This window comes from Oncorhynchus gorbuscha, linkage group LGY (genome assembly GCF_021184085.1).
Source record: "Oncorhynchus gorbuscha isolate QuinsamMale2020 ecotype Even-year linkage group LGY, OgorEven_v1.0, whole genome shotgun sequence".
NCBI classification, from domain to species: Eukaryota; Metazoa; Chordata; class Actinopteri; order Salmoniformes; family Salmonidae; genus Oncorhynchus; species Oncorhynchus gorbuscha.
Genome location: NC_060199.1, coordinates 668201 through 812379, shown reverse-complemented (window position 1 = coordinate 812379; position 144179 = coordinate 668201). Strand labels below are relative to the sequence as shown.

The 144179-nt window shown below is 42.1% G+C and overlaps 1 protein-coding gene across 3 annotated transcripts; it reads left to right on the top strand.

Moving 5' to 3' along the window:
* Window positions 1-37338: 37338 nt before the first annotated feature.
* On the top strand, window positions 37339-136085 carry LOC124016661 (pro-neuregulin-1, membrane-bound isoform-like). Of its 3 annotated transcripts, XM_046332202.1 has the most exons (8): window positions 37339-38785; window positions 105333-105471; window positions 108654-108712; window positions 123044-123146; window positions 123382-123508; window positions 130362-130459; window positions 132619-132819; window positions 134510-136085. In XM_046332202.1, exons 1-8 carry the CDS (start codon window positions 38059-38061, stop codon window positions 135213-135215), a joined length of 2160 nt encoding a protein of 719 aa, XP_046188158.1. In that variant the 5' UTR covers window positions 37339-38058; the 3' UTR covers window positions 135216-136085. The 3 variants fall into 3 exon arrangements, with proteins under 3 accessions (XP_046188158.1, XP_046188159.1, XP_046188160.1); XM_046332204.1 differs by lacking the exon at window positions 108654-108712 and having other exon boundaries at window positions 38659-38785; XM_046332203.1 differs by lacking the exons at window positions 108654-108712; window positions 123044-123146.
* The last annotated feature ends 8094 nt before the right edge of the window (window positions 136086-144179 follow it).

Sequence of the window (144179 nt, the reverse complement as noted above, 5' to 3'; positions counted from 1 at the left end):
AGTCAATAGAACTTTGTCTGTTGACTCTCATGTGAAGGGTGGTCGAATGACACAGGAAATAGTCACCACTGCCACGAGTTGATCACTATTTGCGTTCACAGATGAAGGACCTGCGTTCCATCGCTCATCTGAAGTCATTCTAATTCTCCGGTTGGAACGTTATTCAAGATATATGTAAACAACATTATAAAGATTGATTCAGTACATCGTTTGATTCAGTACATCGTTTGATTCAGTACATCGTTTGATTCAGTACATCGTTTGATTCAGTACATCGTTTGATTCAGTACATCGTTTGATTCAGTACATCGGAATTCAGTACATTTTGACATGTTTCTACACTGTTACGTTTCGTCACGTTATAGTGGACGCGCTTTGTGACTTTGGAATTGTTTACCAAACGCGCTAACCAAAGTAGTTCATTGGACATAAATAACGGACATTTTCGTACAAATCAAGCATTTATTGTGGACCTGGGATTCCTAGGACTGCGGTCTGATGAAGTTCATCAAAGGTAAGGAAACATTTATCATGTATTTTCAGGTTTCTGTTGACTCCAACATGGTGGCTAATTTGGCTTCTGTTCTGAGCGCAGATTATTGCATGTGTTGCTTTTTCCGTAAACCTTAAAAAAAATCTGACACAGCGTTTGCTTTAAGGAGAGGTATATCTATAATTCCATGTGTATAACTTGTATTATCATCTACATTTATGATGAGTATTTCTGTTGAAACGATGTGGCTATGCAAAATCACTTGATGTTTTTGGAACAAGTGAATCTAATAAGCCAATGTAAACTCAGATTTTTCGTATATGAACTTTATCAAACAAAACATGCATGTATTGTGTAACATGATGTCCTGTGAGTGTCATCTGATGAAGATAATTCAAGGTTAGTGATTAGTTTTATCTTTATTTCTGTTTTTCGTGAATGCTATATTTCGTTGGAAAATGGCTGTGCTTATTGTGGTTTGGTGGAGACCTAACATAATCGTTTGTAGTGCTTTCGCTGAAAAGCCTACTTGAAATCGGACACTTTGGTGGGATTAACAACAAGATTACCTTTAAATTGATATAAAACACATGTTTGTTTTAGGAATTGTAATTATGAGATTTCTGTGGTTTGAATTTGGCGCCCTCTATTTTCACTGGTAGTTGTTATATTGATCCCGGTATTGGGATTGCCGCCATAACCAGTTAATAAACCCTTAGAATTTACTGATCTCTAAAAGCAACTAAGATGTCACCTTAGTTGTCTCGTTACTAGTTTCTTCATTAATATATTATTATTATTATTTGTTTTTGCGTTGAATAATTTATTTTCTAGCATTGAATGTGAAGGGCACGCTTTTTCTTTTTTGTTGTTAATCAGTGAAGCTAATACCAGTAGAGGGGAGGGAGGGGGTGTTCATGTGTTGGGGGGAAGCGTTTTGCACGATGTGCTCCCATGTAGCATGGTGTTTTGTGTAGGTGGAAGGAATAATGGGGCATTATCTGTGTCATATTTTGATGAATGTTAAATTGTAAAAAAATAATAAAAAATAAAAAAATGCCAATAAATATATTTGACAAAAAAAATGTATTACAAATAAAAAAACAAATACCTTATTTACATGAGTATTCAGACCATTTGCTAAGAGACTCGAAATTGAGCTGAGGTGCATCCTGTTTCCATTGATCATCCTTGAGATGTTTTGACAACTTGATTAGAGTCCACTTGTGGTAATGTTATGTTTGGGGCAAATCCAATACAAAACATTACTGAGTACCACTCTCCATATTTTCAAGCATAGTGGTGGCTGTATCATTTTATGAGTATGCTTGTAATCGTTAAGGTCTGGGAGTTTTTCAGGATAGAAAAGAAACGTAATGAGGCACAGGCAAAATTCTAGAGGAAAACCTGGCTCCATCTGCTTTCCACAAGACACTGGGAGATGAATTCACCTTACAGCATGACAATAACCTAAAACACAAGGCCAAATCTACACGGGAGTGGCCGAGTTAGAGTTACAGTTTTGATTGGAATCTGCTTGAAAATCTATGGCAAGACCTGAAAATGGTTGTCAAGAAATGACCAACAAGATTCTCCAGTCTGATGAAACCAAGATTGAACTCTTTGGCCTGAACGCCAAGCGTCACGTCTGAAAGAAACCTGACACCATCCCTACGGTGAAGCATGGTGGTGGCACCATCATGCTGTGGGGATGTATTTCAGCAGCAGGAATGAGGGAGACTCGTTAGGAATGAGGGAGACTCGTCAGGAATGAGGTAGAGATGAACTGAGCAAAGTACAGAGAGATCCTGCTCCACAGTGCTCAGGGACCACAGACTGGGTCGAAGGTTCACCTTCCAACAGGACAACGACCCTAAGCACACAACCAAGACAATGCAGGAGTGACTTTGGGACAAGCCTCGAATGTCCTTCAGTGGCCTAGCCAGAGCCCAGACTTGAACCCAATCAAACATCTCTGGGGACCTGCAAATAGCTGTGCAGTGACGCTCCCCTTCAGACCTTACATAGCTTGAGAGAAGAATGTGAGAAACTCCCCAAATACAGGCATGCCAAGCTTGTAGCGTCATACACAAGAAGACTGGAGGCTGTAATCGCTGCCAAAGGGGCTTCAACAAAGTACTGAGTCAAGGGTATGAATACTTATGTAAATGTGATTTCAGTTTTGAAAAATAAACCTGTTTTTGCTTTGACATTATGGGCTATTGTGTGTAGGTTGATGAGGGGGGGAAACAATTTAATACAATTTAGAGTAAGGCTGTAACATAACAAAATGTGGAAGAAGTCAAGGTGTCTGAATACTTTTCAGAATTAACTGCATTTAATTTGACATAGGTGGTTATTTCACACAGTTATGCCACATTTATGAACTCTTTATAAAGCATGACATATGGCTATTTAGAACACATTCATGTAGTGTTCATGAAGCCTTTATAAGCTGCATGTGATTTTTTAAAATTATTTTTATTTCACCTTTATTTAACCAGGTAGGCTAGTTGAGAACAAGTTCTCATTTGCAACTGCGACCTGGCCAAGATAAAGCATAGCAGTGTGAATAGACAACACAGAGTTTCACATGGAGTAAACAATTAACAAGTCAATAACACAGTAGAAAAAAGGTGTGTCTATATACAATGTGTGCAAAAGGCATGAGGAGGTAGGCAAATAATTACAATATTGCAGATTAACACTGGAGTGATAAATGATCAGATGGTCATGTACAGGTAGAGATATTGGTGTGCAAAAGAGCAGAAAAGTAAATAAATAAAAACTGTGGGGATGAGGTTGGTGAAAATGGGTGGGCTATTTACCAATAGATTATGTACAGCTGCAGCGATCGGTTAGCTGCTCAGATAGCTGATGTTTGAAGTTGGTGAGGGAGATGAAAGTCTCCAACTTCAGCGATTGTTTTTTTTTTGCAATTCGTTCCAGTCACAGGCATTTAAAGCGGGACCGAATACAGTCCTAAATGAGATTTATGTATTTCATTTTCAATGCATTTGCAAAAATGCCAAACATTTTCACTTTGTCATTATGGGTTAGTGTGTAGATGTGTGAGAAAAAATATATTTAATTCATGTTGAAAACCTTCAATAGTGAACATACTAGCAATACACTGGCTACTGTTGAAAGTCTGCAAAAAGAAAGCTACAAAGTGTGTCTGTGCTGATATCTGTTTTGGAACGTTTGTCTTAAAGGGGCAACGTCCTATTTTCAAATCGTCTCAAAATGACATACTTTAGAAATCAGATTAATGCAATTGACACAATGAGGTTCTAAAGAATAGAGTAATGACTTGCTGTCACGGTTGTCGTAAGAACGGGAACAAAGCGCAGCGGATGTTGAGTTCAACAAATTTAATACAAAGAGAAACTTAAACAAAACAAAATAAACGAACAACTAAACGTGATTACGTGGTGCACATGCACAAACACAAAACAATATCCCACAAACACAGGTGGGGAAAATAGCTACTTAAATATGATCCCTAATTAGAGACAACGATTACCAGCTGCCTCTAATTGGGAAACGAACACAACATAGAAATTATAAACTAGATTACCCCCTAGTCACGCCCTGACCTACTACACCATAGAGAAACAAGGGCTCTCTATGGTCAGGGCGTGACAGTACCCCCCCCCCCCCAAAGGTGCGGTCTCCGGCTGCAAAACCTGAAACCAAATGGGGGGGGGGGGGGGTGATTAGTGTCGGTGGCGGCTCCGGTGCGGGTCATAGCCCCCACCAAGACCCAGATCTGACCATGGCGCAGGGCTGAACGCCGTGCCTGGACTGGGCACCGGCGCAGAGGAGGGCTCTGGCCCTGGAGCTGGGTGGACACCGTGCTTGGACTGGGCATCGGCGCAGAAGAAGGCTCCGGCCATGGAGCTAGGCTGGCCGCCGTGCCTGGAATGGGAACCGGCACAGAGGAAGGCTCCTGCCATGGAGCTGGACTGGGCACCGGAGCAGAGGAAGGCTCCGGCCTTGGAGCTGGACTGGCCACCAGCGCAGAGGAAGGCTCCGGCCTTGGAGCTGGACTGGACACCGTGCCTGGACTGGCCACCAGTGCAGAGGAAGGCGCCTTTCCTGGAAGCTTCGGACCGTTGACCCTCGCTGGAGGTTCCGGACAGTGGACTGTCGTTGGAGGTTCCGGACCGTTGCAGGAGATTCTGGACCGTTGCAGGAGGTTCCGGACCGTCGCAGGAGGTTCCGGACCGTGGACCGTCGCAGGAGGTTCCGGACCGTGGACCGTCGCAGGAGGTTCCGGACCGTGGACCGTCGCAGGAGGTTCCGGACCGTGGACCGTCGCAGGAGGTTCCGGACCGTGGACCGTCGCAGGAGGTTCCGGACCGTGGACCGTCGCAGGAGGTTCCGGACCGTGGACCGTCGCAGAAGGTTCTGGCCTGGGATCCGTCGCCGGAAGCTCTGGACTGGGAACCGTCGCCGGAAGCTCTGGACTGGGAACCGTCGCCAGAAGCTCTGTACTGAGAATGCGCACTGGAGGCCTAGTGTGTGGAGCCGGTACAGGTGGCTGGTGACACGCACCTCCGGGCGAGTGCTGGGAGAAGGCACAGGACGTACCGGACTGGGGAGGCGCACTAGAGTCCAGATGTGTGGAGCCGGTACAGGTTTCACCAGACTGCTAACTGGATCCTCTGGTCGAATGTTAGCAGAATATACTTGTACATCATCTCTCTCCTCTCTCTCTCTCTCAACTTCTCCATCGCCTCCCTGACGGTCTCTGGCACTTCAGGGAGAGTGTGGGGAACTGGCACAGAACGTACTGGACAGGGGACACGCACTTCAGGACGAGTGTGCTGCAGCATTCTCATCGCTACCACCTCTCTCCGGAATCTTTCATCGAATTCCTCCTCCGACTCCTACACAGGCTCTGGCACTCTCCGCTGCTCAACCGCCAGCTCCATGTGACCCCCCCCAAAAGTATCTTGGGGTTTCTTTGGCAGCGGACTGACTACATGCTCCTCATGGCGAGTGCGAGGAACCGGCACAGGACATACCAGGCTGAAGAGGCGCACAGGAGATCTGGTGCATGGACGGCGATACTCCCCGGCCTGCGTCCAGGGTCCTTTTCCATCCAGGATCTCCTCCCAAGTCCACTCCTCCTGTACATGCTGATTGGTCCATTTTTGGTGGGATCTTCTGTCACGATTGTCGTATGAGTGAGACCAAGGCGCAGCGTGAATAGAGTTCCATATATTTTTAATAAGCTGAAACTCACCAAAACAAAACATTAAAGCATAAACGAAACGTGGCAACTCAATATAGACAAGATCCCACAAACACAAATGAGGACATGGCTACCTAAAATATGATCCGCAATCAGACAATTATAAACAGCTGTCTCTGATTGGGAACCATATCAGGCCAACATAGACATACAAAAAACCTAGATGACCCACCCTAGTCACTATCACGCCCCAACCAACATAGAGAATAAACAGCTTACTATGGTCAGGGCGTGACAGTATCTTATATTGTCAGTTTTCATTACACATATGGCAACATACCTAGTGACAACTCAAATCGCTTTGAAAAAGAACCTTCTAATAAGCCTTTTCTTACCAACTGAAAGCCTGTAGCCGACATAACAAAACAATGTTTACATTAAATATTGTTTAGATAATCAAATAATATTATTGAAACTTAAATAAACCATTTCCAGAATCGACTGCAAAAATAGCCTACATGTATTTACTAGTCCAACACTCTAACCACTAGGCTACCCTGCCACCCCAGTATCAACAAATGAAACCCAGGAATGTTTTCAAATTTCAACTGATTTCATATCATCTGAGTTATTTTAAAAGAACACAATAGAATTGGCTTGCTCCTGTCCCTCTATGTGCTGTATGTAGATGGAAGGCTCTGGTCATGCTCATTGAAAAATGTTTAATTCCCTAAGTTTCTGTCTCCTACAGAGGGAAAGTCTCCAAGCTCCACTTCAGGAAAGCCACCATTACACATGCTGGCTCCTACACATGCGAAGCCTTCAATAACTTGGGAAAAACCAGCACCATCGGTAACATGACAGTCCTCCATGATAAGACCATTCATATACAATGTTTTAACCTTAAAAATGTCATGACAACTAACTGAAGAGGTAGTATGTGAGAATCGATGTGTTGTGGTCATGGGGGCTTTGTAACTGAATTAGTGGCATTGAGGTCTCCCTCATCAGAACCAGACTGGGAATGTGTGTGAGGGTTAGGGTTAATGACCTCTAAGTGGCTTTGTCCACTCCTCATAAAGCGACATATTAAAAGGCTATGACTTCGAGGCTATGGTTGCTCTGAGGGAAAGAACTCTTCACCCTGTGTTTCTTTAATCAATAGTGGACAGCTGTTTTACAGTTTCTAGCCTGACTTTGCTGCTTGGTGGTAAAAGACACCACTTTCTATGGCACATCCCTTACCAATCCAAGATAAAAGGGCCTTTATTGTAAGCTGTAGTTAACGGCTTCATTACCACAGGTAAGTCTGAACATGCAAGAGTTTGATTTCACGACAAGTTTTATGAGTTGTGGTGTCCAGATAAATACTGCAGCATCACTAAGGATACAGGTATAAACGCTGACTGTGGCAACAATGTAACTTTCCAAAAGCATGCAGAGTCAGATCTTTTGTTCTGCCCTGGAGCACTTATTCATTATGTGCTCTGCCTTCTCGCCAAAAAACTCTGATGTTGATCAACTTCTGGCTGATAGAGAAAAACCCTGGGGCCTTTAATATTGCAGCTGAGTAATGCTCGGGCCCACGCTGGCTCCAAGTCTACATCCTCTCCTCTTTACTTCCCGCAATTTTGCAACATTGCAACAGTGATCAGTTTGCGGGCCAGTTTAAAGCTGCCACTTAATCACTTTTTTTCAATTAGCCAGTAGTACTTCTCTGAACAGCTGCCAAGGGAGAGAAAAAAGCAATTTCATCCACCTCTTGTCTGAGGCATAAGCACAGCAAGGTCAAGAGGCAGGAGCTCTGGGAAGCAGCCGATGCCAAACACGGCTAGGCTAGCCCTGCTCAATGTGGACAGCTGGAAGACTGACTCAGCATTCAGCACTCATTGTCTTTCTTTATTATGTTGCTGGCAGTGGCATGTGATATGATATTACCCTCGACTGCAGTATCTTGTCATGTCAGGTTTTGGAGGGACGTCTCATTCTCTACTCACATTGGGCCTATTGACACACAGATTTGACTGGCAGGCTAAGGGCTGGCAACACATGAGCACATCAGTGAGAACATACTGTGTCACATACTGTATCGTCAGCTATTACAGGTATTCCCAAACTGGGGTACTGGGGGTACGCGCAATGCCGTTGGGGGTAAGCCAAATAGAAATGTGATTATCACCTAGCCTCGTTTCACTGCCAAAAATAAAATTACATCTAGTGTTCAGCGAAATAACAACACAATGTCAAATACAGGTAGCCTTGTCAAATAATGAATATTAACTGTTACTCTCTCGCAGGAATTGCACGGTCCTTATGGAGCAGCTGCTCATTCCGTTTGCTCTAAAATGAATGGTTAAAAAAAAGAAAGGCCCATGTCCATAGAGACACATACCAGCTCTACTGGTAGTACTGATACGACCAGCAGTACTATACCTGCACCTGTTGAAGTTGTTCTGCTTCCACGAGCACATCCAATGCTAGCATCAGTAATTCTACATTTGTTGTTAGGCCTGCTAGCATGGACACTGACAGTTGTGAGTCTGATGAAGCCGAAAAGCTACTGCCCCCTTACCCGGGAAAGCACCGAACAACAGACAGGGACGTTGGACCATAGATGAGGTGGAAATATGATGAGAATTACATTGATTTGGGGTTCACTTATATTGCGAGGAGTTCCTTTCCTCAGCCACATTGTGTTATATGTGCAAAAGTACTATCTCAGAACTCTTGCGCAGACATTTAGAAACAGAACATGCCATTTTAAAATAAGCCACAGGAGTTTTTGAGTGAGAATTAAGATGACTTTCAAGTAGTAAGACATGTATAAAAGCAACAGATACCATTAATTAGAAGGGGCTAGAAGTGTTTTATATGGTGAGCTACTGAGCGGCTAGGACAGGCAAGCCCCATGCTATTATGGAGGACTTCATTATTCCTGCTGCCACGGATATGGCTGGGACAATGCTTAAATATGGCTGGGACACTGCAAAAAACTATACAGACAACGTCTTTATCGAACAACACGGTTTCCCGACGCATTAGTGGCATGGCAGGAAATGTTTTGAAACAATTACTGCTTTGCATACAAGCCAGTGAATAATATGCATTACAGCTGGATGAGTCAACAGGCCTGGCTCAGCTCCTGGTATATGTCTGTTACAGCTGGATGAGTCAACAGGCCTGGCACAGCTCCTGGAATATGTCTGTTACAGCTGGATGAGTCAACAGGCCTGGCACAGCTCCTGGTATATGTCTGTTACAGCTGGATGAGTCAACAGGCCTGGCTCAGCTCCTGGTATATGTCTGTTACAGCTGGATGAGTCAACAGGCCTGGCACAGCTCCTGGTATATGTCTGTTACAGCTGGATGAGTCAACAGGGCCTGGCTCAGCTCCTGGTATATGTCTGTTACAGCTGAATGAGTCAACAGGCCTGGCTCAGCTCCTGGTATATGTCTGTTACAGCTGGATGAGTCAACAGACATGGCACAGCTCCTGGTATATGTCTGTTACAGCTGGATGAGTCAACAGGCCTGGCACAGCTCCTGGTATATGTCTGTTACAGCTGGATGAGTCAACAGGCCTGGCACAGCTCCTGGTATATGTCTGTTACAGCTGGATGAGTCAACAGACCTGGCACAGCTCCTGGTATATGTCTGTTACAGCTGGATGAGTCAACAGGCCTGGCACAGCTCCTGGTATATGTCTGTTACAGCTGGATGAGTCAACAGACGTGGCAGGCCTGGCACAGCTCCTGGTATATGTCTGTTACAGCTGGATGAGTCAACAGACCTGGCACAGCTCCTGGTATATGTCTGTTACAGCTGGATGAGTCAACAGGCCTGGCACAGCTCCTGGTATATGTCTGTTACAGCTGGATGAGTCAACAGGGCCTGGCTCAGCTCCTGGTATATGTCTGTTACAGCTGGATGAGTCAACAGGCCTGGCTCAGCTCCTGGTATATGTCTGTTACAGCTGGATGAGTCAACAGACATGGCACAGCTCCTGGTATATGTCTGTTACAGCTGGATGAGTCAACAGGCCTGGCACAGCTCCTGGTATATGTCTGTTACAGCTGGATGAGTCAACAGGCCTGGCACAGCTCCTGGTATATGTCTGTTACAGCTGGATGAGTCAACAGACCTGGCACAGCTCCTGGTATATGTCTGTTACAGCTGGATGAGTCAACAGGCCTGGCACAGCTCCTGGTATATGTCTGTTACAGCTGGATGAGTCAACAGACGTGGCAGGCCTGGTACAGCTCCTGGTATATATCTGTTACAGCTGGATGAGTCAACAGACCTGGCACAGCTCCTGGTATATGTCTGTTACAGCTGGATGAGTCAACAGGCCTGGCACAGCTCCTGGTATATGTCTGTTACAGCTGGATGAGTCAACAGGCCTGGCTCAGCTCCTGGTATATGTCTGTTACAGCTGGATGAGTCAACAGGCCTGGCTCAGCTCCTGGTATATGTCTGTTACAGCTGGATGAGTCAACAGGCCTGGCTCAGCTCCTGGTATATGTCTGTTACAGCTGGATGAGTCAACAGGCCTGGCTCAGCTCCTGGTATATGTCTGTTACAGCTGGATGAGTCAACAGGGCCTGGCACAGCTCCTGGTATATGTCCGTTACAGCTGGATGAGTCAACAGGCCTGGCACAGCTCCTGGTATATGTCTGTTACAGCTGGATGAGTCAACAGGCCTGGCACAGCTCCTGGTATATGTCTGTTACAGCTGGATGAGTCAACAGGCCTGGCTCAGCTCCTGGTATATGTCTGTTACAGCTGGATGAGTCAACAGGCCTGGCACAGCTCCTGGTATATGGCTGTTACAGCTGGATGAGTCAACAGGCCTGGCTCAGCTCCTGGTATATGTCTGTTACAGCTGGATGAGTCAACAGACATGGCACAGCTCCTGGTATATGTCTGTTACAGCTGGATGAGTCAACAGGCCTGGCACAGCTCCTGGTATATGTCTGTTACAGCTGGATGAGTCAACAGGCCTGGCACAGCTCCTGGTATATGTCTGTTACAGCTGGATGAGTCAACAGACCTGGCACAGCTCCTGGTATATGTCTGTTACAGCTGGATGAGTCAACAGGCCTGGCACAGCTCCTGGTATATGTCTGTTACAGCTGGATGAGTCAACAGACGTGGCAGGCCTGGCACAGCTCCTGGTATATGTCTGTTACAGCTGGATGAGTCAACAGACCTGGCACAGCTCCTGGTATATGTCTGTTACAGCTGGATGAGTCAACAGGCCTGGCACAGCTCCTGGTATATGTCTGTTACAGCTGGATGAGTCAACAGGGCCTGGCTCAGCTCCTGGTATATGTCTGTTACAGCTGGATGAGTCAACAGGCCTGGCTCAGCTCCTGGTATATGTCTGTTACAGCTGGATGAGTCAACAGACATGGCACAGCTCCTGGTATATGTCTGTTACAGCTGGATGAGTCAACAGGCCTGGCACAGCTCCTGGTATATGTCTGTTACAGCTGGATGAGTCAACAGGCCTGGCACAGCTCCTGGTATATGTCTGTTACAGCTGGATGAGTCAACAGACCTGGCACAGCTCCTGGTATATGTCTGTTACAGCTGGATGAGTCAACAGGCCTGGCACAGCTCCTGGTATATGTCTGTTACAGCTGGATGAGTCAACAGACGTGGCAGGCCTGGTACAGCTCCTGGTATATATCTGTTACAGCTGGATGAGTCAACAGACCTGGCACAGCTCCTGGTATATGTCTGGTTACAGCTGGATGAGTCAACAGGCCTGGCACAGCTCCTGGTATATGTCTGTTACAGCTGGATGAGTCAACAGGCCTGGCTCAGCTCCTGGTATATGTCTGTTACAGCTGGATGAGTCAACAGGCCTGGCTCAGCTCCTGGTATATGTCTGTTACAGCTGGATGAGTCAACAGGCCTGGCTCAGCTCCTGGTATATGTCTGTTACAGCTGGATGAGTCAACAGGCCTGGCTCAGCTCCTGGTATATGTCTGTTACAGCTGGATGAGTCAACAGGGCCTGGCACAGCTCCTGGTATATGTCCGTTACAGCTGGATGAGTCAACAGGCCTGGCACAGCTCCTGGTATATGTCTGTTACAGCTGGATGAGTCAACAGGCCTGGCACAGCTCCTGGTATATGTCTGTTACAGCTGGATGAGTCAACAGGCCTGGCTCAGCTCCTGGTATATGTCTGTTACAGCTGGATGAGTCAACAGGCCTGGCACAGCTCCTGGTATATGGCTGTTACAGCTGGATGAGTCAACAGGCCTGGCTCAGCTCCTGGTATATGTCTGTTACAGCTGGATGAGTCAACAGGCCTGGCACAGCTCCTGGTATATGTCTGTTACAGCTGGATGAGTCAACAGGCCTGGCACAGCTCCTGGTATATGTCTGTTACAGCTGGATGAGTCAACAGGCCTGGCTCAGCTCCTGGTATGTCTGTTACAGCTGGATGAGTCAACAGGCCTGGCACAGCTCCTGGTATATGTCTGTTACAGCTGGATGAGTCAACAGGCCTGGCTCAGCTCCTGGTATATGTCTGTTACAGCTGGATGAGTCAACAGGCCTGGCACAGCTCCTGGTATATGTATGTTACAGCTGGATGAGTCAACAGGCCTGGCACAGCTCCTGGTATATGTCTGTTACAGCTGGATGAGTCAACAGGCCTGGCACAGCTCCTGGTATATGTCTGTTACAGCTGGATGAGTCAACAGGCCTGGCACAGCTCCTGGTATATGTCTGTTACAGCTGGATGAGTCAACAGGCCTGGCTCAGCTCCTGGTATATGTCTGTTACAGCTGGATGAGTCAACAGGCCTGGCACAGCTCCTGGTATATGTCTGTTACAGCTGGATGAGTCAACAGGCCTGGCACAGCTCCTGGTATATGTCTGTTACAGCTGGATGAGTCAACAGGCCTGGTACAGCTCCTGGTATATGTCTGTTACAGCTGGATGAGTCAACAGGCCTGGTACAGCTCCTGGTATATGTCTGTTACAGCTGGATGAGTCAACAGGCCTGGCACAGCTCCTGGTATATGTCTGTTACAGCTGGATGAGTCAACAGGCCTGGCACAGCTCCTGGTATATGTCTGTTACAGCTGGATGAGTCAACAGGCCTGGCTCAGCTCCTGGTATATGTCTGTTACAGCTGGATGAGTCAACAGGCCTGGCAGGCCTGGCTCAGCTCCTGGTATATGTGTGTTACAGCTGGATGAGTCAACAGGCCTGGCTCAGCTCCTGGTATATGTCTGTTACAGCTGGATGAGTCAACAGGCCTGGCTCAGCTCCTGGTATATGTGTGTTACAGCTGGATGAGTCAACAGACCTGGCTCAGCTCCTGGTATATGTCTGTTACAGCTGGATGAGTCAACAGGGCCTGGCTCAGCTCCTGGTATATGTCTGTTACAGCTGGATGAGTCAACAGGCCTGGCTCAGCTCCTGGTATATGTCTGTTACAGCTAGATGAGTCAACAGGCCTGGTACAGCTCCTGGTATATGTCTGTTACAGCTGGATGAGTCAACAGGCCTGGCTCAGCTCCTGGTATATGTCTGTTACAGCTGGATGAGTCAACAGGCCTGGCTCAGCTCCTGGTATATGTCTGTTACAGCTGGATGAGTCAACAGGCCTGGCACAGCTCCTGGTATATGTCTGTTACAGCTGGATGAGTCAACAGGCCTGGCTCAGCTCCTGGTATATGTCTGTTACAGCTGGATGAGTCAACAGGCCTGGCACAGCTCCTGGTATATGTCTGTTACAGCTGGATGAGTCAACAGGCCTGGCTCAGCTCCTGGTATATGTCTGTTACAGCTGGATGAGTCAACAGACGTGGCACAGCTCCTGGTATATGTCTGTTACAGCTGGATGAGTCAACAGGCCTGGTACAGCTCCTGGTATATGTCTGTTACAGCTGGATGAGTCAACAGGCCTGGTACAGCTCCTGGTATATGTCTGTTACAGCTGGATGAGTCAACAGGCCTGGTACAGCTCCTGGTATATGTCTGTTACAGCTGGATGAGTCAACAGGCCTGGCTGCTCCTGGTATATGTCTGTTACAGCTGGATGAGTCAACAGGCCTGGCACAGCTCCTGGTATATGTCTGTTACAGCTGGATGAGTCAACAGGCCTGGCACAGCTCCTGGTATATGTCTGTTACAGCTGGATGAGTCAACAGACCTGGCACAGCTCCTGGTATATGTCTGTTACAGCTGGATGAGTCAACAGGCCTGGCACAGCTCCTGGTATATGTCTGTTACAGCTGGATGAGTCAACAGGCCTGGCACAGCTCCTGGTATATGTCTGTCACAGCTGGATGAGTCAACAGGGCCTGGCTCAGCTCCTGGTATATGTCTGTTACAGCTGGATGAGTCAACAGGCCTGGCTCAGCTCCTGGTATATGTCTGTTACAGCTAGATGAGTCAACAGGCCTGGCTCAGCTCCTGGTATATGTCTGTTACAGCTGGATGAGTCAACAGGCCTGGCACAGCTCCTGGTATATGTCTGTTACAGCTGGATGAGTCAACAGGCCTGGCTCAGCTCCTGGTATATGTCTGTTACAGCTGGATGAGTCAACAGGCCTGGCAGGCCTGGCTCAGCTCCTGGTATATGTGTGTTACAGCTGGATGAGTCAACAGGCCTGGCTCAGCTCCTGGTATATGTCTGTTACAGCTGGATGAGTCAACAGGCCTGGCTCAGCTCCTGGTATATGTGTGTTACAGCTGGATGAGTCAACAGACGTGGCAGGCCTGGCACAGCTCCTGGTATATGTCTGTTACAGCTGGATGAGTCAACAGACGTGGCCTGGCTCAGCTCCTGGTATATGTCTGTTACAGCTGGATGTGTCAACAGGCCTGGCTCAGCTCCTGGTATATGTCTGTTACAGCTGGATGAGTCAACAGGCCTGGCTCATCTCCTGGTATATGTCTGTTACAGCTGGATGAGTCAACAGGCCTGGCACAGCTCCTGGTATATGTCTGTTACAGCTGGATGAGTCAACAGACGTGGCAGGCCTGGCACAGCTCCTGGTATATGTCTGTTACAGCTGGATGAGTCAACAGACCTGGCTCAGCTCCTGGTATATGTCTGTTACAGCTGGATGAGTCAACAGACGTAGCAGGCCTGGCACAGCTCCTGGTATATGTCTGTTACAGCTGAATGAGTCAACAGACGTTGCAGGCCTGGCACAGCTCCTGGTATATGTCTGTTACAGCTGGATGAGTCAACAGACGTGGCAGGCCTGGCACAGCTCCTGGTATATGTCTGTTACAGCTGGATGAGTCAACAGACGTAGCAGGCCTGGCACAGCTCCTGGTATATGTCTGTTACAGCTGGATGAGTCAACAGACGTGGCAGGTCTGACACAGCTCCTGGTATATGTCTGTTACAGCTGGATGAGTCAACAGACATGGCAGGCCTGGCACAGCTCCTGGTAATATGTCTGTTACAGCTGGATGAGTCAACAGACGTGGCAGGCCTGGCACAGCTCCTGGTATATGTCCGTTACGTTTGTGGTGGGTCAATTAAGGAAGTGATAGAGGAAAATATGTTTGAAATGACTAATTATGTATACATTCCAATCAGAAACTGACTAGTCCAAATGCTATAATGTACTGTCCCTCTTGCTCCCTTTCACAATTGTATATAATGTAGTCAGGAAGTTAAGTAACATTGAAGGTCTGTTCTATAAGTTCATTCAGTTGTACAAATCTCCAGGTGGTGGGAACGGGCCATCTCCAAAATGGTCGGGAATGTTGATTTATGCTGACTGGCCTTGACTTCGTGCTGATAACACGGAGGCTTGAGAATTAGAGGGGCCCTCTGTTTGTGAAACGGAACGTTTGGAAAACGCTGACGTCATTTTCAGTTTATAACCTGTGGTAATGTGTGTAAGCATTTAGTACTCTCTGGAATTAAACGCTCTTTAAACCTAGCTTTTAAGACTGGTCTCGATCTACTTCATGCATAATTAATGAACTTACAACTCATTAAATGAATTAGAAATCAGTGCTAATTGGTTTTGGCAATTAAAACATTAAAGGAATTTAGAATTCCTCTATCAGGAAGACATCCTCTTCTGCAAACCACTGGAAACCAGGACAACAGGAGAGGATATTTTTAAAGTACTGGGCAGCTTTGTGACATCAAATGGACTTTGGTGGTCAAGATATGTTGTTATCTGTACTGATGGCACATAAGCCATGACAGGGAGACATAGTGGAGTGGTAATGCACATGCAAGCAGCTGCTCCCGATGCCATTTGGGTACACTGCAGCATCCACCGAAAGGCTCTTGCTGCTTAGGGAGTGCGAGACGTTTTGGACACTACAGTGAAAATGCTTAACTTTGTTAAAGCAAGGCCCCTTCCCTGAACTCTTGTGTATTTTCTGAACTATGCAATAAAATGGGCAGTGACCGTGTAACGCTTTTACAACATACAGAGGTGCGCTGGTCATCTAGGGGCAAAGTATTGACCCGTTTTGAATCGAGAGACGAGTTTAAAGTTTTCTTTACTGACCAATGTTCACTTGTCTGACCGCTTGATGATGACGAGTTTCTCACACAACTGGACTGTTTGGGTGATGTTTTTTATCCCTTGAATTATCTGAATCTAGGTTTACAGGGACTCTCTGCAAAATTGAGGCTAAGATTAAGAAGTTGGCGCTCTTCTCTGTCGGAACCCCGTTCCGCTAGCGGAACCCCTCGCCAACAGCCAATGAAATTGCAGGGCGCCAAATACAAATCAACAGAAATCTCATAAATCAAATGTCTCAAACATACAAGTATTAGGCACCATTTTAAAGATAGAATTCTCGTTAATCCAGCCACAGTGATTTAAAAAATGCTTTGTGAAAGCTCCACAAACGATTATATTAGGTTACCACCAACTCACAGAAAAACCCAGCCATTTGTCCAGCCAAAGAGAGGAGTCTCAAAAAGCACAAATAGAGATAGGATTAATCACTAACCTTTGATGATCTTCATCAGATGACACTCATAGGAATTCATATTACACAATACATGTATGTTTTGTTCGGTAAAGTTCATATTTATATCCAAAAATCTTATTTTACATTTGTCATTACTCATCCAAAAGTGAAAATGCTGCCCCCTATCCCAAAGAAGTTAACAAGGACAACACAGGTCTTCCATCATTGTATTATCTTTTGTGTGAAAATGAACTCCAGCTTACGAACATTGTCAAATGTGATATAGCAAAGCACCTGAGTGAGTTTGGTGCGCAATTATGCAGGTACATTCCAGAAACAGATGACACAAACAACTGTATTCGTTATCCCTTTCCTGCCCTTCCTCCAGTCCATGAAAACTGAATACAGGCACAGACTATGTGTGGAAAATGATTTAAGACTGAGACTCTCCAATACAATCCAGCATTGCAGAGTTATGTGCATCCTTTCAAGCACACCCTGCTCATTAACCTGTGGTGAGTTAATCACCATTTTCGGGAAACAAATACAGTTATATATGTACGACGGATAAATAAAGTGCAAAAATATTGATCTAAAACAGGCCAGAACTTGTCAGTGTAGACCAATCTCTCCAAAAGAATGTGGTATGGAGAATGGAATGTCTGAGTGTTACAACAGAGAGACACGTTTCAGTATTGTAACATCAAAAAATGGGACATTGAAACATTACTCCTAACATAAATAATGTGGGAAATAGTTGGTGGGGATCCAAACAATAATAATGTCAAGTCGGTAACCACACCCACGTGAGCACAGACATTGGGGAAACATGATGGAATCGCCCTCCAAGGCAAAAGGGCATAAAAGCATTGATTAAACCAGGTAACAAGAGTTCAAACCACAAAGGGGCACCATTGTAATTCCTGACAAAATGTACATTAGACCAGAAAACATGGAGCGGTGGCTACACATTTAAAGACATGGTGATCTCTGGTGGACAACCAGAGACTTACACAACCAGAGACTTACACAACCAGAGACTTACACAACCAGAGACTTACACAACCAGAGACTTACACAACCAGAGACTTACACAACCAGAGACTTACACAACCAGAGACTTACACAACCAGAGACTTACACAACCAGAGACTTACACAACCAGAGACTTACACAACCAGAGACTTACACAACCAGAGACTTACACAACCAGAGACTTACACAACCAGAGACTTACACAACCAGAGACTTACACAACCAGAGACTTACACAACCAGAGACTTACACAACCAGAGACTTACACAACCAGAGACTTACACAACCAGAGACTTACACACCAGAGACTTACACAACCAGAGACTTACACAACCAGAGACTTACACAACCAGAGACTTACACAACCAGAGACTTACACAACCAGAGACTTACACAACCAGAGACTTACACAACCAGAGACTTACACAACCAGAGACTTACACAACCAGAGACTTACACAACCAGAGACTTACACAACCAGAGACTTACACAACCAGAGACTTACACAACCAGAGACTTACACAACCAGAGACTTACACAACCAGAGACTTACACAACCAGAGACTTACACAACCAGAGACTTACACAACCAGAGACTTACACAACCAGAGACTTACACAACCAGAGACTTACACAACCAGAGACTTACACAACCAGAGACTTACACAACCAGAGACTTACACAACCAGAGACTTACACAACCAGAGACTTACACAACCAGAGACTTACACAACCAGAGACTTTCTGTCCAACTATTCATCATAGACGGATCGGGCAATTCCAGACGACAAAGACATACAAGCGTAAATATGTACATTTGCATTTCTAAACCCGAATGAGCAGTTGTTAGGCTGCTAAATATCCACATTTACGATAGTTTAATTCCTTTGTCTCTCCTTCTCCCTGTCTTTGTTTCCCCACCACTTTCATTGTGTAACCAACCTTCATATCAGGTTAGTCAACTAGGGACTTTTCATTGCATTATTTTAGTAACCAGTTCAGAGGCAAAGGAAACACACCTGTTTAGGTGCTGGCTAGCGGAATAGAACACTTGAATAATTAAAGGAGAGCTGCACACTAGGAGCTCAGATGTAATCATTTTATAACCTAATATCAAACTGTCTTCATGAGGTTATAATGACAAACACTTTGGGGTGACTAGTTTATATGTCTGTAATCATGGCCGGTGTCACGCCTTGGTCATTGTATCTTGTGTTTTTGTTATATGTTTGGGTAGGCCAGGGTGTGACATGGGTTTATATGTTGTATTTAGTATTAGGGTTTGTATTAATTGGGAGTGTGTATTATTAGGGGTGTGTCTAGTTAGGCTTGGCTGCCTGAGGCGATTCCTAATTGGAGTCAGCTGATTCTAGTTGTCTCGGATTGGGAACCGTATTTAGGTAGCCTGAGTGCGCGTTGTATTTCGTGGGTGATTGTGCCTGTCTTAGTGTTAGTCACCAGATAGGCTGTCTTAGTTTCATTCGTTTGTTGTTTTCTTCTTCGTTATTTCATGTACTGTATTAGCTTCATTAAAAGTCATGAGTAACCTACACGCTGCATTTCGGTTTGCCTCTCTTCTAACAGCAGACGAAGATCAATACAGCCGGGTGTGATCTGATATCATTGGTTAATTCTCATATATATTCAAATAGCATACAAAAACATAAATGGATAGCGTACGATCATAGATACAATTTGGCTACATTAGCCTACTAACATTTACAACAGCAAAATCACAATAATCACAAGAATGCATGACATATGGAAGGGAGCAAGAGTCTTTAAATTAAAGATCCAGGCAGCCACTCCTAGGGATGGTGACATGTCCCTACGTTACATTGGCATCGAACATGTCATCCTCCCTTGGAGAGGGGGTGACCTCGACAATTTCTTGTTATTAAAACGAGAGGCTGCCTTTTAATTTAAAGACTCTTGCTCCCTTCGGTCTCAACATAGACTTTGATCTGAAGCCATTCTTGTGATTATTGTGATTTTGCTATTGTAAATGTGTTACGAGAATTATGTTTTCTATGTTCATAAACCCAAACTCAATTCACTAAACTCAATTCACTACTCAGCCTGAAACCCAGAATTTGTAAGAAACTGGTTGAAATGAATCAGACCGGAGGCCCAGCTACAATTGTTATGCAGGTGAATGAGGACCCAAAAGCGACTTGGCGAAAACAGAGTCTTTAATCCAGTAAAGTAAATCTACAATCATAAAGCATAATTCCACTCGTAATGACGAGAACCGACTGGAGACTCGATCATAACTGCAGGTTGCCTCGGGAAGGCACTTGAACGTAGCAGACTCAGACACCTGCTCACCACGCAGCATCTGAGGGAAACACGACACGACAGGGCAATACACAGACACAGCACGGTGAACAATAGACAAGGATCCGACAGGGCAGAAACGGAAAACAAGGGGAGAAATAGGGACTCTAATCAGGGGGAAAGATAGGGAACAGGTGTGGGAAGACTAAATGATTGATTAGGGGAATAGGAACAGCTGGGAGCAGGAACGGAGCGATAGAGAGAAGAGAGAGAGGGAGGAAGAGAGAAAGAGGGGAACGAACCTAAAAAGACCAGCAGGGGGAAAACGAACAGAGGGAAAAGCAAAATGACAAGACAAAATAAGACAAAACATGACAACAATAGTCAGAAAGTTTATTTACGAGAGCGCTGGTCTATTGTACAAGACAATTCATTTAATACTGACTTCTCACTCACTCACGCACACACATTCACACTAACATACACACCCATTCACACTAACATACACACATTCACACTAACATACACACATTCACTCTAACATACACACATTCACACTAACATACATACACACATTCACACTAACATACATACACACATTCACACTAACATACATACACACATTCACACTAACATACGCACACACATTCACACTAACATACACACGCACATTCACACAAACATACGCACACACTGTACCCAGCCGACAGAGATTAGGGAGACCTTGAGCCGTACTCCCCGTCCTCTCCCAAGTCTCTAGTCAGGTCAGCGCCGAATTCTGCTCAGACAGTCTGTCATTAAAATACCATAAATACCATATTAGCTATATTGTTTTACCCTAATTCTGACTAGAACTACACATTTATTGATTATAATTGTATACATTATAATGAGTTCCATACAATTATATGGTTTCAGGGTGGAATATTCTAATAATTCAATTAACAGATAAATCCCATTAACAAATACTTTGTAGGTTCATGTAGCCTGGTGGTCCAGAATAGCATAAATGATATATTTCAACACCAATAAACCCATCCATTTGAAAATGAATGTAGTATATGTCAATCGAGTAAACCAGTTAGCTAAAAGCTACTTTCTAAACAATGTTTTGTTTTGTTTCTAGCCTGTCCGTTTATTCGTCACGTGCCAAGGATACAGAAGGTGTAAACGGTACAGTGAAATCAAGTGTAATATTTTTTGCTCATATAATTTAAAAATCAGGTCGCTAGGTAAAGACAAAGCCATAAGCAAATAGGTCAACTGTAATATGACTAAAGAGTTAATCAGGGTGATTTTTCCACAAATAGACAGGTATTTTCCTTTTCATGGCAGCAGGACTTTTTTTGCTAACTTTCTATTAAAATGTATTGGAGTGAGAATTTATTTATTGCGGGATATGTATAATGAGTATGTCCACATCCCGGTCAATCCATTTTATTGGTTAACTTCATGTTAATGTAAAAGTTATATATTTTTGTGATCCAATATGTAATATAGTAAGTTGAGCCTGTAGCGGATCCTGGACTTGACGTCATTCCCACCGAAACAAAAAAACACTCCCTGATGCTTCCCTTAGGTGAGGTATCATTCTGTAACGATTTGCACTGAGAGTCTGGGAGCAAGTTCAGGTAGTGAGTGATTTAATCAATAAATGAAACACGAATAACGCACAGACATGAAACTGAAACAGAAACAATGACGCCTGGGGAAGGAACCAAAGGGAGAGACATATTTAGGGAAGGAACCAAAGAGAGTGACATATATAGGGAAGGAACCAAAAGGAGAGACATATATAGGGAAGGAACCAAAGGGAGAGACATATATAGGGACGGAACCAAAGGGAGAGACATATATAGGGACGGAACCAAAGGGAGAGACATATATAGGGAAGGAACCAAAAGGAGAGACATATATAGGGAAGGAACCAAAGGGAGAGACATATATAGGGACGGAACCAAAGGGAGAGACATATATAGGGAAGGAACCAATGGGAGAGACATATATAGGGAAGGAACCAAAGGGAGAGACATATAAAGGGAAGGTAATCAGGGTGGTGATGGAGTCCAGGTAAGTCTGACGACGAGCAGGTGCTCGTAACGATGGTGACAGGTGTGCGCCATAACGAGTAGCCTGGTGACCTAGAGGCCAGAGCGGGAGTACACGTCACAGTTGGATAACAGATCAGCTCTCGGAACTCATTAAGAGGGGGCTTCTATCTTCAATATGCTTTAAATGCTTTATTATCCAAATGTTTAAAGTGCGTGCTGGTGACGGAGAGAGTGCATTTGACGGTTTTTAATATTATGATTTTCAGGAGGAACGGAAAATTGCTTGTCAATTCAGAAACCATGTGCCATAGAATCGGTAAGTCGAAAATGTCTTCCCAACTACTTTGCGGTCTATATGGCACAGCTGTCAATTTTCCGAACCGTCAATTTGTGCCACAGTTTAGACTACCGATAGATCAGTGTTCAAACTCCCCCTTGTGGTCGTGTGGTGCTATGACATAATGCCACCATCTACCACTAAAGGTCGCAGCATAAGCTCAAAACTTTTAAAAGAATAAACACTGTACCTTGCAAAGTGGAGTCTTCTGTTGCTCTGAGATGCAAATAATATTACTACACAGATCATACACGTAACGTTAGTTAGCAAGCCAGCCAGCTAACATTAGCTAGCTAACAATACATTTTAACTTGATGAAAACTACTTTCTGACAAAATTTGAAAAATATCTGAAAATGTAGCTAGCCAGACTCTCTTACACGTATACAATGATGAATGCTTCTCCCACTCTGTCACGGATGCCATGGTTTGAAGAAGGTGTTTTATACAACAGCCTTCTGTGTGTTCTCTTCTCGACACCGTCCACATACAGTATTTGTAATCAAACACCAGAATTTTCTCAGTCTCCTTAGCTATCATACTCTGCTTCCACTGGGCATTCCACTCATTTCAATACTCTGTCCTCCAGAAAGTGGAGAGCAACACTTTTGCAGTTATTCATGTTATCTTTCAAAAAAAGCTGTGTTAGAAAGGATTGCCTATACATACTGAGCAGCTATATGTTGTAGACAGAAGTGCGCTACATGACCAATCCGAACTCATCTCTCGGCATGTCCAGCCCATCCATTATCTCAGCCATTCAAGGCTAGTGGGAAGGTTCCTGTCTTTTATTTTAGCTAAACCAACTGGGCTCATAATTGAACAATTTTACTTATACTTACCGAGTAGTCACAACCGTCAGGGTGAACAGACTAGGCCTACACATCCCTGCTATAGCCTTTGTTTTCCTCTCTTTGGCTGTTGACATACTCCCGTTTGACAGACCAAGATGACCAAACGCAGCCCCATTTTGAGAATGTGACAAAATGACAAAGCCACAGAGATGAACAGTATTAGCACCGTTGGCCCTGCTCTCACCAACCGTGGCTTTAGAGCAGGCATAATCACCCAGCATCTGCATGGGCTATGACTGTCCTATACTATTGGAGCAGCTTGCTGCAGTCTCAGTCACATCAACTCCTCAAGTATCTCCCACTCAATTTGGGAAAGGGGCTGAACGAGAATGACTTTACTGTACCTCCCAACACTGCATAATGAATGAAAGACTGCTGCTCCAGTCCTGCAGTTCTCGTCTGCACACTTCTCTCTACTGATCTCATTTCGTAAAAGGTGACATTTGTAAGAAGGGCAAACATTTTAAACAAATTGCATTTCCTCACAGCATTTGCTTAAAGTTTGTCTTTCATGATATGAGCGTTATTGATGGCACTATTGCTTTTCACTTCCACAAAACGTCAGCTCACTCCCAAATTCTCTCTTGACATTTTTTTTTCTCGATAGGTTTACTTTCTCTCAAACTGTATAATGCAAAGTAATTCCTATCTTGTTTCTGGGAGTAGAGATGGCTATGTCTGCAATTCATGCGTTCTGCAATAGCATCGAACAGCACCTGTGATATGCACCATTTCAGGCAAGTTAGAAACCAATATACACAGGCAGTTAGAAAAGCCAAGGCTAGCTTTTTCAAGCAGAAATTTTCTTCCTGCAACACAAACTCAAAAAAGATCTGGGACATTGTAATGTCCATGGAGAATGAAAGCACCTCCTCCCAGCTGCCCACTGCACTGAGAATAGGAAACTCTGTCACCACCGATAAATCCACTTTAATTGAGAATTTCAATAAGCATTTTTATATCGCTGGCCATGCTTTCCACATGGCTACCTCTACCCTGGTCAACAGCACTGCATCACCCATAGCAACTCACCCAAGCCTTCCCCATTTCTCCTTCTCCCAAATCCAGTCAGCTGATGTTCTGAAAGAGCTGCAAAATCTGGACCCCTACAAATCAGCCGGGCTAGACAATCTGGACCCTTTCTTTCTAAAATTATCTGCCGAAATTGTTGCAACCGCTATTACTAGCCTGTTCAACCTCTCGTGTCGTCTGAGATTCCCAAAGATTGGAAAGCAGCTGCGTTCATCCCCCTCTTCAAAGGGGGAGACACTCTTGAGCCAAACTGCTACAGACCTATATCTATCCTACCCTGCCTTTCTAAGGTCTTCGAAAGCCAAGTCAACAAGCAGATTACCGACCATTTCGAATCCCACCATACCTTCTCTGCTATGCAATCTGGTTTCAGAGCTGGTCATGGGTGCACCTCAGCCACGCTCAAGGTCCTAAACAATATCTTAACCGCTACAGATAAGAAACAATACTGTGCAGCCTCCTTCATTGACCTGCCCAAGACTTTCGGCTCTGTCAATCACCATATCATCATCAGCAGACTCAACAGCCTTGGTTTCTCAAATGATTGCCTCGCCTGGTTCACCAACTACTTCTCCGACAGAGTTCAGTGTGTCAAATCTGAAGGCCTGTTGTCCGGGCCTCTGGCAGTCTCTATGGGGGTGCCACAGGGTTCAATTCTCAGGCCGACTCTCTTCTCTGTATACATCAATGATGTCGCTCTTGCTGCTGGTGAGTCTCTGATCCACCTCTACGCAGACGACACCATTCTTTATACTTCTGGCCCTTCTTTGGATACTGTGTTAACAACCCTCCAGACGAGCTTCAATGCCATACAACACTCCTTCCGTGGCCTCCAACTGCTATTAAATACAAGTAAAACTAAATGCATGCTTTTCAACCGATCGCTGCCTGCACCTGCCCGCCCGTCCAGCATCACTACTCTGGACCGTTCTGACTTAGAATATGTGGACAACTACAAATACCTAGGTGTCTGGCTAGACTGTAAACTTTCCTTCCAGACTCACATTAAACATCTCCAATCCAAAGTTAAATCTAGAAATGGCTTCCTATTTCGCAACAAAGCATCCTTCATCCATGCTGCCAAACATACCCTCGTAAAACTGACCATCTTACCGATCCTCGACTTCGGTGATGTCATTTACAAATTACCTCCAACACCCTACTCAACAAATTGGATGCAGTCTATCACAGTGCCATCCGTTTTGTCACCAAAGCCCAATATACTACCCACTACTGCGACCTGTACGGTCACGTTGGCTGGCCCTCGCTTCATACTCGTCGCCAAACCCACTGGCTCCAGGTCATCTACAAGACCCTGCTAGGTAAAGTCCCGCTTTATCTCTGCTCGCTGGTCACCATAGCAGCACCCACCCATAGCACACATTCCAGCAGGTATATCTCACTTGTCACCCCCAAAGCCAATTCCTCCTTTGGCCGCCTTTCCTTACAATTCTCCGCTGTCATTGACTGGAACGAGCTACAAAAATCTCTGAAACTGGAAACACGTATCTCCCTCACTAGCTTTAAGCACCAGCTGTCAGAGCAGCTCACAGTTCACTGTACCTGTACATAGCCCATCTATAAATAGCCCAAACAACTCCCTCTACCATTACTGCATTTATTAATCAATTTGGCTCCTTTGCACCCCAGTATTTCTACTTTGCACACTCATCTACTGTCAAATGTACCATTCCAGTGTTTTAATTGCTATATTGTATTTACTTTGCCAGCATGGCCTATTTATTGCCTTTACCTCCCTTATCTCACCTCATTTGCTCACATTGTATATAGACTTATTTTTCTACTGTATTATTGACTGTATGTTTGTTTTACTCCATGTTGTAAGTCTGTGTTGTTGTCTGTTCACACTGCACTGTGTGTCAAACTGCTTTGCTTTGTCTTGGCCAGGTCGCAGTTGTAAATGAGAACTTGTTCTCAACTTGCCTACCTGGTTAAATAAAGGTGAAATATTTAAAAAAAAATGTTAAATTGCATTTAATTTCAGAAAAATGCCAATATTAATTTGACGCGTTGCCTCTGGGTTGTCTTTTGTATAATTGTATAATTTAGATGACAGTGTTTCTTCTGTAGTTCATTTGAATTCTGATGTTTGAGGATCAGAAAGCAGTTTTGCTATTTTCTCACAGATCAGTCAAGAAACTGTAAGCGAGAGATAAACACTCGAAAGCCACGAAGGTTTTATCTCTTTGTTTGCTTCAGTTGTTGCTCTCAATGTACTCTCCCACGGTAAATAATGATACGCAGTGCACGTAGCACTAATGATAATGGAGCTCCCTCCTTCTCCCTCTCCTCCATTGAATGACTGACTTCCTGCCCATAGCTCCATTACAGGCACTAGTGGGATGGGGCGGAGTGTGTGCATGTGTCTGACGGTCGCACACAGAGGTCTTTTAACTGAGAAACAAATGAGGCTTTACCAGAGGCACCAGGCTGGCGGACAGGGGGGGGCGAGGACAGAGAGCCATGGCACTAACACACACCCAGCCTCTCCTTAATTCTTTCCCCTGTAATTGACTCAACTGCTCCTTTTTTGTCACATCAAAGCCAGGGCAAGGAGCCGAGGCTGGGACTATCCAGTGGTCATTCTTTACATTTTTAAGCCCCCTACATACAGTCGTGGCCAAAAGTTTTGAGAATGACACAATTATTAATTTCCACAAAGTTTGCTGCTTCAGTATCTTTAGAATTTTTTGTCAGATGTTACTATGGAACACTGAAGTATAATTACAATTATTTAATTAGTGTCAAAGGCTTTTATTGACAATTACATGAAGTTGATGCAAAGAGTCAATATTTGTAGTGTTGACCCTTCTGTATCAAGACCTCTGCAATCTGCCCTGGCATGCTGTCAATTAACTTCTGGGCCACATCCTGACTGATGGCAGCCCATTCTTGCATAATCAATGCTTGGAGCTTGTCAGAATTTGTTGTTTTTGTTTGTCCACAAGTTCTCAATGGGATATCGATGTTTTGTTCCCTGAGCCACTTAGTTATCACTTTTTCCTTATGGCAAGGTGTTCCATCATGCTGGAAGAGGCATTGTTCGTCACCAAACTGTTCCTGGATGGTTGGAAGAAGTTGCTCTCGGTGGATGTGTTGGTACCATTCTTTATTCATGGCTGTGTTATTAGGCACAATTGTGAGTGAGTTTGAGATTGGGAGTGCCCACTCCCTTGGCTGAGGAGCAACCCCACACATGAATGGTCTCAGGATGCTTTACTGTTGGCATGACACAGGACTGATGGTAGCACTCACCTTGTCTTCTCCGGACAAGCTTTTTTCCGGATGCCCCAAACAATCGGAAAGGGGATTCATCAGAGGAAATTACTTCATCCAAGTCTTCAGCAGTCCAATCCCTGTACCTTTTGCAAAATATCAGTCTGTCCCTGATGTTTTTCCTGGAGAGAAGTGGCTTCTTTGCTGCCCTTCTTGACACCAGGCCATCCTCCAAAAGTCTTCACCTCACTGTGCATGCAGATGCACTCACACCTGCCTGCTGCCATTCCTGAGTAAGCTCTGTACTGGTGGTGAATCAACTTTAGGAGATGGTCCTGGCGCTTGCTGCACTTTCTTTGACAGCCTGAAGCCTTCTTCAGAACAATTGAACTCCTTGAAGTTCTTGATGATCCAATAAATGGTTGATTTAGGTGCAATCTTACTGGCAGCAATATCCTTGCCTGTGAAGGCCCCTTTTGTGCAAAGCCAAGGCAGTGTCCCCAATCACTGCCTTGGGGCATTGGAATATTTAATTTTTTTAGACCAGAGGAAAGGGTGCCTCCTACTGGCCCTCCAACACCACTTCCAGCAGCATCTGGTCTCCCATCCAGGAACTGACCAGGACCAACCCTGCTTATCTTCAGAAACAAGCCAGCAGTGGTATGCAGGGTCATATGCTGCTGGCATCACTGACATGATGTCAGCTGGTCCTTTTGTGCCAGGGCTGAAATGCAGTGGAAATGTTTTTTGGGGATTCAGTTCATTTGCATGGCAAAGGAGGACTTTGCAATTCATTGCAATTCATTTGATCACTCTTCATAACTTTTTGGAGTATATGCAAATTGCCATCATACAAACTGAGGCAGCAGACTTTGTGAAAATTAATATTTGTGTCATTCTCAAAACTTTTGGCCATGACTGTATATTCCACCATTTAATGACTCGATAGGGAGCTTAGCTACAGCATGCCCTAAGTGCTGTCTCGTCCGTGCCAATGATACAGCGCTCTGGCAGGATTAAAATCGGCCTCTATTTCTTTAAACCTCACTAGCTATGTTTTCATTAACTTGCCCAGTGATTTTTTTGTCAACATTTAGAAGGTTCGCATAGAAAATAGATGCAACAATTGCCTGCTAGGACGCGTTTCCATTTAACTATCTTGTTTCGATTGAAAACAGGTGGACATAATGATGTCACACCTATAAAAAAAAAAATTGACAAATTGCACATTAATAAATTGGTGACAACCTGTACACCCTCGCACCTACAATTAACATACTGTATCAGGTAGCCCGTGAAAGCATTATTGACTTCTAGCCTGACTCCTCTTAGACCTTGTCCAGTATTTGTTAATACAAGTTATGCTTGGCTGTTTTTGCCAAGAAAGTGCCTTATCATCTCCTAATGCACTCGTAACCTTCTTCCTGCCAATAGGCAGATAATCTGTCTCACTTTAAAATCTACGGTAGGATTTTTGTAGGTCAGGTCCATCTGTCTCCTATCCACTACCATAAATAATGGATTGAACTTCTTGTAAACGACTGCATGTAAAAGGAAATAAACCTGTTCCCATTTAGCTGGAGGAATAATTACCACAAGCGAGGGCGTCCTTTTTCATCTAATGTTACAGAGGCACATTGATGATTTTCAGAATGAACATCTCTTCATAGTTGTAGCAGACAAAATTACTTCTTAGATGAGAATTTTTGATCCAAGCGTTAGGTAAACCAATATTAACTAGGATACTTGAAAGTTTGGTGATGACAGATTCCACAGGGTGTTTTAAATATTAAGCATGATCAAAGATATAAATGCAACAATTTCAAAGATTACAGTTCATATATCCGGAAATCAGTAAATTGAAAGGCCCTAATCTATGGATTGTACATCACTGGGAATACAGATATGCATCTGTTGGTCACATATACTGTACTTTAAAAAAAGGTAGGGGAGTGGATCAGAAAACCAGTCAGCATCTGGTGTGACCACCATTTGCCTTGTGCAGGGTGACACATCTTCACATAAAGTTGTCTGAGTTTGCTGGCCATGGAAAAACTGGGACATTTTCAGCTTCCAGGACTGTACAGATCTTTGCAACATGGGGCTGTGCATTATCATGCTGAAACATGACGTGATAGTGGAAGATGAATGGCACAACAATAGGCCTCAGGATCTCGTCACAGTATCTCTCTGCATTCAAATTGCCATCGATAAAATGCAATTGTGTTTGTTGTCCGTAGATCATGCCTGCCCATACCATAACCCCGCCGGCACCATGGGGCACTCTGTTCACAACGTTGACATCAGCAAACACCCTACCATAACCCCACCATGGGGCAGTTCACAACGTTGACATCAGCAATACCATACCATAACCCCGCCGGCACCATGGGGCACTCTGTTCACAACGTTGACATCAGCAAACACCCTACCATAACCCCCCACCATGGGGCACTCTGTTCACAACGTTGACATCAGCAAACACCCTACCATAACCCCCCACCATGGGGCACTCTGTTCACAACGTTGACATCAGCAATACCATACCATAACCCCGCCGGCACCATGGGGCACTCTGTTCACAACGTTGACATCAGCAAACACCCTACCATAACCCCCCCCCCCACCATGGGGCACTCTGTTCACAACGTTGACATCAGCAAACACCCTACCATAACCCCACCATGGGGCAGTTCACAACGTTGACATCAGCAATACCATACCATAACCCCGCCGGCACCATGGGGCACTCTGTTCACAACGTTGACATCAGCAAACACCCTACCATAACCCCGCCGGCACCATGGGGCACTCTGTTCACAACGTTGACATCAGCAAACACCCTACCATAACCCCACCATGGGGCAGTTCACAACGTTGACATCAGCAAACACCCTACCATAACCCCACCATGGGGCACTCTGTTCACAACGTTGACATCAGCAAACACCCTATCATAACCCCATCGGCACCATGGGGCACTCTGTTCACAACGTTGACATCAGCAAACACCCTATCATAACCCCATCGGCACCATGGGGCACTCTGTTCACAACGTTGACATCAGCAAACATCTCGCCCACAAGACGCCATACACGCTGCCATCTGCCAGGTACAGTTGAAACCGGGATTCATCTTGAAGAGCACACTTCTGCAGCGTGCCAGTGGCCATCAAAGGTTAGGGTTAGGGTTAGGGTTAAGTCGGTTACGACTCCGAACTGAGGTCAGGTAAAGACCCTGGTGAGGATGATGAAATTCTAGAGTTGTGCAAACCCACAGTTTCATCAGCTTTCCAGGTGGCTGGTCTCAGACAATCCCGCAGGTGAAGAAGCCAGATGTGGAAGTCCTGGGCTGGCGTGGTCACATGCGGTTCTGAGGCCGGTTAGACGTACTACCAAATTATCTAAAACAACATTGTTTAATCAGCTTCTTGATATGCCACACCTGTCAGGTGGATGGATTATCTTGGCAAAGGATAAATGCTCACTAGCAGGGATGTGAACAAATTTGTGCAGATCATTTGAGAGAAATACTATTTTTGTGCATATGAAATAATATTTTATTTGAGCTCACAATTCACATGTTGCGTTTAAGATTTTTGTTCAGTGTACCTTTGGCCTTTGATCAAGTTCAGAAACAGCATTTTAATGTTTATTACTTTCTGATCAACAGCGGATTATTAAAACATTTGTTGCCCGTAACATTGTTGAATACGTCGACCATGACCAAACATTGTTGTACCCAATAATTTATACATACCCTAGATGACTGACAGGGGGTGCTGTTTTGAAGACACCACGCCTCAATCTTGGCCCTCCTCCACATTGTAAAAAAATATTTAGGAAACTATTTGAAGGCATTAATTAATGTCTACATTTGTTTTTTCCATGTCTATTCTATTACAGACACCTTAATGCACACTTTAACATTATATTATGTAAACTAAACATACAAATAATAAATAAATAAACATTTTTCTTAAAGTATCATTTTTTGAAAGTACTAATATTACACCCCCACTACAACTAAATACTTAAATACATGTAATTAAGTCCTTGAAACATTTAAATGAAGTATTGTAGAATTCTATTCATTCCTATGGAGGACTGCTTTCTGAGGAGGGCCAATATGGCTTACTGGTGGCTTTAAAGCGTCTCATTGGCCAAAACATAGCATCAGCAATCCAGGGTTTACAGCATATACAGTACACCATTGGTTGTACCTTAATAAGTATAGTATCTGGCAATCCAAGCACATTTGGCAACACCCGTTTGGCTTCACCATTAGACGTTGACTAGGTTTAGGGTAACGTGACTCCATTTAATTCATTGATTTAACCTTACTGCAACTGCTGCCAGTCTGTTCTTGGGATTCAGTATGTCAAAGTCATTTCCTGGAATTTTCGGCACTTTAGATATTCCTGAAGTTTTACCATGTTCTCAATTTATGTGACTACAGTTCACTACTACCCTTGAAATTGTACTTGTTTGATGTCAGATTTTTTTTAAAGTATCCTCTCTGGCGTCTTTCATCTCGCACGCTTTAATGCTTGTTCAGTGTCACACACATTAGCTTCCCCCTTCCTTCCTCCATCGTAAGATCTGTATCATCTTGAAAGCTATTGAGCCCCTAGACAATTTGTGGTATTAGATGAGGTATCCCTGCCTGCCAAATGAAATGTATTTCATAACAGCACCTGTGATATGATCCCATAGACATCCATTGGTTTGCAGAGCGGTCTCCATACCAAATATCTCTCCGTTACTTCAAATCAAATCAAATCAAAAAAAATATTTGTCACATGGTTAGCAGATGTTAGTGCGAGTGCAGCGAAATGCTTGTGCTTCTAGTTCCGACAATGCAGTAATAACCAACAAGTAATCTAGCTAACAATTCCAAAACTACTACCTTATAGACACAAGTGTAAGGGGATAAAGAATATGTACATAAAGATATATGAATGAGTGATGGTACAGAGCGGCATAGGCAAGATACAGTAGATGGTATTGAGTGCAGTATATACATATGACATAAGTATGTAAACAAAGTGGCATAGTTAAAGTGGCTAGTGATACATGTATTACATTAGGATGCAGTTGATGATATAGAGTACAGTATATACGTATACATATGAGATGAGTATGTAAACAAAGTGGCATAGTTAAAGTGGCTAGTGATACATGTATTACATTAGGATGCAGTAGATGATATAGAGTACAGTATATACGTATACATATGAGATGAATAATGTAGGGTATGTAAACATTATATTAGGTAGCATTGTTTGAAGTGGCTAGTGATATATTTTACATCATTTCCCATCAATTCCCATTATTAAAGTGGCTGGAGTTGAGTCAGTGTCAGTGTGTTGGCAGCAGCCACTCAATGTTAGTGGTGGCTGTTTAACAGTCTGATGGCCTTGAGATAGAAGATGTTTTTCAGTCTCTCGGTCCCAGCTTTGATGCACCTGTACTGACCTCGCCTTCTGGATGATAGCGGGGTGAACAGGCAGTGGCTCGGGTGGTTGTTGTCCTTGATGATCTTTATGGCCTTCCTGTGACATCGGGTCCTGGAGGGCAAGTAGTTTGCACCTGGTGATGCGTTGTGCAGACCTCACTACCCTCTGGAGAGCCTTACGGTTGTGGGCGGAGCAGTTGCCGTACCAGGCGGTGATACAGCCCGACAGGATGCTCTCGATTGTGCATCTGTAGAAGTTTGTGAGTGCTTTTGGTGACAAGCCAAATTTCTTCAGCCTCCTGAGGTTGAAGAGGCGCTGCTGCGCCTTCTTCACGATGCTGTCTGTGTGGGTGGACCAATTCAGTTTGTCTGTGAAGTGTACGCTGAGGAACTTAAAACTTACTACCCTCTCCACTACTGTTACATCGATGTGGATAGGGGGGTGTTCCCTCTGCTGTTTCCTGAAGTCCACAATCATCTCCTTAGTTTTGTTGACTTTGAGTGTGAGGTTATTTTCCTGACACCACACTCCGAGGGCTCTCACCTCCTCCCTGTAGGCCGTCTCGTCGTTGGTAATCAAGCCTACCACTGTTGTGTTGTCCGCAAACTTGATGATTGAGTTGGAGGCGTGCGTGGCCACGCAGTCATGGGTGAACAGGGAGTACAGGAGAGGGCTCAGAACGCACCCTTGTGGGGCCCCAGTGTTGAGGATCAGTGGGTGGAGATGTTGTTGTCTACCCTCACCATCTGGGGTGCGGTCCGTCAGGAAGTCCAGCACCCAGTTGCACAGGGCGGGGTCGAGACCCAGGGTCTCGAGCTTGATGACGAGCTTGGAGGGCACTATGGTGTTAAATGCCGAGCTGTAGTCAATGAACAGCATTCTCACATAGGTATTCCTTTTGTCCAGGTGGGTTAGGGCAGTGTGCAGTGTGTTTGAGATTGCATCGTCTGTGGACCTATTTGGGCGGTAAGCAAATTGGAGTGGGTCTAGGATGTCAGGTAGGGTGGAGGTGATATGGTCCTTGACTAGTCTCTCAAAGCACTTCATGATGACGGAAGTGAGTGCTACGGGGCGGTAGTCGTTTAGCTCAGTTACCTTAGCTTTCTTGGGAACAGGAACAATGGTGGCCCTCTTGAAGCATGTGGGAACAACAGACGGGGATAGGGATTGATTGAATATGTCCGTAAACACACCAGCCAGCTGGTCTGCGCATGCTGAGGGCGCGGCTGGGAATGCCGTCTGGGCCTGCAGCCTTGCGAGGGTTGACACGTTTAAATGTTTTCCTCACGTCGGCTGCAGTGAAGGAGAGTCCGCACGTTTTAGTTGCGGGCCGTGTCAGTGGCACTGTATTGTCCTCAAAGCAGGCAAAAAAGTTATTTAGTCTGCCTGGGAGCAAGACATCCTGGTCCGTGACGGTGCTGGTTTTCTTTTTGTAATCCGTGATTGACTGTAGCCCCTGCCACATACCTCTTGTGTCTGAGCCGTTGAATTGAGATTCTACTTTGTCTCTATACTGACGCTTAGCTTATTTGATTGCCTTGCGGAGGGAATAGTTACACTGTTTGTATTCGGTCATGTTTCCAGTCATCTTGCCCTGATTAAAAGCAGCGGTTCGTGCTTTCAGTTTCACGCGAATGCTGCCATCAATCCAAGGTTTCTGGTTTGGGAATGTTTTAATCGTTGCTATGGGAACGACATCTTCAACGCACGTTCTAATGAACTCGCACACCGAATCAGCGTATTCGTCAATGTTGTTGTCTGACGCAATACGGAACATATCCCAGTCCACGTGATGGAAGCAGTCTTGGAGTGTGGAATCAGATTGGTCGGACCAGCGTTGAACAGACCTCAACGCGGGAGCTTCTTGTTTTAGTTTCTGTCTGTAGGCAGGGATCAACAAAATGGAGTCGTGGTCAGCTTTTCCGAATGAGGGCGGGACAGGGCCTTATATGCGTCGCGGAAGTTGGAATAGCAATGATCCAAGGTTTTTCCAGCCCTGGTTGCGCAATCGATATGCTGATAAAATTTAGGGAGTCTTGTTTTCAGATTAGCCTTGTTAAAATCCCCAGCTACAATGAATGCAGCCTCCGGATATATGGATCCCAGTTTGCAAAGAGTCAAATAAAGTTAGTTCAGAGCCATCGATGTGTCTGCTTGGGGGGGAATATATACGGCTGTGATTATAATCGAAGAGAATTCCCTTGGTAGATAATGCGGTTTACATTTGATTGTGAGGAATTCTAAATCAGGTGAACAGAAGGACTTGAGTTCCTGTATCTTGCAGTGACTCATCATGCATAATTCAAATCACTGGGCCTTTATGCCAATGTGTTTGATCCTAGGCATGAGGTGCTATCAAATAAAGTATACCTCTTTTGATCAAACCTCTGTTTTAAATGGCATAAATGTACTGTAAAGTTTAATATACAGACACCCAGATCCAGAGGATCCAGAGGATCCCGGATTCTCTTGCATTGTGGCAGATGGGATTTGAGGGCCAAAGCAAATACGCATGGGCTGCGTGACAAACAAGACGGGGATTTTCTACAGAGGTGTAGTAAATAGTAGTGGAGGCTACTGAGGGGAGCACGGCTCATAATAATTTCTGGAACGGAGTGAAAGGAATGGCGGCAAACCCATGGAAACCATTTGATACCGTTTCACTGATTCCACTTGCCATTTCCACGAGCCAATCCTCCCCAATTAAAGTGCCACCAACCTCCTGTGATAAATAGAGCATTCATGTTGCTGTGCATATCTGAGCTATGCTTCTGAATGATGAGAAGTTGAGCTGGTTCTGTGTCCCATGGATTAGCAAGAAATTGTACTCGCTATTACTATTCTGCCTGTCCAATACGGTTTCTTAACTTAAAGTAACATGTATGAAGATATGGCCTTTGAATAACTTGGTGTAGTAATACATGTATGAAGTAAAGTAGTTCCCTAAAGAATAGTATTATGGAAATGAGTTTTACCCATCTTAAGGTAAGGATTCCCTGTGGGAAGAGACTCTTTTAGTGCTAATACATTTTGATTTAAGATTTTAAGACAGATTTAGCTCATTTATGTCCCAATCCCTTTTTTGTTTTGACTGAATTGCCCAAATGTCAGATGTCTAAGCTTTTATTTCCAAACAGACACGCTCAAAACATGCATATGTGTCATATTGAATTTTGAGAAAAGAAGAACATCATGCTAGCGCTGAAATTTGCCTCTTTAGTATGAACAATTAAGCATGGTAAACTATGACAAAATTGAATTGTGTTTTGATAATGAGAGACTCCCTATTTTAATGGTTATTTTAATGGAAATATTACTTCACTGATTTTTCCTTTAATTGTCATTCACGCCAAATGAAGGACGCTATCTGAGAAGAGCCATAAAACAATGGCTCCCACCCCTTGGGGCAGAACATATGTCTATTTCAATGGCTCCCACCCCTTGGGGCAGAACAGATGTCTATTTCAATGGCTCCCACCCCTTGGGGCAGAACATATGTCTATTTCAATGGCTCCCACCCCTTGGGGCAGAACATACGTCTATTTCAATGGCTCAATCCCCTTGGGGCAGAACATATGTCTATTTCAATAGCTCAATCCCCTTGGGGCAGAACATATGTCTATTTCAATAGCTCCCACCCCTTGGGGCAGAACATATGTCTATTTCAATGGCTCCCACCCCTTGGGGCAGAACATATGTCTATTTCAATGGCTCCCACCCCTTGGGGCAGAACATACGTCTATTTCAATGGCTCCCACCCCTTGGGGCAGAACATATGTCTATTTCAATGGCTCCCACCCCTTGGGGCAGAACATATGTCTATTTCAATGGCTCCCACCCCTTGGGGCAGAACATATGTCTATTTCAATGGCTCCCACCCCTTGGGGCAGAACATATGTCTATTTCAATGGCTCAATCCCCTTGGGGCAGAACATACGTCTATTTCAATGGCTCCCACCCCTTGGGGCAGAACATATGTCTATTTCAATGGCTCCCACCCCTTGGGGCAGAACATATGTCTATTTCAATGGCTCCCACCCCTTGGGGCAGAACATATGTCTATTTCAATGGCTCAATCCCCTTGGGGCAGAACATACGTCTATTTCAATGGCTCCCACCCCTTGGGGCAGAACATATGTCTATTTCAATAGCTCAATCCCCTTGGGGCAGAACATACGTCTATTTCAATGGCTCCCACCCCTTGGGGCAGAACATATGTCTATTTCAATGGCTCCCACCCCTTGACAAAAAAACATATTTTAGTATTAGCATAATCAATGTTCTAGTCTGAGAGGTTGAGAGAGAGAGCGAGGAAGAGAGAGAGGCCTGAGCCGTCTGCTTGCCTGTGATTCGTTGCCATTCCTCATAATTGGATCAAGTAAGAACTTGTTTAGCTGTATGCTTTGTATTCAGACTGGGAGCAGCCTGGGAAGAGTGAGTGGACATATCAAACAGAGAGAGACCGAGTGAGTGGGAGAGAGAGAAAAAGAGAGAGAGTGGCTAAAGGGGAGAGGAGGGGTGTGGAGAGGAAGAAAACGGGAATATCCTGACTTGGCAATCCTTCCACATTGTGCGTCTCTCTCTCTCCACTAATGATCTGTTTCTCTGGACCTGCTGAGATGATTCATCCCCTCTCGGCTGCTGCTTGAACACCACAGACAGACAGACAGCATGTCACTCCTGCCACCGCAGTGCCTGCTTGATCTGTCCCAGCCGCTAGAGCCGCATCCTGCCCGTAGCATTTACACCACAGCTGTCCTCAGTTGAGTGAGCGTCTATTGATTCCACCCAGCGAAATGCACTGAACTCAACTGGATCATGTCTTCTGGGCTACTTTTGTTGTGCATCTAAGCTGAGCAGAATCTGATGCTTCTATTTCGGGACTTGTTTCGTGAATACATTTCCCATGAGAATGCTGAGAGAGTGAACCTGTGAAGAAATCTTTCTCCCGCAAGTCTTATCGGTTTATTTACCAGACGTTATAAAGGTAAACCCCGCACGGCTCTGAAAAGCATCCTCCTTCTTCATCTCCCACTCAACCCCCACCATGTCGATCTGATAATGGACAACACACTTTACAGTACCCGCCGCAGCCAGCTGCTGTGTGCTTTGAGTTGAGTCCAGAGATCATTCTGTCTAAGAGAGAGAGAGAGGATGGCGGAGAGTGTGGAGGCGGAGGACTCCTCCGCCGGGCTGGTTGTCCCTCTCGGATCAGCGTCCCTTACCCACTCCTGCACCGATCCTAGACGAGCCTCCGAGGAGGCGCTGGAGGGGGCTGCGGCAGGTGGAGAGTGCGGGGAAGAGGGCACCGAGGGAGGCGGGGACAATTGCGATGGCGGTCGAGCCGGGCCCCTGGGATTATTGGGCTTGGCAGGGACCTGCTGTGTGTGCATAGAGATGGAACAGGTGCGCAGTTGCCTGCGCTCTGAGAAGATCTGCATCCTCCCCATCCTGGCCTGCCTGCTCAGCCTGGCCCTCTGCACCGTCGGCCTCAAGTGGGTCTTTGTGGACAAAATCTTTGAGTATGAGCCGCCCACCCACCTGGACCCTGATCGCATGGAACAAAACCCCTTCATCATCATTTCTGACCCCACACGGGATCTGCCAGTGTCATTTCCCTACCCCTCCCCTGTCCCCATGCCGACGACCACCACCACAGGACAACCTGAGGTCATAGTAGAGGGGAAACCCACCGGAGGACCCTTTATACCCCTGTCCCCCAGAGTGACTCAGTACAGCCCTACTTCTGCATTGATGTACCCCACAGACCCGCCCACGCAACCTGGACCCCCTAACACCCCAAAACCAGTGAAAAAGGGAACACCAACCCCCCACACCCAAACTACTGTGGAATCTAATGACGTTGTTCTCCCTAAATTCTGTAAGTACGCCACACTTTGTATTTCACCATGTGGTATTTTCATTTCCTCTCAGTTTTAGTTTACGCTCATCTTCAGTAAATATGTTCAGTTATATTAGCCTTGGAAGTTTAGACAAGAAAGGATTCTGAAGTTTAATGTCGGATAAAGACAAACTCACAAATATTCACTAGGGTAAGCATGTTTCTTTTAAGGGAACCAGATATTGTAGTCAGATAAAGGAAATCTACTGTCAGTTGATGTTGAAATCAACCATCAGCATACTGGGTACAGACAGAAAGGAGATATTCATGTGATACCATTCAGAGAAATAGTTTGCATACAATCCTCCAGTGTACAATACGCAGCCTAAAAAGGCCATTACTTCTAAAAAAAAATCATATTATGCAACTCTATGCGGAGAATGATAATGCCTGTTGCTGAGCACTCTGTCTGAAAGCAGACATGCTGTGACTTGCTGTGTAGCGCAAGTGGCCATGACTAAGCCTCAGAAGAATTTCCAACCTACCTGGGTGTGCGCAAGAAACAAAATCCCTTTCGAAACCACCACCACAGGCTATTAGTACTAAACAACCAACTATAAACTCAAAAACTATCTACTACTGCATAAACATGCCCCTTACAGTCCCACACACCACATTCGATACAGTTAGTCACAAGCATTTTAATACTATGCTGTCATGTCAATTTCACCAAAACATGTTCTCATCTGCATATTTGAAATAAGCACAAGGGCGCCCAATGCTAGCCATGCATTATTTCCATTTCATATGACAAATCATTAGGTGATGATGCACGACTTCCTAAAACTAAATGCTGTGGTGACGGAGAGACTTCCTCCTGCCAGGCCGATGCTCCATTTCAATGTCAGAGCCTGCTGGAGGCTAAATGATTCCCCCTCCACCTCTGAGCCACAGAGAAATACAATCCCAGTAATGCTATCTACCATGACTTTGAGAGCCGCCAGAGTTAGAACTGCTGGGAAGCTGCTGACTCTACCAGCACTTCTGTCCTCTGGCAGCGTTATTCCCCATTCCCTACGAGATTTCATATGTTTTTCTCACCTGTCCTCATCTTAATTTGACTAGTATTGTCTCAGCAAAATAATCTTGCAGCAACAGGATTTTAACTTTTAGTCCAAAATGTTCTTAGCAACAAAAGAGTGATCAAATCAAAATCCTACATCTGTATTTGACTCTTGTGGTTTAGCTGTGGGTTTTTGTGGCTGCCTGCCCTTGATGCATTTCCTCATGCAAATGAGATTTTCAGTGTAATTAATTCACACTTGACAATTGCCTGTTGGAGATGTGATGAGTAGATTATAGATGGACATCTGTTCGAAAGGCAGGATATTTGGTTAATAACGCCTACACTCTGATAGCTGACGTGTGTGCTTGATTTAGTGAGCAGAGAGATGGGAAAGTTTCCTTGTGTTTTTGACACACCCCTGATGAAACAAAAGCATTGGCATTGAAATCTGCCAATCATCAGCACAGATGAAAGTTTAATACTGTATGTGCAGCTTCGCTCAGAAACTATGAATGCCTCGCATCGATTGAAGTTTTTCGTAACTCATACATTGACGACGTTTATAGAATTTATTGGCGTGTTCCACCACAGCAGAGGCACATTTTAGAAATTGAAAGACACAGGTGGTGTGTCTGCATTCATTAGTCAAATTGAGGGCTGCTGTGAGGCAAGACACTCACCCCTTTTTTAAGATGCATGATCAATTTGGGGGTTTTAAATTGGAAATGTGATCTGCTGCTTTGGTAATCCCAGACCAAATCAATACCCAGAGAGCAGGTCAGCTGTCCAACCAGTGTTCGTGATTTGTCGCATTATTTGACATATTGAGCAAATTAGAAATTGTGAAGGAAGCTAACGAATAAGCCAGTATGGATGCCATATCAATCTGTGGAGAGGTGTATCAATGTTGTGCCCGACATTCCTATGACTGCATGTGTGTATGAGGCAGTTGGTGTTGTCGGCGACCTACAACACACCTGTAAATGTTCTGCAAAAAAATGAATATATACAACAATAACTCAATGTTGCAAGTACATGGCATCCTCGGGCTAGTTGACTGTAACATACATTAATACAATTGGTGCACCCTCTTACTCACCCTCTAATGCGCTTCCTTTTCCCTAATTGGTATTTCCTAATAGTAGTCAAATTTGCATTTCATTACAGTTTGTGTTGAACTGAGAAATGTCTAATTCCATTGTCACAATTCCCTTGCCAATTTGGTTTACCCACATGAAAAAATATTACAGTTTACTATAGAATATTATAGTACTTACTATACAATTCTGTAATAGACTGTAGTATACTGGGAGACCTCCGGTCATTCGATCTAAGAAGACGTGTTTGAGAGAGGTCCCCATTTAAAGTTTAATTTTACATGCCACTGTTTTTATGTAGATGTATCAGTTGGTTATATTCTTACTTTTTTTTTTAAAAGAACTGCTACAACCAACATATTGTTGAAGGTCGAACCAACTACTCAAATGCCTAAAATGGCTGCTGTGGCCAATCCTGATGCAGAGTTGGAGGCCTTTACTATGACCACACTTGTAGCTGAGCTAAACAAAGAAGCCTAAAAGAGGATATGTCTCCTCATCACTTCACTGGCACCTCTCCAAACTTCCATTGATGCCTTTCGAGAAACGGTCAACACGTTTGGGTGACGCCTCACTACACTAGAAGGTTTCTCCACTGACAACACCGAGCGGATTGCTGAGCTAGAAGCAGCTGTCTCTCATATGAAAACGGCCAACACAGCTCTACTTTCCAAGGTACATTCGTTGGAGAATTATGCTAAAAGGGAATATATCTGGATCATTGGCATCATGGAGGGAATTGAGCCTGGAGTCAATTTGTCTCTGACATGCTGGTGAGTAAACAGGACAAACCGCCAGAGCTCGACCGAGAGCACAGATCCCTTACCCCCAAACCCAACTCAGGGGAGCGGCCTAGGGCGATCATAGACTACTTTTATTATTACCAAAACAAGGAATGGGCAATGTGCTGGGCAAAGGAGCATCAACCAAAATTCTATGGCCAAGATATAGGATTCTACCCGGACCTGAGTGCCAATATCATGAAGAGCTGAATTCAAGAACCTAAAAACCTGTCTCTACAAGAAGGATAAAGTTTCAGTTCCTACACCCTGCCCATCTTCATATCTTTTGCAAGGGAGAGACCCTAATTTTTGACACAGTGGCCGAGGCTAAAGCATTCTATGTCCGGAGCGAAGAGTATAGTTGATAGAAGAAGCGACCCAGCTGGCTAGACATGGCGGGAGGTATATGTGAATGGCTACTTTGTTAGCTGGCAATGGACTGATTTTCATGACATCCACTTGGATATTACTTTTCACGTGAAAACAATGTTTATTTTTCTTGTTCCGGGAGAAACCGATTTATTTAATTTAGTTTTATTTGACTGAGATTAATGGCAACGTTAGCTATAATACATCCCAATCCATTTGGCTGGCTAGCGGGAGCTGGCTGGACACACTTGACTGTTTACTATCTGACTAGCTAACGCCACATTTATATTGAAATGTATTTTTACAATGTAACAAGATGCTTAATTACCTCTTGCGACGAGCAAACTCGTATCCGGGAGCGTAAACATAGCCTCAAACGCATTAGCATAACGCAGCGGACATAAATACGCAAAAAATCGCAAATGAAATAAAATAAATATATTCAAACACAAGCTTAGCCTTTTGTTAACAACACTGTCATCTCAGATTTTCAAAATATGCGTTACAGCCAACGCTAGACAAGCATTTGTGTAAGTTTATCATGGCATAATGCTATGCTAGGCTCTGCTGGCAGCAGGCAACATTTTCACGAAAATAAGAAAAGCAACCAAATTAAATAATTTACCTTTGAAGAACTTCAGATGCTTTCACTCAGGAGACTCCCAGCTAGATAGCAAATGTTACTTTTTTCCAAACATATTATTTTTGTAGGCCGAAAAAGCTCCCGTTTCTTCATCATGCTTGGCTGAGAAATCAACTGAAAAATGCTGCAACTATAACACCAAACTTTAAAAAAAATTGCTCCATAATATCGACAGAAACACAACAAACATTGTTTAGGATCCATCCTCAAGGTGTTTTTAACATATATATTCGATAATATATCTGTCGAGGCAAATGGTTTCTCATAAGAAGCGATTGGAAAAATGGCTACCTCAGTATTTTACGCAAGATTTTCTGCGGGAGACACCATGTGACCACATGCTATATATGGTCCCTTACAGCCATTCTTCAAGGGAAATGTCTACAAAGACGTCACAATGCCGTAGACACCTTGGGGAAAACGTGGAAAACGTAAGCACATTTGTAGCTCATTCACAGCCATATAAGGAGTCATTGGCATGAGGCAGTTTCAAAAAATGCGGCACTTCCTGGTTGGATTTTTATCTCGGTTTCGCCTGTAACATCAGTTATGTGGCACTCACAGACAATATCTTTGCAGTTTTGGAAACGTCAGAGTGTTTTCTTTCCAAAGCTGTCAATTATATGCATAGTCGAGCATCTTGTCGTGACAAAATATCTTGTTTAAAACGGGAACCTTTTTCATCCAAAAATGTAATAGCACCCCCTAATGCATAACTGGAACACCCAGGGAAAACTTTATACTTGGCTGAGAAGATTTCAGACAACAGGGATTTTGGCTGACTTGCTAGCATGCACACCAAAAACCGGAGTGCTCAAGCACTGACTGGGTTGTTTGAATGTGGCGATGGATTTATCTGAGCACTTCTTCTCTACCATTTCTAGTGGCTATCTAGCTGACATATGGAGACCTAGCTAGCTACATCTAGAATCGACTGAACAAAGACCTGTATCCGTGTAAGTAAAATTTGATAGCTGACTAGTTTAGCTGGCACTAGTAACACATAAATAGCCAACGTGGGTTTGTTATGTTGGCATTAGCTAGTCTGTATAGACTATTTAGTAATGCTACAATCTCAGGGTTTGACTTGTGTTTATTTCTTATTTGCATTTGCTTTCATGTGACTGTAATGCATTTGTTTGATTGAGTGGGTGTTTGGATATATTTAGCTTTCGCCTCAACCGAGACTCACTGATGTTGGAATATTTTGGCCTGCGTGTTTGTGGAGTGCGTTCCCTCTTTGTGGTCATGCTGTGCCTGAGTATCATATTTTACTGCCTGTAGTCGTGGACAGTGTGACTGTTGGAGCATGGCTCGAAAGTCTTGGCTAACAGAAGTATTTTATTTGGCTATTTTTGTTTATTAAAGCCAATGTGGGATGTAACTGATCGACTATTGAGTGCCACTGTTAAATATTTGAGTTCAAATTATTTAAACCTGGCGTTGTAAATCATTCTGTTAAAATCTGATCTGAATAGGAAAAGGAACTTGAATGGAGAGATCACTGGTGAAGTCTGGAATAGGGCCTTACTTAGTTTTAATGGAAGCTCCTCTTGTGCCCGGCTCAGCCTTATACAGTTTAAGGTAATATGTATGGTGTGACAGGTGACAGGTGTAAAAGCTTCTTGGTGGATTTGACCCACATGTTCTGGTCCTTTCCTCATCTGGCAGACTATTGGTTCACTATAGTTAAAAGCCTTTCTGAAGCATTTGATTGAAAGTTGCAGCCTAGGGCAGAAATGGCTATTTTTGGAGTAGCAAAAAACAATCCTTCTCTGACCTTTGCCTCCCTGTTAGCCAGCAGAAGGATTTTAAAGGGTTGAAAATCTATCAGTCCTCCCTTAGCCTCTCTTTGGCTCAAAGATCTGATGCTGTTTCTAAAATTTGAAAAAATGATGTATGCCATTCGAGGGTCAACCACCTAATTGTATTCCACCTGGGACTTGATGATATCCTGTTTGGAACAGCTCCAAACACTTCCTCCAGATTAGTATTCTTGGCCCCACCCCTTGAGGTTACTGATAGATAGACCTATAGGATCAGCTTCCTCCAGATTAGTATTCTTGGCCCCACCCCCACCCCTTGAGGTTACTGCTATATAGGCCTATAAAATCACCTGATTGCTAGGCTATTACATTTGGGCTTGTATTGAAGTAACATTGTTGTATACTTTTGTTTTGTTTTATAACATGTAACTCAATGACTTTCCCTTTTTCAAAGGGGAACAAAAAGGGGGGAAATGTACAGTCTCTTTTTATCTTTAATTCATTGTGAATATAAAATTATATATACAAAAAAAGACTGTAGAATACTATACTACACACTGTAGTATCCCTCGAGCATGTGTTGTACCTACTGTAGAACGTTGTAGTAGACTGTAGAATACTATGTCTGCAAAAACACTACAGGTCTGCAAAACCACTACACTTTTTTAACTATGGTAAATACTATAGTTTCAAATGTACATATACCCTGCCCATTCCCCTCTTCCATATGGGTGGCACAAATTGGGATAAGTGAGAAACCTACATTCCAAGTTTGGACCATGTTGTGTTCCATACAGGAAAACAGCAGAAGTTCTGAACTATCCGGTCAGACCTACAGTACCTACAGGTTATGGAAAATGTGCTCTTTTGGTGTTTCTCCAGAAAAAGCCTCCACTTCTATGTCAAAGATACCGTAGTATCACCGTAGTATACTATAGCATTTTTTTCATGTGGGTAGCCGCATTAAGTTGATTTAAGTTCTTCACTCGAGTTCTGTATAATTTAGAGTTCGATATTCCTATTAAATATTACCTTGTCTCAGCAAAACTGGGCTTTGGAGTGTACAGAACAGGGGGGCCTCTGCCTCAGTTTGACAGATAACACACATACACACCCAATGGTCTTTCCCTGTTCTGTTTATAAAGCCATTCCTTGGGTAAATAACCCCATCAGCTATCTTCTCAACACATTCTCTTCAGGAAACAGAGCATTTACAGCAGCACAGTAGAACATTTATTTCAAGCCAAGCTAATGAGCTATTCCTCATAAAGGCCGGAACTCAATAAAGGCAGTAGGTATAGGAAGCCATCTTGTTGGGATAGAGTCATTTACATATATTAATCACAGTGGCTCATAAAAAATACCTGATATAGCACAATGCTCCCCTCCATGATCACAATGCTTAGAGATTAACAGGCTTCTATAGTGTTCACCCACGATGTGGACTCAATGTGGGCTAAAATATTGGCCCCATGTAGGCTGCCCGCATTGGGCCAATGAACCTTTCCGTAGATTTTTATAATTTTTTCATTACAATGCATAAATTGTATCACTTTACGCTTGAAAGATATTCAGTGAATGCGTTATATTGTATCAGAAAGACAATCAAGTTGTTGCTATCATACATACAGTATATTTTTTGAAAATAAACTGTTCAGTTTTTCATATGTCACATGCACTTGTTTAAGACTTCCTCATTGGCAAGATTCAAGAGTCAAAAGAATTGGCATCACACAACAGAACACTTAGGGCTAGCCCGTGTTGGGCTGGTGTAGACTAGTCTGTGTTGGATTTATGTGGGCTAGCCTGTATTGCGCTCGTGTAGGCTAGCCCGTGTTGGGTTCATGTGGGATTGGTGTGGGCTAGCCTGTGTTGGGCTGTTGTAGGCTCGCCAGTGTTGGGCTAATGTGTGCTTGGTGTGGGCTAGCCTTTGCTGTGCTCGCCCGTGTTGGGCCGGTGTGGGCTAGCCTTTGCTGTGCTCGCCCGTGTTGGGCCGGTGTGGGCTAGCCTGTGTTGGGCCGGTGTGGGCTAGCCCCTGCCCCTCCTTGCCCACAGAATACTCACATGATGCCAAATGGGGTCATGATTGCTGGGCAGTTTGATATACACACTGTCCTTTGGGTTGTTGTATCCCACTGATGCTAAAAGGCATCATTAACATTCATAATACAACATATTGTAATGACAAGAACTGGAAGAGGGAAGGCTGAGAATAAGTGAGTCTAATAAAATCTCCACTGCGACATGGGATTTATTTTCCTTCAGTGAACTTTCCTTGACAATGCACCAGGGCATTAGTTTGTTTCAACTGAGCTAGTTCATAAGTTGGCATAAGCCTAGCTCTATAACAAGAAAGAAGCTTCATAATTTCACTTGAAAATTATTTTGACAGCATTGACATTTTTTACCTAGATCAAGTTTCTCTCGATTTAAAATGTAAAATAACTGTGTTCTCTATGACCCTGCGAAATTATTGTTTGTCTTGAATTGGAAGTATCCTTCTTCCTTAATCTAGACTGTGATTTAATTTGACCTTCCCATTGATTTAAAATTAGATATCAATAGTTGAATATTTTCTCTCACATTGTAAAGATCAATGATAAACCAGTCAAGGTGACGTAGCTACCACCTGACAGCACCATAAATCAGTACACACATTTTTGCCTTTGTGGTTTCATTTTGCGTAAGTATACAGCTTCACCAAATAATGCAGCATTTCCCAAACTCGGTCCTTGGGAACCCAAGGGATGCACGTTTTGGTTTTTGCTTTTACGGGAGTATGATGATGGTGCCGCAGGGGATGGCTGCCGTTTTACAGCCTCTGAACCAACCGTGCTATTTTGTTTGTTTTTTCATATTGTTTGTAACTCATTTTGTACATAGTGCTTCTGCTACCGTCTCTTATGACCGAAAAGAGCTTCTGGACATCAGAACAGCGATTACTCATCTGGAACTGGATGAGTAATTTTTCTTTAATGAGACGGACGAGAGGGATTTACCCCAGACACCGGAATAGGCCCCCATCCCCGTCATTCGCAGGAGAAATAGACAGAGGTTTCACGGAAGGACTTCGGGGTGCCTTGTGAGGATCCAGTGGCTAATCTGCCTTTGCCATCGGTACTATTGACCAATGTACAATCGCTCGATAATGAACTACAAGCACGTATATCCTACCAACGGAACATTAAAAACTGTAATATCTTATGTTTCAACGAGTTGTGGCTGAACAATGACATCAATAACATACAGCTGGTGAGTTATACAGTACACTGTACGGCAGGATAGAACAGCAGCCTCTGGTAAGGCACGGGGTGGCGGTCTGTGTATATTTGTGAACAACCACTGGTGCACGATATCTCAGGAAGTCTCAAGGTTTGCTCGCCTGAGGTGGAGTATCTTATGATAATCTGTAGACCACACTATCTACATAGAGAGTTTATCTGTATCCTTCGTAGTTGTCTATTTACCACCACAAACCGATGCTGGCACTAAGACCGCACTCAATGAGTGCGAGCACATCCAGAGGTGGCGCTCCTAGTGGCCAGCGACTTTAATGCAGGGAAGCTTAAATCCATTTTACCTCATTTCTATCAACATGTTAAATGTGCAACCTGAGAAAAACAAAGCAGGAAGCACCCTTGACTCTGTCAATAAAAAAGAGGTCAGATGAAGCAGATGCTAAACTACAGGACTGTTTTGCTAGCACAGACTGGAATATGTTCCGGGATTCTTCCGATGGCATTGAGGAGTACACCACATCAGTCACTGACTTCATCAATAAATGCATCGATGATGTTGTCCCACAATGACAGTATGTAATACCACAACCAGAAGCCATGGATTACAGGCAACATCCAAACTGAGCTAAAGGGTAGAGCTGCCTCTTTCAATAAGTGGGGCTCTCAACCAGAAGCTTATAAGAAATACCGCTATGCCCTCCAACGAGCCATCAAACAGGCAAAGCATCAACACAGGACAAAGATCGAATCGTACTATAACGGCTCCGATGCTCGTCGGCTGCGGCAAGGCTTGCAAACTATTACAGACTACAAAGGAAAGCACAGTCGAGAGCTGCACAGTGACACGAGACTACCAGACCATCTAAATTACTTCTATGCTTGCTTTGAGGCAAGTAACAATGAAACATGATTTAGAGCATCAGCTGTTCCGGATGAATGTGTGATCACGCTCTCCGCAGCCGATGTGAGTAAGACCTTTAAACAGATCAACATCCACAAGGCCGCAGGGCCAGACGGATTAACAGGACGTGTACTCCGAGTATGCGCTGACCAACTGGCAAGTGTCCTCACTGACATTTTCAATATCTCCCTGTCTGAGTCTGTAATACGAACATGTTTGAAGCAGACCACCATTGTCCCTGTGCCCAAGAACACTAAGGTAATCTAACTAAATGACTAATGACCCATAGCACTCACGTCTGTAGCCATGAAGTGCTTTGAAATGCTCGTCATGGCTCAAATCAACACCATTATCTCAGAAACCCTAGACCCACTTCAATTTGCATACCACCCCAACAGATCCACAAATGATGCAATCGCTATTGCACTCCACACTGCTCTTTCACAATTTGACAAAAGGAACACCTATGTGAGAATGCTATTCATTGACTACAGCTCAGTTTTCAACACCATAGTGCCCTCAAAGCTCATCACTAAGCTAAGGACCTTGGGCCTAAACACCTCCCTCTGTAACATGATCCTGGACTTCCTGACGGGTTGCACCCAGGTTGTTACGATAGGTAACACTACGTCCGTCACACTGATCATCAACACGGGTCCCCTCATGGGTGCGTGCTCTGTCCCCTCCTCTACTCCCTGTTCACCCATGACTGCATGGCCAGGCACGACTCCAACACCATCATTAAGTTTGCAGATGACACAACAGTAGTAGACCTGATCACCAAAAACGATGAGACAGCCTATAGGGAGGAGATCAGAGACCTGATCACCAAAAACGATGAGACAGCCTATAGGGAGGAGATCAGAGACCTGATCACCAAAAACGATGAGACAGACTATAGGGAGGAGATCAGAGACCTGATCACCAAAAACGATGAGACAGCCTATAGGGAGGAGATCAGAGACCTGATCACCAAAAACGATGAGACAGCCTATAGGGAGGAGGTCAGAGACCTGATCACCAAAAACGATGAGACAGCCGATAGGGAGATCACCAAAAACGAGATCAGAGACCTGATCACCAAAAACGATGAGACAGCCTATAGGGAGGAGATCAGAGACCTGATCACCAAAAACGATGAGACAGCCTATAGGGAGGAGATCAGAGACCTGATCACCAAAAACGATGAGACAGCCTATAGGGAGGAGATCAGAGACCTGATCACCAAAAACGATGAGACAGCCTATAGGGAGGAGATCAGAGACCTGATCACCAAAAACGATGAGACAGCCTATAGGGAGGAGATCAGAGACCTGATCACCAAAAACGATGAGACAGCCTATAGGGAGGAGATCAGAGACCTGATCACCAAAAACGATGAGACAGCCTATAGGGAGGAGATCAGAGACCTGATCACCAAAAACGATGAGACAGCCTATAGGGAGGAGATCAGAGACCTGATCACCAAAAACGATGAGACAGCCTATAGGGAGGAGATCAGAGACCTGATCACCAAAAACGATGAGACAGCCTATAGGGAGGAGATCAGAGACCTGATCACCAAAAACGATGAGACAGCCTATAGGGAGGAGATCAGAGACCTGATCACCAAAAACGATGAGACAGCCTATAGGGAGGAGATCAGAGACCTGATCACCAAAAACGATGAGACAGCCGATAGGGAGGAGATCAGAGACCTGATCACCAAAAACGATGAGACAGCCTATAGGGAGGAGGTCAGAGACCTGATCACCAAAAACGATGAGACAGCCTATAGGGAGGAGATCAGAGACCTGATCACCAAAAACGATGAGACAGCCTATAGGGAGGAGATCAGAGACCTGATCACCAAAAACGATGAGACAGCCTATAGGGAGGAGATCAGAGACCTGATCACCAAAAACGATGAGACAGCCTATAGGGAGGAGATCAGAGACCTGATCACCAAAAACGATGAGACAGACTATAGGGAGGAGATCAGAGACCTGATCACCAAAAACGATGAGACAGCCGATAGGGAGGAGATCAGAGACCTGATCACCAAAAACGATGAGACAGCCTATAGGGAGGAGATCAGAGACCTGATCACCAAAAACGATGAGACAGCCTATAGGGAGGAGATCAGAGACCTGATCACCAAAAACGATGAGACAGCCGATATGGAGGAGATCAGAGACCTGATCACCAAAAACGATGAGACAGCCGATAGGGAGGAGATCAGAGACCTGATCACCAAAAACGATGAGACAGCCTATAGGGAGGAGATCAGAGACCTGATCACCAAAAACGATGAGACAGACTATAGGGAGGAGATCAGAGACCTGATCACCAAAAACGATGAGACAGCCGATAGGGAGGAGATCAGAGACCTGATCACCAAAAACGATGAGACAGCCTATAGGGAGGAGATCAGAGACCTGATCACCAAAAACGATGAGACAGCCTATAGGGAGGAGGTCAGAGACCTGATCACCAAAAACGATGAGACAGACTATAGGGAGGAGATCAGAGACCTGATCACCAAAAACGATGAGACAGCCTATAGGGAGGAGATCAGAGACCTGATCACCAAAAACGATGAGACAGCCTATAGGGAGGAGATCAGAGACCTGATCACCAAAAACGATGAGACAGCCTATAGGGAGGAGATCAGAGACCTGATCACCAAAAACAGATGAGACAGCCCTGATCACCAAAAACGATGAGACAGGGGAGGAGATCAGAGACCTGATCACCAAAAACGATGAGACAGCCTATAGGGAGGAGATCAGAGACCTGATCACCAAAAACGATGAGACAGCCTATAGGGAGGAGATCAGAGACCTGATCACCAAAAACGATGAGACAGCCGATAGGGAGGAGATCAGAGACCTGATCACCAAAAACGATGAGACAGCCTATAGGGAGGAGATCAGAGACCTGATCACCAAAAACGATGAGACAGCCTATAGGGAGGAGATCAGAGACCTGATCACCAAAAACGATGAGACAGCCTATAGGGAGGAGATCAGAGACCTGATCACCAAAAACGATGAGACAGCCTATAGGGAGGAGATCAGAGACCTGATCACCAAAAACGATGAGACAGCCTATAGGGAGGAGATCAGAGACCTGATCACCAAAAACGATGAGACAGCCGATAGGGAGGAGATCAGAGACCTGATCACCAAAAACGATGAGACAGCCGATAGGGAGGAGATCAGAGACCTGATCACCAAAAACGATGAGACAGCCGATAGGGAGGAGATCAGAGACCTGATCACCAAAAACGATGAGACAGCCTATAGGGAGGAGATCAGAGACCTGATCACCAAAAACGATGAGACAGCCTATAGGGAGGAGATCAGAGACCTGATCACCAAAAACGATGAGACAGCCGATAGGGAGGAGATCAGAGACCTGATCACCAAAAACGATGAGACAGCCGATAGGGAGGAGATCAGAGACCTGATCACCAAAAACGATGAGACAGCCTATAGGGAGGAGATCAGAGACCTGATCACCAAAAACGATGAGACAGCCTATAGGGAGGAGATCAGAGACCTGATCACCAAAAACGATGAGACAGCCTATAGGGAGGAGATCAGAGACCTGATCACCAAAAACGATGAGACAGCCTATAGGGAGGAGATCAGAGACCTGATCACCAAAAACGATGAGACAGCCGATAGGGAGGAGATCAGAGACCTGATCACCAAAAACGATGAGACAGCCGATAGGGAGGAGATCAGAGACCTGATCACCAAAAACGATGAGACAGCCGATAGGGAGGAGATCAGAGACCTGATCACCAAAAACGATGAGACAGCCTATAGGGAGGAGATCAGAGACCTGATCACCAAAAACGATGAGACAGCCTATAGGGAGGAGATCAGAGACCTGATCACCAAAAACGATGAGACAGCCTATAGGGAGGAGATCAGAGACCTGATCACCAAAAACGATGAGACAGCCTATAGGGAGGAGATCAGAGACCTGATCACCAAAAACGATGAGACAGCCTATAGGGAGGAGATCAGAGACCTGATCACCAAAAACGATGAGACAGCCTATAGGGAGGAGATCAGAGACCTGATCACCAAAAACGATGAGACAGCCTATAGGGAGGAGATCAGAGACCTGATCACCAAAAACGATGAGACAGCCTATAGGGAGGAGATCAGAGACCTGATCACCAAAAACGATGAGACAGCCTATAGGGAGGAGATCAGAGACCTGATCACCAAAAACGATGAGACAGCCTATAGGGAGGAGATCAGAGACCTGATCACCAAAAACGATGAGACAGACTATAGGGAGGAGATCAGAGACCTGATCACCAAAAACGATGAGACAGCCGATAGGGAGGAGATCAGAGACCTGATCACCAAAAACGATGAGACAGCCTATAGGGAGGAGATCAGAAAAATGAGACCTGATCACCAAAAACGATGAGACAGCCTATAGGGAGGAGGTCAGAGACCTGATCACCAAAAACGATGAGACAGCCTATAGGGAGGAGATCAGAGACCTGATCACCAAAAACGATGAGACAGCCTATAGGGAGGAGATCAGAGACCTGATCACCAAAAACGATGAGACAGCCGATAGGGAGGAGATCAGAGACCTGATCACCAAAAACGATGAGACAGCCTATAGGGAGGAGATCAGAGACCTGATCACCAAAAACGATGAGACAGCCTATAGGGAGGAGATCAGAGACCTGATCACCAAAAACGATGAGACAGACTATAGGGAGGAGATCAGAGACCTGATCACCAAAAACGATGAGACAGCCTATAGGGAGGAGATCAGAGACCTGATCACCAAAAACGATGAGACAGCCTATAGGGAGGAGATCAGAGACCTGATCACCAAAAACGATGAGACAGCCTATAGGGAGGAGATCAGAGACCTGATCACCAAAAACGATGAGACAGACTATAGGGAGGAGATCAGAGACCTGATCACCAAAAACGATGAGACAGCCTATAGGGAGGAGATCAGAGACCTGATCACCAAAAACGATGAGACAGCCTATAGGGAGGAGATCAGAGACCTGATCACCAAAAACGATGAGACAGCCTATAGGGAGGAGATCAGAGACCTGATCACCAAAAACGATGAGACAGCCTATAGGGAGGAGATCAGAGACCTGATCACCAAAAACGATGAGACAGCCTATAGGGAGGAGATCAGAGACCTGATCACCAAAAACAATGAGACAGCCTATAGGGAGGAGATCAGAGACCTGATCACCAAAAACGATGAGACAGCCGATAGGGAGGAGATCAGAGACCTGATCACCAAAAACGATGAGACAGCCTATAGGGAGGAGATCAGAGACCTGATCACCAAAAACGATGAGACAGCCTATAGGGAGGAGATCAGAGACCTGATCACCAAAAACGATGAGACAGCCGATAGGGAGGAGATCAGAGACCTGATCACCAAAAACGATGAGACAGCCTATAGGGAGGAGATCAGAGACCTGATCACCAAAAACGATGAGACAGCCTATAGGGAGGAGATCAGAGACCTGATCACCAAAAACGATGAGACAGCCTATAGGGAGGAGATCAGAGACCTGATCACCAAAAACGATGAGACAGCCTATAGGGAGGAGATCAGAGACCTGATCACCAAAAACGATGAGACAGCCTATAGGGAGGAGATCAGAGACCTGATCACCAAAAACGATGAGACAGCCGATAGGGAGGAGATCAGAGACCTGATCACCAAAAACGATGAGACAGCCGATAGGGAGGAGATCAGAGACCTGATCACCAAAAATGAGACGATGAGACAGCCGATAGGGAGGAGATCAGAGACCTGATCACCAAAAACGATGAGACAGCCTATAGGGAGGAGATCAGAGACCTGATCACCAAAAACGATGAGACAGCCTATAGGGAGGAGATCAGAGACCTGATCACCAAAAACGATGAGACAGCCTATAGGGAGGAGATCAGAGACCTGATCACCAAAAACGATGAGACAGCCTATAGGGAGGAGATCAGAGACCTGATCACCAAAAACGATGAGACAGCCTATAGGGAGGAGATCAGAGACCTGATCACCAAAAACGATGAGACAGCCTATAGGGAGGAGATCAGAGACCTGATCACCAAAAACGATGAGACAGCCTATAGGGAGGAGATCAGAGACCTGATCACCAAAAACGATGAGACAGCCTATAGGGAGGAGATCAGAGACCTGATCACCAAAAACGATGAGACAGCCTATAGGGAGAGATCAGAGACCTATCAGGAGACAGCCTATAGGGAGGAGATCAGAGACCTGATCACCAAAAACGATGAGACAGCCTATAGGGAGGAGATCAGAGACCTGATCACCAAAAACGATGAGACAGCCTATAGGGAGGAGATCAGAGACCTGATCACCAAAAACGATGAGACAGCCTATAGGGAGGAGATCAGAGACCTGATCACCAAAAACGATGAGACAGACTATAGGAGGAGATCAGAGACCTGATCACCAAAAACGATGAGACAGCCTATAGGGAGGAGATCAGAGACCTGATCACCAAAAACGATGAGACAGCCTATAGGGAGGAGATCAGAGACCTGATCACCAAAAACGATGAGACAGCCTATAGGGAGGAGATCAGAGACCTGATCACCAAAAACGATGAGACAGCTATAGGGAGGAGATCAGAGACCTGATCACCAAAAACGATGAGACAGCCTATAGGGAGGAGATCAGAGACCTGATCACCAAAAACGATGAGACAGACTATAGGGAGGAGATCAGAGACCTGATCACCAAAAACGATGAGACAGCCTATAGGGAGGAGATCAGAGACCTGATCACCAAAAACGATGAGACAGCCTATAGGGAGGAGATCAGAGACCTGATCACCAAAAACGATGAGACAGCCTATAGGGAGGAGATCAGAGACCTGATCACCAAAAACGATGAGACAGCCTATAGGGAGGAGATCAGAGACCTGATCACCAAAAACGATGAGACAGCCTATAGGGAGGAGATCAGAGACCTGATCACCAAAAACGATGAGACAGCCTATAGGGAGGAGATCAGAGACCTGATCACCAAAAACGATGAGACAGCCTATAGGGAGGAGATCAGAGACCTGATCACCAAAAACGATGAGACAGCCTATAGGGAGGAGATCAGAGACCTGATCACCAAAAACGATGAGACAGCCTATAGGGAGGAGATCAGAGACCTGATCACCAAAAACGATGAGACAGCCTATAGGGAGGAGATCAGAGACCTGATCACCAAAAACGATGAGACAGCCGATAGGGAGGAGATCAGAGACCTGATCACCAAAAACGATGAGACAGCCTATAGGGAGGAGATCAGAGACCTGATCACCAAAAACGATGAGACAGCCTATAGGGAGGAGATCAGAGACCTGATCACCAAAAACGATGAGACAGCCTATAGGGAGGAGATCAGAGACCTGATCACCAAAAACGATGAGACAGCCTATAGGGAGGAGATCAGAGACCTGATCACCAAAAACGATGAGACAGCCTATAGGGAGGAGATCAGAGACCTGATCACCAAAAACGATGAGACAGCCTATAGGGAGGAGATCAGAGACCTGATCACCAAAAACGATGAGACAGCCTATAGGGAGGAGATCAGAGACCTGATCACCAAAAACGATGAGACAGCCTATAGGGAGGAGATCAGAGACCTGATCACCAAAAAAACGATGAGACAGCCTATAGGGAGGAGATCAGAGACCTGATCACCAAAAACGATGAGACAGCCTATAGGGAGGAGATCAGAGACCTGATCACCAAAAACGATGAGACAGCCTATAGGGAGGAGATCAGAGACCTGATCACCAAAAACGATGAGACAGCCTATAGGGAGGAGATCAGAGACCTGATCACCAAAAACGATGAGACAGCCTATAGGGAGGAGATCAGAGACCTGATCACCAAAAACGATGAGACAGCCTATAGGGAGGAGATCAGAGACCTGATCACCAAAAACGATGAGACAGCCTATAGGGAGGAGATCAGAGACCTGATCACCAAAAACGATGAGACAGCCTATAGGGAGGAGATCAGAGACCTGATCACCAAAAACGATGAGACAGCCTATAGGGAGGAGATCAGAGACCTGATCACCAAAAACGATGAGACAGCCTATAGGGAGGAGATCAGAGACCTGATCACCAAAAACGATGAGACAGCCTATAGGGAGGAGATCAGAGACCTGATCACCAAAAACGATGAGACAGCCTATAGGGAGGAGATCAGAGACCTGATCACCAAAAACGATGAGACAGCCTATAGGGAGGAGATCAGAGACCTGATCACCAAAAACGATGAGACAGCCGATAGGGAGGAGATCAGAGACCTGATCACCAAAAACGATGAGACAGCCTATAGGGAGGAGATCAGAGACCTGATCACCAAAAACGATGAGACAGCCGATAGGGAGGAGATCAGATCAGAGACCTGATCACCAAAAACGATGAGACAGCCTATAGGGAGATGATCAGAGACCTGATCACCAAAAACGATGAGACAGCCGATAGGGAGGAGATCAGAGACCTGATCACCAAAATGAGACAGATGAGACAGCCTCATAGGGAGGAGGATCAGAGACCTGATCACCAAAAACGATGAGACAGCCTATAGGGAGGAGATCAGAGACCTGATCACCAAAAACGATGAGACAGCCTATAGGGAGGAGATCAGAGACCTGATCACCAAAAACGATGAGACAGCCTATAGGGAGGAGATCAGAGACCTGATCACCAAAAACGATGAGACAGCCTATAGGGAGGAGATCAGAGACCTGATCACCAAAAACGATGAGACAGCCTATAGGGAGGAGATCAGAGACCTGATCACCAAAAACGATGAGACAGCCTATAGGGAGGAGATCAGAGACCTGATCACCAAAAACGATGAGACAGCCGATAGGGAGGAGATCAGAGACCTGATCACCAAAAACGATGAGACAGCCTATAGGGAGGAGATCAGAGACCTGATCACCAAAAACGATGAGACAGCCTATAGGGAGGAGGTCAGAGACCTGATCACCAAAAACGATGAGACAGCCGATAGGGAGGAGATCAGAGACCTGATCACCAAAAACGATGAGACAGCCTATAGGGAGGAGATCAGAGACCTGATCACCAAAAACGATGAGACAGCCTATAGGGAGGAGATCAGAGACCTGATCACCAAAAACGATGAGACAGCCTATAGGGAGGAGATCAGAGACCTGATCACCAAAAACGATGAGACAGCCGATAGGGAGGAGATCAGAGACCTGATCACCAAAAACGATGAGACAGCCGATAGGGAGGAGATCAGAGACCTGATCACCAAAAACGATGAGACAGCCTATAGGGAGATGATCAGAGACCTGATCACCAAAAACGATGAGACAGCCGATAGGGAGGAGGTCAGAGACCTGATCACCAAAAACGATGAAACAGCCTATAGGGAGGAGATCAGAGACCTGATCACCAAAAACGATGAGACAGCCTATAGGGAGGAGATCAGAGACCTGATCACCAAAAACGATGAGACAGCCGATAGGGAGGAGGTCAGAGACCTGATCACCAAAAACGATGAGACAGACTATAGGGAGGAGATCAGAGACCTGATCGTGTGGTGCAAGGACAAACTCTCTCTGAACGTGATCAAAACAAAGGAGATGATTGTGGACTACAGGATAAGGAGGACTGAGAATGTGTCAAGGAAATTTTATAATTCCTATATATGTTCATTAACCAATTCAATTAAAATCACTCTGTCGGTTTCTAAGAATTTGTAAGATCCTTATTTGCATAAAATAGACAGAGACCAGTCTATTAAAATGTGTCAATTAGTCAATAGTATTTATTCTCTCTTATTCCGCTTTGCTTACTTCAGACACACACACATGCATTCCTCTCCAACCTAGTTGGAATGGTGTTTATTATGTTTTAATTACTCCTTGTTCATGCTACATAACCTCTTTCTTATGAACTAACATTATAAATCAGATATAGTAAAACAGGGTAGAATTCAATTAGATATAGTTCTAGTTAAATGTATACATTGTTTAACCATTATTCATCAAATCCATAACAGAACGCCCCTATTCTCCTCGACGGGGCTTTTGTGGAGCAGGTTGAGAGTTTCAAGTTCCTTGGCGTCCACATCACCAACAAACTAACATGTTTCAAGCACACCAAGAAAATCATCAAGAGGGCATGACAAAACCTATTCCCCCTCAGGAGACTGAAAAGATTTGGCATGGGTCCTTAGTTCCTCAAAAGGTTTTACAGCTGCACCATTGAGAGCATAGGGTTAGGGTTAGGGTTAGGGTTAGTCGTTTGGGGTATGTCTCTATCAGTTTTGCACATCGAGAGACTGAAATGTTTTCCCATTCTTCCTTGCAAAACAGCTCGAGCTCAGTGAGGTTGGATGGAGAGTATTTGTGAACAGCAGTTTTCAGTTCTTTCCACAGATTCTCGATTGGATTCAGGTCTGGACTTTGACTAGGCCATTCTAACACCTGGATATGTTTATTTTTTAACCATTCCATTGTAGATGTTGCTTTATGTTTTGGATCATTGTCTCGTTGGAAGATAAATCTCCGTCCCAGTCTCAGGTCTTTTGCAGACTCCATCAGGTTTTCTTCCAGAATGGTCTTGTATTTGGCTTCATCCATCTTCCCATCAATTTTAACCATCTTCCCTGTCCCTGCTGAAGAAAAGCAGGCCCAAACCATGATGCTGCCACCACCATGTTTGACAGTGGGGATGGTGTGTTCAGGGTGATGAGCCGTGTTGCTTTTACGCTAAACATAACGTTTTGCATTGTTGCCAAAAAGTTCAATTTAGGTTTCATCTAACCAGAGCACCTTCTTCCACATGTTTGGTGTGTCTCCCAGGTGGCTTCTGGCAAACTTTAAACGACACTTTTTATGGATATCTTTAAGAAATGGCTTTCTTCTTGCCACTCTTCCATAAAGGCCAGATTTGTGCAATATACGACTGATTGTTGTCCTATGGACAGAGTCTCCCACCTCAGCTGTAGATCTCTGCAGTTCATCCAGAGTGATCATGGGCCTCTTGGCTGCATCTCTGATCAGTCTTCTTCTTGTATGAGCTGAAAGTTTAGAGGGACGGCCAGGTCTTGGTAGATTTGCAGTGGTCTGATACTCCTTCCATTTCAATATTATCGCTTGCACAGTGCTCCTTGGGATGTTTAAAGCTTGGGAAATCTTTTTGTATCCAGATCCGGCATTAAACTTCTTCACAGCAGTATCTCGGACCTGCCTGGTGTGTTCCTTGTTCTTCATGATGCTCTCTGCGCTTTTAACGGACCTCTGAGACTATCACAGTGCAGGTGCATTTATACGGAGACTTGATTACACACAGGTGGATTGTATTTATCATCATTAGTCATTTAGGTCAACATTGGATCATTCAGAGATCCTCACTGAACTTCTGGAGAGAGTTTGCTGCACTGAAAGTAAAGGGGCTGAATAATTTTGCACGCCCAATTTTTCAGTTTTTGATTTGTTAAAAAAGTTTGAAATATCCAATAAATGTCGTTCCACTTCATGATTGTGTCCCACTTGTTGTTGATTCTTCACAAAAAAATACAGTTTTATATCTTTATGTTTGAAGCCTGAAATGTGGCAAAAGGTCGCAAAGTTCAAGGGGGCCGAATACTTTCGCAAGGCACTGTATTTTGCTGATGGGAGGGCCATCCATTTTTATTTCAGAGAGGTCTGAACCCTTATTATAAATAATGTTCACTTAATGGACAGTGTGGCCAACAGCCATCATGTCAGTTTCATTACTGTCTCATATGCCAATGTGAACATGTCCCTTCCCACATAGTCCCCCTGCACATCCCATACCTTGATACAGTTCTTACATGACTGCTGGACTACTCCACACAATATTGAAGTGTTTTGGCAATCATAAAACAGACAGCTAGGGAATAGACTTACGTATTTCACTGTACCATAAAGTCTCACCGAGCGCCAGTATGAAATGGCCTCTCTGACAAAAAGATGACAAAATATCGATGAGTTGTCATCCGCTGCAGTGCCACAACAAAGAATAAGACATTAAAATGCCAATAAATGTGGTCGGCCATTAGGAGTAACATTATCAGTGATTATAGTGAGACAGTAAAAACCACTAGCGTAGTCGATTATGGAAACTCCATCAATTACAACATCTCTCTCACATGCTTCCTCCTCTCTCTCTCCCCCTATCAGAGAAGAGCTGAGTGGTTGAATTATTATTATTATTACGCCTTTATTTAACTAGGCAAGTCAGTTAAGAACAAATTCTTATTTAAAATGACAGCATATTCCGGCCAAACCTGGACGACACTGGGCCAATTGTGCGACGCCCTATGGGACTCCCAATCACGGCCGGATGTGATTCAGCCTGGATTTGAACCAGGGACTGTAGTGACGCATCTTGCACTGAGATGTAGCGCCACCCGTGAGCCTGAATCACTCAGTCTGCTTGTTTGAAACGCAGATTCAAGGTCTATAATTGAGATAAAATTTAAACTATCATTAGATATGCTTGGCAGAACCTGTCGAGCAGTGACGTTTCTCCGGCAATTCTGACACACCTGTAAGTGGCATTCAACAACAGGCCTCTTCTGTGTAATAGCTCCCTGCTCACCATAATGGTTGGTGTGTCCTCTTATTTGTCATTACAGGATAGCTGTGTAGACAGAGCAGGACAAACAATCAAGGTTAATATTGTGTGTGACGCCCAGTCTTCCTACTTCTACTGTGCTCTGCTAGGCTCTTTCCCACCTTGTTGATTAGCTCCTCGCTAATTCCCCATACGAGTCGCCTCTGTGCCCACAACACCTGTGGAGCAGACACTGCAATTAAAAGTCTCCCCGATGCCATTAGTAGCCATCTGAACACTCCCCTGGAGGACACTCTATTCTCTTTGTTTACAGGCTTCCAGTTGGCTCATTCATCCCTCTCCTCTCCCCTGTAACTATTCCCCAGGTCATTACTGGAAATGTGTTCTCAGTTAACTTACCTGGTAAAATAAAATAAAATTTAAAAAGGTGCACGTTTCTACTTAACTCTTCAAAGATCCTTGAAGTCCTTGTTTTGAAGTGTGGATGCCATTTACACTGAGTGCACAAAACTAACATTCAGTTGCAACCCCCTTTGCCCTCAGAACAGCCTCAATTTGTCTGGGGGAAGGACTCTACAAGGTGTTGAACTGCGTTCCACAGGAAGGCTGGCCCATGTAGAGTCCAATGCTTCCCACAGTTGTGTCAAGTTGGCTAGTAGTGTATCTCTTTTCTGAATAGCTCGTTCCATCTCATTGGAACAGATGCTCAATTGGATTGAGATCTGGTGACTAGGCAGGCCTCTGCAGTAAAATTATTTACTGTCATGCTTGTGGAATCATTCCTGGGCAATCCTAGCCTTGTGGCATGGGGCATTATCCTGTTGGAAAAATCAATTGGCAGGTGAATACACTTTATCAAGGAGCCCAGTGTGTGCCATGTAAACACACCCCACATCATCATACCACCACAGCCAGCCTGCAATGTTGACAAGCGACATTACGGATGCATGTACTCATGTGGTTTTCTCCATACCCATCAGTGTGAAACAGCAGGAACTGGGATTCATCAGACCAGGCAATGTTTTACCAATTCTCCAGTGTCCAGTGTTTTTGTTCCTTAGCCCACTGCAATCGCAGTTTTTTGAAGAAGTGAATCTCTGCATGCAAAGCATGGACTTTTGTCATACCTTGTCCATAGACTGCTTACAGGGATTTGTAATTTGGGTAAACTATCCCTTTAACCAAGTCATTACACCGGGGTGCTGACTGGAATAGGATTCTCATTATTCTACATGAGGAAATAGCAAGAGCACTTGTTAAATTAGTATGGTTGTGTTTTACAATGTATCCATATACTTCATTCAAATCAAACAATATCTCATTTTATTGGTCACATATTTAGCAGATGTTATTGCGGGTGTAGCGGAAAGAGTGCAGTAGTATGTAACAATTCACAACAGTAGTATGTAACAATTCACAACAGTAGTATGTAACAATTCACAACAGTAGTATGTAACAATTCACAACAGTAGTATGTAACAATTCACAACAGTAGTATCTAACAATTCACAACAGTAGTATGTAACAATTCACAACAGTAGTATGTAACAATTCACAACAGTAGTATCTAACAATTCACAACAGTAGTATGTAACAATTCACAACAGTAGTATGTAACAATTCACAACAGTAGTATGTAACAATTCACAACAGTAGTATGTAACAATTCACAACAGTAGTATGTAACAATTCACAACAGTAGTATGTAACAATTCACAACAGTAGTATGTAACAATTCACAACAGTAGTATGTAACAATTCACAACAGTAGTATGTAACAATTCACAACAGTAGTATGTAACAATTCACAACAGTAGTATCTAACAATTCACAACAGTAGTATCTAACAATTCACAACAGTATCTATCTAACAATTCACAACAGTAGTATGTAACAATTCACAACAGTAGTATGTAACAATTCACAACAGTAGTATGTAACAATTCACAACAGTAGTATGTAACAATTCACAACAGTAGTATGTAACAATTCACAACAGTAGTATGTAACAATTCACAACAGTATCTATCTAACAATTCACAACAGTAGTATGTAACAATTCACAACAGTAGTATGTAACAATTCACAACAGTAGTATGTAACAATTCACAACAGTAGTATCTAACAATTCACAACAGTAGTATGTAACAATTCACAACAGTAGTATGTAACAATTCACAACAGTAGTATGTAACAATTCACAACAGTAGTATCTAACAATTCACAACAGTATCTATCTAACAATTCACAACAGTAGTATGTAACAATTCACAACAGTAGTATGTAACAATTCACAACAGTAGTATGTAACAATTCACAACAGTAGTATGTAACAATTCACAACAGTAGTATGTAACAATTCACAACAGTAGTATGTAACAATTCACAACAGTAGTATGTAACAATTCACAACAGTAGTATGTAACAATTCACAACAGTAGTATGTAACAATTCACAACAGTAGTATGTAACAATTCACAACAGTAGTATGTAACAATTCACAACAGTATCTATCTAACAATTCACAACAGTAGTATGTAACAATTCACAACAGTAGTATGTAACAATTCACAACAGTAGTATGTAACAATTCACAACAGTAGTATGTAACAATTCACAACAGTAGTATGTAACAATTCACAACAGTAGTATGTAACAATTCACAACAGTAGTATGTAACAATTCACAACAGTAGTATGTAACAATTCACAACAGTAGTATCTAACAATTCACAACAGTAGTATCTAACAATTCACAACAGTAGTATGTAACAATTCACAACAGTAGTATCTATCTAACAATTCACAACAGTAGTATGTAACAATTCACAACAGTAGTATGTAACAATTCACAACAGTAGTATGTAACAATTCACAACAGTAGTATGTAACAATTCACAACAGTAGTATGTAACAATTCACAACAGTAGTATGTAACAATTCACAACAGTAGTATCTAACAATTCACAACAGTAGTATGTAACAATTCACAACAGTAGTATGTAACAATTCACAACAGTAGTATCTAACAATTCACAACAGTAGTATGTAACAATTCACAACAGTAGTATGTAACAATTCACAACAGTAGTATGTAACAATTCACAACAGTAGTATGTAACAATTCACAACAGTAGTATGTAACAATTCACAACAGTAGTATGTAACAATTCACAACAGTAGTATGTAACAATTCACAACAGTAGTATGTAACAATTCACAACAGTAGTATGTAACAATTCACAACAGTAGTATCTAACAATTCACAACAGTAGTATCTAACAATTCACAACAGTATCTATCTAACAATTCACAACAGTAGTATGTAACAATTCACAACAGTAGTATGTAACAATTCACAACAGTAGTATGTAACAATTCACAACAGTAGTATGTAACAATTCACAACAGTAGTATGTAACAATTCACAACAGTAGTATGTAACAATTCACAACAGTATCTATCTAACAATTCACAACAGTAGTATGTAACAATTCACAACAGTAGTATGTAACAATTCACAACAGTAGTATGTAACAATTCACAACAGTAGTATGTAACAATTCACAACAGTAGTATGTAACAATTCACAACAGTAGTATGTAACAATTCACAACAGTAGTATGTAACAATTCACAACAGTAGTATCTAACAATTCACAACAGTATCTATCTAACAATTCACAACAGTAGTATGTAACAATTCACAACAGTAGTATGTAACAATTCACAACAGTAGTATGTAACAATTCACAACAGTAGTATGTAACAATTCACAACAGTAGTATGTAACAATTCACAACAGTAGTATGTAACAATTCACAACAGTAGTATGTAACAATTCACAACAGTAGTATGTAACAATTCACAACAGTAGTATGTAACAATTCACAACAGTATCTATCTAACAATTCACAACAGTAGTATGTAACAATTCACAACAGTAGTATGTAACAATTCACAACAGTAGTATGTAACAATTCACAACAGTAGTATGTAACAATTCACAACAGTAGTATGTAACAATTCACAACAGTAGTATGTAACAATTCACAACAGTAGTATGTAACAATTCACAACAGTAGTATGTAACAATTCACAACAGTAGTATGTAACACTTCACAACAGTAGTATCTAACAATTCACAACAGTAGTATCTAACAATTCACAACAGTAGTATGTAACAATTCACAACAGTAGTATCTATCTAACAATTCACAACAGTAGTATGTAACAATTCACAACAGTAGTATGTAACAATTCACAACAGTAGTATGTAACAATTCACAACAGTAGTATGTAACAATTCACAACAGTAGTATGTAACAATTCACAACAGTAGTATGTAACAATTCACAACAGTAGTATGTAACAATTCACAACAGTAGTATGTAACAATTCACAACAGTAGTATGTAACAATTCACAACAGTAGTATGTAACAATTCACAACAGTAGTATCTATCTAACAATTCACAACAGTAGTATGTAACAATTCACAACAGTAGTATGTAACAATTCACAACAGTAGTATGTAACAATTCACAACAGTAGTATGTAACAATTCACAACAGTAGTATGTAACAATTCACAACAGTAGTATGTAACAATTCACAACAGTAGTATCTATCTAACAATTCACAACAGTAGTATGTAACAATTCACAACAGTAGTATGTAACAATTCACAACAGTAGTATGTAACAATTCACAACAGTAGTATCTATCTAACAATTCACAACAGTAGTATGTAACAATTCACAACAGTAGTATGTAACAATTCACAACAGTAGTATGTAACAATTCACAACAGTAGTATGTAACAATTCACAACAGTAGTATGTAACAATTCACAACAGTAGTATCTAACAATTCACAACAGTAGTATGTAACAATTCACAACAGTAGTATCTAACAATTCACAACAGTAGTATGTAACAATTCACAACAGTAGTATGTAACAATTCACAACAGTAGTATGTAACAATTCACAACAGTAGTATGTAACAATTCACAACAGTAGTATGTAACAATTCACAACAGTAGTATGTAACAATTCACAACAGTAGTATGTAACAATTCACAACAGTAGTATGTAACAATTCACAACAGTAGTATGTAACAATTCACAACAGTAGTATGTAACAATTCACAACAGTAGTATGTAACAATTCACAACAGTAGTATCTAACAATTCACAACAGTAGTATCTAACAATTCACAACAGTATCTATCTAACAATTCACAACAGTAGTATGTAACAATTCACAACAGTAGTATGTAACAATTCACAACAGTAGTATGTAACAATTCACAACAGTAGTATGTAACAATTCACAACAGTAGTATGTAACAATTCACAACAGTAGTATGTAACAATTCACAACAGTATCTATCTAACAATTCACAACAGTAGTATGTAACAATTCACAACAGTAGTATGTAACAATTCACAACAGTAGTATGTAACAATTCACAACAGTAGTATCTAACAATTCACAACAGTAGTATGTAACAATTCACAACAGTAGTATGTAACAATTCACAACAGTAGTATGTAACAATTCACAACAGTAGTATCTAACAATTCACAACAGTAGTATCTAACAATTCACAAACAGTAGTATGTAACAATTCACAACAGTAGTATGTAACAATTCACAACAGTAGTATGTAACAATTCACAACAGTAGTATGTAACAATTCACAACAGTAGTATGTAACAATTCACAACAGTAGTATGTAACAATTCACAACAGTAGTATGTAACAATTCACAACAGTAGTATGTAACAATTCACAACAGTAGTATGTAACAATTCACAACAGTAGTATGTAACAATTCACAACAGTAGTATGTAACAATTCACAACAGTATCTATCTAACAATTCACAACAGTAGTATGTAACAATTCACAACAGTAGTATGTAACAATTCACAACAGTAGTATGTAACAATTCACAACAGTAGTATGTAACAATTCACAACAGTAGTATGTAACAATTCACAACAGTAGTATGTAACAATTCACAACAGTAGTATGTAACAATTCACAACAGTAGTATGTAACAATTCACAACAGTAGTATCTATCTAACAATTCACAACAGTAGTATCTAACAATTCACAACAGTAGTATGTAACAATTCACAACAGTAGTATCTATCTAACAATTCACAACAGTAGTATGTAACAATTCACAACAGTAGTATGTAACAATTCACAACAGTAGTATGTAACAATTCACAACAGTAGTATGTAACAATTCACAACAGTAGTATGTAACAATTCACAACAGTAGTATGTAACAATTCACAACAGTAGTATGTAACAATTCACAACAGTAGTATGTAACAATTCACAACAGTAGTATGTAACAATTCACAACAGTAGTATCTATCTAACAATTCACAACAGTAGTATGTAACAATTCACAACAGTAGTATGTAACAATTCACAACAGTAGTATGTAACAATTCACAACAGTAGTATGTAACAATTCACAACAGTAGTATGTAACAATTCACAACAGTAGTATCTATCTAACAATTCACAACAGTAGTATGTAACAATTCACAACAGTAGTATGTAACAATTCACAACAGTAGTATGTAACAATTCACAACAGTAGTATGTAACAATTCACAACAGTAGTATGTAAACAATTCACAACAGTAGTATGTAACAATTCACAACAGTAGTATGTAACAATTCACAACAGTAGTATGTAACAATTCACAACAGTAGTATGTAACAATTCACAACAGTAGTATGTAACAATTCACAACAGTAGTATCTAACAATTCACAACAGTAGTATGTAACAATTCACAACAGTAGTATGTAACAATTCACAACAGTAGTATCTAACAATTCACAACAGTAGTATGTAACAATTCACAACAGTAGTATGTAACAATTCACAACAGTAGTATGTAACAATTCACAACAGTAGTATGTAACAATTCACAACAGTAGTATGTAACAATTCACAACAGTAGTATGTAACAATTCACAACAGTAGTATGTAACAATTCACAACAGTAGTATGTAACAATTCACAACAGTAGTATGTAACAATTCACAACAGTAGTATGTAACAATTCACAACAGTAGTATGTAACAATTCACAACAGTAGTATCTAACAATTCACAACAGTAGTATCTAACAATTCACAACAGTATCTATCTAACAATTCACAACAGTAGTATGTAACAATTCACAACAGTAGTATGTAACAATTCACAACAGTAGTATGTAACAATTCACAACAGTAGTATGTAACAATTCACAACAGTAGTATGTAACAATTCACAACAGTAGTATGTAACAATTCACAACAGTATCTATCTAACAATTCACAACAGTAGTATGTAACAATTCACAACAGTAGTATGTAACAATTCACAACAGTAGTATGTAACAATTCACAACAGTAGTATGTAACAATTCACAACAGTAGTATGTAACAATTCACAACAGTAGTATGTAACAATTCACAACAGTAGTATCTAACAATTCACAACAGTAGTATCTAACAATTCACAACAGTAGTATGTAACAATTCACAACAGTAGTATGTAACAATTCACAACAGTAGTATGTAACAATTCACAACAGTAGTATGTAACAATTCACAACAGTAGTATGTAACAATTCACAACAGTAGTATGTAACAATTCACAACAGTAGTATGTAACAATTCACAACAGTAGTATGTAACAATTCACAACAGTAGTATGTAACAATTCACAACAGTAGTATGTAACAATTCACAACAGTAGTATGTAACAATTCACAACAGTAGTATGTAACAATTCACAACAGTATCTATCTAACAATTCACAACAGTAGTATGTAACAATTCACAACAGTAGTATGTAACAATTCACAACAGTAGTATGTAACAATTCACAACAGTAGTATGTAACAATTCACAACAGTATCTATCTAACAATTCACAACAGTAGTATGTAACAATTCACAACAGTAGTATGTAACAATTCACAACAGTAGTATGTAACAATTCACAACAGTAGTATGTAACAATTCACAACAGTAGTATGTAACAATTCACAACAGTAGTATGTAACAATTCACAACAGTAGTATGTAACAATTCACAACAGTAGTATCTATCTAACAATTCACAACAGTAGTATGTAACAATTCACAACAGTAGTATGTAACAATTCACAACAGTAGTATCTATCTAACAATTCACAACAGTAGTATGTAACAATTCACAACAGTAGTATGTAACAATTCACAACAGTAGTATGTAACAATTCACAACAGTAGTATGTAACAATTCACAACAGTAGTATGTAACAATTCACAACAGTAGTATGTAACAATTCACAACAGTAGTATGTAACAATTCACAACAGTAGTATGTAACAATTCACAACAGTAGTATGTAACAATTCACAACAGTAGTATGTAACAATTCACAACAGTAGTATCTATCTAACAATTCACAACAGTAGTATGTAACAATTCACAACAGTAGTATGTAACAATTCACAACAGTAGTATGTAACAATTCACAACAGTAGTATGTAACAATTCACAACAGTAGTATGTAACAATTCACAACAGTAGTATCTATCTAACAATTCACAACAGTAGTATGTAACAATTCACAACAGTAGTATGTAACAATTCACAACAGTAGTATGTAACAATTCACAACAGTAGTATGTAACAATTCACAACAGTAGTATCTATCTAACAATTCACAACAGTAGTATGTAACAATTCACAACAGTAGTATGTAACAATTCACAACAGTAGTATGTAACAATTCACAACAGTAGTATGTAACAATTCACAACAGTAGTATGTAACAATTCACAACAGTAGTATGTAACAATTCACAACAGTAGTATGTAACAATTCACAACAGTAGTATGTAACAATTCACAACAGTAGTATGTAACAATTCACAACAGTAGTATGTAACAATTCACAACAGTAGTATGTAACAATTCACAACAGTAGTATGTAACAATTCACAACAGTAGTATGTAACAATTCACAACAGTAGTATCTAACAATTCACAACAGTAGTATGTAACAATTCACAACAGTAGTATGTAACAATTCACAACAGTAGTATGTAACAATTCACAACAACAGTAGTATGTAACAATTCACAACAGTAGTATGTAACAATTCACAACAGTAGTATGTAACAATTCACAACAGTAGTATGTAACAATTCACAACAGTAGTATGTAACAATTCACAACAGTAGTATGTAACAACAACAGTTCATGTAACAACAGTAGTATGTAACAATTCACAACAGTAGTATGTAACAATTCACAACAGTAGTATGTAACAATTCACAACAGTAGTATGTAACAATTCACAACAGTAGTATCTATCTAACAATTCACAACAGTAGTATCTAACAATTCACAACAGTAGTATGTAACAATTCACAACAGTAGTATCTATCTAACAATTCACAACAGTAGTATGTAACAATTCACAACAGTAGTATGTAACAATTCACAACAGTAGTATGTAACAATTCACAACAGTAGTATGTAACAATTCACAACAGTAGTATGTAACAATTCACAACAGTAGTATGTAACAATTCACAACAGTAGTATGTAACAATTCACAACAGTAGTATGTAACAATTCACAACAGTAGTATGTAACAATTCACAACAGTAGTATGTAACAATTCACAACAGTAGTATGTAACAATTCACAACAGTAGTATCTATCTAACAATTCACAACAGTAGTATGTAACAATTCACAACAGTAGTATGTAACAATTCACAACAGTAGTATGTAACAATTCACAACAGTAGTATGTAACAATTCACAACAGTAGTATCTATCTAACAATTCACAACAGTAGTATGTAACAATTCACAACAGTAGTATGTAACAATTCACAACAGTAGTATGTAACAATTCACAACAGTAGTATGTAACAATTCACAACAGTAGTATCTATCTAACAATTCACAACAGTAGTATGTAACAATTCACAACAGTAGTATGTAACAATTCACAACAGTAGTATCTAACAATTCACAACAGTAGTATGTAACAATTCACAACAGTAGTATGTAACAATTCACAACAGTAGTATGTAACAATTCACAACAGTAGTATCTAACAATTCACAACAGTATCTATCTAACAATTCACAACAGTAGTATGTAACAATTCACAACAGTAGTATGTAACAATTCACAACAGTAGTATGTAACAATTCACAACAGTAGTATGTAACAATTCACAACAGTAGTATGTAACAATTCACAACAGTAGTATGTAACAATTCACAACAGTAGTATGTAACAATTCACAACAGTAGTATGTAACAATTCACAACAGTAGTATGTAACAATTCACAACAGTAGTATGTAACAATTCACAACAGTAGTATGTAACAATTCACAACAGTATCTATCTAACAATTCACAACAGTAGTATGTAACAATTCACAACAGTAGTATGTAACAATTCACAACAGTAGTATGTAACAATTCACAACAGTAGTATGTAACAATTCACAACAGTAGTATGTAACACAACAGTAGTATGTAACAATTCACAACAGTAGTATGTAACAATTCACAACAGTAGTATGTAACAATTCACAACAGTAGTATGTAACAATTCACAACAGTAGTATCTAACAATTCACAACAGTAGTATCTAACAATTCACAACAGTAGTATGTAACAATTCACAACAGTAGTATCTAACAATTCACAACAGTAGTATGTAACAATTCACAACAGTAGTATGTAACAATTCACAACAGTAGTATGTAACAATTCACAACAGTAGTATCTAACAATTCACAACAGTATCTATCTAACAATTCACAACAGTAGTATGTAACAATTCACAACAGTAGTATGTAACAATTCACAACAGTAGTATGTAACAATTCACAACAGTAGTATGTAACAATTCACAACAGTAGTATGTAACAATTCACAACAGTAGTATGTAACAATTCACAACAGTAGTATGTAACAATTCACAACAGTAGTATGTAACAATTCACAACAGTAGTATGTAACAATTCACAACAGTAGTATGTAACAATTCACAACAGTAGTATGTATCTAACAATTCACAACAGTAGTATGTAACAATTCACAACAGTAGTATGTAACAATTCACAAACAGTAGTATGTAACAATTCACAACAGTAGTATGTAACAATTCACAACAGTAGTATGTAACAATTCACAACAGTAGTATGTAACAATTCACAACAGTAGTATGTAACAATTCACAACAGTAGTATGTAACAATTCACAACAGTAGTATGTAACAATTCACAACAGTAGTATCTAACAATTCACAACAGTAGTATCTAACAATTCACAACAGTAGTATGTAACAATTCACAACAGTAGTATCTATCTAACAATTCACAACAGTAGTATGTAACAATTCACAACAGTAGTATGTAACAATTCACAACAGTAGTATGTAACAATTCACAACAGTAGTATGTAACAATTCACAACAGTAGTATGTAACAATTCACAACAGTAGTATGTAACAATTCACAACAGTAGTATGTAACAATTCACAACAGTAGTATGTAACAATTCACAACAGTAGTATGTAACAATTCACAACAGTAGTATGTAACAATTCACAACAGTAGTATCTATCTAACAATTCACAACAGTAGTATGTAACAATTCACAACAGTAGTATGTAACAATTCACAACAGTAGTATGTAACAATTCACAACAGTAGTATGTAACAATTCACAACAGTAGTATGTAACAATTCACAACAGTAGTATCTATCTAACAATTCACAACAGTAGTATGTAACAATTCACAACAGTAGTATGTAACAATTCACAACAGTAGTATGTAACAATTCACAACAGTAGTATGTAACAATTCACAACAGTAGTATCTATCTAACAATTCACAACAGTAGTATGTAACAATTCACAACAGTAGTATGTAACAATTCACAACAGTAGTATGTAACAATTCACAACAGTAGTATGTAACAATTCACAACAGTAGTATGTAACAATTCACAACAGTAGTATGTAACAATTCACAACAGTAGTATGTAACAATTCACAACAGTAGTATGTAACAATTCACAACAGTAGTATGTAACAATTCACAACAGTAGTATGTAACAATTCACAAACAGTAGTATGTAACAATTCACAACAGTAGTATGTAACAATTCACAACAGTAGTATGTAACAATTCACAACAGTAGTATGTAACAATTCACAACAGTAGTATCTATCTAACAATTCACAACAGTAGTATGTAACAATTCACAACAGTAGTATGTAACAATTCACAACAGTAGTATGTAACAATTCACAACAGTAGTATGTAACAATTCACAACAGTAGTATGTAACAATTCACAACAGTAGTATCTAACAATTCACAACAGTAGTATGTAACAATTCACAACAGTAGTATGTAACAATTCACAACAGTAGTATCTAACAATTCACAACAGTAGTATGTAACAATTCACAACAGTAGTATGTAACAATTCACAACAGTAGTATGTAACAATTCACAACAGTAGTATGTAACAATTCACAACAGTAGTATGTAACAATTCACAACAGTAGTATGTAACAATTCACAACAGTAGTATGTAACAATTCACAACAGTAGTATGTAACAATTCACAACAGTAGTATGTAACAATTCACAACAGTAGTATGTAACAATTCACAACAGTAGTATCTAACAATTCACAACAGTATCTATCTAACAATTCACAACAGTAGTATGTAACAATTCACAACAGTAGTATGTAACAATTCACAACAGTAGTATGTAACAATTCACAACAGTAGTATGTAACAATTCACAACAGTAGTATGTAACAATTCACAACAGTAGTATGTAACAATTCACAACAGTATCTATCTAACAATTCACAACAGTAGTATGTAACAATTCACAACAGTAGTATGTAACAATTCACAACAGTAGTATGTAACAATTCACAACAGTAGTATCTAACAATTCACAACAGTAGTATGTAACAATTCACAACAGTAGTATGTAACAATTCACAACAGTAGTATGTAACAATTCACAACAGTAGTATCTAACAATTCACAACAGTATCTATCTAACAATTCACAACAGTAGTATGTAACAATTCACAACAGTAGTATGTAACAATTCACAACAGTAGTATGTAACAATTCACAACAGTATCTATCTAACAATTCACAACAGTAGTATGTAACAATTCACAACAGTAGTATGTAACAATTCACAACAGTAGTATGTAACAATTCACAACAGTAGTATGTAACAATTCACAACAGTAGTATGTAACAATTCACAACAGTAGTATGTAACAATTCACAACAGTAGTATGTAACAATTCACAACAGTAGTATGTAACAATTCACAACAGTAGTATGTAACAATTCACAACAGTAGTATCTAACAATTCACAACAGTAGTATCTAACAATTCACAACAGTAGTATGTAACAATTCACAACAGTAGTATCTATCTAACAATTCACAACAGTAGTATGTAACAATTCACAACAGTAGTATGTAACAATTCACAACAGTAGTATGTAACAATTCACAACAGTAGTATGTAACAATTCACAACAGTAGTATGTAACAATTCACAACAGTAGTATGTAACAATTCACAACAGTAGTATGTAACAATTCACAACAGTAGTATGTAACAATTCACAACAGTAGTATCTATCTAACAATTCACAACAGTAGTATGTAACAATTCACAACAGTAGTATGTAACAATTCACAACAGTAGTATGTAACAATTCACAACAGTAGTATGTAACAATTCACAACAGTAGTATGTAACAATTCACAACAGTAGTATCTATCTAACAATTCACAACAGTAGTATGTAACAATTCACAACAGTAGTATGTAACAATTCACAACAGTAGTATGTAACAATTCACAACAGTAGTATGTAACAATTCACAACAGTAGTATCTATCTAACAATTCACAACAGTAGTATGTAACAATTCACAACAGTAGTATGTAACAATTCACAACAGTAGTATGTAACAATTCACAACAGTAGTATGTAACAATTCACAACAGTAGTATGTAACAATTCACAACAGTAGTATCTAACAATTCACAACAGTAGTATGTAACAATTCACAACAGTAGTATGTAACAATTCACAACAGTAGTATCTAACAATTCACAACAGTAGTATGTAACAATTCACAACAGTAGTATGTAACAATTCACAACAGTAGTATGTAACAATTCACAACAGTAGTATGTAACAATTCACAACAGTAGTATGTAACAATTCACAACAGTAGTATGTAACAATTCACAACAGTAGTATGTAACAATTCACAACAGTAGTATGTAACAATTCACAACAGTAGTATGTAACAATTCACAACAGTAGTATGTAACAATTCACAACAGTAGTATGTAACAATTCACAACAGTAGTATGTAACAATTCACAACAGTAGTATCTAACAATTCACAACAGTATCTATCTAACAATTCACAACAGTAGTATGTAACAATTCACAACAGTAGTATGTAACAATTCACAACAGTAGTATGTAACAATTCACAACAGTAGTATGTAACAATTCACAACAGTAGTATGTAACAATTCACAACAGTAGTATGTAACAATTCACAACAGTATCTATCTAACAATTCACAACAGTAGTATGTAACAATTCACAACAGTAGTATGTAACAATTCACAACAGTAGTATGTAACAATTCACAACAGTAGTATCTAACAATTCACAACAGTAGTATGTAACAATTCACAACAGTAGTATGTAACAATTCACAACAGTAGTATGTAACAATTCACAACAGTAGTATCTAACAATTCACAACAGTATCTATCTAACAATTCACAACAGTAGTATGTAACAATTCACAACAGTAGTATGTAACAATTCACAACAGTAGTATGTAACAATTCACAACAGTAGTATGTAACAATTCACAACAGTAGTATGTAACAATTCACAACAGTAGTATGTAACAATTCACAACAGTAGTATGTAACAATTCACAACAGTAGTATGTAACAATTCACAACAGTAGTATGTAACAATTCACAACAGTAGTATGTAACAATTCACAACAGTAGTATGTAACAATTCACAACAGTATCTATCTAACAATTCACAACAGTAGTATGTAACAATTCACAACAGTAGTATGTAACAATTCACAACAGTAGTATGTAACAATTCACAACAGTAGTATGTAACAATTCACAACAGTAGTATGTAACAATTCACAACAGTAGTATGTAACAATTCACAACAGTAGTATGTAACAATTCACAACAGTAGTATGTAACAATTCACAACAGTAGTATGTAACAATTCACAACAGTAGTATCTAACAATTCACAACAGTAGTATCTAACAATTCACAACAGTAGTATGTAACAATTCACAACAGTAGTATCTATCTAACAATTCACAACAGTAGTATGTAACAATTCACAACAGTAGTATGTAACAATTCACAACAGTAGTATGTAACAATTCACAATAGTAGTATGTAACAATTCACAACAGTAGTATGTAACAATTCACAACAGTAGTATGTAACAATTCACAACAGTAGTATGTAACAATTCACAACAGTAGTATGTAACAATTCACAACAGTAGTATGTAACAATTCACAACAGTAGTATGTAACAATTCACAACAGTAGTATCTATCTAACAATTCACAACAGTAGTATGTAACAATTCACAACAGTAGTATGTAACAATTCACAACAGTAGTATGTAACAATTCACAACAGTAGTATGTAACAATTCACAACAGTAGTATGTAACAATTCACAACAGTAGTATCTATCTAACAATTCACAACAGTAGTATGTAACAATTCACAACAGTAGTATGTAACAATTCACAACAGTAGTATGTAACAATTCACAACAGTAGTATGTAACAATTCACAACAGTAGTATCTATCTAACAATTCACAACAGTAGTATGTAACAATTCACAACAGTAGTATGTAACAATTCACAACAGTAGTATGTAACAATTCACAACAGTAGTATGTAACAATTCACAACAGTAGTATGTAACAATTCACAACAGTAGTATGTAACAATTCACAACAGTAGTATGTAACAATTCACAACAGTAGTATGTAACAATTCACAACAGTAGTATGTAACAATTCACAACAGTAGTATGTAACAATTCACAACAGTAGTATGTAACAATTCACAACAGTATCTATCTAACAATTCACAACAGTAGTATGTAACAATTCACAACAGTAGTATGTAACAATTCACAACAGTAGTATGTAACAATTCACAACAGTAGTATGTAACAATTCACAACAGTAGTATCTAACAATTCACAACAGTAGTATCTAACAATTCACAACAGTAGTATGTAACAATTCACAACAGTAGTATCTATCTATCAATTCACAACAGTAGTATCTAACAATTCACAACAGTAGTATGTAACAATTCACAACAGTAGTATGTAACAATTCACAACAGTAGTATGTAACAATTCACAACAGTAGTATCTATCTAACAATTCACAACAGTAGTATGTAACAATTCACAACAGTAGTATGTAACAATTCACAACAGTAGTATGTAACAATTCACAACAGTAGTATGTAACAATTCACAACAGTAGTATGTAACAATTCACAACAGTAGTATGTAACAATTCACAACAGTAGTATCTAACAATTCACAACAGTATCTATCTAACAATTCACAACAGTAGTATGTAACAATTCACAACAGTAGTATGTAACAATTCACAACAGTAGTATGTAACAATTCACAACAGTAGTATGTAACAATTCACAACAGTAGTATGTAACAATTCACAACAGTAGTATCTAACAATTCACAACAGTAGTATCTAACAATTCACAACAGTAGTATGTAACAATTCACAACAGTAGTATCTATCTATCAATTCACAACAGTAGTATCTAACAATTCACAACAGTAGTATGTAACAATTCACAACAGTAGTATGTAACAATTCACAACAGTAGTATGTAACAATTCACAACAGTAGTATGTAACAATTCACAACAGTAGTATGTAACAATTCACAACAGTAGTATCTATCTAACAATTCACAACAGTAGTATGTAACAATTCACAACAGTAGTATGTAACAATTCACAACAGTAGTATGTAACAATTCACAACAGTAGTATGTAACAATTCACAACAGTAGTATCTAACAATTCACAACAGTAGTATGTAACAATTCACAACAGTAGTATGTAACAATTCACAACAGTAGTATGTAACAATTCACAACAGTAGTATGTAACAATTCACAACAGTAGTATGTAACAATTCACAACAGTAGTATGTAACAATTCACAACAGTAGTATGTAACAATTCACAACAGTAGTATGTAACAATTCACAACAGTAGTATGTAACAATTCACAACAGTAGTATGTAACAATTCACAACAGTAGTATGTAACAATTCACAACAGTAGTATGTAACAATTCACAACAGTAGTATGTAACAATTCACAACAGTATCTATCTAACAATTCACAACAGTAGTATGTAACAATTCACAACAGTAGTATGTAACAGTTCACAACAGTAGTATGTAACAATTCACAACAGTAGTATGTAACAATTCACAACAGTAGTATGTAACAATTCACAACAGTAGTATGTAACAATTCACAACAGTAGTATGTAACAATTCACAACAGTAGTATGTAACAATTCACAACAGTAGTATGTAACAATTCACAACAGTAGTATGTAACAATTCACAACAGTAGTATGTAACAATTCACAACAGTAGTATGTAACAATTCACAACAGTAGTATGTAACAATTCACAACAGTAGTATGTAACAATTCACAACAGTAGTATGTAACAATTCACAACAGTATCTATTTAACAATTCACAACAGTAGTATGTAACAATTCACAACAGTAGTATGTAACAATTCACAACAGTAGTATGTAACAATTCACAACAGTATCTATCTAACAATTCACAACAGTAGTATCTAACAATTCACAACAGTATCTATCTAACAATTCACAACAGTAGTATGTAACAATTCACAACAGTAGTATGTAACAATTCACAACAGTATCTATCTAACAATTCACAACAGTAGTATGTAACAATTCACAACAGTAGTATGTAACAATTCACAACAGTAGTATGTAACAATTCACAACAGTAGTATGTAACAATTCACAACAGTAGTATGTAACAATTCACAACAGTAGTATGTAACAATTCACAACAGTAGTATGTAACAATTCACAACAGTAGTATGTAACAATTCACAACAGTATCTATCTAACAATTCACAACAGTAGTATGTAACAATTCACAACAGTATCTATCTAACAATTCACAACAGTAGTATGTAACAATTCACAACAGTAGTATGTAACAATTCACAACAGTAGTATGTAACAATTCACAACAGTATCTATCTAACAATTCACAACAGTAGTATCTAACAATTCACAACAGTATCTATCTAACAATTCACAACAGTAGTATGTAACAATTCACAACAGTAGTATGTAACAATTCACAACAGTATCTATCTAACAATTCACAACAGTAGTATGTAACAATTCACAACAGTAGTATGTAACAATTCACAACAGTAGTATGTAACAATTCACAACAGTAGTATGTAACAATTCACAACAGTAGTATGTAACAATTCACAACAGTAGTATGTAACAATTCACAACAGTAGTATGTAACAATTCACAACAGTAGTATGTAACAATTCACAACAGTATCTATCTAACAATTCACAACAGTAGTATGTAACAATTCACAACAGTAGTATGTAACAATTCACAACAGTAGTATGTAACAATTCACAACAGTAGTATGTAACAATTCACAACAGTAGTATCTAACAATTCACAACAGTATCTATCTAACAATTCACAACAGTAGTATGTAACAATTCACAACAGTAGTATGTAACAATTCACAACAGTAGTATGTAACAATTCACAACAGTATCTATCTAACAATTCACAACAGTAGTATGTAACAATTCACAACAGTAGTATGTAACAATTCACAACAGTAGTATGTAACAATTCACAACAGTAGTATGTAACAATTCACAACAGTAGTATGTAACAATTCACAACAGTAGTATCTAACAATTCACAACAGTAGTATGTAACAATTCACAACAGTAGTATGTAACAATTCACAACAGTAGTATGTAACAATTCACAACAGTAGTATGTAACAATTCACAACAGTAGTATGTAACAATTCACAACAGTAGTATCTAACAATTCACAACAGTAGTATGTAACAATTCACAACAGTAGTATGTAACAATTCACAACAGTAGTATGTAACAATTCACAACAGTAGTATCTAACAATTCACAACAGTATCTATCTAACAATTCACAACAGTAGTATGTAACAATTCACAACAGTAGTATGTAACAATTCACAACAGTAGTATGTAACAATTCACAACAGTATCTATCTAACAATTCACAACAGTAGTATGTAACAATTCACAACAGTAGTATGTAACAATTCACAACAGTAGTATGTAACAATTCACAACAGTAGTATGTAACAATTCACAACAGTAGTATGTAACAATTCACAACAGTAGTATGTAACAATTCACAACAGTAGTATGTAACAATTCACAACAGTAGTATGTAACAATTCACAACAGTAGTATCTAACAATTCACAACAGTAGTATGTAACAATTCACAACAGTATCTATCTAACAATTCACAACAGTAGTATGTAACAATTCACAACAGTAGTATGTAACAATTCACAACAGTAGTATGTAACAATTCACAACAGAAGTATGTAACAATTCACAACAGTAGTATGTAACAATTCACAACAGTAGTATGTAACAATTCACAACAGTAGTATGTAACAATTCACAACAGTAGTATCTATCTAACAATTCACAACAGTAGTATGTAACAATTCACAACAGTAGTATCTAACAATTCACAACAGTAGTATGTAACAATTCACAACAGTATCTATCTAACAATTCACAACAGTAGTATGTAACAATTCACAACAGTAGTATGTAACAATTCACAACAGTATCTATCTAACAATTCACAACAGTAGTATGTAACAATTCACAACAGTAGTATGTAACAATTCACAACAGAAGTATGTAACAATTCACAACAGTAGTATGTAACAATTCACAACAGTAGTATGTAACAATTCACAACAGTAGTATGTAACAATTCACAACAGTAGTATCTAACAATTCACAACAGTAGTATGTAACAATTCACAACAGTAGTATGTAACAATTCACAACAGTAGTATGTAACAATTCACAACAGTAGTATGTAACAATTCACAACAGTAGTATCTAACAATTCACAACAGTAGTATGTAACAATTCACAACAGTAGTATGTAACAATTCACAACAGTAGTATGTAACAATTCACAACAGTAGTATCTATCTAACAATTCACAACAGTAGTATGTAACAATTCACAACAGTAGTATCTAACAATTCACAACAGTAGTATGTAACAATTCACAACAGTAGTCTCTAACAATTCACAACAGTAGTATGTAACAATTCACAACAGTAGTCTCTAACAATTCACAACAGTAGTATGTAACAATTCACAACAGTAGTATGTAACAATTCACAACAGTAGTATGTAACAATTCACAACAGTAGTATGTAACAATTCACAACAGTAGTATGTAACAATTCACAACAGTAGTATCTAACAATTCACAACAGTAGTATCTAACAATTCACAACAGTAGTATGTAACAATTCACAACAGTAGTATCTAACAATTCACAACAGTAGTATGTAACAATTCACAACAGTAGTCTCTAACAATTCACAACAGTAGTATGTAACAATTCACAACAGTAGTATGTAACAATTCACAACAGTAGTATCTAACAATTCACAACAGTAGTATCTAACAATTCACAACAGTAGTATCTAACAATTCACAACAGTAGTATGTAACAATTCACAACAGTAGTATCTAACAATTCACAACAGTAGTATGTAACAATTCACAACAGTAGTATCTAACAATTCACAACAGTAGTATCTAACAATTCACAACAGTAGTATCTAACAATTCACAACAGTAGTATCTATCTAACAATTCACAACAGTAGTATCTATCAATTCACAACAGTAGTATCTAACAATTCACAACAGTAGTATGTAACAATTCACAACAGTAGTATGTAACAATTCACAACAGTAGTATGTAACAATTCACAACAGTAGAATCTATCTAACAATTCACAACAGTAGTATCTATCAATTCACAACAGTAGTATCTAACAATTCACAACAGTAGTATCTATCTAACAATTCACAACAGTAGTATCTATCAATTCACAACAGTAGTATCTAACAATTCACAACAGTAGTATCTATCTAACAATTCACAACAGTAGTATCTATCTAACAATTCACAACAGTAGTATCTATCAATTCACAACAGTAGTATCTATCAATTCACAACAGTAGTATCTAACAATTCACAACAGTAGTATCTAACAATTCACAACAGTAGTATGTAACAATTCACAACAGTAGTATCTAACAATTCACAACAGTAGTATCTAACAATTCACAACAGTAGTATCTAACAATTCACAACAGTAGTATGTAACAATTCACAACAGTAGTATGTAACAATTCACAACAGTAGTATCTAACAATTCACAACAGTAGTATGTAACAATTCACAACAGTAGTATGTAACAATTCACAACAGTAGTATCTAACAATTCACAACAGTAGTATGTAACAATTCACAACAGTAGTATCTAACAATTCACAACAGTAGTCTCTAACAATTCACAACAGTAGTATTGAACAATTCACAACAGTACACAGAATCAAAAAGTTGAAAAATGGAAGTAAGAAATATTTAAGTATTAGAATGAGCAATGTCAGAGTGATCTTGACTAAAATACAGCAGAATATAATACAGGATATACATGATTCCGTGAAACAGTATGTTACAGTCCCTGATATCTCTCTGGAAGGAAATCCTCGCCCTGAGCTCATCTACTTTATTGTCCAGAGACTGGTGATTGGCTAAGAGAAATTGATGATAACATTATTATGGGGTCTGTGTTGTAGACTTCAGTGCAGCTTTTGACATTATCATTCATAGTCCTCTGCTGGAAAAACGTATGTGTTCTGGCTTTACACCTCCTGCTATAATGTGGACAAAGAGTTACTTTTCTAAAATAACACAGAGGGTGTTTTAAATGGAAGCCTCTCAAACATAGAAGAGGCTTAGAAGCAGGAATTCCCCATGGTAGCTGTTTAGGCCCCTTGCTTTTTTCAATCTTTACTAACGACATGCCACCGGCTTTGATTAAGGCCACTGTGTCTATGTATGCGGATGACTCAACGCTATACACATCAGCTACTATAGCGACTGAAATGACTGCAACACTTAACAAAGAGCTGCTGTTAGTTTCAGAATGGGTAGAAAGGAATAAGTTAGTCCTAAATATTTCTAAAACTAAAAGCATTGTATTTGTGACAAATCATTCACCTTTATTTAACCAGGTAAGCTAGTTGAGAACAAGTTCTTATTTACAACTGTGACTTGGCCAAGATAAAGCAATGCAGTGCGACACAAACAACAACACAGAGTTACACATGGAATAAACAATAGTCAATAATACAATAGAAAAATAAGTCGATATACAGCGTGTGAAAATGGCTTTAGGAGGCAATAAATAGGCCATAGTAGCGAAGTAATTCAAATTGAGCAAATTAACACTGGAGTGTTAGATGTGCAGATGATGATGTGCAAGTTGAAATACTGGTGTGCAAATGAGCAAAAAAGTAAATAAAAACAATATGAGGATGAGGTAGGTAGATTGGATGGGCTATTTACAGATGGGCTGTGTACAGGTGCAGCAATCGGTTAGCTGCTCAGATAGCTGATGTTTAAAGTTAGTGAGGGAGATATAAGTCTCCAACTTCAGCAATTTTTGCAATTCATACCTAATCATTGACAGCAGAGAACAGGAAGGAAAGGCGGCCAAAGGAAGTGTTGGCTTTGGGGATGACCAGTGAGATATACCTCCTGGAGCCCGTGCTATGGGTGGGTGTTGTTATCATGACCAGCGAGCTGAAATAAGGCAGAACTTTACTAGCAAAGACGCATAGATGACCTCGAGCCAGTGGGTCTGGCGACGAATATGTAGCGAGGGCCAGCCGACGAAAGCATACAGGTCGCAGTGGTGGGTGATATACGGTGCTTTGGTGACAAAATGGATGGCCCTGTGATAGACTGCATCCAGCTTGCTGAGTAGAGTGTTGGAGGTTATTTTGTAAATGACATCGCCGAAGGCAATGGAAGGAGTGTTGTATGGCATTGAAGCTCATTTGGAGGTTTGTTAGCACAGTGTCCAAAGAAGGGCCAGATGTATACAGAATGGTGTCGTCTGCGTAGAGGTGGATCAGGGAATCACCTGCAGGAAGAGCGACATCGAGGGCCTCCTGGGTGGCACAGTGGTTAAGGGCGCTGTACTGCAGCGCCAACTGTGCCACCAGAGAATCTGAGAAAAAAAGAAAGCGACATCGTTGATATATACAGAGAAAAGAGTTGGCCCGAGAATTGAACCCTGTGGCACCCTCATAGAGACTGCCGGAGGTCTGGACAACAGGCCCTCCGATTTGACACACTTGGTCGGACCAGCGTTGGACAGACCTCAGCGTGGGAGCTACTTGTTTTAGTTTCTGTCTGTAGGCAGGGATCAACAAAATGGAGTCGTGGTCAGCTTTTCCGAAAGGAGGGCGGGGCAGGGCCTTATATGCGTCGCGGAAGTTAGAGTAACAATGATCCAAGGTTTTTCCAGCCCTGGTTGCACAATCGATATGCTGATACAATTTAGGGAGTCTTGTTTTCAGATTAGCCTTGTTAAAATCCCCAGCTACAATGAATGCAGCCTCAGAATGTATGGATTCCAGTTTGCAAAGAGTCAAATAAAGTTCGTTCAGAGCCATCGATGTGTCTGCTGGGGGAGAATATATACGGCTGTGATTATAATCAAAGAGAATTCTCTTGGTAGATAATGCGGTCGACATTTGATTGTGAGGAATTCTAAATCAGGTGAACAGAAGGATTTGAGTTCCTGTATGTTTCTTTGATCACACCACGTCTCGTTAGCCATAAGGCATACGCCCCCGCCCCTCTTCTTACCAGAAAGATGTTTGTTTCTGTCGGCGCGATGCGTGGAGAAACCCGCTGGCTGCACCGCCTCCGATAGCGTCTCTCCAGTGAGCCATGTTTCCGTGAAGCAAAGAACGTTACAGTCTCTGATGTCCCTCTGGAATGCTACCCTTGCTCGGATTTCATCAACCTTGTTGTCAAGAGACTGGACATTGGCGAGAAGAAAGCTAGGGAGTTGTGCACGATGTGCCCGTCTCCGGAGTCTGACCAGAAGACCGCCTCGTTTCCCTCTTTTACGGAGTCGTTTTTTTTGGGGGTCGCCGACTGGGATCCATTCCGTTGTCCTGGTTGAAAGGCAGAACACAGGATCCGCGTCGCGGAAATCATATTCTTGTTCGTACTGATGGTGAGTTGACGCTGATCTTATATTCAGTACTTCTTCTCGACTGTATGTAATGAAACCTAAGATGACCTGGGGTACTAATGTAAGAAATAACACATAAAAAAACAAAAAACTGCATAGTTTCCTAGGAACGCGAAGCGAGGCGGCCATCTCTGTCGGCGCCGGAAATTAAAACAGGGGGGGGCTTGGGAAAATAGCTGCAGCGGGGGTGCTGAGATGTTCGCCCAGGGTAGGGGTACCCAGGTGGAAAGCATGGCCAGCCGTAGAAAGATACTTATTGAAATTATCGATAATCAATCATAGATTTATCGGTGGCGACAGTGTTTCTTAGCCTCAGTGCAGTGGGCAGCTGGGAGGAGGTGCTCTTATTCTCCATGGACTTCACAGTGTCCCAAAACTTTTTGGAAATGGTGCCTGGTTGCTCTTCGAAAGTGCTTTCCTCTCCATCTTAAATAAGCACACCCCATTCAAAAACTGTACAACTAAGAAGAGATATAGCCCTTGGTTTACCCCAGACTTGAATGCCCTTTACCAGCAAAAAAACATAATATATGCCATTTAACATCCTGTGGTGCTCTGCATTAGCATCGAAGTTTACATGCACTAAGTTGACTGTGCCTTTAAACAGCTTGGGAAATTACAGAAAATTATGTCATGGCTTTAGCTGCTAATTTACATAATTTGAGTCAAAACGGAGGTGTACCTGTGGAGGCATTTCAGGGCCTACCTTCAAACTCAGTGCCTCTTTGCTTGACATCATGGTAAAATCAAAAGAAATCAGCCAAGACCTCAGAAAATTGTAGAAAATTGTAGACCTCCACAAGTCTGGTTCATCCTTGGGAACAATTTCCAAATGCCTGAAGATACCACGTTCATCTGTACAAACAATAGTACGCAAGTATAAACACCATGGGACCACGCAGCCATCATACCACTCAGGAAGGAGACGCATTCTGTCTGCTAGAGATGAACGTACTTTGGTGCAAAAAGTGCAAATCAATCCCAGAAAAACAGCAAAGGACCTAGTGAAGATTCTGGAGGAAACAGGTACAAAAATATCTATATCCACAGTAAAAGGAGTCCTATATTGACATAACCTGAAAGGCCACTCAGCAAAACCAGCAAAGGAAAGGACAAAATAGATGGCATCATGAGGTAGGAAAATGATGTGGATATATTGAAGCAACATCTCAAGACGTCATTCAGGAAGTTAAAGCTTGGTCGCAAATGGGTCTTCCAAATGGACAATGACCCCAAGCATACTTCCAAAGTTGTGGCAAAATGGTCTACTTTGCAATCGTATCCTGAAGTCTTGCGATGTTGCACCTCTGGGTTTAGAAACTCTGTGCTATTTTGGCTAGCAGAGGAGCTGCCTGTGGAAACTAAGGCAAGGAAAATGGCGGACGGAAGACAGGGTGGTGCGGCAGGTGCTGCTTCTCATTCGAATGCTGTAATTTTATCTAAACCATCAGGTGTATGCCGACCCCAGCTAAGTAACTCACGCAAAGAGTTAAAGCACAATTAAGAATTAAGAACTCTAAAGCCAAAGATGTGTTTGGGATGGACTCTACCTTTCTTAAAAACTACAAAGAGTCACTCATTGGCCCCATTACTAAGGTCACCAACACATCTATTGGTCTCGGTGTGTTTCCAAGGGTATGGAAGTCGGCCATAATAACGGCCATCTTTAAATCAGGCGACCCTGCTGACGTGAGTAACTACAGGCCCATTAGTATGCTACCTGTGGTGTCAAAGGTTGTTGAAAAGTGTGCAGCAGAACAACTGATTGCCCACCTCAACAACAGCCCCTTCACATTACACTCCATGCAGTTTGGCTTCAGAGCGAAACACTCTACAGAAACGGCCAACTGCTTTCTTCTGGAAAATGTGAAGTCCAAGATGGACAAAGGGGGTGCTGTTGGGGCTGTATTGCTGGACCTAAGGAAGGCTTTTGATACTGTTAACCATGAGATTCTCATCACAAAATTGTCCAAGTTCAACTTTTCCCCTGATGCCTTGAGATGGATGAAATCATATCTTGAAGGCAGAACTCAGTGTGTCAGAGTGAGCAATGAGCTGTCGCCCACTCGTAGCTATGATGTGGGCGTGCCCCAAGGGTCAATACTGGGGCCCCTCCTGTTCAGCCTGTACATTAATGATCTGCCTTCTGTCTGTACTGGGTCTGAAGTTCAAATGTATGCAGATGATACAGTGATATATGTGCATGCAAAGAGCAAACAACAAGCTGCACAAGAACTCACTACTGTAATGGTCCAGGTTACAAAGTGGCTCAGTGACTCGTGTTTGCATCTCAATGTGAAAAAAACTGTTTGCATGTTCTTCACAAAGAGGGCAACAGATGCTACTGAGCCAGATGTCTATGTGTCAGGGGAGAAGCTCCAGGTGGTATCTGATTTTAAGTACCTTGGCATCATACTTGATTCCAACCGCTCTTTTAAAAAGCATGTGAAAAAGGTAATTCAAATAACCAAATTCAACCTAGCTAATTTCCGATTTATACGAAATTGTTTGACTACAGAGGTAGCAAAACTGTACTTCAATTCTATGATACTCCCCCACTTAACATACTGCTTGACTAGTTGGGCCCAAGCTTGCTGTACAACATTAAAACCTATTCAGTCTGTCTACAAACAGGCTCTCAAAGTGCTTGATAGGAAGCCCAATAGCCATCATCATTGTCACATCCTTAGAAAGCATGAACTCTTGAGTTGGGAAAATCTTGTGCAATACACCGACGCATGTCTTGTATTCAAGATCCTAAATGGCCTGGCTCCCCCTCCACTCAATATTTTTGTTAAACAGAAAACCCAGACATATGGCAGCAGATCCACAAGGTCTGCCATGAGAGGTGACTGTATAGTTCCCCTAAGGAAAAGCACCTTTAGTAAATCTGCATTCTCTGTGAGAGCTTCCCATGTCTGGAATACACTGCCATCAGACACACATAACTGCACCACATATCATACTTTCACAAAATGCTTGAAGACCATAAAAACACTTTGTTGCTTTTATGAATTTTGTTTTGCTGCTTTTTGTTCTATGTTGCTCTGTCTGTATGTTATGTCTTGCTTGTCCTATGTTGCTATGTCTTGCTTGTTCTATGGTGCTATTGTCTATATTGTAATTGTTTTTAATAACCTGCCCAGGGACTGTGGTTGAAAATTAGCCGGCTGGCTAAAACCGGCACTTTTACTGAAACGTTGATTAATGTGCACTGTCCCTGTAAAAATAAAATAAACTAAACTAAAATTTCTTAAGGACAACAAAGGTAATGGATTAGCAATCACGAAGCTCTGACCTCAATCCTGTAGAAGATTTGTGGGCAGAACTGAAAAAGTGTGTGCGAGCAAGGAGGCCTATAAAACTGACTCAGTTACACCAGCTCTGTCAGGAGGAATGGGCCAAAATTCTCCCACTTAATGTGGGAAGCTTGTGGAAGGCTACCCAAAACATTTGACCCAAGTTAAACTATTTAAAGGCAATGCTACCAAATACTAATTGAGTGTATGTAAACTTTTGAATGTGATGAAAGAAATTAAATCTGAAATAAATAATTCTCTCTACTTTTATTCTGCCATTTCATATCCTTAAAATAAAGTGGCTACGGGGATTTTTTATTTGGATTAAATGTCAGGAATTGTGATAAACTGGGTTTAAATGTACTTGGCGAAGGTTTATGTAAACATCCGACTTCAACTGTATACACGGGACGGGACAAAACAGTCGTCCGACTGCTACGCCATCTTGGAACAGATGTCTGTCTTACTACTCTCTAAAGCAGTTTTAAAATAGATTTTGATATACATGAGAATAATATTAAATTATCTTTATATTTCACTCTGTTTTATGTCCCAAATCAAATCAAAGTTTATTGGTCGTGTACACAGTTTAGCAGATGTTATAATGGGTGCAGCGAAATGCTTACTAGCTTACGATGCAATCTCAACCACACTGCACACTGCCCTAACCCACCTGGACAAGAGGAATACCTATGTGAGAATGCTGTTCATCGACTACAGCTCGGCATTCAACACCATAGTACCCTCCAAGCTCGTCATCAAGCTCGAGACCCTGGGTCTCGACCCCGCCCTGTGCAACTGGGTACTGGACTTCCTGACGGGCCGCCCCCAGGTGGTGAGGGTAGGCAACAACATCTCCTCCCCGCTGATCCTCAACACGGGGGCCCCACAAGGGTGCGTTCTGAGCCCTCTCCTGTACTCCCTGTTCACCCACGACTGCGTGGCCACGCACGCCTCCAACTCAATCATCAAGTTTGCGGACGACACAACAGTGGTAGGCTTGATTACCAACAACGACGAGACGGCCTACAGGGAGGAGGTGAGGGCCCTCGGAGTGTGGTGTCAGGAAAATAACCTCACACTCAACGTCAACAAAACTAAGGAGATGATTGTGGACTTCAGGAAACAGCAGAGGGAACACCCCCTATCCACATCGATGGAACAGTAGTGGAGAGGGTAGCTAGTTTTAAGTTCCTCGGCATACACATCACAGACAAACTGAATTGGTCCACTCACACTGACAGCGTCGTGAAGAAGCGCAGCAGCGCCTATTCAACCTCAGGAGGCTGAAGAAATTTGGCTTGTCACCAAAAGCACTCACAAACTTCTACAGATGCACAATCGAGAGCATCCTGGCGGGCTGTATCACCGCCTGGTACGGCAACTGCTCCGCCCTCAACCGTAAGGCTCTCCAGAGGGTAGTGAGGACTGCACAACGCATCACCGGGGGCAAACTACCTGCCCTCCAGGACACCTACACCACCCGTTGTTACAGGAAGGCCATAAAGATCATCAAGGACATCAACCACCCGAACCACTGCCTGTTCACCCCGCTATCATCCAGAAGGCGAGGTCAGTACAGGTGCATCAAAGCTGGGACCGAGAGACTGAAAAACAGCTTCTATCTCAAGGCCATCAGACTGTTAAACAGCCACCACTAACACTGAGTGGCTGCTGCCAACACACTGTCATTGACACTGACCCAACTCCAGCCATTTTAATAATGGGAATTGATGGGAAATGATGTAAATATATCACTAGCCACTTTAAACAATGCTACCTTATATAATGTTACTTACCCTACATTATTAATCTCATATGCATATGTATATACTGTACTCTACATCATCGACTGCATCCTTATGTAACACATGTATCACTAGCCACTTTAACTATGCCACTTTGTTTACTTTGTCTACACACTCATCTCATATGTATATACTGTACTCGATACCATCTACTGTATGCTGCTCTGTACCATCACTCATTCATATATCCTTATGTACATGTTCCTTATCCCCTTACACTGTGTATAAGACAGTAGTTTTGGAATTGTTAGTTAGATTACTTGTTGGTTATCACTGCATTGTCGGAACTAGAAGCACAAGCATTTTGCTACACTCGCATTAACATCTGCTAACCATGTGTATGTGACAAATAAAATTTGATTTGATTTGATTTGATAGCACCTAACAATGCAGTTGTGACACAGCCACAAGTGTGAGGTGATAGGCACATAGACATATACTTGTGTCTGCTTTAAGGGTAAACCTTTGGGTATTTGAATGCTGTTACGGTATATTATGTATTTGCCAGTTCTGACTGCGTTATTTGCCTGAGCAAAGCTAGGATGGCCGTCATTGTCATATTTTTGGACTATCCCTTTACGGGAGGAGTAGTATTTGGTGTGTGCCTGGCTGAGGTTCCATTTGTATAAAGAGAATAGATTTAACCATTCAAGGTGATAATTGTTGCTCATTCTTGTGGATTGTGTTTGTCTTGGAGGATGCCATGAACATTGAGATGATGTAAGAAAATCCACCAGCCTGGATTTCCCTCTTCCTCAACAATTCGGTGAGACTGATCCTGTAAATTCTTTGAACCTTTATTTGTAGCATGGTTTGAAATCCGAGCTGATTGTTACACAGTAAAATGTGAAACAAGTACATGAATAATAAACATTAAAAATAAAAAATGTATCATGAAATGTCAGAAGGAATCCAATTTTAACAAAGCAAATAGCACTGTAACAGTAATACAAATTCAATCCATAAATACAGTATACTGTATGTATAGTACCAGTCAAACGTTTAGACACACCTACTCATTCAAGGATTTTCTTTATTTTTTACTATTTTCTACATTGTAGAATAATAGTGAAGATGTCAAAACTATGAAATAACACATATGGAATAATGTAAGATCAGTTCATTAGAGTTACCATCCTCAGAAATTGCAGCCCAAATAAATGCTTCACAGAGTTCAAGTGACAGACACATCTCAACATCAACTATTCAGAGGAGACTGTATGAATCAGGCCTTTATTGTCAAATTGCTGCATAGAAACCACTACTAAAGGACACCAATAAGAAAATGAGACTAATTGGGCCAAGAAACACGAGCAAAGGACATTAAACATGTGGAAATCTGTCCTTTGGTCTGAGTTCAAATGAGACATTTTTGATTCCACCGGCCGTGTGTTTGTGAGACGCAGAATAGGTGAACCGAGGATCTCTGCATGTGTAGTTCCCACCATGAAGCATGGAGGAGGTGTGTTGGTGTGGGGGTGCTTTGCTGGTGAAACAGTCTGGTATTTATTCAGAATTCAAGGCACACTTGACCAGCATGGCTACCAAAGCATCCTGCAGTGATACACCATCCCATCTGGTTTGGGCTTAGTGGGACTATCTTTTGTTTTTCAACAGGACAATGACCCAACACACCTCCAGGCTGTATAAGGGCTATTTGATCAAGAAGGAGAGTGATTGAATTGCTGCATCAGGTGACCTGGCCTCCACAATCACCTGACTTCAACCCAATTGAGATGGTTTGGGATGAGTTGGACTGCAGAGTGAAGGAAAAGCAGCCAACAAGTGCTTAGCGTATGTCGGAACTCCTTCAAGTCAGTTGGAAAAGCATTCCAGGTGAAGCTGGTTAAGAGATTGCCAAGTGTGCAAAGCTGTCATCGAGGTAAAGGGTGGCTACTTTGAAGAATCTCATTCATAAAATATATTTGGATTTGTTTTACACTTGGTTACTATGTAATTCCCTGTCTTACTTCATAGTTTTCATGTCTTCACTATTATTCTACAATGTAGAAAATAGTAAACATAAAGAAAAACCCTTGAGTGAGTTGGTGTGCCCAAACTTTTTATTGGTACTGTTTGTAATGCCACAATCAGCATTTTAATTATGTTGTTTTGGGTGGGGGGGGGGGGGGGGGTTGGTTGGGGTGGTATATAGACATGCGTATGCATAAGCTCTAATATGTGTATTGGTGTTTACATACAACATCTTAAATGGTTTGAATTAATCATCACCTTAGAAAGCACTGTCCATTTTGTTGTGTTTGGCTTTGAAACAGCATCCACAATGACTATGTTTTCTATTCAGTGACCTGTTCTTCTCTAGGAAGAAACGATAGCATTAGTCGATGCCAATGAGATATATGGACACTGAAAGGAAAATATAAGGGGAAATATAGCATGTAAGTCAATTGTTCTATGGATGTGTATGTGTGGGCGAGAGGGTGTGAGTGGGTATATGTGTCGGTTTGTGTCTGAGGAGCTGGGTTGGAGAGGTCTATGCTTCCACCTACTGTAGTAACAGCAGAGGTGTAGGCATCTTTACAAATAACAATACACCATTTTCCCCTAAATTCCAGCATATGGACCAAGAAGGCCATTTTCCAATGTTTTACCTTACATCTTGACAAATACACATTGATTTCATTGTATATCCCACTAGGGGGAAATCCGATGTTGTTAGATAGAATTGAAGCTATATTAGATATATAGATTAGATCAATTCAAGACAGGAACTATTATTTTATCCGATGACCTAAATCATACACTTCCGTTCAAAAGTTTGTTGTCACTTAGAAATGTCCTTGTTTTTCAAAGAAAAGCAACATTTTTTGTCCATTGAAATAACATCAAATTGATCAGAAATACAGATTAGAAATGGTTAATATTGTAAATGACTATTGAAGCTGGAAACTGCTGATTTTTTAATGGAATATCTACATAGGCGTACAGAGGCCCATTATCAGCTACCATCACTCCTGTGTTCCAATGCCACGTTGTGTTAGCTAATCCAAGTACAGAGGCCCATTATCAGCAACCATCACTCCTGTGTTCCAATGGGACGTTGTGTTAGCTAATCCAAGTACAGAGGCCCATTATCAGCAACCATCACTCCTGTGTTCCAATGGCACGTTGTGTTAGCTAATCCAAGTACAGAGGCCCAGTATCAGCAACCATCACTCCTGTGTTCCAATGGCACGTTGTGTTAGCTAATCCAAGTACAGAGGCCCAGTATCAGCAACCATCACTCCTGTGTTCCAATGGCACGTTGTGTTAGCTAATCCAAGTACAGAGGCCCAGTATCAGCAACCATCACTCCTGTGTTCCAATGGCGAATTGTGTTAGCTAATCCAAGTTTATCATTTTAAAAGGCTAATTGATCATTAGAAAACACTTTTGCAATGATGTTAGCACAGCTGAAAACTATTGCTAATTAAAGAAGCAATAAAAATGGCCATCTTTAGACTAGTTATCTGGAGCATCAGCATTTGTGGGTTCGATAACAGGCTCAAAATGGCCAGAAACAAATAACTTTCTTCTGAAACTCATCAGTCTATTCTTGTTCTGAGAAAATAAGTCTATTCCATGCAAGACATTTCCAAGAAACTGAAGATCTCGTACAACGATGTGTACTACTCACTTCAAGGAACAGAGCAAACTGTCCCTAACCATAATAGAAAGAGGAGTATACAGAGGAGTGTATAGAAAGAGGCCCCGGAGTAGATCTGAGCAAGAGGACAAGTACATTAGTGTCTAGTTTGAGAAACAGACACCTCACAAGATCTCAACTGGCAGCTTCATTAATTAGTACCCGCAAAACACCAGTCTCAACATCAACAGTGAAGAGGTGACGCCGGGATGTTTGCCTTCTAGGCAGAGTTGCAAAGAAAACGCTATATCTCAGACTGGCCAATAAAAATAAAAGATTAAGTTGGGCAAAAGAACACAGACACTGGACAGAGGAACTCTGCTTAGAAGGCCAGCATCCCGGAGTCGCCTCTTCACTGTTGATGTTGAGACAGCATATTACTGTGTTGAAGACACCTGGGTACTCAAAAAAACAGTGTTCTTTCTGGGAAAAATTATTTTGAATGGTCATCAAACTCGGAATTACAACTCGGGAACTCTCACCTCTTTAGAGCTCAGACTTTCCAACCTGAAGATCACTGATGTCATGATTTGATCTCGTATTCTTACGAGCTCCCAGTTGTCTTGAAAGCTCCATAAGTCAGTCGAGGGAACCATCTCTTCACCTCGTTTTGTTATAAAATCTTTGGTCTGATAGATGCTTATGTGACAACAAGAGTGCATTGTAACAAACATGATGCCACACATAGCTGGTAAATAGCTTAGCATTAGCTCATCATAATCAGTAAAATCAAAAAGGTATTTTACACATTTAGATTGGAAAAAAGTAGAGACTCAGCTACAAAATGGTATATCATACACTACAGATGAGGAACAATGGGAAAGTAATTTTGCTTTGAAAGTTGATAAACTTGTAACTCACTTTTGAGAAAATGGCCTTTGAATGTTTTGGTAATACTATTGAAGAGCCCTTCTTGTCTACACCCATTCAGCATCGTTCACACCCTCTTAAGCTTTAGCATCACCCATCTCTTTAAGTGTTGATCCGAATGTACTAACAGCAGTCAAGCACCCAAGCTAACTTGCTAGTGTAACAGGTGTGAAATGGCTAGCTAGTTAGCAGGGTGCGCGCTAATAGCGTTTCAACTGGTGACGTCACTCACTCTGAGACCTTGAAGTAGTTGTTTCCCTTGCTCTGCAAGAGCCACGGCTTTTGTTGGGCGATAGGTAATGATGCTTCGTGGGTGTCAGTTGTTGATGTGTGCAGAGGGTCCCTGGTTTGAGCCCAGGTAGAGGCGAGGAGAGGGTCAGAAGCAAAACGGTTACACGAGCTACTTCCAGACATCTAAGTGAGAGAGAACAGCTCACTGAACATTACTCGCCCTAGCAGAGCTGGTTAGGCTGTTATGTTAAGCACCCAAGCTAACTGACTAACATTGGCTAGCTCGCTAGCTACTTCCATACACATAATGAGAGAACACCCCACTCCGACAACTTTACTCGCCCTATCAGAGCTGGTTAGGCTGTTATGTTATCCAGAGCGTTGGTGCCTGCAACTGTGCTCTGAGATTGTCGGAAATTCAGAGTGCACACCGGACGCTCTGGCAGATTAGTAGGGTTGATCCGAACATTCTGACCTCACAACGGCAGTCAAGCACCTGAGCTAACTGGCTAGCTTGCAAGCTACTTCTAGACACGTAATGGGAGAACACCCCACTCTTACCATTTTACTTGCCCTAGCAGAGCTGGTCAGGCTGTTTTCATGTTATCCAGACGTTGGTGACTAACTGTGCTGCTGGAAACTATTTAATTGCGTTTTTTTGTCAAAATTTACTGACACCGGCCATATTTAACAGGGGTTTCAGGATTCGTAAATTCGTCAGTTATTCTGCAATCTCTGGCACACTCAGAAGAGAGTGCTTTGAAATCGGAGTAGATGGCCAGATTGAATTTATGTACATATTTTGTTAAGACATGTAGCTAGCTAGCTCTGCAGGTAGCTAACCAACCAGATTCAATGTTAGCTAGCTAACATTAGGCTATAGCTAGCCAAGCAAATAGCTCTGAGTAACAAATAATTAGATCATGAGGTTCTTACTGTGGAATGCAGTGTTATTTGCCAGACATGATGGGACCCATCTGGTTCAACAAGTTGATTTAAGTTTGCTAAAAGCTCCTGGAAACACTGGATAATCATCAAGACTCTTAGAAGAATGTTCTATGGACAGATGAGTCAAAAGTATAACCTTTTGGATGACATTTTACATTTACATTTAAGTCATTTAGCAGATGCTCTTATCCAGAGCGACTTACAAATTGGTGCATTCACCTTATGACATCCAGTGGAACAGTCACTTTACAATAGTGCATCTAAATCTTAAAGGGGGGGTGAGAGGGATTACTTATCCTATCCTAGGTATTCCTTAAAGAGGTGGGGTTTCAGGTGTCTCCGGAAGGTGGTGATTGACTCCGCTGTCCTGGCGTCGTGAGGGAGTTTGTTCCACCATTGGGGGGCCAGAGCAGCGAACAGTTTTGACTGGGCTGAGCGGGAGCTGTACTTCCTCAGTGGTAGGGCGGCAAGCAGGCCAGAGGTGGATGAACGCAGTGCCCTTGTTTGGGTGTAGGGCCTGATCAGAGCCTGGAGGTACTGAGGTGCCGTTCCCCTCACAGCTCCGTAGGCAAGCACCATGGTCTTGTAGCGGATGCGAGCTTCAACTGGAAGCCAGTGGAGAGAATGGAGGAGCGGGGTGATGTGAGAGAACTTGGGAAGGTTGAACACCAGACGGGCTGCGGCGTTCTGGATGAGTTGAAGGGGTTTAATGGCACAGGCAGGGAGCCCAGCCAACAGCGAGTTGCAGTAATCCAGACGGGAGATGACAAGTGCCTGGATTAGGACCTGCGCCGCTTCCTGTGTGAGGCAGGGTCGTTCTCTGCGGATGTTGTAGAGCATGAACCTACAGGAACGGGCCACCGCCTTGATGTTGGTTGAGAACGACAGGGTGTTGTCCAGGATCACGCCAAGGTTCTTAGCGCTCTGGGAGGAGGACACAATGGAGTTGTCAACCGTGATGGCGAGATCATGGAACGGGCAGTCCTTCCCCGGGAGGAAGAGCAGCTCCGTCTTGCCGAGGTTCAGCTTGAGGTGGTGATCCGTCATCCACACTGATATGTCTGCCAGACATGCAGAGATGCGATTCGCCACCTGGTCATCAGAAGGGGGAAAGGAGAAGATTAATTGTGTGTCGTCTGCATAGCAATGATAGGAGAGACCATGTGAGGTTATGACAGAGCCAAGTGACTTGGTGTATAGCGAGAATAGGAGAGGGCCAAGAACAGAGCCCTGGGGGACACCAGTGGTGAGAGCGCGTGGTGAGGAGACAGATTCTCGCCACGCCACCTGGTAGGAGCGACCTGTCAGGTAGGACGCAATCCAAGCGTGGGCCGCGCCGGAGATGCCCAACTCGGAGAGGGTGGAGAGGAGGATCTGATGGTTCACAGTATCGAAGGCAGCCGATAGATCTAGAAGGATGAGAGCAGAGGAGAGAGAGTTAGCTTTAGCAGTGCGGAGCGCCTCCGTGATACAGAGGAGAGCAGTCTCAGTTGAATGACTAGTCTTGAAACCTGACTGATTTGGATCAAGAAGGTCATCCAGAGAGAGATAGCGGGAGAGCTGGCCAAGGACGGCACGTTCAAGAGTTTTGGAGAGAAAAGAAAGAAGGGATACTGGTCTGTAATTGTTGACATCGGAGGGATCGAGTGTAGGTTTTTTCAGAAGGGGTGGAACTCTCGCTCTCTTGAAGACGGAAGGGACGTAGCCAGCGGTCAGGGATGAGTTGATGAGCGAGGTGAGGTAAGGGAGAAGGTCTCCGGAAATGGTCTGGAGAAGAGAGGAGGGGATAGGGTCAAGCGGGCAGGTTGTTGGGCGGCCGGCCGTCACAAGACGCTAGATTTCATCTGGAGAGAGAGGGGAGAAAGAGGTCAGAGCACAGGGTAGGGCACTGTGAGCAGAACCAGCGGTGTCGTTTGACTTAGCAAACGAGGATCGGATGTCGTCGACCTTCTTTTCAAAATGGTTGACGAAGTCGTCTGCAGAGAGGGAGGAGGGGGGGGGGGAGGATTCAGGAGGGAGGAGAAGGTGGCAAAGAGCTTCCTAGGGTTAGAGGCAGATGCTTGGAATTTAGCGTGGTAGAAAGTGGCTTTAGCAGCAGAGACAGAGGAGGAAAATGTAGAGAGGAGGGAGTGAAAGGATGCCAGGTCCGCAGGGAGGCGAGTTTTCCTCCATTTCCGCTCGGCTGCCCGGAGCCCTGTTCTGTGAGCTCGCAATGAGTCATCGAGCCACGGAGCGGGAGGGGAGGACCGAGCCGGCCTGGAGGATAGGGGACATAGAGAGTCAAAGGATGCAGAGAGGGAGGAGAGGAGGGTTGAGGAGGCAGAATCAGGAGATAGGTTGGAGAAGGTTTGAGCAGAGGGAAGAGATGATAGGATGGAAGAGGAGAGAGTAGCGGGGAAGAGAGAGCGAAGGTTGGGACGGCGCGATACCATCCGAGTAGGGGCAGTGTGGGAGGTGTTGGATGAGAGCGAGAGGGAAAAGGATACAAGGTAGTGGTCGGAGACTTGGAGGGGAGTTGCAATGAGGTTAGTGGAAGACCAGCATCTAGTAAAGATGAGGTCGAGCGTATTGCCTGCCTTGTGAGTAGGGGGGGAAGGTGAGAGGGTGAGGTCAAAAGAAGAGAGGAGTGGAAAGAAGGAGGCAGAGAGGAATGAGTCAAAGGTAGACGTGGGGAGGTTAAAGTCGCCCAGAACTGTGAGAGGTGAGCCGTCCTCAGGAAAGGAGCTTATCAAGGCATCAAGCTCATTGATGAACTCTCCGAGGGAACCTGGAGGGCGATAAATGATAAGGATGTTAAGCTTGAAAGGGCTGGTAACTGTGACAGCATGGAATTCAAAGGAGGCAATAGACAGATGGGTAAGGGGAGAAAGAGAGAATGACCACTTGGGAGAGATGAGGATCCCGGTGCCACCACCCCGCTGACCAGAAGCTCTCGGGGTGTGCGAGAACACGTGGGCGGACGAAGAGAGAGCAGTAGGAGTAGCAGTGTTGTCTGTGGTGATCCATGTTTCCGTCAGTGCCAAGAAGTCGAGCGACTGGAGGGAGGCATAGGCTGAGATGAACTCTGCCTTGTTGACCGCAGATCGGCAGTTCCAGAGGCTACCGGAGACCTGGAACTCCACGTGGGTCGTGCGCGCTGGGACCACCAGATTAGGGTGGCCGCGGCCACGCGGTGTGGAGCGTTTGTATGGTCTGTGCAGAGAGGAGAGAACAGGGATAGACAGACACATAGTTGACAGGCTACAGAAGAGGCTACGCTAATGCAAAGGAGATTGGAATGACAAGTGGACTACACGTCTCGAATGTTCAGAAAGTTAAGCTTACGTAGCAAGAATCTTATTGACTAAAATTATTAAAATGATACAGTACTGCTGAAATAGGCTAGCTGGCAGTGGGTGCGTTGTTGACACTACACTAATCAAGTCGTTCCGTTGAGTGTAATAGTTTCTGCAGTGCTGCTATTCGGGGGCTAGCTGGCTAGCTAATAGTGTAGTTTACGTTACGTTGCGTTAAAAGAACGACAATAGCTAGCTAGCTAACCTAGAAAATCGCTCTAGACTACACAATTATCTTTGATACAAAGACGGCTATGTAGCTAACTATGTAGCTAGCTACGATCAAACAAATCAAACCATTGTACTGTAATGAAATTAAATGAAAATGTGATACTACCTGTGAATGCGACCGGGTTGTGAGTCATTTCGGTAGACGTTGGCTAGCTGTTGGCTAGCTGTTGGTTAGCTAGCAGAGTCTCCTACGTTAAGGACGACAAATAGCTGGCTAGCTAACCTCGGTAAATTAAGATAATCACTCTAAGACTACACACTCTAAACCTAAACTACACAATTATCTTGGATACGAAGATACGAAGACAGCAAAGACAGCTATGTAGCTAGCTAACACTACACTAATCAAGTCGTTCAGTTGAGTGTAATAGTTTCTCCAGTGCAGCTAATCAGTGGACGTTAGCTAGCTGGCTAGTGAAGACTACGTTAGGACGGCGAAATACGATAATTACGCAATTATCTTTGATACAAAGACGGCTATGTAGCTAGCTGAGAAGAAATTGCTAAGATTAGACAAATCAAACCGTTGTGCTATAATGAAATATAATGAAATGTAATGAAATGTAATGAAAAAGTTATACTACCTGCGGGAGCGAAGTGCCGATGCGACCACTCGCTCCAACCCGGAAGTTAAGGACCCGGACATGGGTCCCATTTATAACTGGCGGAATCCAAACACTACAGTCGTGGCCAAAGGTTTTGATAATGAAACTAATATAATGATAATAATTAAATATTGATAATGAAATATTAATTTTCACAAAGTCTGCTGCCTCAGTGTTTTTAGACATTTTAGTCAGATTTTACTACGGAATACTGAAGTATAATTACAAGCATTTCAGAAGTGTCAAAGGCTATAATTGGCAATTACATGAAGTTGATGCAAAGAGTAAATATTTGCAGTGTTGACCCTTCTTTTTCAAGACCTCTGCAATCTGCCCTGGCAGGCTGTCAATTAACTTCTGGGCCACAACCTGACTGATGTCAGCCCATTCTTGCATAGTCAGAATTTGTGGGGTTTTGTTTGTCCACCCGCCTCTTGAGGATTGACCACAAGTTCTCAATGGGATTAAGGTCTGGTGAGTTTCCTGGCCATGGACCCAAAACATTGATGTTTTGTTCCCCAAGACACTTAGTTATCACGTTTGCCTTATGGCAAGGTGCTCCATCATGCTGGAAAAGGCATTGTTCATCACCAAACTGTTCCTGGATGGTTGGGAGAAGTTGCTCTCAGAGGATGTGTTGGTACCATTCTTTATTCATGGCTGTGTTCTTAGGCAAAATTGTGAGTGAGCCCACTCCCTTGCCTGAGAAGCAACCCCACACATGAATGGTCTCAGGATGCTCTACTCTTGGCATGACACAGGACTGATGGTAGCTCTCAACTTGTCTTCTCCGGACAAGCTTTTTTCCAGGTGCCCCAAACAATTGGAAAGGGGATTCATCAGAGAAAATGACTTTACCCCAGTCCTCAGCAGTGCAATCCCTGTACCTTTTGGAGAATATCAGTCTGTCCCTGGTGTTTTTCGTGGATAAAAGTTGCTTCTTTGCTGCTCTTCATGACACCAGGCCATCCTCCAAAAGTCTTTGCCTCACTGTTGGTGCAGTTGCACTCACACCTGTCTGCTGCCATTCCTGAGAAAGCACTGCACTGGTGCTGCCCCGATTCTGCAGCTGAATCAACTTTAGGAGACGGTCCTGGCGCTTACTGGACTTTCTTGGGTGCCCTGATGCCTTCTTCGAAACAATTGAACCGCTCTCCTTGAAGTTCTTGATGATCCGATAAATAGTTGATTTAGGTGCAATCTTGCTGGCAGCAATATCCTTGCCTGTGAAGCCCTTTTTGTGCAAAGCAATGATGACGGCACATGTTTCCTTGCAGGTAACCATGGTTGACAGAGGAAGAACAATGATTCCAAGCACCACCCTCCTTTTGAAGCTTCCAGTCTGTTATTCAAACTCAGTCAGCATGACAGAGTGATCTCCAGCCCAGTCCTCGTCAACACTCACACCTGTGTTAACAAGAGAATCTCTGACATGATGTCAACTGGTCCTTTTGTGCCAGGGCTGAAATGCAGTGGAAATGTTTTTGGGGGATTCAGTTAATTTGCATGGCAAAGAGGGACTTTGCAATTAATTGCAATTCATCTGATCCCTCTTCATAACATTCAGGAGGGTATGCAAATTGCCATCATACAAACTGAGGCAGCAGACTTTGTGAAAATAAATATTAGTGCCATTCTCAAAACTTTTGGCCACGACTGTACATTCCACAGTAAGAACCTGAAACAGAGAACAATATGGTATTCGTGAGAAGTGTGGTATTAGTTTGTAGACCAAGCGGTTGGACGCTACAGACGTTTTCATGAGTAGACTGATGTTTGAGATGTCTTCTGGTCTGACAAACAGATGTGGAGGGCCTACATCGGTGGATGCGGTGGATTGAGGGGACACATACAAAGTGATTTTTGTAGCAGGTTAGTAGAGGATTTTCCCTAATCCTAACCCTTTTCTTAACCTTAATCTCAGTCTCTTTACCTGCTATGTTAATTATCCAAACTTGCTGAGTAAGTTCTACTGACCTGCTACGAAAAATGTCCTTATGTCTGGTATCTCGCAAGTCCACTGTCAGCGGTGTCTCTACTTGCCACTTGCCTGCATTGGTCTAGACTGAGGTAGTTTGTTTCACAGCCATGGGGATATGAATCATCTGACAGCCCAGGCTACACATACATGCACACAGAGAGGCACACTTGGCCTGCTAGCCATCCGTCCTCATCAGAAGGAACACACTGCTAAACACACAGCCCTACAAGGGAGAGAGTGACCTTGCTGCCCAAACGGAGACAGGTTTGTGTGTATTTGTCCTGTGTTTGTGTGTGTGTGCATGTGTTCCACCCAAAGGACTCCCTTGAAATAAACCATAATTGATCAGTGATGATCACGACGTGAACATTGTCGTGAGTGCCGATGATTCAGGCAGTGACTTTCAAGGCCATTTTATACAGGACACTCAACAAAGCGTTAGTGGTGCCTCATTAAAAGTTTGACTCTAGTTTTGTGCACTCGGTTTCCCATAATGGCCAGTCACACTATTATTAAACATAAAATAAATAAACATCATTTATGACTATGTCCCTAATGGAACCCTATTCCCTAATATAGTGCACTACTTTTGACCAAAGCTGTGTTAAAAAGTAGTGCATTATGTAGGGAATAGTGTGCTATTTGGGTTGCAATTTTAAGCACCCCTTACTCTGCTTGATTAATGATCCTAGTTGTTAGCCCAAAACTGCTCTAAACTCTCTGCTAGCCATTTGTTGAAACGTCTGTCTGGCATTGGGAGGGAGAACTGGCGCTATGTTAAACATGTATGTCCTAACAAAAGTTGCAGAGAAGATTTAGCTAATTCATTCACGTCATTAAAGTAACTGCACAGTGTTCCCAGATATAAGTGTATATCAAAGTGAGGAAGGCTGTCTGAGGGTCATATCGTTGGAATGGTTGGTATTCATGATTAGTTGAGTGTGTCATTACTTCAACTTGTCCCTTATTTAAGCCCTAGTGTAATTGCATTGGCGTCTGTGAGGAGAGATTGTTCCCCATATATTAGCTACAGTCTATCTGTATGCAGAGGGGAGCTTACATTCGTTTTTTAGAATGAAGAGTAGGATGCAGACTTTTGATTGATTTAACGGTGGCATAGCAAGTAATTAGATTTGTGGGAGATAAGCAATCTGTTGCATTGTCAATTATTCAACCAGTGTTGGCTGTTTACTGGGAAACAACAGTATGGCCCCTAGAGATTGAATTGCATTTAGACAAAAGGTAATGTCTCTCAGTACAAAATGTAACCTGATGGTGTCTGTGACCTATGAAATCATTGTGTCATCTCAACAACAATCTATGAGTTAACTCGATTGTCTGTCAGGAAGGAGACACAGGCACAGCACTACGTTGGAATCGTCAATGAGGCCTAAACCAGTCACATTGGCATTAAAAAAGAGTAAAGTATGCAACAATGCTCACCTCGTCCGGCTGGAATTAGCCAGGACCAAAATGTGGTTGTAAGCCAAAATTATGTATGTGAAAGTATATTCCACTGTCAAACCGACTAGAGCGTCCATCCCATGCCAGGAAGTAGATTTGTTTTGCAAGATAACTCATTAAACCCCCTAGTCATCGAGCTCTGGCATCTTTTCGGCCGGAAGTTGCATCCATTGTATTTTCGATGCGCAAAGTCTTCTGATGCCAGAAGTGACATCCGGATGAGATAGAGGGTTAGGGGTGGGGGGGGGGGGTAAATGCTTATTTAAAATGTTTACGGGCTTTCACACAGTGCAGACTGGGGAGAACAGGCTGTGGGGAGAGGCTGTAGAAACCTCCAGCCGACAGAGTGCTTAGAGCTCCAGCCTATTGATTTACTGGACGGCACTGGCCTGAGCTGCTCCAATGGGAAGAAAAGGGGAAATGCGTCTCCACATCTTGAGACTTTTCAGAAACATCACTGCTCCAAAGCTGGTTCATTGAAGATAAGATAACCATTCTGAATTGACTTTAGGTTTGAAGTCATTATTTAGACAGCAAGGAGTTGTAAATGTTTAATTAATATTTGAGTTATATCACTGCTTCATCATTGTTTCAGGTCTTCTCTCACACAATTGAGCTCTGGAATGGTACATTTATATTTGAGTTGTTGAAATGATCGCTCTACCGCAAGAGGTGTCTTTTATTTCTTGTAAATATATATGTACATCTTTATGTTGTAAAGGCGTATGTGCGATAAAGCATTTTATTGATATATTTACTGTCAAGGATAGCAGTAATCAATAAGCAAATCCTTGCTTTGTGGGTTCGGTTTACTATATCTCTTGCCATTCATTTTGCGTTGTAACAAAGGACACGGGTATAAATCATGGATGTACACTGAGCGTACAGAGAGGCCACAGTAGCTTTCTCTAAGCACTAGCGTTCAGCTGAACACTCCCCAGGGGTCTACTGGGATGACTGGATCCATTTCCTGCATTTCCTGCTAATCCCTGGTATCTTCCTGCAGCTGCCACCAGCACCACCGCTGTGGTGAAGACCTCCAGCCACATGACACGCTGTAGTGACAGCCAGAAAAACTACTGCGTAAATGGAGGGGAGTGCTTCACCCTGGACATCACCCCTGGCAGGTCCAAGTTCCTCTGCAGGTAGGACATGATGAAACACAACACCATCCACACCACACACTGTACTATACTATGCAGACTATGTTTGACTTTATGCTTAATACAATTCCTGATGGCTTAAAGCTGCTGTTTCTAAATATTTAATTGTGCTCCATGATGTATCATTATAGAATTTGCCGGTGGCCGACTTCAGCACACTACTTTGCTATTTTGTACATGTCAAGAAGTAGCACATGCTGATACAGTAGATGCAGTCATAACATTTACCATCTATCATGTTTGAAGTCATGGTCTTTTAGAATGCAGTATGTCTAGCCCCATTTATGCCTGCTAGATTAGGCCCCAGAGCTTTTCAGGCCCAAACTGTGCCTAGTTTAGAGGAAAGTGCAAAGTATTTTTAACAGTAAAGCAAAGGTGTCAGCTGAATGTTTTAAACTGAATTAAACAAATCCAAAGACCTGAGCAGAGATGAAAGTGAGACACATCATGGCGGTGTACATATGTACTGCCTCAGCACTTTGAAATGTCTTTTTGGGAGGATGGGGAGGAGCAGTAGGGGAGGATGTTCTAATGGACGCTTTGCATGACACTAACTGGGCTAAGCAACAGGGAGAGCATGGAGAGCAGAGCAGGTGGAGGTCCCTATCCACATGCTCCTTTGCCCCCCTACATTATTAATGCCGGCTCCTTTCATCGCAACAGCCCAACCGCTGCACTCCATTTAAGAAAAACGAATCCCTGATCTGTTGCATTTATGAGATTTTCTTTCTGTATTCTTCCCCATTTCATTGTTCACTTTGTAACCTTAGCGCTGGGTCATGTTCATTAGGCACCAAATGTAACTAAACAGACTGTAATAGGGAGGGACTACCTGGACTTGTCCAATAAGACACGGTCATTTTAGTTTGTTGTTGTGAAACGGTTTACGGTTTAATGCCCTTGAACATTTTCCATTGTCATGTCATGCCCTACTAGAATTGATTTATGCAGCAATGACTCTGTTGTCTGACATTGTGCTGATGTCAGGATCAGCCGTGTTCTTACAGTAGGACATTGATTTATGCTCCAGACATCTATATTTGACAAGATAATCTCTTGTTGTCAAGATTCATATAAAATCTATCTGAGTTCAGCCCTGATTTAAGGCAACCAAGCGATAGAATTCAGGGCTTGCATTTCCAATTTGCATCATTACATCTGACCCTGTCAAAAGAACTGGTAATCACAGCTGGACTGGCTTGTTGGATTCTTTCTGCATCTCACTCCACAATCTCTTCTATATTTGACTAATCACCTATCTCCATCATTGTCATTCATATAAAATCTATCTGAAGACATTGAGGTGGTGATAGCCAAGGATCAAGAAAAGATCACTTTGGGTCTTGGGCCTTTGGGTCTGGGCCATCCACATACATAAGACAGACTCCACCGACAGATTAGCAAGACATTACTCAGCCTCCTGCTTTGTCATCAGACACCAGATGATCTGCCAGTCTTCGCCCCTAACCCTCACGTTAATTCCCGCTTCAGTACACAAACAACTTACAAACGAAGAATCGTCAAAAAAGGCAGATTTTAAAAAAAAACTGAGCATTGGTCAGTTCAAAAGTACCAATCACTGTCTCCCCCAGAGCCAGACGGCCAATACATCCAGACAATTGTTGTGTGTGTGTGTGTGTGTGTGTGTGTGTGTGTGTGTGTGTGTGTGTGTGTGTGTGTGTGTGTGTGTGTGTGTGTGTGTGTGTGTGTGTGTGTGTGTGTGTGTGTGTGTGTGTGTGTGTGTGTGTGTGTGTGTGTGTGTGTGTGTGTGTGTGTGTGTGTGTGTGTGTGGAGTGGAGTAGAACGGCATACAAATTACTAATAGACACACATACACACTCATCCTGACTCGATTTCCTTTCTTGATGGATCAAAAGAGGTTGATAATCAGACTTATTCAGGCATGGAGTCCACAGCTAAGGCGTCTCGCTAGTGGGACAACTTCCGGTGACACTGGAGGGCGCACAATTCAAATAAATAATCGTTAAAAATGATGGATATTAAACATTTAGGTACATACAAGTGTCTATTGGATGAAAGCTTAAATTCTTGTTAATCTAACTGCACTGTCCGATTTACAGTAGCTATTACAGTGAAAGCATGCCCTGCGATTGTTTGAGGACGGTGCCCCACATCAAAATATTTTTCCACCGCCACAGGTTTCACAAATAGCGATTAAATATTCACTTACTTTTTGAAAATCCTCCTCTGATTTGTCATCCAAAGTGTCCCAGCTACAACATGTAGTGCCGTTTTGTTAGATAAAATCCTTCTTTATATCCCAAAAAGTCATTTTAGTTGGCCATATCGATTTGAGTAATCCACTCGTTCAACATGCAGAGATAGGAATCTGAAAATCTACCCCTAGACTTTGTTTCAACAAGTCAAAATACATTTCTATTGACTCCTCAGATAACCTAAAATGTAATCAAACTATACAGTTTCATACGGAAAGAAGTATGTTCAATAGGAAACTTAGTACAGGGACACAGTCTTGGAAATGTGGGTATGCACGCAAGATGAAGACAGAACCCACCAGCTAAAATCAAACTGATATTTCTCATTCGTTTTGGAACAAGCCTGAAACCTTGAACATAGACTGCTGACACCCTGTGAAAGCCATAGAAATTGCATCCTGGGAGCTAGAATTCATTATGCCCATGTACTTTCCATTGTAAGAGAAGAAGATGGTCTCAAAAAAACAAAAGTCAGATTGGTTGTTCTTTGGATCTTCTCCTACCATATATATTGTGTTATAGTCTCCTACATTATTTTAACATTTCTACAAACTTCAACGTGTGTTCTTTACAAAGGTACCAATTATATGCATATCCTTGCTTCAGGGCCTGAATAACAGACAGTTTACTTGGGACACGTCAGTCAGGTGGAAATTTAGAAAAAAAGGACCCTAGCCCAAAGAAGTTTTAATTAAATCTCCCTGGAATCAGAATGCATGAGCCAAACATTTGCTGAATTTCGAGGCCTGTGAATAAGACATTGATTGAGACTTTTCTCTCAAGTACATATGAACTGGCAATGGTTGCAAGACATATCAGTTTCCTTGACAACACCAGCGATGCACGTGAGTCTTCTGTAGATCTGGTGTAAACTCATCTTCTCTTCTTCCTTGTCTTCTGTTTGTGACTTTTTTGTTTCCCTCTCAGGTGTCCAAATGAATTTACTGGTGATCGCTGTCAAAACTACGTAATGGCCAGCTTCTACAGTACGTCTATTTTCTCTCCCTGTCTGTGCTTGTGATTGGAGCATGCTCAATCAGCGCTACTTCCTGTTGCTTCATTTTTTTATGTTGTATGTATCCAAAACGGTAGCTAACGCACTTTTGTACGTTGCGATGTTCCATACATTTGACCTTAATTTAGCACCCCAAAACATAATACTTCCAGGTCAACTGTAATATGAATAACACTGTAAGGCACAATTTCTCCCCTTTCCAGCAAAATCAATGACGAGACCTTGATGATGCCCATCTCTGCATGATCGTCCTTTTAAAAATGGTGGGTGGGGAAGCAAACGCTACTGCGTCTTAGTGAAAGGGGAGATATGTCGTATGAGGAAACGGCATTTTTCACCCGCCCAACTTATTAACTCTAAAATGTAAATATAACACGATAAAGAGTTTATATAATGTGTCATTACATACCTATGTAAAGGTTTGTGTCGATTTTGAATATGGTTTTCAAGGGGGCGCTAAATTTATCTTCACAAATCAACTGTGGCTGTCACAGTTTTTGAGAGTCATGATGGCTCGCAGTGATTACGCAAAAACTAACAATGGATTGAATTAACTATTGATGAACTCACGAGTAATTCCCTTTACACTCACCATTACACTCACCATTGATGATTTCTTGTTTTGGAAAGAGGCACAGAGTTGAATAATGTGTGCAGTACGTTACGTTACGAGACTTAGTTCACATCCCGGACGTTGATGCCAACACAGTCGCTACAGTCCCATTAGTTTTCATTGCAGCCTCGTTTAAATGCTGCAGTTGCGCAAATGTGTACGGATCGGGGTTAGTCACCGTTACCTGTTTCTCGCATGTCCATTTTTTTGGCCTTGTTTTGTAGAGTTGGATGAAATTTAAAGCAGTTCATTATAGTTTCCTGATATTGTGTTAGTTATGTCATGATTGAATGGAACAATAATAGAAGAAAGATGGGGAAATGAACACTCAAATTTATGGATATTCAACTTTCCAAACTTGAACCTTCAAATAGGAGGCAGGGGACAGTGTTGTTTGCTGTACTAAAAAAGCTCTATATCACTACTTACTGCCTTTGAAAGGAAACAACCTAAGCCTGCAATGTATTTTATAACCTGAAGAGCAATAACACTTCTGGGAGGTGGGTGGGGGTCATTGTGGATTATGGAGGCACTGTAAAAACCGGAACAGAGACCTCTTTGATGTCATGGAAAGGCAAGAGAGGGAGAGAGGCAGCCGCCCAGGCAACGGCCCCAGTGCACTTTATCACTGTGACTTACCCACTCACCTTACTGTCCAATTACCATAGGTTACCTGGCAACAGTTGTGGTGCGTGGGTAAAATCACTGAGGAAGCCAAGCCAAGCCAGTTAAAAAGCCATATTACAGCCTGTGTTTTGATCATTTAGTTGTTTGCTCTATAAAGGGTGATTTATACTTCGTCTATTGACATGTCTGTAGACAGTTGGCGCAGTGACATCATGAACATTCTATTGTCGTCCGACATCAAACTTGTCGTTGACATTATGAAAAAGTATAAACACAAAAACAACAGGCTGCACGACATCAGCACCCTTGTGGTCCAAAATAGCATAACTGGTGTATTTTAACACCAATAAACCCTTCCATTTAAAAATGTATTTAGTATATGTCAATCTAGCAAACCAGGCAACTAAAGCAACTCTCTTGTTAGCTAGCTAACTAACGTTAGTTCAAATAATGACCATATCATAGCTGACAACATCTTAACTTTAGAACATTTTTATTGATTATTACAGGAAAATAAACTCACAAAAATATCATTATTGTCAAGTTAATGGTGAGCAAATGAAAGAAAATAGCTTACTTTCTGGTGAAATAAAAGTAGGGCATTCTACATGAGGATTTTAAAACTTGAGCATTGTCTCGTTGCTGACTTAGTCAGGTAACCATGACAACGGACGCAGCGACAGGGTCAAAGTTGAACTTTTTTTCATCTGCCTGCAACAAGGAAACGGACAGTCGCAGCGACGGTCTACAGACATTCAACAGGAGTATAAATTAAATATAATTTGAACCAGCAACACTTGTCACATTCCAGTTGTCTAGAGACATGTCGATAGCCAAAGTATTAGCAAGCTTTAACCCATTCGTTCATACACCACCATGATATACAATGATGCTGAGACAACAAAAAGACAACAGTCACATATAGGCCTGTAACAGTGACCGTATTACCGCCACACCGGTGGTCATGAAGGCAGTCATAATCCATGTGACCATTTATTCACGGTAATGAGGCTTCTCCAAGCTCTGTTGCTGCTGCTGATGGTCATTCGTATTAGCATGTTGCGCAACATTACTATAAGCTGTGCAGTTGCATGAGAAAACAGAGTGATGGCTTCTAAGAAAAAGAGGAGGATCCCATCAGCTCTCTATAGAATTAGGCTACTACATTGATTTCTCAAGTTTCATAATATTAAAGACATTGCTTCTCTTTACAGCAGGAGTACAGCCTACCTGGCTGGCATGAAAATGAATCACGGGAAAAGTGTCCTCCATTCTCTATTTAAGTGCGTAGTTGACATGCATTTTAACCCCTGCCCCTGTTTCCAGACAGGCTCATGATAACGGTCCATTCTAAATCAAAACAAATTTCACACATACATAATTTAGTAGATGTAAAGACACGATTAAATCAAGAATAATCAGATGGGTGACAATATTAGCCTATCACTTGTGAATGATATATTATCACTTGTGAATGATGCCCAGTGTAAGGCAAGACATAATTACATAATTTTTTCTAATTTTCTAATCACAGTCGCACACCTCGTGTTTGTATAACAACTAAAGTGGACAAAATTACTTCTTAAGATTAAGCACATTAATCCGCTTTACAAGGGATGTAGAGCCTAACTGGCATACATAAGCAGGGCGTGAGTTTCAAGTTTGGCGAAGATTAATTTCTCCATAAAATGACCCTTCATAATACAAGCACTACATGCATAATTGCATTTGAGGTCATTTATGATAATGGATGCGCGCAGTTGCCTCCCCGGTGTGTCTGTCTTCACTTGTAGCCTGTGAGAAAGCCCCGATCACATGATGGAGAGCCATGTGAGTGAGAAGTGCTTCATAGCGGCACTCAGGGAGAAGGGAATTATAATTATTATATTCGGCCCAAAGGCAAAACGGACACTGATTTTTTTAGGGGGCATTACAGCCACACAAGGCATTGGGGGCATTATCAAGTGTTTGTCAAATTGTGAACGAGAAACTGATGAAGTCTATACAGCACAAAACAAGGCAGAGCTCATGCCTTTCATGCAACTTTTTTCAAATAATCATTTGTCTCATTATGCAGCCTTTGAATGTATTAAAAATCAAAACATATAGCCCAACAATTGTAGAATAACTAAAGTTACGTTAATAACTCTAAATTATTATTATGACTTCTTTTACCTTTATTTAACTAAGCAAGTCAGTTCTTATTTACAATGACGGCCTACCCGGGATGACGCTGGGACATTGTGCACCGCCCTGTGGGACTCCCCATCACAGACATGGTTATCTGAAATGACAGTTTTTCTTAGGAAGTGATTTGATTGGTGTGAAGCCAAAACCAAACTAGCCACACTTGGGGACATTTTGCTGCACCAGGACAACCCCCAGTTGAGCTTAGCTGAAGGGAAGCCAAGTGTTTGCTGGCATCAATCAATCAAATGCTACAACGGCAACATCTTATACTCTTTTGTTACCGACAGGCATCAGATACTTTGACTACAAATCAAATCAAATTTTATTCACATACACATATTTAGCAGATGTTATTGCAGGTGTAGCAAAAATGCTTGTGTTTTTAGCTCTAACAGTGCAGTAGTATCTAACAATTCACAACAATACACAGAAATCTAAAAGTAAAAGAATGGAATTTAAATATTAAGATGAACAATGTCAGAGTGGCATTGACTAAAATACATTAGAATACGGTATATACAGTTGAAGTCTGATGTTAACATACACTTAGGTTGGAGTCATTAAAACTCATTTTTCAACCACTCAACAAATTTCTTGCTAACAAACTATAGTTTTGGCAAGTCAGTTAGGACATCTACTGTGTGCATGACACAAGTCATTTGTCCAACAATTGTTTTCACTTATAAGTACCTGTATCACAATTCCAGTAGGTCAGAAGTTTCCATACACTAAGTTGACTGTGCCTTAAAACAGCTTGGAAAATTCCAATGAAAATTCCAATTGTCATGGCTTTAGAAGCTTCTGATAGGCTATTTTACATCATTTGAGTCAATTGGAGGTGTACTTGTGGATGTATTTCAAGGCTTACCTTCCAACTCTGTGCCTCTTTGCTTGACATCATGGGAAAATCAAAAGAAATCAGCCAAGACCTCAGAAAAAACATTGTAGACCTCCACAAGTCTGGTTCATCCTTGGAGGTAAACGCCTGAAGGTACCACGTTCATCTTTACAAACAATAGTATGCAAGTATAAACACCATGGGACCACGCAGCCGTCATACCGCTCAGGAAGAAGACGCGTTCTGTCTCCTAGAGATGAACGTACTTTGGTGCGAAAAGTGCAAATCAATTCCAGAACAACAGAATGTCAACAGAACAACAAAAATTCCAGCTCAGCAAGGAAGAAGCCACTTTTCCAAAACCGCCATAAAAAAGCCACACTACAGTTTGCAACTTCAAATGGGTACAAAGAACATACTTTTGGAGGAATGTCCTCTTGTCTGATGAAACAAAAATAGAACTGTTTGGCCATAATGACCATCGTAATGTTTGGAGGAAAAATAAATGGGGAGGCTTGCAAGCCGAAGAACACCGAAGAACAACAACCGTGAAGCACGGGGGTGGCATCATAATGTTGTGGGGGTGCTTTGCTGCAGGAGGGACTTGTGCACTTCACAAAATAGATGGCATCATGAGGTAGGAAAATTATGTGGATATATTGAAGCAACATCTCAAGACATCAGTCAGGAAGTTAAAGCTTGGTCACAAATGGGTCTTCCAAATGGACAATGACCCCAAGCATACTTCCAAAGTTGTGGCAAAATGGCTCAAGTACAAAGACAAGGTATTCGAGTGGCCATCACAAAGCCTTGACCTCAAGCCTATAGAACATTTGTGGGCAGATCTGAAAAAGTGTGTGCGAGCAAGGAGGCCTACAAACCTGAGTCAGTTACACCAGCTCTGTCATGAGGAATGTGTCAAAATTCACCCAACTTATTGTGGGAAGCTTGTGGAAGGATACCTGAAATGTTTGACCCAAGTTAAACAATTTAAAGGCAATGCTACCAAATACTATTTGAGTGTATGTAAACTTCTGACCCACTGGGAATGTGATGAAAGAAATTAAAGCTGAAATAAATCATTATCTCTAGCATTATTCTGTCATTTCACATTCTTAAAATAAAGTGATGATCCTAACTGACCTAAGACAGGGAATTTCTACTTTAAAAACTGAGTTTAAATATATTTGGCTAAGGTATATGTAAACTCTGAATTCAACTGTAAATATGAAATGAGTAAAAAATGATGTAAACATTATTAAAGTGACCAGTGATTCCATGTCGATGTACAGTACATACAGTAGGGCAGCAGCCTCTAAGGTGCCGGGTTGAGTAACCGGGTGGTAGCCGGATAGCGATGGCTATATAACATTATGATGGCCTTGAGATAGAAACAGCTTTGATGCACCTGTACTGATCTCGCCTTTAGGATGATAGTGGGGTGAACAGGCCGTGATGTAGGTGTTCTGATAGACAGACAGTCAAATCAAATTAAATTTGATTTGTCACATGCTCCGACCTTACAGTGAAATGCTTACTTACAATGAAGTTTAAATTTTTTAAATAATAATAATAATAGTAACAAATAATTAAAGAGCAGCAGTAAAATAACAATAGCGAGGCTATATATAGGGGGGTACCAGTACAGAGTCAATGTGCTGGGCCACCAGTTAGTCGAGGTAATTGAGGTAACATGTGCATGTAGGTAGAGTTATGAAAGTGACTGCATAGATAATAACAGAGAGTAGCAACAGTGTAAAAGATGGGGGGGGGCAATGCAAATAGTCTGGGTAGCCATTTGATTAGATGTTCAGGAGGCTTATGGCTTGGGGCTAGAAGCTGTTTAGAAGCCTCTTGTACCTAGACTTGGCACTCCGGTACCAGTGGCTGGAGTCTTGGACCATTTTTAGGGCCTTCCTCTGACCGCCTGGTATAGAGGTCCTGGATGGCAGGAAGCTTGGCCCCAGTGATGTACTGGGCCATACACACTACCCTCTGTAGTGCCTTGCGGTCAGAGGCCGAGCAGTTGCCATACCATGCAGTGATGCAACCAGTCAGGATGCTCTCGATGGTGCAGATGTAGAACCTTTTTGTCACATCTACTCCTGCCACACCCCCTAGTGGTCATCCAGTATATGCTTTACCTGCAGCTATTCGCTCCAGTACACTCTTTCTCTCTCTACCCCTCCCTTTCTATTTGTGTGTGATGGTGTGGTTGGAGACATGTGTGCTGGAGTCAAAGCAGATCTCTATCAGCTGCAACTCGTTCCATAAATCAAGACCTCTACAAATACCCATTCCTGCCAATTCCACTCTGCCAGATCGTAATCTCTGCTCAGTCAGTATCAGTCTAGCCTTTTGTTTATTCTCAAGATCCTGTTGCTGTGCTTTGCTCGTTTCCCTGCCTTACACCATTTTTGTCCCCTCCTTGTAGTTACTGCTCTGTCTCTGTCTCCTGTCTCCTGTTCCACATCTCACCACCAACCACCTTGCTCTGGATATCACTCACCACCATTACCTTGGATTCCCCTCAGGACCTGTTCCCCTGTTCTACTCAGCCAACTCTACAATCCTGTTTTTTGCAACTCATCTTAGCTACCCCGGTTCTGCACTCCCCATTTCTCTGTGATCAATAAACCTATTTGTGCATTCATCCCAGCTACTCTTCTGAGTCCGCTCTTGGGTTCCCCCCCTTCGCTCATCGTAACACTTTTGAGGATCTGAGGACCCATGCCACATTTTCAATCTCCTGAGGGGGAATAGGTTTTGTCGTGCCCTCTTGACCACTGTCTTGGTGTGCTTGGACCATGTGAGTTTGTTGGTGATGTGGACACCAAAGAACTTGAAGCTCTCAATCTGCTCCACTACAGCCCCATTGATGAGAATGGGGGTGTGCTCAGTCCTCCTTTTCCTGTAGTCTACAATTATCTCCTTTGTCTTGATTGATTGATTTTTTATTTATTTTACCTTTATTTAACGAGGCAAGTCAGTTAAGACTTAGGCCGTTTCAATGACGGCCTAGGAACAGTGGGTTAACTGCCTGCTCAGGGGCAGAACGACAGATTTGTACCTTGTCAGCTCAGGGATTTGAACTTGCAACCTTTCGGCTGCTAGTGCAACACTCTAACCACTAGGATACCCTGCCACCCCGTTGAGGGAGAGGTTGTTGTCCTGGCACCACACAGCCAGGTCTTTGACCTCCTCCCCATAGGCTGTCTCGTCGTTGTCGGTCATCAGGCCTATCATTGTTGGTGTTGTGCCTGGGCGTGCAGTCATAAGTGAACAGGGAGCACAGACTGAGCACACACCCCTGAGGGCCCCCATGTTGAGAATGCAGTGTGCCCGGCCCACCACAGGAGTCACTAGAGCCCGATGGGACAAGAGCATCCCTGCTGGCCAAACCCCCTGTAGTCCACGATCAGCTCCTTCATTTTGTTGACGTTGAGTTTATTTTCCTGGCACCATTCCGCCAGGGCCCTCACCTCCTCCCTGTAGGCCGTCTCGACATTGGTAATCAGGCCTAACACTGCTGTGTTGTCTGCAAACCTTTTTTACCACTTTTTCTCCCCAATTTCATGGTTTCCAATTGGTAGTTACAGTCTTGTCTCATCGCTGTAACTCCTGTACGGACTTGGGAAAGGCGAAGATCGAGATCCGTGTGTCCCTGCTTCTTGACACAATGCCCATTTAACCCGGAAGCCAGCCGCACCAATGGGTCGGAGGAAACACTGTACACCTGGCGACTGTGTCAGCACACATTGCGCCCGGTCTGCCATAGGAGTTGCTAGTGCGCGATTGGACAAGAACATCCCTGCAGGCCAAACCCTCCCCTAACCCGGGCGACACTGGGTCAATTGTGCGCCGCCCCATCTCCCAGTCTCAGCCGGCTCTGACAGAGCCTGGACTCGAACCCAGAATCGCTAGTGGCACAGCTAGCACTGCGATGCAATGGCTTAGACCACTGTGCCACTCGGGAGGCCCTGACGTCCGCAGACTTGATGATTGAGTTGGAGGCGTGCATATGGCCACGCAGTGATGGGTGAACAAGGAGAATAGGAGGGGGATGAGCACGCATCCTTTTGGGGCCCATGTGTTGAGGATCAGCGTAGTGGAGGTTCAGTTTCCTACCTTCAACCGTTGCACAGGGAAGGGTTCAGACCCAGGGCTCCAAGCTTAATGAGGGTGCTATGGTGTTGAAGGCTGAGCTATAGTCAATGAACAGCATTCTTATACTGCGACAGAGAGGCGCTGTTTCCCTCGCTCAGATGATTTCTCTGGTGAAATTCAGCCACTTGCAAATTGATGGAAAATTATGAAAACACAGAGAGAGACTGAAGATACATTATTTGATCATTTCAAATGTTTATTGAGTATCCATGAATACACGTCATTGTCTGGCAAAACAGCAGCAATAAAACCATGCTTTCATCTACGAGGTGGAACAAACACATATGCCTATTGAGATGTAATCGTAGTGTGGAGGAAGCAAAGGAACAGAGCGAGTTGTATTTTGCTTCTCCCTGAGATGACAGCGAGTGAATTTGAGGAGCTAATCAAAGGAATGCTGCTGTCGCTATCTATTACTCTAATCATCGTGGCCCACTACTCCTCCTCCTAGTCGGCATAGCCGTGGGTAGTAGGGATGCTGAGGATGATGCAGCACCCCCTGAAAAAACACAACCCCAAGAAATATAAATGTAAATTATTGTACTATTTAGAAAAAAGAAGTGCACTGGGACTTTACTTTATTAGCGGACCAAAAATTCTCAGCACACCCCACCCCCAAACCTCTTCCCGCGGCCAGTTGGAGGCCTTTATCGAGCCAGGGAAAAATACCGGTGTCCGTGAAACCCTGGAGCTGCAAGGAGGGCACGCTGCCAGCAATGTAACAAGAGACACTCAGGAGGAGGGATGCTGTAGATGAGGAGGAGCTACGGATGCTGTGTGTGCATAGTATAGGCCGAGAAAGGATGGACGCAGCCCTATCTTTGACAATCAGGAAATATTATCCAAAGGGGGGACAGCCAATGTCTCCGTATGGCTGTTGCCAAAATAGTCATATATTTTCATGCTTGCTGAGGTCGGAGGGGTCGGAGGGGACAGACATGAAGACGGCTCCGACAGCAGTTCAGAAGAGCTGAGAGCACAATCATTTACCCCTCGCTGACAAACGGTCCTCCTGACAAGGGCTGCTGTGGGTCGAGGGTACGCTACTCAAAATGGAGGTATATGTTAGGGTCTGTTCAGAGTAGTATTCAGGAAGGAGTCATTTTCTTCTGATGTGACTAGTCCTTGTTTGACCCAGCGAGAGTAGTTGAAGATGTTGTTGATATTGATAGTACTCTGTACTCTCCTGAGGCGTCACAGTTGCCCGTGACCAAGTAGGGAAAGTTGCAAACACTTTGAAACTCAGTCAGCTGTCATGTTACACACGGTGAAAGCAGGACTTTGATATTTGTTAACAATGAGATGAGTCATAGAATTTGACCAAGAACAGAGCGGTTGTTATTGTTGTCACTAACCATATTTTGAGTAGAGAACATGGATAGGGTACAAAAACATTTTTTGTTCACATTGGCATAATGGGACTAAATCTAATCCCATTTCTAAAGTATTGGCTGAATTTCTATACATTATTCAGAGCAGCGTTACTGGGGCAGTCATATGAAAGGTGCCTTGGAGCTTCTAAGCTGAGGGTTCACAAGTGCAAAACAGCCATGTGTTTATGTTTTGCATCGTTTTTAAGGGCCCAACAAGATGTTTGAATATTAGTCAGATTTACTCAGGGAAAAATATGCCTTCTGTTCCTATACTACCTCATTGCGTCAGTTTATACACAACTTTATAATCACAGCTCCTTTGATAACACAGCTATTAACCAAAATAACAGTATGATAATTGTAGCCTATTGTCGAAGAGAGAATAGGAAGTACATCACAGTATGTAATAGTGGCATTGGAATTTAATCCATTTTAGAATAAGGCTGTAAGGTCACAAAATATGTCAAAAGTGAAGGGGTCTGAATACTTTCCAAATGCACTGTATATGTACTGTATATATGATTTGTGTATTCCTCTAAACATATTTAACAGGCATGGCTGTTGAGTAATGGCAAATTAGAATTTGGTATGACGGCAAAATTGACTTTGTCGATCTGTATTAGTGTGTGTTGGGAATCGAAATAGTACATGATCATCACACATCATGAGAGGTGTAAGACATGCCGTAGTGTTTAACATTGAACGACTAATGCCCTAACTAGTGCCCGTAAACCTGACTGATTGACAGTGTAGTGACATTACCATTGGTAATGCAAGCAAAGTGATGTTTGCATGTGCATGCCACTGCACTGAGAAAGTTCCTCTCATGGTAGCGATTATTAGATGAATACATTTTAATGCATTTTTGATTAACTCATGTATTCGATGGGTTTAGGTGTCTGATCACTTTTCCTAATTGTGGTAACATCATCTTAGTTACTTAGTTAGCTGTTAGACTATAATAGAGTGGATATTCTAGAAGAGGGTTTCCCAAACTTTCCCATGGGTGCATGTTTTGTTCAGCTGTGTAGTGCTAGGGCGAACAACAAAACATGCACCTATGGGAGGCGCCAGGACCAAGTTTGGGAAACCCTCTTCTAGAATAATTATATAATTATTCTATAAGGTGAAATAGTCAGTTATAATGCATTATTCTATTTTCTGTAGAAACATTTTGTGAGCATTATAGTTCTGAATAACACCTCATCTGAGAAATACCTCTCTTTTCTTTTTGTCACGTGTCTGCATTGGCAGAACATCTTGGGATTGAATTTATGGTTATGGATAGTTCCTTTCTCTTTAGTTTGCAGACGTAGGACTAGAAGCTTGAGCCTGCCCCCCTCATCTCCAGTCAGTTTCCTTGTGCCAATGAAGGGATCATCCAGCCATAACATACCATATTTGTTATAGAATAATAAACATACATTCACGCTATATACAGTGGGGGAAAAAGTATTTAGTCAGCCACCAATTGTGCAAGTTCTCCCACTTAAAAAGATGAGAGAGGCCTGTAATTTATCATCATAGGTACACTTCAACTATGACAGACAAAATGAGAAAAAAGGAGGATTTTTAAAGTAGGATTTTGAATTTATTTATTTGCAAATTATGGTGGAAAATAAGTATTTGGTCACCGACAAACAAGATACAAGATATCTGGCTCTCACAGACCTGTAACTTCTTCTTTAAGAGGCTCCCCTGTCCTCCACTCGTTACCTGTATTAATGGCACCTGTTTGAACTTGTTATCAGTATAAAAGACACCTGTCCACAACCTCAAACAGTCACACTCCAAACTCCACTATGGCCAAGACCAAAGAGCTGTCAAATGACACCAGAAACAAAATTGTAGACCTGCACTAGGCTGGGAAGACTGAATCTGCAATAGGTAAGCAGCTTGGTTTGAAGAAATCAACTGTGGGGGCAATTATTAGGGAATGGAAGACATACAAGACCACTGATAATCTCCCTCGATCTGGGGCTCTACGCAATATCTCACCCCGTGGGGTCAAAATGATCACAAGAACGGTGAGCAAAAATCGCAGAACCACACGGGGGGACCTAGTTAATGACCTGCAGAGAGCTGGGACCAAAGTAACAAAGCCTACCATCAGTAATGTACTACGCCACCAGGGACTCAAATCCTACAGTGCCAGACGTGTCCCCCTGCTTAAGCCAGTACATGTCCAGACCTGTCTGAAGTTTGCTAGAGAGCATTTGGATGATCCAGAAGAAGATTGGGAGAATGTCATATGGTCAGATGAAACCAAAATATAACTTTTTCGTGAAAACTCAACTCGTCGTGTTTGGAGGACAAAGAATGCTGAGTTGCATCCAATGAACACCATACCTACTGTGAAGCATGGGGGTGGAAACATCATGCTTTGGGGCTGTTTTTCTGCAAAGGAACGAGGACGACTGATCCGTGTAAAGGAAAGAATGAATGGGGCCATGTATCGTGAGATTTTTAGTGAAAACCTCCTTCCATCAGTAAGGGCATTGAAGATGAAACGTGGCTGGGTCTTTCAGCATGATCCCAAACACACCACCCGGGCAACGAAGGAGTGGCTTCGTAAGAAGCATTTCAAGGTCCTGGAGTGGCCTAGCCAGTCTCCAGATCTCAACCCCATAGAAAATCTTTGGAGGGAGTTGAAAGTCCGTGTTGCCCAGCAACAGCCCCAAAACATCACTGCTCTAGAGGTGATCTGCATGGAGGAATGGGCCAAAATACCAGCAACAGTGTGTGAAAACCTTGTGAAGACTTACAGAAAACGTTTGACCTCTGTCATTGCCAACAAAGGGTGTATAACAAAGTATTGAGATAAATGTTTGTCATTGACCAAATATTTATTTTCCACAATAATTTGCAAATAAATTCATAAAAAATCCTACAATGTGATTTTCTGATTTTTTTTCTCATTGTGTCTGTCATAGTTGAAGTGTACCTATGATGACAATTACAGGCCTTTCTCATCTTTTTAAGTGGGAGAACTTGCACAATTGGTGGCTGACTAAATACTTTTCTGCCCTACTGTATGTAGCTCAAATATGCTGCCCATCTATCAAGCCTTAATGCTGTTATTCTGGCAGCATGCCCAAAAATGGCAATGTGATTAATGTCATATAGTTCCACTCAAATTCGAAGCCGCATGGTGTAGCCAGCATCTACAATGCTTAGTAATGACACCTATTATACATTTCTCGAAAACCTCAATGTGTTAGTCCATAGTCAAATTAACCTGCACACATACAAACAAACGACGAGCAGGTCCTCAAAATACCAACACACATTAGGTTCTAAAATGTCCACCATATACTCACATTCGACTCATTCAAACGTTTGAGCTACAGTATAGTCTCTTGTTGTTGTGTCAGACACACATTAGATAGTGTAGGTACCCAGAGAGACTGCAGTGTGTTTATGCTGTGTGTTCAGATCCCTTCAGCTCTTGCTGTTGCCTTTTCCTTGCATCTCCCCTGATCCCTCCTCTGTTCCAACCAGTATTTAGCATGTTATGCCAACTATGCTGACAGCGTCCTCCCTCGCGACCCATTCATTTCATCTCCTTCTTTCCTGTCGTCCTAATTCCTACTGTACCGTGTGGATGTACTGTATGTGTCATTTGTTCACAGGACACGTAATACTGAGGCAAACCGAACAATTTTTCAAATATTTTGAAACATAATTATTCCATAATTCCAAGCGCTGGGTCCTGTGAACAAACAATGTTGCACTGTTTGCAGTATTAGAATATTAACATTACACAAAGGAGTGATTTTAATTGTCTTGATGAATAACAATATCTTATATACAGTACGCATCTGTTGCATTAGGAACACCTGGTCTGGTTAGAATGCATTGTGGAAAATGCATTTTCTGTGGTTTGCCTAGTCATGATTACTGAGCCCGACCTTGAACTAACACTTCCTCGCTTTCCGACTGGATTCAGCAGAACTACCTCCTCAGATCAATGTATTCGATTTCCTCTGTCTCGGTCGACAGCCACTATACAATGTTATATCTGGGCCACGTTCAGTAGACAAACATTGTTTAACATTGCAGAAAGAAATGCCATGAATAATGCCAACGTGATTCCTCTAAAACGTTTTGCCTCGGTTTGTTTGTTTCTGTGAATATATAACCCTAATACATAACCTAAAACACGTTTCTTTGTTTCTATGACTGTATAGCCCTAATACATAACCTAAAACACATTTCTTTGTTTCTGTGAATATATAACCCTAATACATAACCTAAAACACGTTTGTTTGTTTCTAATACATAACCTAAAACACGTTTGTTTGTTTCTGTGAATGTATAGCCCTAATACATAACCTAAAACACGTTTGTTTGTTTCTGTGAATGTATAGCCCTAATACATAACCTAAAACACGTTTGTTCGTTTCCCTTGGGATTTCCAATTAGAGTTTGGTTTGTGTAACAGTAAGGCCTGCATGTTGTGGAGTTTTAAGAATGCGTTGTCCTCTTTTCCAGAAGCTGAGGAGCTGTATCAGAAACGTGTATTAACAATAACAGGAATCTGCATTGCACTCCTAGTGGTTGGAATCATGTGTGTGGTTGCCTACTGCAAAACAAAGTAATTCACGTCACATTTTTATGCTAAACTCAAAATCATTATTTACTAGTATCCTTATTATGTAATTTGTAGTTTTCTCTGAGGTAATAGCCTGCACATTTGAACATTTAAATATTTGTTTCGGTCGATCACAACCTCTGATGTTAACCTTTGACAAAATCAGTCATCCCTCTGGTTTTTGGATTGGCTAAATGGCTGGTCAGTCTCACAATGCAGTTTGTCTTTACGTGCACAGAAATCAGAGGAAAAAGCTCCATGGTCTTCTGAGGCAGAGCCTACGAAATGAGAGAAACACCATGGCAAGTATGGCTAATGGACCTCCGATTTATAACCCTTCACTTGAAAACGTCCAGTTTGTCAATGTAAGTCACTCACGTAGCTAGCTTACATCTTATAATGGTGACTAAGCAACTCTCTCGCTAACTTTCAAATATTCATTGATTTCAGAAAGTATTCACAGCCCAAGACTTTTTCCACATTTTGTTGTGTTACAAATTGGGATTAAAATGGATTTAATTGTCTTTTCTTGTCAATGAGCTATACAAAACACTCTGTCAAAGTCGAAGAAAACCCAGACAGGAAGACCACGTCATTGACTCAACCCACTCAAGTGACGCACCCCTCCTAGGGACGGCATGGAAGAGCACCAGTAAGCCATTGTCTCAACCCCTGTAATAGGGTTAGAGGCAGAGAATCCCAGTGGAGAGAGGGGAAACCGGCCAGGCAGAGACAGCAAGGGCGGTCTGTTGCTCCAGTGCCTTTCCATTCACCTTCACACTCCTGGGCCAGACTACGCTCAATCATAGGACCTACTGAAGAGATGAGACTTCAATAAAGACTTAAAGGTAGAGACCGAGTCTGCATCTCTCACATTGGTAGGCAGACCATTCCATAAAAATGGAGGTCTATAGGAGAAAGCCCAGCCTCCAGCTGTTTGCTTAGAAATTCTAGGGACAATTAGTAGGCCTGCGTCTTGTGACTGTAGCGTACGTGTAGGTATGTACGGCAGGACGAAATCAGAGAGATTAGGTAGGAGGAAGCCCATGTAATGCTTTGTAGGTTAGCAGTAAAATCTTGAAATCAGCCCTTGCCTTAACAGGAAACCAGTGTAGGGAGGCTAGCACTGGAGTAATATGATCAAATATTTGGGTTCGAGTCAGGATTCTAGCAGCCGTATTTAGCACTAACTGAAGTTTATTTAGTCCTATATCCAGGTAGCCGGAAAGTAGAGCATTGCAGTAGTCTAACCTAGAAGTGACAAAAGCATGGATACATTTTTCAGCATAATTTTTGGACAGAAATTTTCAGATTTTTGCAATGTTACGTAGACGGAAAAAAGCTGTCCTTGATATGTTTGTCAAAAGAGAGATCAGGGTTCAATGTAACGCTGAGGTCCTTCACAGTTTTATTTAAGACGACTGTACAACCATCAAGATTAATTGTCAGATTCAACAGAAGATCTCTGTTTCTTGGGACCTAAAACTAGCATCTCTGTTTTGTCCGAGTAAAAGTAGAAAGTTTGTAGCCATCCACTTCCTTATGTCTGAAACACAGGCTTCTAGGGAGGGCAATTTTGGGGCTTCACCATGTTTCATTGAAATGTACAGCTGTGTGTCATCCACATAGCAGTGAAAGTTAACATTATGTTTTTGAATGACATCCCCCAAGAGGTAAAATATATAGTGAGAACAATAGTGGTCCTAAAACGGAACCTTGAGGAACACCGACATTTACAGTTGATTTGTCAGAGGACAAACCATTCACAGAGACAAACTGATATCTTTCCGACAGATAAGATCTAAAACAGACCATAACTTTTCCATGTAGACCAATTTGGGTTTCCAATCTCTCCAAAAGAATGTGTGTGATCGATGGTATCAAAAGCAGCACTAAGGTCTAGGAGCACGAGGACAGATGCAGAGCCTCGGTCTGACGCCATTAAAAGGTAATTTATCACCTTTACAAGTGCAGTCTCAGTGCTATGATCGGGTCTAAAACCAGATTGAAGCATTTCGTATACATTGTTTTTCTTCAGGAAGGCAGTGAGTTGCTGCGCAACAGCTTTTTCAAAAAATTTGGAGAGGAATGGAAGATTCGATATCGGCCAATAGTTTTTTTTTATATTTTCCTGGTCAAGGTTTGGCTTTTTCAAGAGAGGCTTTATTACTGCCACTTTTAGTGAGTTTGGTACACATCCAGTGGATAGAGAGTCGTTTATTATGTTCAACATAGGAGGGCCAAGCACAGGAAGTAGCTCTTTCAGTAGTTTAGTTGGAATAGGGTCCAGTATGCAGCTTGAAAGTTTAGAGGCCATGATTATTTTCATCATTGAGTCAAGAGATATAGTACTAAAACACTTGAGTGTCTCCCTTGATCCTAGGTCCTGGCAGAGTTGTTGCAGACTCAAGACAACTGAGCGTTGTCTTGATTGAAAGAGAAGTCCGTAATTTGCTTAATTAATAATCATGATCTTTTCCTCAAAGAAGTTCATGAATTTATTACTGCTGATTACTGCCGAAGTGAAAGCCATCCTCTCTTGGGGAATGCTGCTTTTTAGTTAGCTTTGCGACAGTATCAAAAATACATTTTGGATTGTTCTTATTTTCCTCGATAAATTTGGAAAAATAGGATGATCGAGCAGCAGTGAGGGCTCTTCGGAAACTTCCAGTTTGGTGTGGCGCCATTTCCATTCCAATTTTCTGTAGCTTGCTTCAGAGTTCGGGTATTTTCTGTATACCAGGGAGCTAGTTTCTTATAACAATGTTTTTTTGTTTTTAGGGGTGCGACTGCATCTAGGGTATTGCGCAAGTTAAATTGAGTTCCTCAGTTAGGTGGTTAACTGATTTTTGTCCTCTGACGTCCGTGGGTAGGTGGTTAATTGATTTTTGTCCTTTGACGTCCGTGGGTAGGTGGTTAATTGATTTTTGTCCTCTGACGTCCGTGGGTAGGTGGTTAATTGGTTAATTGGTTTTTGTCCTCTGACGTCCGTGGGTAGGTGGTTAATTGGTTTTTGTCCTCTGACGTCCGTGGGTAGGTGGTTAATTGATTTTTGTCCTTTGACGTCCGTGGGTAGGTGGTTAACTGATTTTTGTCCTCTGACGTCCGTGGGTAGGTGGTTAATTGGTTTTTGTCCTCTGACGTCCGTGGGTAGGTGGTTAATTGATTTTTGTCCTCTGACGTCCGTGGGTAGGTGGTTAAATGATTTTTGTCCTCTGACGTCCGTGGGTAGGTGGTTAATTGGTTTTTGTCCTCTGACGTCCGTGGGTAGGTGGTTAATTGGTTTTTGTCCTCTGACGTCCGTGGGTAGGTGGTTAATTGGTTTTTGTCCTCTGACGTCCGTGGGTAGGTGGTTAATTGGTTTTTGTCCTCTGACGTCCGTGGGTAGGTGGTTAATTGATTTTTGTCCTTTGACGTCCGTGGGTAGGTGGTTAATTGGTTTTTGTCCTCTGACGTCCGTGGGTAGGTGGTTAATTGGTTTTTGTCCTCTGACGTCCGTGGGTAGGTGGTTAATTGATTTTTGTCCTTTGACGTCCGTGGGTAGGTGGTTAACTGATTTTTGTCCTCTGACGTCCGTGGGTAGGTGGTTAAATGATTGTTGTCCTCTGACGTCCGTGGGTAGGTGGTTAATTGGTTTTTGTCCTCTGACGTCCGTGGGTAGGTGGTTAATTGGTTAATTGGTTTTTGTCCTCTGACGTCCGTGGGTAGGTGGTTAATTGGTTAATTGGTTTTTGTCCTCTGACGTCCGTGGGTAGGTGGTTAATTGGTTTTTGTCCTCTGACGTCCGTGGGTAGGTGGTTAATTGATTTTTGTCCTTTGACGTCCGTGGGTAGGTGGTTAACTGATTTTTGTCCTCTGACGTCCGTGGGTAGGTGGTTAAATGATTTTTGTCCTCTGACGTCCGTGGGTAGGTGGTTAATTGGTTTTTGTCCTCTGACGTCCGTGGGTAGGTGGTTAATTGGTTTTTGTCCTCTGACGTCCGTGGGTAGGTGGTTAATTGATTTTTGTCCTTTGACGTCCGTGGGTAGGTGGTTAATTGGTTTTTGTCCTCTGACGTCCGTGGGTAGGTGGTTAATTGGTTTTTGTCCTCTGACGTCCGTGGGTAGGTGGTTAATTGATTTTTGTCCTTTGACGTCCGTGGGTAGGTGGTTAACTGATTTTTGTCCTCTGACGTCCATGGGTAGGTGGTTAAATGATTTTTGTCCTCTGACGTCCGTGGGTAGGTGGTTAATTGGTTTTTGTCCTCTGACGTCCGTGGGTAGGTGGTTAATTGGTTTTTGTCCTCTGACGTCCGTGGGTAGGTGGTTAATTGGTTTTTGTCCTCTGACGTCCGTGGGTAGGTGGTTAATTGGTTAATTGGTTTTTGTCCTCTGACGTCCGTGGGTAGGTGGTTAATTGGTTAATTGGTTTTTGTCCTCTGACGTCCGTGGGTAGGTGGTTAATTGGTTTTTGTCCTCTGACGTCCGTGGGTAGGTGGTTAATTGATTTTTGTCCTTTGACGTCCGTGGGTAGGTGGTTAACTGATTTTTGTCCTCTGACGTCCGTGGGTAGGTGGTTAATTGGTTTTTGTCCTCTGACGTCCGTGGGTAGGTGGTTAATTGGTTTTTGTCCTCTGACGTCCGTGGGTAGGTGGTTAATTGGTTTTTGTCCTCTGACGTCCGTGGGTAGGTGGTTAATTGATTTTTGTCCTTTGACGTCCGTGGGTAGGTGGTTAATTGGTTTTTGTCCTCTGACGTCCGTGGGTAGGTGGTTAATTGGTTTTTGTCCTCTGACGTCCGTGGGTAGGTGGTTAATTGGTTTTTGTCCTCTGACGTCCGTGGGTAGGTGGTTAATTGGTTTTTGTCCTCTGACGTCCGTGGGTAGGTGGTTAACTTCTTGCGACTAGGGAGTCTGGAAGGGCATCAAAGAATCTGTGGGTTGTCTGTGAATTTATATCACAACTTTTGATGATCCTTGTTTGGGGTCTGAGCAGATGATTTGCTGTGATTGCAAACGTAATAAAATAGTGGTCCGATAGTCCAGGATTATGAGGAAAAACATTAAGATCCACAACATTTATTCCATGGGACAAAACTAAGTCCAGAGTATGACTGTGGCAGTGAGTAGGTCCGGAGATATTTTGAGTTGATGATGACTCCGAAAGCCATTTGGAGTGGGTCTGTGGACTTTTCCATGTGAATATTAAAGTCACCAAAAATTAGAATATCATGTGCTATGACTACAAGGTCCGATAGGAATTCAGGGAACTCAGTGAGGAACGCTGTATATGCCCCAGGTGGCTTCTTAGCTGTACCTATAAAAAATGTTTGAGTAGGCTGCATAGATTTCATGACCAGAAGCTCAATTTTTTGCGGGATGTGCGGGGGATATGGTCACTAGTGTATCCAGGAGGTGAGGCCTCAATTAACACAGTATATTCATCAGGCTTAAACCATGTTTCAGTCAAGCCAATCACATCAAGATTATGATCAGTGATTAGTTCATTGACTATAACTGCCTTGTAAGTGAGGGATCTAACATTAAGTAGCCCTATTTTGAGATGTGAGGTATCACAATCTCTTTCAATAATGGCAGGAATGGAGGAGGTCTTTATTCTAGTGAGATTACTAAGGCGAACACCGCCATGTTTAGTTTTGCCCAACCTAGGTCGAGGCACAGATAAGGTCTCAATAGGATAGCTGAGCTGACTACAGTGACTGTGCTAGTGGCAGACTCCACTAAGCTGGCAGGCTGGCTAACAGCCAGGAGTCCGTCACTCCTCAACAGGCCAGGCTTGGTCCTGTTTGTGGGTGAGTCCCAGAAAGAGGGCCAATTATCTACAAATTCTATCTTTTGGGAGGGGCAGAAAACAGTTTTCAACCAGCGATTGGGTTGTGAGACTGCTGTAGAGCTCATCACTCCCCCTAACTGGGAGGGGGCCAGAGACAATTACTCAATGCCGACACATCTTTCTAGCTGATTTACACGGTGATGCTTGGTGACCTTTGACTGTTTCATCCTAACATTGTTGGTGCCGAGGTGGATAACAATATCCCTCTACTCTCTACACTCGCCAGTTTTATCTTTAACCAGCACATCTTCAGATTAGCCTTAATGTCAGTAGCCCTGCCCCCTGGTAAACAGTGTATGATCGCTGGATGATTCGTTTTAAGTCTACAACTGCGGGTAATGGAGTCGCCAATGACTATGGTTTTCAATTTGTCAGAGCTGTGGATAACAATATTTGCACACATGTATTGTACAATATTGGTACATTATTATTCTTTTAAATTCTACATGCTCTGTCAAGTTGGTTGTTGATTATGTCTAGACGGCCATTTTCAAGTCTTGCCATAGATTTCAGTCAAAATTGTAACTAGGCCACTCAGGAACATTCAATGTCATCTTGGAATGCAACTCCAGTGTACATTTGGCCTTGTGTTTTAGGTTATTGTCCTGCTGAAAGGTGAATTTATCTCCCAGTGTCTGTTGGAAAGCAGACTGTACCAGGTTTTCCACTAGAATTGTGCCTGTGCTTAGCCCTATTCCGTTTAGTTTTATCCTTAAAAAACTCCCTAGTCCTTGTCGATGACAAGCATACCCATAACATGATGCAGTGGTAGTCAATGATGTTTGTGTTGGATTTGCCCTAAACATAACGCTTTGTATTCAGGACATAAAGTTAATTTCTATGCCACATTTATTGCAGTTTAACTTTAGTGCCTTATTGCAAACAGGATGCATGTTTTGGAATATTTTTATTCTGTACAGGCTTCCTTTTCATCCTGTCATTTAGGTTAGTATTTTGGAGTAACTATAATGTTGTTGATCCATCCTCAGTTTTCTCCTATCACCGCCATTAAACTCTGTAACTGTTTTAAAGTGACCACTGGCCTCATAGTGAAATCCCTGAGAGGTTTCCTTCCTTTCGAAAAAAAATATTCAACATTGACATTATGGGCTGTTGTGTGTGTTTAGGCCAGTGACACAATCTCAATTTATTCCATTTTAAATTCAGGCTATAAAACAACAAAATGTGGAAAAAGTCAAAAAGGGTTTGAATACTTTCTTAAGGCACTGTATATATATTTTGTTGACTTGTTTCAGAGTACATAGAGCTACAGGCACGTTTCATAATGTGAACGTGATTTCATGGCCTTTACTATTGATGCTTCTCTTGATTGTTTTCCGTTTCCCTTCTTATAGCAATTTGTGTCTAAAAATGCATTGCCCACACAGCATCTACTCGTGAAGGAAACGGAAATGTCTTTCTCCACGAGCCAGTACACATCATCAGTGCATCAATCGACAACGGTCACCCACACCTCCAGTCAAAGGTAACCCAATCCTACACGACAGCTTTCCTCTTTCCTTCCTCTCCTCCCATCTGTGAAAGTCGTTCGCTTTTAAAAAGAGATGAAGCAATAGCGCTTGAAATTGAATAAAGAGAGTGTGTCTACAGATACGCCGTATTCTGTCCTTCACTTAATGCCCTTAGAATTCCACCACCTTTACACGCGAGGAAACCATGAATAACATCTAGTCAATCTACCGGTTCCAAGTGGAAATAGCACCTACTTTATGCTTTCCGATATAAATACACCATTCTCCATGCACGGTAATTTACAACTTGATAAGAGCTAGGTAAATGAGTAATCCGTTTTGATAAGGGAGTTGTATATATAAATGACACTTGTTTTAGATATATTTTACCTTATAATCGATGGAGACGTGAAACCAGTCATATGGTATCAAACTGAAGGATATCAACATATCAATTTCCCACAGTACAGCTTATGAAATGCTGTGCCATTATGCAGAATTTAAACTTTTAACTTATGTAGCCTGAGAAACAAGGTTCATGAAGTCAATAACTTGCTTGTAACAGATTACATTCATATTCGATCTCTGAAACTCACTTAGATAATACCTTTGATGATACAGTGGTAGCAAAACATGGTTATAACATCTACAGAAAAGACAGAAATGCCAACAGAGGTGGTCTATATTCAGAACCACATTCCTGTAACGCTTAGAGACGATCTAATGTTAAATACTGTTGAAGTAATATGGCTACAGGTTCATCTGCCTCCCCTAAAGCCCATTCTGGTGGGAAGCTGCTATAGACCACCAAGTGCTAACAGTCAGTATCTGGATAACATGTGTGAAATGCTTGATGTGTGAATGCTTGATGTGATATCAACAGAGACGTATATTTTCTGGGTGATTTAAATATTGACTGGCTTTCATCAAGCTGCCCACTCTGGGAAAAAAATCTAACTGTAACCAGTGCCTGTAACCTGGATCAGGCTGTCAGTCAACCTACCAGGGTCGTTACAAACAGCACAGGAATTAAATCATCAACATGTATTGACCACATCTTCACTAATGCTGCAGAAATTTGCTCCAAAGCAGTATCCAGATCCATCGGATGGAGTGATCACAATATAATAGCAATATCTAGGAAAACCAAAGTTCCAAAGGCGGGGCCTAATATAGTGTATAAGAGTTGATAAAATATGTTTTTTAGTGATTCATATGTTGATGGTGTAAAGAATATTTGCTGGTCTGTGGTGTGTAATGAGGAGCAACCAGACGCTGCTGGTCTGTGGTGTGTAATGAGGAGCAACCAGACGCTGCTGGTCTGTGGTGTGTAATGAGGAGCAACCAGACGCTGCTGGTCTGTGGTGTGTAATGAGGAGCAAACAGACGCTGCTGGTCTGTGGTGTGTAATGAGGAGCAAACAGACGCTGCTGGTCTGTGGTGTGTAATGAGGAGCAACCAGACGCTGCTGGTCTGTGGTGTGTAATGAGGAGCAACCAGACGCTGCACGTGACACATTTATGAAACTACTTATTCCAGTTACTAATAAGCTGCACACATTAAGGAAATGACAGTAAAAACTGTTAAATCCCCTTGAATTGATGAGGAATTGAAAAATGGTATGGTTGAGGGGGATGAGGCAAAAGGTATGGCAATTAAGTCTGGCAGCCCAACTGACTGGCAAACGTACTTGTGACGAAACTAAATAAAAATTTAAAGAAACTACACCATGAAACAATATAAAGAATGATAGTAAAAAGCTTTGTGGCACCTTAAATGACATTTTGGGGAAAAAAGCCAGCTCTGCTCCTTCATTCATTGAATCAGATGGCTCATTCATCACAAAGCCCACTGATACTACTTTAAGTGTTATTTTAATCCATTAAATACTTTTGTGGTTTTGTTCTAGCCTGCTTGGAGTGTAAGAACGGCAGTTTTAGCAGATTTGGGACTATTCTATTGGTCCATTAAGCCGGGCAAGCTCAATCAAGCCCAGCTGAAGTATTTGAAATTATTTCTAAAAGTATTTGAACCCAGGTTTGCAATAGATATGTTTTAACGTGTTTACAGCTTACATCAGTGTCTGAAGCAGCCAGTGTTATGCACCATTTAAGAGAAGCAATTAATTCCCCTCTTCTGTCTACCCTCTTCATTCTCCTCTGTCTCCCCTCAGCTGGAGCAACTGCCGAAGCGAGAGTGCCTTCTCTCACAGCTGCTCTGTCTTGGTGATGTCATCAATGGAGAACAGCCGGCACGCCACGCCTATCCACCGGGGTCGTTTGGATGCCACGGGCGGCGCCAGAGACCTGAGTGTCTACCTAAAGAACACCCGAGACACGCCAGACTCCTCCAGGGACTCGCCGTTCAGAGACAGGTAGGAGAAAGATGCCCTAATGTAGCTAATGGTGCTACGTGCTGCTTTACACACAATAACCTCCCTTCAGTCCATACAACTAATTGAGAGTTTGTGACTACTGATAGGTCATTAAGAAGTGGCAGACACGGAGTTAAATAGAGATATCCATTTAAGAATAAGGTATATTATGTTTAGGGAATAACATTCATTTTATATATCATGGCACTTTATTTATAAATATACAGTAAACCAAGATTTAATCCACGATTTGTGGTATTTCCATTGCCATGCTATCATTTTCTTTCTTCTGAATTAAATAGTTATTTTTTAATTATTAAAGGTTTCCTATGAGCTGTCCTATTGTAACGATGTGCACTGAGAGTTTGGAAGCAAGTTCAGGGAGTGTTTTAATAAATAAACACAACATAATGTAAAACAAGAAACTAATGTGCCTGCCTGCGGCTATGGAATCCTGACCTGTTCACCGGACGTGCTACCTGTCCCAGACCTGCTGTTTTCAACTCTCTAGAGACAACAGAAGTAGTAGAGATACTCTTAATGATCGGCTATGAAAAGCCAACTGAAATTTACTCCTGAGGTACTGATTTGCTGCACCCTCGACAACTACTGTGATTATTATATTATTTGACCATGCTGGTTATTTATGAACATTTGAACATCTTGGCCATGTTCTGTTATAATCTCCACCCGGCACAGCCAGAAGAGGACTGGCCACCCCTCAGAGCCTGGTTCCTCTCTAGGTTTCTTCCTAGGTTTTGGCCTTTCTAGGGAGTTTTTCCTAGCCACCGTGCTTCTACACCTGCATTGCTTGCTGTGTGGGGTTTTAGGCTGGGTTTCTGTACAGCACTTTGACATCTCAGCTGATGTACGAAGGGCTTTATAAATACATTTGATTTGATTTTGATTTGAACCAGGAACAATGCACAGACAGGAAACAGAAACAATAACACCTGGGGAGGGAACCAAAGGGAGTGAAATATGTAGGGAAGATAATCAGGAAGGTGATGAAGTCCAGCTGAGTCTGATGATGTGCAGGTGCGAGTAACGCTGGTGACAGTTGTGCGCCATAATGAGCAGCCTGGTGACTAAGAGGCCGGAGATGACACATGACACCTATATTTAGACTTCACAAACAGTCCCTCCTAGATCAAACCTAATGGACAATGAGGACTTCATAAATCCTCATTAGTAAACCAATGTGGTGCTGATGAGCGCAGGTGTAACCGTGTTGTCAGTCGAGCTGTGCAGCAAAGGTCACAGGCCACACTGAGTCAGAGAGAACCCATCTGTGCACATAACTCTAAGGACTGGCTGGGGCAGACGGAGACAAATGCTCCTGTCCTCCCCACACATACTAAGAGAAAGGCCTATACAGTTCTATACCTGCTTGATGAAATGGATCGGGAATGAATGTGTATCCTGAACAAGAGTAGAGGAATGTAAAAAATAAAGTATTTTAATGGAGACTGGTGAATTGCACTGCACTTCAGTAAAGGAGCCTACGCTCATCGGATGTGCACTTGAGGATTTGACTGTACCTATAGGGAACAAAATGTAATGCTATGGATTTAGTTATTTTAGCTAAAAAGCATGTGTCCCTAATAAGTGGTGTCCATGCATACAGTTGTGTGTTCTCACTTTTATGTTCCTAATCGATAGTGGCTTCTCTTTTGGTCCTGTCTGTCAGGTATGCATCAGCAATGACGACCCCAACACGCCTGTCTCCTGTGGAGATGCTCTCTCCCGTGACCACGCCCTCCCCTCCTTCTGAGATCTCGGCCCCACAGTCCAGCCTGGCCACCTCAGTCCCCTCGGTGGCAGTCAGCCCCACTGGCGAAGAGGAGGACCCCCTGCTGTTCACCACCACGCTGTGGCCCCGTGACAAGCCGCCGCGCCCCGACCACCACCACAGCCAGTCCAAAAGGAACTGTGCCCACTACAACTATGGCCATAAGGCCCACAGCCCCCCGCCCAGCCCGCTAAGGATTGTCGAGAACGACAGCTACGAGACAACGCAGGAGTGCGAGGCGATCGCCGCCACGGTTGTGGTACCAACCGTTCCCCCGCAAAGCCTCCCTAAAAAACTCACAAACAACAACAATGGCCGCTGTGCCAATAGCACAAAGCCCATTGGCCACACGGCGGGCCACAAAACGGAGTCCAACGACCGAGTCAGCAGTACGGCGAGGAGCAGCTCGGAGAGCGACACGGAGGAGGACTATCGCGTGGGAGAGGACACGCCCTTCCTGAGTTTACAGGATTACATGGCTGCAGGTGTGGAGCCACTCACAGACAGCTGCAGAACTTACCCAGCACGCCGACTCTCCCCACAGGATGACCTGCAAGCCAGGTTATCCAGCATCATCGCCAACCAAGATCCAATTGCTGTATAATGTCAAAAAAGTAAATATCGCTTAGAAAAATACTTCAAATACTTCAAAAATAAATAATAGTCACTACTAAACTTTTATTTTCTATAAATTAAATATTTGCACAAAAAAAGAAAGAAAGACAACGTTTATTTTAGTGAAGTAGTGAATAAAGTATTTTATAAATAAATAGAAATGTGTACAAACAAGCTCATGTCATGAGAGAAAGTGCCATATACACTACTATATACCAACGGTTCAGAGTATTTCAATGGAGAAAAATATTAATGGTGCCTTTCATTTCCATTTGATGTGCTTAAGGGCATCATGACTCTGGTCCATATATTCATAACTTTCTTCTCGCTGTTGGCGTTTCAACCTGATCCTTAAAACAAAAGAATCCACCAGCACTATGCATTACCTATAATGACCTGTATGAACTACTCACTGTAAGCTCAATACAATGTTATTCTACTGAATCTGCGGTGTTGCTTATGTGTTCAAGTGCATGTCATTTCTCCCCATTTACATGAATGCAGTCATAGTCTACTTACAGAGGTGCATACAACAAAGTATTTAGTGTTCACCTAACACAGCACCAAAATATTATACACTATTTCAAGATTTCCACACTCACTTTTGGTTGACTCAAATGGTAAAATAAAAATGTATTCGTATTTTTTTATGCTTTTCTTGGCCTGTTAGCCAATAACAAATTAATTACCAAGTCAATCACCTGGGAAGAATATTGAATGTGTAATCTGATTAACATAATTAAATATTTGTATGAACATAACAAGATTCAACAACAGACATAAACTGAACAAGTTCCACAGGCATGTGACTAACAGAAATGGAATAATGTGTCCCTGAACAAAGAGGGGTCAAAATCAAAAGTAACAGTCAGTATCTGGTGTGGCCACCAGCTGCATTAAGTACTGCAGTGCATCGCCTCCTCATGGACTGCACCAGATTTGCCCGTTCTTGCTGTGAAATGTTACCCCACTCTTCCACCAAGGCACCTGCAGGTTCCCGGACATTTCTAGGGGGGAATACCCTAAGCCCTCACCCTCCGATCCAACAGGTCCTAAACGTGCTCAATGGGATTGAGGAGGGACATGTCAGGGTGAGCCTGCAGGAAGGGTACCCCATGAGGGAGGAGGATGTCTTCCCTGTAATGCACAGCGTTGATATTGCCTGCAATGACAACAAGCTCAGTCCGATGATGCTGTGACACACCACCCCAGACCATGTCGGATCCTGCCCCTCCAAATCGATCACGCTCCAGTGTACAGGCTTCCTTTGACGATAAACACAAATCTGACCATCCCCCCTGGTGAGACAAAACTGCTACTCGTCAGTCAAGAGCACTTTTTGCCAGTCCGGTCTGGTCCAGCGACAGTGGGTTTGTGCCCATAGGCGACGTTGTTGCCGGTGATGTCTGGTGAGGACCTGCCGTACAACAGGCCTGCAAGCTCTCAGTCCAGCCTCTCTCAGCCGATTGTGGACAGTCTGAGCACTGATGGAGAGATTGTGCATTCCTGGTGTAACTTGGGCAGTTGTTGTTGCCATCCTGTACTTGTCCCGCAGGTGTGATGTTCGAATGTACCGACCCTGTGCAGGTGTTGTTACACATGGTGTGGTAGCAGAATCAGAATTAGTTAGGTAACATTGATAAATAACATGTTTTATTTATATAATAATGCTTATGTGAGATATTTGTCATTAGGATGTCTTATTTTGGATAATACTGTTGGCAGTTTGCAGTTATCGCTTCTCTGCTAGGGCTTAGTCACTAGGGGCCCAGAGAGGAGAGATCAGGCTTGTCTTCTTATGGGAATGTGTCTGTAACTATTACACGTCCCCTCTGAGGTTGCCCTCATCTTGATTTAGTATATGACCTCTTGTCCAGGAGGGAGTGTGTTTGATATGGGAGTATCTACAATTGACAATTGATATATGCCATTGGATGAGGTAATGTTTTGGTACTAAGTGGTACCAAGAACGAGCTAAGAACTTAGTCTAAGAGGGCAAACAGAATGATAGTTTATAGCCAATGCTGTCTGGCTATGGGATACTCCTCTCTAAAGTAAAATCTTGCTTTGTGTAATGTTCCTAAGATATGTTATTTGTCATGTGAGTTTAGATGGTTGTGTCTTTGCTATAAAGGATCTCAGTTGCCATCCTGTCATCCTGTCTCCCTGTAGCGTTGTCTTAGGCGTCTCACAGTACGGACATTGCAATTTATTGCCCTGGCCACATCTGCAGTCCTCATGCCTCCTTGTAGCATACCTAAGGCATGTTCACACAGATGAGCAGGGACCCTGGGCATCTTTCTTTTTGTGTTTTTCAGAGTCAGTAGAAAGGTCTCTTTATAGTGTCAGCTGTAAGCTGTTAGTGTCTACGACCGTTCCACAGGTGCATGTTCATTAATTGTTTATGGTTCATTGAACAAGCATGGGAAACAGTGTTTAAACCCTTTACAATGAAGATCTGTGAAGTTATTTGGATTTTTACGAATTATCTTTGAAAGACAGGGTCCTGAAAAAGGGACATTTATTTTTTTGCTGAGTTTAGAAGAATTTAATCAAATAAAATAAAAATAATTGTGTAAATTCAGTAACGGTTAGTATCTTGGGACATTTACTAAATGCACTATGTACATCCTTGCCATTATTCTGTGTATTGCGTTCTATGTAATAGATGTATTTAGTATTCTCTGGTTAAGCAATACTCTGTACGATGCTCTCACTATAGCCACATCTCATGACTTGCAAGTCCAAATTGTAGAGATATGTACTGAATGAATGATTGAATATATGACTCAGTCTTTCAACAACACATCTGTGGGTAGTGCATTCTGGGGATCAATGATAAAGCACCAATAAGGTACATAGCGAAAGCTTTTTCATTTGTTTCAATTGTGTTTTAGTATGCTAGTCAATTTCTGCATTTTTGTCCTCCTAAACATTTTGGATAATTTAAACATTTTGGATGTTACATTATCCTATCTGTTATTTTGTGTGAATACAGTATACATTTGTTTTCAGCTGTCCGACTTATCTCTGTGTAATATCATCAACATTAACATATTTTATTATATAATATGTATGTTATATTCCAAGGATACATTTAGGAGTCATGCTAGACAGGAACCACATGAGGTATGGGTTGAATGAGTATTCATGGCCTGCCGAAGACTGTCACCAATAATGTATCACTATAATGAATAGGTAACTAGACAGATTTTCTTTACTACATGATCACATCACCAACCCGTGAAGATTCATTATTTCCAAATGGTAATTTCCTCATAATAATCGACAGTTCAATCTGCTTGTCGCCAGCATTAGCATGACACTATGTTATGAAGGCTTTCCCCCCCTAAATTATACATTTGTAATGATGATGGCCCAATCTGAAATGTATCAACAGATATATATTTATTTATATTATTTATTTAGTGTTTATTTATTTTGTGGTCCTTATTATTATTATTTTTTACAGATGACATATTTTAATCAGCGTTTTATATATTTCTGTCACGACTTCGGCCGAAGTTGGTCCCTCTCCTTCTTCAGGCGGTGTTCGGCGGTTGACGTCACCGGCTTTCTAGACACCACCGATCCATGTTTCATGTTTGTTTTGTCTTGATTATTTACACACCTGGTTTCCATTCCATTAATTATGTTCATTATTTAACCCTCTGATTTCCTTCTCTGTTTTGTGCGTTATTGTTTGTCATGTGGGTTCTCGTTGTTCATGCTTTAGCTTATTGTACATGTTCCTTGTTGGAATCTTAACATTTATTGAGTAAATCTTGGATTATTACTCAGAACTGTGTCCTGTGCCTGACTCTGCATTTATTCAATTTGACCAACGGCCTCACAGAGTAATGCACCAATATTATGGAGTCAGCAGGTACAGCCAGCCCTCCTCTCCCAATGGAGGAGCGTGTTCAGCAGCAGGCGACCATGTTACAGAGTCTCGGTACAGCCTGGATGGATCGCATGCTGCAAACGATGGACCGATGGGAGAGAGAGGGTTTTCCACTCCCCCCTTCAACACACTCCCAGCTCCCACAACAACCAACCCAGAGATCTACACTTCCTACATCATTAGAATAAAGTGGGATTCGACTCTCACTCCCGGGAGCATATGATGGTACGGCTCCCGGGTGCCAGGGTTTCCTTCTCCAGCTGGAGCTCTACCTGGCAGCTGTTCAGCCAGCCCCTTCAGCACGCGAGAGAGTGAGCGCCCTCATGTCTTGTCTGACTGGAAAAGCACTAGTCTGTGCCAACCCTAATCTGGAGATAAGAAGGACTGACGTTGGACAATTACGAAGATCACGCCCGGTTTTCGATCATCCAACGGAGGGGAGAGCAGCGGGGGAACGCTTGTTCCATTTAAGACAAGGGATGAGGAGCGCACAAGAGTTCGCTCTGGACTTTAGAACTCTAGCAGCCTGCACAGGATGGAATGAGCAGACCCTGATCGACCACTACAGGTGTAGTTTACGCGAGGACGTTCGCAGGGAGTTGGTCGGTGCTGGGGAGGTTCTCCAGGTAATCGAGGTGGCAGCGGAGCACTGGTGAATCATCTCAGGTGATTAGGAACACACCTCACCCAGAGCTCCCTGTTGCACACATGGTTGAATGTTGCCTTTCCTGAGATGTCCCAGCTTTCCCAGCATAAGGCGCTAGTAGATTCAGGTGCAGCTGGGAACTTTATTGACCGTACCTTTGCACTTAGTTTCGGGAATCCTATTGTTCCTGTTGATGTTCCCTTCCTTGTACATGCCTTAGATAGTCGTCCATTGGGGTCAGGACTAATCAGGGAGGTCACAGCTCCACTACGTATGATAATGCAGGAGAAACATGAGGAGATAATTAGCCTCTTTTTGATCAACTCTCCTGCGTTTCCTGTTGTGTTGGGCCTTCCCTGGTTGGCCTCTCATGATCCTATTATTTCGTGGCAACAGAGGGCTCTCAAGGGAAGGTCTCGTCAGTGTTCAGGGAGGTGTGTAGGTGTTTCCTTAGGTGCCACCACGGTGGAGAGTCCAAACCAGGTATCCACCATGCACATTCCTCCTGAATATGCCAATTTGGCACTCACCTTCTGTAAAAAGAAGGCGACTCAATTACCACCCCATCGACCGGGGGATTGTGCGATAAATCTCCTGGTAGGCGATGCACTCCCCAGGAGTCACGTGTATCCTCTGTCACAGGAGGAGACGGTGGCTATGGAAACATATGTCACCGAATCTCTGGGACAGGGACACATTCGGCCTTCCATTTCACCTGTCTCCTCGATTTCCTTTTTTGTGAAGAAGAAGGATGGAGGTTTGCACCCGTGTATTGACTATCAAGGTTTGAATCAGATCACTATAAAATACAGTTACCCACTACCTCTTGTCGTGTCTTTACTATCATTAAACTGAAGACATCGTTTTTATCAAAGATTCTCTGTAATTAGTTACTCGATTAAACTGAATAATCATGTAACTATAATAAAGTTGGGGCACCAAGGAAAGTATTCAGTAAAGTATTTTACCTCACGTTAGTCTCATTCCAAACTTCATAAATTGTTTGCACGAACCCAGTCTTCACTATGAGTCATACATCAATTGTCTTTAATCATTTATTTATTACTAACTAAGTAATTCACAGAAATGCATAAACAAACCGTAAATATGGTGACATGAAATGATAGAATGTGCCCTAGTGGGCTGAACCGGCATGGCGGCTTGTTTGACAAACGGGGAGTGGGGGTTTTACCAAGAAGTCACGACAGAGTTAATAATTATAACAACTGAAATGCTAATCCTTACACATGAACGCTCACTCATTTGGGAACAATTGAAATCAATATATATATATTTACGCTCAGTGTGTCGTCTTGATCGCTGGTGAAAAATCATTCTTTTGTAGAATTGTCCATCTCTCTCTCTGTCTTGGTTAGAGGGGATAGTTCAAAGTGGCATTCGTTATAGAATGGATGTTTCGGCGGTTGTCGTTCTTTGCGTTCAATGATACCGGATTCCTAGCTGCAGACTAGTAATCAATATTAAAGACTTGTTCTTATTCTGTCGGTATTGATAGTCTAAGAGTTTAACCACGTGCTATGGTTGAAAGATCCAGCAATGGTCTGCAACCTTTAGTCCCCCTCCTAATGGAGAAAAACATGGTCTGCTGATAATTTCTCAAAGTTGGTTTTTATTCGGAATGGCAGAAAGGGCTGTCCCAGGATGTCTGAACCTAACTGGGCTCAGGAGCGGTCCTCTGATTTAGTTCAAATCAAAAGGGAATTGTATTTTTCTTCATTAAACTGTGCACAATCATATTGCACCATTATACAAATAGTATCATCCTCATTCATCTTATACAACAATTAGATGTAAACCTCATATCTGAGGCTATTATGTAAACAGCGTTATGGTAATGTGGCCACACTGTCTCTCTTGAGCTTCACAAGTTGTGACAAACGGACCAGTTCGTAGCTGGATTCGTCACCGATCTTTTACACTTTCTCCGGAACGTGAAACTTGTTCGTACCTCAAGTTCTGTGAGGTGGAGGGATTTCCTTTGTCTCCATGAAAAACTACTCTCTATAACTGTGTGTCCATGGGGCAGGGTCTTCCTTAGGAATTTATGACCTCACTCTGCCCACAGCAGTCTGGTTGTAGAAGCAGAGAGCGGGGGATGGTGCTCGCTGTACTCAAAGAGGGCAACGTCATCGCACTCTTATAGCCAGTATGAGTCATTACACGGGGCGCGCTTCTTCACAAAATTGGAACTCAGGAGCAGTTACAACCTGGTGCATATTAAGGGAGGAGATGAGTGGAAGACGGCATTTAGCACTACTTCTGGGCACTATGAATATCTCGTCATGCCGTACGGGTTAATGAATGCTCCATCAGTCTTCCAATCCTTTGTAGACAAGATTTTCAGGGACCTGCACGGGCAGGGTGTAGTGGTGTATATTGATGAGTTTCTGATATACACTGCTATACGCGCCGAGCATGTGTCTCTGGTGCACATGGGTGCTTGGTCGCCTGTTGGAGCATGACCTGTATGTCAAGGCTGAGAAATGTTTGTTCTTTCAACAGTCTACCTCCTTCCTAGGGTACCGCTTTTCCGCGTCAGTGGTGGAAATGGAGAATGACTGCATTTTAGCTGTGCGTAATTGGCTGAATCTTACCACGGTAAAGGAGGTGCAGCGGTTTTTAGGGTTTGTCAACTACTACAGGAGGTTTATCCAGGGTTTCGGTCAGGTAGTGGCTCCCATTATCTCATTGCTGAAGGGGGGACCGGTGTGACTGCAGTGGTCAAGGCTCTGTTTACCTCGGCTCCTGTGTTGGCTCATCCTGATCCCTCTTTAGCTGTGCTTTCTCAGCCACCTAAACTCCGCCCCTGCGCTTTCTTTTCGAAGAGGCTCAGCCCAGCTGAGCGAAACTATGATGTAGGGGACCGGGAGCTGTTAGCTGTTGTTAGGGCTCTGAAAGCGTGGAGACATTGGCTTGAGGGGGTTAGACACCCTTTCCTAATTTGGACTGACCACCGCAATCTGGAGTACATTTGGGCAGCTAGGAGACTGAACCCTCGCCAGGCGAGGTGGGCCATGTTTTTCACCCGCTTTGTTTTCACTCTGTCCTACAGACCAGATTCCCAGAACATTGAGGCAGACGCACTGTCCATGATTTATGACACGGAGGAACAGTCCGCAGAGCCTACTCCCATAATTCCTGCTTCTTGCCTGGTGACACCGGTGGTATGGGAGGTATGGGAGGTGGACGCGGACATCGAGCGGGCGTCACGTACAGAGCCCACTCCGCCACAGTGTCCAGTTTGGCGTCTTTACGTTCCGTTGGATGTCCGTGATCGTTTGATCTGTTGGGCCCACACGTCACCCTCCTCGGGTCATGCTCCTCGGGTCATCGATCGGTCGGACAGTGCTCTGTCTTGCTGGGAAGTACTGGTGGCCCACTTTAGCTAAGGACGTGAGGGTTTGTGTTTCCTCCTGCTCGGGGTGCGCACAGTGTAAGGCACCTAGACACCTGCACAGAGGGAAATTGCAGCCTCTTCCCGTTCCACAACAACCGTGGTCACACCTATCGGTGGATTTCGTGACGCATCTTCCCCCGTCACGGGGTAATTCCACAATCCTAGTCATTGTGGATGGGTTTTCTAAGTCCCGCTGTCTCCTTCCTTTGCTCGGTCTCCCTACGGCTCTAAAGACTGCGGAGGCCCTGTTCACCCACGTATTCCGACACTACGGGGTGCCTGAGGAAATAGTTTCTGATCTGGGGTCCCCAATTAACATCTAAAGTCAGTAGGGCATTTATGGAGCACCTGGGGGTCTCGGTTAGCCTCAGCTCAGGTTTTCACGCTGAGAGTAACGGGCAGGTAGAGAGAATTAACCAGGTTGTGGGAAGGTTTCTGCGGTCCTATTGCCAGGACCGGCCGGGGGAGTGGTCGGTTTTCATCCCCTGGGCGGAGATGGCCCGAAATTCCCTTTGCCACTCTTCCACTAACCTATCTCCTTTCCAGTGTGTGCTAGGTTATCAGTCAGTCCTGGTACCTTGGCATTAGAGCCAGATCGAGGCTCCTGCGGTGGATGAAAGGTTTCCACACTCGGAGGCGACATGGGACGCTACTCATGTGCGTTTACAACGGGCCATCAGGCGACAGAAGGCGAGTGCCGACCGCCACCGCAGTGAGGCAGATCGGGTCTGGCTCTCGACCCGAAACCTGCCCTGCCGGAAGCTGGATCCGTGGTTTGTGGGGCCATTTAAAGTCCCGAGGAGATTGGACGAGGTTTGATATAGGTTACAACTTCCCCTGATTATCGTATTAACCCCTCGTTCCATGTGTCTCTCTTCAGGCCGGTCGTGGCTGGTCCACTCCAGCAGTCTGAGGTGCGGGAGGTTCCTCCGCCCCCGGCGTATACTGTGCGAGCCATCATGGACTCAAAACGTCGGGCGAGAGG

Excerpts from the sequence above, each read along its gene's own strand:
- LOC124016661 (XM_046332202.1), top strand. The coding sequence starts at position 38,059 with ATGGCGGAGAGTGTGGAGGCGGAGGACTCCTCCGCCGGGCTGGTTGTC. Across the intron at positions 105,472-108,653 it reads AGGTCCAAGTTCCTCTGCAG|GTGTCCAAATGAATTTACTG; the intron begins GTAGGACATGAT and ends TTTCCCTCTCAG. Across the intron at positions 130,460-132,618 it reads ACCCACACCTCCAGTCAAAG|CTGGAGCAACTGCCGAAGCG; the intron begins GTAACCCAATCC and ends GTCTCCCCTCAG.